The 141,935-nt window shown below is 36.0% G+C and overlaps 8 protein-coding genes and 5 pseudogenes across 11 annotated transcripts; 3 read left to right on the forward strand and 10 right to left on the reverse strand.

The window, feature by feature from the left end:
• Positions 1-12,640: 12,640 nt before the first annotated feature.
• LOC148583291 (uncharacterized) lies at positions 12,641-13,301 on the reverse strand. Its single transcript, XM_088511339.1, has 2 exons — positions 12,851-13,301; positions 12,641-12,687 (listed from the first exon to the last, which is right to left on the reverse strand). The coding sequence occupies exons 1-2, from the start codon at positions 13,299-13,301 to the stop codon at positions 12,641-12,643; spliced, it is 498 nt and encodes a 165-aa protein (XP_088367465.1).
• Positions 13,302-16,497: 3,196 nt separating this feature from the next.
• LOC132191925 (nuclear transcription factor Y subunit A-10) lies at positions 16,498-21,309 on the forward strand. Of its 2 annotated transcripts, none has more exons than XM_059607059.2 (6): positions 16,498-16,769; positions 17,301-17,622; positions 18,862-18,965; positions 19,063-19,131; positions 19,686-19,826; positions 20,326-21,309. In XM_059607059.2, the coding sequence occupies exons 2-6, from the start codon at positions 17,367-17,369 to the stop codon at positions 20,818-20,820; spliced, it is 1,065 nt and encodes a 354-aa protein (XP_059463042.2). In that variant the 5' UTR covers positions 16,498-16,769; positions 17,301-17,366; the 3' UTR covers positions 20,821-21,309. The 2 variants fall into 2 exon arrangements, with proteins under 2 accessions (XP_059463042.2, XP_059463041.2); XM_059607058.2 differs by having other exon boundaries at positions 16,498-16,751.
• A 650-nt stretch (positions 21,310-21,959) lies between these two features.
• LOC132162240 (self-incompatibility protein S1-like) lies at positions 21,960-22,367 on the forward strand. Its single transcript, XM_059572502.1, has one exon. It carries the CDS (start codon positions 21,960-21,962, stop codon positions 22,365-22,367), a length of 408 nt encoding a protein of 135 aa, XP_059428485.1.
• A 6,237-nt stretch (positions 22,368-28,604) lies between these two features.
• On the forward strand, positions 28,605-30,976 carry CP33 (chloroplast RNA-binding protein 33). The gene is made up of 4 exons (XM_059607155.2): positions 28,605-29,124; positions 29,247-29,348; positions 30,165-30,473; positions 30,566-30,976. Exons 1-4 carry the CDS (start codon positions 28,666-28,668, stop codon positions 30,698-30,700), a joined length of 1,005 nt encoding a protein of 334 aa, XP_059463138.2. The 5' UTR covers positions 28,605-28,665; the 3' UTR covers positions 30,701-30,976.
• Positions 30,977-31,518: 542 nt separating this feature from the next.
• LOC132162566 (TatD related DNase) lies at positions 31,519-37,289 on the reverse strand. The gene is made up of 12 exons (XM_059572813.2): positions 37,253-37,289; positions 37,076-37,096; positions 36,880-36,980; positions 36,521-36,578; positions 36,367-36,410; positions 36,165-36,245; positions 35,416-35,486; positions 35,169-35,279; positions 34,898-34,980; positions 34,025-34,241; positions 32,237-32,320; positions 31,519-31,910 (listed from the first exon to the last, which is right to left on the reverse strand). The coding sequence occupies exons 1-12, from the start codon at positions 37,272-37,274 to the stop codon at positions 31,844-31,846; spliced, it is 960 nt and encodes a 319-aa protein (XP_059428796.2). The 5' UTR covers positions 37,275-37,289; the 3' UTR covers positions 31,519-31,843.
• Positions 37,290-58,193: 20,904 nt separating this feature from the next.
• Positions 58,194-59,847, reverse strand: LOC132162073 (syntaxin-121-like). The gene is made up of 2 exons (XM_059572319.2): positions 59,298-59,847; positions 58,194-58,627 (listed from the first exon to the last, which is right to left on the reverse strand). The coding sequence occupies exons 1-2, from the start codon at positions 59,845-59,847 to the stop codon at positions 58,266-58,268; spliced, it is 912 nt and encodes a 303-aa protein (XP_059428302.2). The 3' UTR covers positions 58,194-58,265.
• A 1,398-nt stretch (positions 59,848-61,245) lies between these two features.
• On the reverse strand, positions 61,246-62,163 carry LOC132162241 (syntaxin-121 pseudogene; annotated as a pseudogene).
• A 1,324-nt stretch (positions 62,164-63,487) lies between these two features.
• LOC148583292 (syntaxin-121-like) lies at positions 63,488-65,212 on the reverse strand (annotated as a pseudogene).
• Positions 65,213-67,513: 2,301 nt separating this feature from the next.
• LOC132162243 (syntaxin-121 pseudogene) lies at positions 67,514-68,431 on the reverse strand (annotated as a pseudogene).
• Positions 68,432-71,572: 3,141 nt separating this feature from the next.
• Positions 71,573-74,163, reverse strand: LOC132162167 (syntaxin-121-like; annotated as a pseudogene).
• Positions 74,164-74,683: 520 nt separating this feature from the next.
• Positions 74,684-75,847, reverse strand: LOC132162244 (syntaxin-121 pseudogene; annotated as a pseudogene).
• Positions 75,848-79,824: 3,977 nt separating this feature from the next.
• Positions 79,825-81,997, reverse strand: LOC132191796 (syntaxin-121). The gene is made up of 2 exons (XM_059606897.2): positions 81,215-81,997; positions 79,825-80,656 (listed from the first exon to the last, which is right to left on the reverse strand). The coding sequence occupies exons 1-2, from the start codon at positions 81,768-81,770 to the stop codon at positions 80,232-80,234; spliced, it is 981 nt and encodes a 326-aa protein (XP_059462880.2). The 5' UTR covers positions 81,771-81,997; the 3' UTR covers positions 79,825-80,231.
• Positions 81,998-82,844: 847 nt separating this feature from the next.
• Positions 82,845-102,010, reverse strand: LOC132191337 (Tetratricopeptide repeat (TPR)-like superfamily protein). 3 transcript variants are annotated; one of them, XM_059606293.2, is made up of 28 exons: positions 101,680-102,010; positions 101,442-101,536; positions 100,562-100,655; positions 100,118-100,222; positions 99,771-99,933; positions 98,571-98,691; positions 98,380-98,442; positions 98,182-98,262; positions 97,967-98,061; positions 97,721-97,871; positions 96,161-96,247; positions 95,236-95,355; positions 95,020-95,148; positions 94,832-94,929; positions 94,627-94,750; positions 93,850-93,957; positions 90,049-90,190; positions 89,225-89,335; positions 88,980-89,085; positions 88,764-88,839; positions 87,923-88,108; positions 87,708-87,818; positions 87,253-87,417; positions 86,996-87,154; positions 85,727-85,960; positions 84,627-84,800; positions 83,776-83,888; positions 82,845-83,637 (listed from the first exon to the last, which is right to left on the reverse strand). In XM_059606293.2, exons 1-28 carry the CDS (start codon positions 101,837-101,839, stop codon positions 83,085-83,087), a joined length of 3,924 nt encoding a protein of 1,307 aa, XP_059462276.2. In that variant the 5' UTR covers positions 101,840-102,010; the 3' UTR covers positions 82,845-83,084. The 3 variants fall into 3 exon arrangements, with proteins under 3 accessions (XP_059462276.2, XP_059462277.2, XP_059462278.2); XM_059606294.2 differs by having other exon boundaries at positions 88,980-89,043; positions 101,680-102,009; XM_059606295.2 differs by lacking the exons at positions 100,118-100,222; positions 100,562-100,655; positions 101,442-101,536; positions 101,680-102,010 and having other exon boundaries at positions 99,763-99,832.
• Between the last annotated feature and the right edge of the window lie 39,925 nt (positions 102,011-141,935).

The raw sequence follows: 141,935 nt of genomic DNA on the forward strand, positions 1-141,935 counted from the left end.
AGTAAAACTCCCCCTGTGAATCACCTCATTTCTGCGCATTCAAATTCGTCGAGCAGTGTCCACAAATACACTCAAAACATCCTTGCCAAATTTTTGATAAATTTCCTCTGCAACTTGTAAAAAATCAGGACCTTGTAATGTACTTTTTTGGAAACTTCTTTCACTAGCCCCCCACACATCCCTAGCTGACGGACAGCTCCAAAGAATGTAAATCATTGTTTCCTCCTCCAGGTTGCATATTGGACATAGAGAATCCAAGACCACTTTGCGCCTAAACAAATTATCCTTAGTAGGAAGAAAATTGTGACAAGCCCTCTACATAAAATTTTTTGCTGCGTTTGGGAGATCCAGCTGCCAAATAATACGACATCCATGCTACTGCTCACCGGCCACCCTTCTTCCAGCCGCCGGCCTTCATGCATCAATTTGCCGGCCACGCGCTTGCTTGTCAGCGACGTTGTCACTAGTACAGCTTCAGTCTATTAGATCCGCTCCTCCACAGTCCCACACGCCAAACTAACTACATCGATCGCCGATCCAATTTCTATGTCACCAATGGGGGTGGGCTGTTTTACAGTTTTTTGTTTCTATTTATGTATTTTTGTTTTTTCTCCTAGCCTTTGAGCTGGGGAGGGATAGTTTTGGTGGGAGAGGTTATCTCTCACGACTAGTAAAATAAAAGTTTTAAGGAAATTTGGGCTACTAATATCTTAAATCTAGTTTGCTTTTGGAAACCAGAACATATATGTTCTATAAGGAGAAGTTATGCATAGGTTAGCGGAGGCTGCTGTCATATATAGTTTTTGATTGTGAGATTTTACTAGTTGTATTTATGACGTTGTATTAACATAGCTTTGGGCTATGTTATGTAAGAGCATTATGCTCTTGGATGTTAGAGTTTTTATGCTCTAAATCTTATTTTGAATGAAATATGAAAGATTTCCTGTTAAAAAGAAAAAGAAAAAAAAAGCAACATGATCTAATCCTAAATCTTTGTGTTATTAAACCTTATAAGGAGAATATGGTAAGTAGTAGTAATGTCATAAAGTATTCTCATATTGAAATTCAGTAAAAACCTAGTATTGTTATGGGTTAGAAGTCTTGGTAGTAACTATTATCTATGCTAGTAATTATATACACAAACTACACTGGTAGGGATCATTGTATTTAAATGATAAATGTTGATGGAATAAAGTATGGTTGGTATTATTTTTTAATATACAATTTATGGGACCTGATACATGGACATATTTTGTATATCTGCGCTCCATCTCTTTTGTAAATCAACTATTAAATTAGTAGGACCCACGTAAATGGTTGATTTGTAAAAAATTCTATACAAAGATGGATATCAGATGTAAGAATAAATAAATAAATCTCTTACTGTATTTGGAGGTTTTGATTCCTTTGAAGTAGCTATTTATCCTTTTTGTGCGCTTTGAACTAGTTGGCTTTCACCAAATGGTATCAGAGTCAGTTACCTCTCATTACCAAGAAAGTGTTATCAAAAGATGCCCAATCTCCCTCGAAAGAAACCAAAAACTTAAACAAAAATGAGAAGGTCAATATAGGCCGATCCAAGAGCAAGAGTTTGGCCTACCGAGATTTTTCTCTGGCATTTGGGTCTAGTAAACGTTCAGCTACTCAAGAAAATAATAATAAAAATATATCGAAGGAAGAGTGGGTTATCTAGAGCAAGTCGTGCAATCTCTATCCGAAGGCCAACAACATATGATGGACCGAAAGAGAGATTAGGTCGGTTGCTCATGGTAATTAGTACTTTTAGATGATGTTGTATACTTATACTTTTGAGATATGCCTGTATATTAAGGTATAATGTGGATCATTTGTAATGATGATATGTATGGTGTAATTCAGTTAATATAATGATTTTTGGTAGATACTCTAGTTGTAATAATTAATGTTGATAGAATGATAGAAATCATAATGTTCCACTGCTTGGAATTCTCTCTTAAATAATAGAGATTCTTGAGTCTTATTCCTTGCGAAATGGGACTGGGAAGCGAACCGTGAACTTAATTATCAGTTAATTAATTTCTTGAGGCGTTTACAACTATAGTTGAAGCGCTTTTAATGGTGAGAGACCACATGCTCAAGGAGTTGAAGGAGAATATTAAAGTGTGACATCGGAACAAATGAAAAAAATAAAATAAAATCATAGCAAGCACAACATTTAAAAAAACATTTTTGTAATATTTGTGCAACGTCTTTGCAATATATATATTTTTTTAGAGTAAATATATAATAAGTTCCTAAGTCAAGCCTCTAAAATTAAAAACTTCCTATGTTTTTTTTTATTCTCAACAATTTACTCCCTAAGTCAATCGAAATCCAATAAACTCCCTACCGTCAAAGTTTTTTAACAGCCGTTAAACACCTCATTAAAATATTAATTTTTTTTATTAATTTAATTTTAAATTTTGAATTAAAAAAAATAATTAAAAATTGAAGAGGTGGCCAGGGGTGTCGAACCCTTATGGGGTGGCTTGCGGCCACCCCTAAACCCTAGGGGTGGCTCGTGGCCACCCCAGCCACCCCAAACTCCCCATGGGGTGGCCGCGAGCCACCCCAGGGGGTTTGGGGTGGCAAAAGCCATCCCAGGGGTCACCCTGGGATGGCTTCTGCCACCCTTGGCCACCCCTTCAATTTTTATTTTTTATTTTTTTTAGATTTAAATTTTAAAATTAAATTAATATTTTAATGAGGTGTCTAACGACTGTTAAAAAAATTTGACGGTAGGGAGTTTATTGACATTCGATTGACCCAACGAGTAAATTGTCGGAAAAAAAAATCTTAGGGAGTTTTTAATTTTGGCGGGTTGACTCAGAGACTTATGATATATTTATCCTTTTTTTATATATAAAAAATGAATATTTTGAAAATTTTGACAAGATTTAACAGAAAATCCTAATGGAATTGGTTAATTGAAAGAATTAAAAGTTTGGTAGCCCTCAATTGAAAGTTTTTAAACTTTGGACGTAGTGTCAACACGAGTGAAAGTTCATGAAGATTTTGTGAAATGACAATTGTTGATGGAATAAAGTATGGTTGATATTATATTCTAAGATACATCTTACTGTATTGAGAAGTGCTAAATGTCACATACATGTCCTCCCATAATTAGTGTAACTTTTAAAATTACTATTTAATCAAAATTCCATAATAATCTATCAAAAATTCAATAGTAATTTTAAGAGTCATATCAATTTTGAAAGAACACAAGGGGATACATGAGTATTCTTTTTACCGTTACTCTACTCTATTTAAAGGTGTCAGCTCCCTAGAAATAGCCATTTATCCTTTTTCCCGCTTTTTGAACTAATTGATTCTCATCACAACATCTATTATCCTCTTCCAAGAGAAGAAACCTTTCAAAATCCCTTTTGGATATAATTTACACCTGGGTTTATTTTTTTTACCAAGTTGGCAATGGATATATATATATATATTTGACATGTCCGTATAAGGAGGGAAACGGTGGAGGAAAAATCAAACCAGTTACCTTTGTTTCATGAGATGTGACTCTCAGTCAATTAAGTTACCCCTTAAGGGCAAGTTGATAATGAATTTATTATTATTTTTTTTTTTTGAAATAAGTCGAGTGAATTTATATATATAAAAACCACTCAAATACAACGTTCAGCTAAGATAATATCATAAATACATTGTGAAATTCCTCTAGAAGAACATAATCCTCTCTAATAGCTAACGCTTCATTCCTTTGCAAGCCGATGGGCAACACTATTAAAAGTTCGCTTGAGATGCTTGACCTTCTACTAGCGTAAAGAATTCAAAACCCCAATAGTTGATAATGAATATTGGATATAAATTATAGGCATGTTTATATTCTTTACGAAATTGGTTACTTTCATTGTTATTACTTGTGCTTAAATAACCAATAACATCTAATAGACTAATTCCAAGTTGATTCCCCTCTCCCCTTTGCACATTTCGCCACTTGGATGATTTCCGATTGAAACATTAGTAACTCTATGAGAAACCCTAACAAAAATACAATATGAAATTTGATTCAAGTCCCCTTTTGTGATAACATTGTTAATTTCAATAGGGCAATTTGATAATTAATTTGAATTTTCTCGGTATTTGTTTTCAAAAAAAAATTTACTTACTAATATAGTAAGGCAAACTTATAAATTATAGGCATTTCAATATATATATATATATGACTTATTGATATATTGCGTGGACCTTTACATTGTTTTCTTTTTCTCTTCAAGAAGTTCATAGGGCAGCTTTAAAAAAATCCTCCTAAATTCTTGAATATTTGAACAAACTATTCCATTACTAATATTCTTTTTGGGATAATTGTGCATACTCAACTAAATCACGATCCATAATAAATACAATATTCTGAATACACTTGGGACTATCCACCATCCATACCTAGTCTAAAGATTGGCCAAGTGCGAGTTTCACTAGGCGATGGGCCACTTTATTTGCCTCCCTCCCAACATGCCCGACTATTCAGCTTTGTAGGCTATTCAAAATGACTTTGTTATCTTTAATTAGTGTTATCTTCAATCAATTGCCCATACTGACTCCAACATGATTTGTCTTGACGCAAAGTGTTCTCAATTTCAAGAGCGTTGCCCTCCAAAAAAATCCGTTGAAAACAACAGCCTTCCAAGCAGCCACAGCCTCTCGCTAATGTCGGGTTAGTAATATAAGACACCGTGGTGCACATTGAGGCCAAAACAAATCCCTCTGCATACCGTACAATCACTCCCACCCCCATCTTCTTGTTTTTCTCATCAATGAAAGTTCGTTCTTAAGATTATTTTATAGACGTGTAATTTTGTATACAATTACTTATGACTTAGTATAAAATTAAAGCATTAAATGTCTTTCTAGTACATGTGGCTAAAGCCAAAATCAACTGGCCACCTCGGTTTCAAAAAGTTTCACATGTAATACCTTAGTAAACCTACGTAAAGGTGTACACACACATAAAAAAAAAAAAAAAAGACTATATAATATATCAACGTGTTTATTTATTTACGTAGATTTGAACCCTGCACAAAAAAATATTTACTTTCACCCCTTCTTTTCTATTTTTCTTAAGTTTCTCAAATCATATATCTCGACTGATGCTAAAATCTATGTCCAAGATAGAATTTGATCTTCAAAGTAACTATACATGTTGAAAATGCAGTTTTTATTTTTTAAAAAAGAAAGAAAAAGTAACATATTTAATTCACGCATGTACAAACACTCCGGCCCATAAAAAAAGGATTCAACGTGTCCACTTAATCCACGGATGGGTGCAAAAGGCAACCTTTAGAATGCCACGTCTCCTTCTCGTACAAAGAAGAAAAAAAGAGTCTCCCAGTGGTGGTGTCTGCGCGATAAAGAAGTCCAAAAGTTGGCGCATCCGCCGTGGATTGCAGATCTAAAGAAACAGATGTGCTCTTAGGAGAGACTTCCACTTGTTTCTCCCTGGTGCGTGCCAACAGGAACCACTCTCGCTACCCACAACCGACACGTGGTGCTTTTCACTATTCAATTTATTACTCTCTTAATTTAATTTAATTTAATTTTTTTAAAAAAATTGAATTAGGATCCTTACCATTTCATTTAAATTAGAGAATATTCAATTAGTTATAGTGGAGGGATATTTTTCTTCCCTCAAAAAGTGAAAAGACAAAAATACCCTTTCAATATTTTTCTCCAATTCAACTAAAATAATAATAATAATAATGTAAAATTAGTCCTTATGATTTATCTGATTTACAATTAGCTTCATGTGGTATTAAAATGAACTGAAAGGTCTCTGAGTTATGTCACAAAAACAATATAGTCTCTAAAGTCAAATTCCGTCTACTAATTTAACAGATTCTGTTAGAATGACATTGATTTACATTAGACAAATATCACAATTTTATTTGCTCTAACATAACTATTAGAATATGTTAAGTCAGTAAACGAAATTTGACTGTAGGGACTCAATTGTTTACTTTTGCATGCCTCAGAGACCTTTGAGTTCATTTTGATACTATAAGGAGTTAATTACAAATCATATAAACTACATAGACTAATTTTATATTTTTTCCTAAAACAAAATTGGCCTCAAGATTCAGGAGGCACTAGCTTTTAGGACCACTTGAGTCTTCAACATTTTGCTCTTAAATATTAATTAAATGACTAAATTTTTGGGATAAAAGACAATTTAACATTTTATCGGAGCAAGAGTTTCTGAGTTCAAATCTTATTTTTGTCATAATTTATTTTTCATTTCAATTAAATATTTTTCGTATCTTATTTTTATAACGTATTTCTTATTTTATTTAAATATTTTTTGTATTAAACCTTAATTATTAAAAAGAAAATCAAATGACACATTTTTTAAGATAATTGGTGATTATATATATATATATGGCAAAGTAAAGGCCCCCACTAATTGCCAATACCATCTACAAAAGTAGCTCAAAAAGTTTTGATTATGAAGTAGGGAGGAGACTTTAGTTTGTCAGGACCTTTTTAAGCCTCTTATGGGAAACTTATGCACGCATGGACATAAAAAAGGATTGTAATAGTGTGTTTGGCCAACATGCAGAATGAATTTCTAGTCTTTTTTTTTTTTTTTTCTTGAACCAAGTTGAAGGCCAGATCATTTATTTGATCTATTTTTAATGGTGTTTGTTTGCACACCACTATTTTTTAGTTGTTTCACAACCTTTATTGGAGTTGTCCACCCCTTATTTTTAACTCATAAATGTTTAGGATGAAAATTTGTGTTCGCTTGTCGGGTTTCTGTCGTGTCGAGGGTATAAGACTATATAAGCCAATTTTAACCCAGTCGATTCAATTTAAACGGTCATAACCTTATAATCCGTTACTTTCGTAGCGGGTTTACGATTCGTGTAAAAAAATTTTAACCCTAAATGTCAAATTCAATTAAACAGATTAAACTCGTCGACCTCAATTTATTAATTTTGCATTAAGTTATTATTATATCATATTCGCAAGTTGTGTCAACAATTACCGACCTGATACAACTTGAATGCTATGAAAAATAAACCGACTTTTTCCCTAGCAAGTCAAATCAAATCAACATGCAACTTTTGAACTATACACATATATACTAATGGCAGGCATGGCACAAAAAGAAAGATATAGTAATGATAGATATGCCACTATATATGCCAAACGTACGCAGACTATATAGTAACCTAGTAAAAGATATTCTCGAAGTAAGTTTTGTCGTCGTTGTGGAATTTTCTTTTATGGGTAGAGATGTTGTTGAGGAATTGTTTTGCCATATAATTGATGCTTCATGACAGATAGCTATAAATGAGGCATAGCCATAGCTATTATTTGAAACAAAACTATACTATATATATTTTCTCTTCTTACTATTTTTTCCAAAGAACGACAAATTTCTGATCCATTGTCTTGTACGTTCGTGGACCGACCTAAAATAAATATACACGTACGATGTATACCACAACTAGACAAAAGAATTTTAATTTGTAGGAGACAAAGGTTAAAGGGTTTTTTTTTTTCGATTGTTCTTGGTTTCCCAGATTGGATAGGACAATGATTTTTGTTTTATCTTTCATGCCATGGGGTTTAATCCAAAGCGTACCCAAATGGGACAAGAGTAAAATAATCAAGAGAAGTGAAAATTAATTAGAAGAAAAAAAAAAATTTAACTTCACTTTAGACTCTCGAATTACCATGCGATTTACGAAGCCCCTCCGAACTTTAAAACCTCTTAATTTAGACCCTTAAACTTTCAATTGCAGTCAATTTGAACCCCCTCCGTCAGCTTTAGCCGTTAATTTCCCTAATTTTCCCATAAAAAGATCAAAATATCCCTCTTTTTTTTTTCAACTTTTTTATTTTTTATTTTTTATTTGTAATTAAGAGTAAATTTGGAATTTTATAAAAAAGTTAGGGGTATAAATGTCATTGTTTCACTTTTAACATTTAAAATCTGACGAAATTGTTCAAATTGATTGCAATTGAAAGTTCATGGGTCTAAAGTGAGAGATTTTGAAGTTTTGGGAGGGGGGGGGGGGGGTAGGGGAGGGAGGGAGTGGGGAGCTTCTCAAATCGCTTTACTAATTAGGGATTTAAAGTGAAGTTACAAAAAAAAAAAAAAAAAAAAAAAAAAAAAAAGAGGGAATTTACCATTGTGGGCTTAAATTAATTAATTATATATATATATATATATGGCGTCGGTTTAGAGGATGATTCTCTTACATTGAGGACAAGGGTTTTAGAATATAATAGAATTAAATTTTTAGTCTCTACAATATTGCCTAGGATTGTTGCTTTTCACAAGGTTTTAGGGACAACTCAGTCAAACGGATATAATTATAAGTTCCGTTTGTTAATGCTTATTAGAGGGCATTTTTTTTTTTAAAAAAAAAAATTGAAATAGTGTTCTTATTTAACATAAAAGTAAGAGAAGTTTTGAATATTTTGTGTTGTTTGATAATGTTTTTATTTTGAAAAAAAAAAAAAACAAAATAAAGAATAAAAAAGTGTTGAGAACCAAAGCCTATTTTGGATAAATTTGACTTTTAACGAGAATAAGTTTGTTCGAACAAGATCTAGGTCTTCACAGTTTTGAATATGCTTCGTTCAAACAAGACTCCAACCGAATCATTTTTTGGGTTCCACTCATTCGAACGAAGATCCCTAAAACTCCTTTTTGATCTTCGGTTCGGAAGAGATGCAACCAAGAAAGAAACTAAAAGCATTTTAAAACCTTGGAAATGATCTCGTACAAATCAACTTGATCTCTTTCGGACGGGATCTATTTTTCCTTCTTTCAACTCAAAAACTGCGTATTGACCCAATCCTAAACCTAAAGCTTACCTCCAAATTAAGTTATTTTTATCACCCAATTTGTCACCTAGAAAAGAATCCTAACCATTTTATTCTGACATTTTATATATTTGTTCTTGCAGGACTTATAAGAATAAGAATGCCGGGGCAGACGATGGAAGGAGGTGCAACTTTTATCAATTAGATTTAATTAATTATCATTGTGGAAAGTGGGAGACGGATAAGCACTATACATAGTACTACTGGCCGGCATAAATATATATAATATAAAATATTAAATATATATGTGTTCTTGGGTAGATCTCATTGTGAAAGTTGATTAGGTGCATTAAGTTCACATAATTAATTAATAAATGTGATTAATCATGACAAATGATTCCTCATGGGTTTTATAAAATTGGCATCATAAGATCTGTTCAGCCAGAACCAACCAAGGTACACAAATCGTGCATATTAATTAAGCCTAAATGATAACCTTTGTGTTCCTCTTTATATAAATATGGGTAAAGTCCACATTCCTTCCTCAAACTACCACCCAATTGACAAGGTCCCCCAAACTTTCAATTGTGACAATGTTCCCTTCAAACTATCAAAATATTGTCAATGTGCCCCCCAAGGCTAGCAATAAGACAAAAATGCTCCTATAGATTTCTCAATAAGACAAAAATATCCATATAAATTAAAAAAAATAATAATTTTTTAAAAAAATGAAAAAAAATTTAATTTAAAAATAATATTTAAAAAAAAACAATTTTTTTAAACAAAAAATTTTTATTTTCCTTTAAAAGCGGAAATTTTTATTTATTTTTAAATTTTTTTTTTTTATTTAGTTTTAAAAAACAAAAATTTCATTTTATTAAGCAAAAATTTTATTTTTTTTAAACGTAAATTTTTATTTAAATAAAATTATAAAACAAAAATAAAATAAAAAATCGAAAATTTTCAATTTTTATAAATAAAAAAAAATCGAAATTTTTTTCCTATAAAATTGATTTTAAAAAAGAAAAAATTGGCCAAGTTTGGTTTGGTTTTTTTTTTTTTTTGGTTAGTTTTATGTTTTTTCTAGAAGTTTTAGTATTTTTGTTTATATTTTACTATGGGTAATTTCGTCATTGGGGGAATATTGACAATTTTTAGTAGTTTGGGGGAGACATTATCACAATTGAAAGTTTGGGAGGATCGGACATTGTCAATTGAGTGGTAGTTTGAGGGGGTTATGTGGACTTTTCCCAATATATAATGTCAAAAATAGTTGGGATCATGCATGTGTCATTTTGCACATATGATTTTGTAGCGAATTTGGCTTGCATGCTATAAAAGAAAAGAAAAGAAAAGAACAAAAAAAAAAAAAACCTATAAGAGATTTTTTTTTGTAGTTTTTTAATTAATTAGTTCAAAGTTTTTTTTTTAGGGGTAATTATTTTTTACCCCTATGAATTACAGTTCCTTAGCATTTTTCCTTCATGAACTACCAACTATGACACTTAACCTCATCAAACTACCATCTTATGACAAAAATTTCCCTTCTGTCAGTTAAAGGGGTTAAAATTGACAGTCAACGATCATGTACAAGTCATATGCCATTTTTAATTTTTTTTTCTTTCACTTTTGCCCTCATTTTTAATTTTTTTACGTGTTGGATTAGGGTTTAGGAGGGTATAAGCGTCATTTTCTCGGTATGAAGTGAGGGCAAAAGTGGAAGAAAAAAAATTTTAAAATGGCAGATGACTTGCATATGACCATTAACAGTCAATTTTAATCCCTTTGACTGATGGAAGGAGACTTTTTGTCATAAGATGGTAGTTTAATGGGGTCAAGTGTCATAATTGATAGTTCATGGAGGAAAAATACCAAGGCACCGTAGTTCATAGGAGAACAAATAATTACCCAATTTTTTTAAGAGAGAGAGAGAGAGAGATAATGTAATTAGATATGGATGGTTGAAAAAACTACAGAAAAATTTCATTACAGGACTAAAATGAATATTACTTAATTAATATTTAAATATATTTTAGAAAAAAACCTCATTTCAATTTATGGCCATAAGCCTTATAATTGTTACAGCCGACCCAGCTATAGGTATCACCATATCTTTTTTTCTTTCTTAAGTGGGTATCTCTAACTTTTTTCCAAGGGAATCACAATTCCTATTTTTATTTTATCCTTTTGGAAATGAATAGAGTTTATGGTCTTTGCATAATTTTTTTTTTTTTTTTTTGAAAGGGTATTCATTACTATAAATCAATGATTTGCATCTTCACGTACAATCTCACTCACACAAATAGGATAATTGTCGCTCCAAACTCGTTCCTCACCCAGCGTTAATGCTAGTTTTGCGAGCTTATGAGCTGCCTCATTAGCAGTTCGTTTTACATGATGAACACTCCAATGTTGAATTCTGTTGAGCAGGTGAATGGCATCGTTAACCATAGTACCATACCTTCCCATGCACAACTCATTTTTCCCCAAAGCCTGCACGATTTCTAACGAATCTCCTTCAAGGAGGACTTTTGCAAATCCCATTGTTACATAGAATTCCGCCATCTTCCAGGACCGTCGTTGGGTCCGTAATAAAAGGCCTTGAGTCTGTCAACATGGCAAGGACCATTCCGTCATGATCTCGGGCTATTATTCTCGTTCCCATTCGCTGTCCCACTCGATCCACTGCGGCATCCCAATTCAGTTTGATGTAGCCATAATGGGGTTTTTGCCAAATCTGTGCCTCATCGGGTGGTTGGCTTCGCTGCCCCTCCTGCCTGCTCCTCTCTGTTTTCCGTAAAAGATCAAGCTGGTCTTTGGCCTGTCGAAACAGTTGGGACGGTGCCTGAAATGGCCCTCCAAAGACCACTGAATTTCGACGGTTCCATATAAGTCGAGCAATTACCACCACGAATTGTAACTCATCATCCCCCAGTTTCGTTCGTAGCACCTCCATAATGTTTAGAAAGGAGCACTCCACTCTGGGACATTTCTGGATCGACATTCCGCACTCTACCCAGACGTCTGAGGCTGCGGGACAGCTCCATAATGCATGTCCAACAGTCTCACTCTCCAAACCACAAATGGGGCACAATGGATCATTCGTGATGCCTTTCTTAAAAAGGTTGGCCTTCGTTGGGAGTATGTCCCCACACGCCCGCCAAATAAATGTTTTAACCACTGGGGACCCTCTAATTTTCCAGACATTCTTCCAGTGTTGTATTTCGGAGTTAGAGTTGGAACTGCTTCCTTTCAGAGACTCCTTCTGAACCATTGCCAGATGGTATGCACTTTTCACCGAGAACTCCCCATTTTTTGTACCCAGCCACACCATCCGGTCAATCTGCCGATCTGGACAGATACCAATGCCACAAATCAACTGGACTTCCTCTAGCGAGAATACCTCTTGGATGAGAGGGATGTTCCACCATCTAGTCGTTGGATCAATGAGGGAGCTGACCTTTGCTGCCGGGTCAAGCTGCCTTACCGGTGAATGGACAATGTATGTGGATGGACGTGGGATCCAGCGGTCATTCCATATTTCAACGGAACATCCATCACCAATCCTCCAAAATAGGCCATCCTTCAAGAGCTGTTTTGCGTTCCAAATGCTGCGCCAGGCATAGGAAGGCTTGTTTCCCAAAGGAGACGTAAGGAAGGAACAATGAGGATAATATTTCTCCTTAAGGATTCTTGCCACCATCGAATTTGGGTTTTGGATTAGTCTCCATCCTTGTTTAGCTAGAAGAGCCATGTTGAAAGCTTCTAAATCGCGGAAGCCCAAACCCCCTCTTTCCTTAGCTAATCCCATTTTTTTCCCAACTCATCCATGCAATGCGTGTATCATTCTCTTTGTGGCCCCACCAGAATCTAGACATCATAGAATTAATATCTTTACACAAAGTTTTGGGTGATTTAAATACACTCATGGTGTAAGTAGGAATAGCTTGGATTATTGCTTTTAGTAGAACTTCCTTCCTAGCTTGTGACAAGAATTTCTCTTTCCATCCATTTATCCTCCCCCAGATTTTACCTTTTATTTCAGCTAAAGCCCCTACCTTTGCCCTCCCTATTAGAGCCGGGAGGCCTAGATATTTCTCATACCTCCTTGTGGAACCAAGCCCTGCAATGGCTAGAATGTGTCTTCTGGTCTCCTTTCTGGTGTTTCGGCTAAAGAACAAAGAAGTTTTTTCCTTGTTCAGTTTTTGTCCCGAGGCTTCTTCATAAATCTTCAACAACTCTTGAGTATGCTGCCACTCAAACATATTGGCCTTGCAAAAGAGAAGGCTGTCATCAGCAAAGAATAAATGATTGAGCTTTGTCCCCCCTCGAGTGATCGGAAGGCCCGTGATCTTCCCTTCCTCCTCTGCCAACTGAAGTAAAGAACTCAACCCTTTCGGCACACATAATGAACAAATACGGGGATAAGGGATCCCCTTGTCTAATTCCCTGGGTGGGTACAATCTTGCCTTGAGGCACACCATGGATTAGTACCGAATAAGATACCGTTCTCACACAGGTCATCATCATCTGTACCCATCTAGGTGCAAAGCCTAGCTTCCTCATAACCTCCTCCAAAAAAATCCACTCCACTCTATCATAGGCTTTGCTCATGTCTAGTTTAAGAGTCATGTATCCTACTCATCCCCTCATTTTCTTGTCCATAGTATGCAAAGCCTCAAAAGGCCACAAGGATATTATCTGTTATCAGTCGTCCAGGAATAAAAGCACTCTGTGTGCTAGAAATGATATGAGGCAAAACCTTTTTCAGACGGTTCGCCAAAACCTTTGATATAAGCTTATAAAGCACATTACATAGGCTTATAGGTCGGTAGTCTGACACCTTAACAGGGCTCTTTATTTTTGGAATAAGCGCAATATATGTAAAATTGATTTCATCATCAAATTCATCGTTATAAAAGCACTCTGTGGTCTTTGCATAATTGCATGCACATAATCAAGTAGTAAGTGTAAATAATAATTAAAAAAGGGACATAAATTTTCTATAAATTAGGTGGTAAAAAAATTCTTTCAATCAATCCTCTAAAAGTGCTATGTATTGCTTAGCATACAAGTAAAAATATAATTTTTTATGGACAAAAATTTCCTCCAAAGTAGTTTGGAGGAAATATCCTTCAACCCATGTAAAATGCACATTAAATTAAGTCTAAATTAGTAAACTACAATTAATGAGGTTAAAAATTTAATGTACATTTTAAATGATTATAGACACTTGACACTATTTTACATGGGTTGGAAGATATCTCAAGACTGGTTTGAAAGAAATTTCTGTCCATTTTTTAATAGCATTAATAAAAACAACAACATAAATCTCCTACAAATTGGGTTACTGGGACCTCTAAAAATATGACATGTGTCCCTTTCATGTGCTTTTCACATGCTTAAATGATCCATCACTTTTAAAAGGTTGAGTTGTCTGGATTCCTACAATTCAGCTTTGAGAAACTTCACAAAACTCCTATTTGAATTTTTACGTGTTTTGAAATTACCTCTCTAAACTTAAAATATAAACTCTCAATTTAGGGTATCGAACTTTCAATTTTTTGCAATGTCCCTCATCTGTCATCCGCCATCTGTTAGGATTTTTCATTAAATCATGTCAAAATTTCCAAAATACTTATGCTTTTTATTATAAAAAATTCCAGCGTTAATAAGAATTTAACAGAATTTCTATGAATTTGTTTTTTTAGGTAATAGTAGAAAATATTATCCATAAAAAAAAAATAATAATAAAAAAAGAAAATAAAATAAAAAAAGAAAAGAAAAAAAGAAAGTGGTCAAATCAGAAAAGTAACCACAAATTGATTCCAACATTCACATCAAACGGCCAGCTTCTCTTGAAGCGTAAACGCATAAAGTGTAGTAATAACAAAATTCCAAAGGCTAACAACATTTATATTCTCAATCCACAGTATTAAATGGCCACCTTCCAACGGGGCACAACCTTATCACGGGGAGGCATGCACTGTAATTTTATTTCTAAATTCCGAAGGGGTAATCGTTGACTTTTCCTTTTCCTTCCCACTATTATTCCCAATTTGAAAAAGCCCCTCTTTGGGGGTCAACTGTACATTTGGTACTTCATAATCATTAGGTGAACCCATCAAGGCATGCAATCAGTAAGTAACAATATTGATTATTAATTTCTTAACCAAAAACATAACTAACATTTTTTAATTTCTGCTGAATTGTTCTTCCCCCTCCTCCTCCCCCATCCAATCATGACTTTCATTTTAAGGGAACACAATAGTACCCGCCCGGAATCGATATTCGATTTGTAATCATCCCGGTCCAACTTTAGAAATGAACGAATCAACTTTTTAAATTACTCGACACTTTTATTTGTTTCACCCGTTAGCATTTTTCGTTAATATGGACAAAAAATGCATCATGTGACCCATACAAGGGCAAAATTAGGATTTTAAGTTTTGGGGTAAAAAAAATTGTTTTTAAAAAATAATAATTTGAGGAAACGCGTAGTTCCGCCTTGCCTAAACATGACTGAATTTATCAATTATACCCTTATCAAATGTGCAAAAAATATAGCAATGCCGTTTAAATTGATTTTTTTTTTTTTTTTTTTTTTTTTTTTAAATATAAAGAAAGGGTATAATTGATATCAATCAAATGCGGGTTATGCAACACATGTTTTGATCCAAATTTACAGAAAATGTTAAATAGATGAGGGGTGATATGAAAGGGTTGATTGTTACTTTTTAAAGTTTAAAGATGGGCAACTATAGATCATATATTAATATTCTTTAGGATGGTACATTTCCACTTCTAATTTGTTTTTTCCCACTAAGCTTTTGATCGGCCAGCGCGAAAATCAATTATTTTTCTTCGGGGCTTCGTAAAGTTTAAAAGTGATAGCGATAGATTCAGCTTAGGTGCCGTACAAAAATTACAACATATATGATGTAGTTTTTTCAACCGTTCAAACTTAACTCTATTCTCTCTTTTCCTTAAAAAAAAAAAAAAAACACAAACAAACAAAGTGTTGAATGGTTGAAAAAACTACAACAAATATGCTGGAATATTTTTACACAAAAAAAAAAAGTTGTCAATGTCAATATGTCATTACTGTAAGAAAGCAAAGATTAGTGTTGTACACTAGCATTTTCTGTTGAGCCAAAGTAAGAGGGTAATGTAATCCTTTTGGAAAGTTGAAGTCAACTAAGAAGATTCAATAAGGTTTTAAGCATCTATCAAGGGGTGTGATCTATTAAAAATCTTGTGCAGAAGCGGAGCACCGAAAAATGAAGCAATAAAGAAGGTGAAAATAATGTGCATCAAGCACCTATTGAATGAGCTAAGGGGCCAACTCAAGAACCGATGAACAAACTGGAAGGACCACCGAACATCATCAAAAGTTCTGGACATTATTTCTAAATCTGTGTCCCACTTGGTGGTAAAAAAGCAAAAAAGTCTAAACGGTTCTTGCCCAATATAGACTGCAGGCGGTTATACAATGCCTACTGTTGAGTGTTGAGCCAGTATTTTAGAAAAGAAATATATATATATATATATATATAATTAATGGGAAAAATTGAGCCCCCAAAAGGGTCCACCAGAGAGAGCCAAAAAGAAGTAAATTTTTAATGATTAAAGAAAACCCAGGTTGTGCCTGTGCGTGTGCCTGTGTGACGGGAGAGAGAGAGAAGAGAGAAGGGGGGTTGTGTGTATTTTATATATATGGCACAAGATACAAAGGACATTGCATGAAAGCTGAAGATAATTGGCTGAGGGCGTGTTGTTCCATTACGCTTGTACGCATTTATCATCCCCCCCTCTCTCTCTCTTTCCGTCTCTTTTAGCTTCGCTTGAAATTGTACAGACATGGCTCCTAGCGAATGGGGTTTCCTTGCTTGAGCGGGCAATTCAAAGCTGCTGCTTTCTACTGAGAGAGGAGGGTGAGTGAGTGAGTGAGAGTGAGCACTCTCTTTCTTCTCTTCTCCTTTTTTCGATCACTACTTTCTTTCCTTTCCTTTCCTTTCTTTTCTTTCCAGAGTTTCTGGGTCTTTTACAGAATATCCACTTTCTCTATCACTTCTATGTTGAACTGACCTTTGGTTTGTGCTGACATAACCTGGTTTTCGCTCTTTATTAACTGGGTTCTGTGTATTTTTCCCTGAAATTTGGTTGGTGTTTGTGGAAAGTTTGTGCCTTTTTTCTCTGGTTTTGAATAGGGATCATCTTCATGCTGTTTTAAGTTTGAATTGATATATAAATATTACAAAAAAAAAAAAAAAAAGTTTGTTGGTTTTTCTTCTCTGTTGTTTTAATTCCCCCTTTGCTGGTGTTCCTGTAGTTGTATGTGGGATTAATGGAATTTGTTAGACTTGCATTATGCTGTAGTTTATTTCTTGCGGATCTTTGGTGTACATGTGGAATAAGTTTTTTTGTTCTTATGAAGTTGAATTTGTATTTAACAGAATTTTGGTTACGATTTTGAATTGCAGGAATTAGAGTGACCTGTTTTGAGTCAAGTTAGTCTCAGAGACCTTGTTCGGGGCATTTGGGAATAGATGGCTACTCAAACAGTGTACATCAAAGAATTTGAAGGGATTGGCCTCAATCCTATGGGGCAGTTGCCAGCGGCTTGGTGGACTGGTGCTTCCTTCAATTCTCAATCGGGCTATGGCGATTCCTGTGGTCAATTGAAGCCATTTTCCATGGAACATGCCGGTGGTGGAGACCAACTAATTTCCAACAAACAAGCAGGGAGGGGTATGGAACATGGAGCGGATAGAGGGAATACAAATCAGTTCACTATCTTTCCCGGTAATCTTTTGCTTTTGGTTCTGCCATTTTGGTAGTATCAGGTTTCTTGGACTTCTCAAGTTAAGTTATTCATATCATAATACAAGTTTACAACTATACAATTCTGTTCTATTCTTTATGATCATCTTCTGCATCACTCTTATCACCAAGATGCCTTGACACGATTCGAACCCGACATGCGAACACGAATTCCCACCCTTAGTGCCGTCAAGGGAGCAGTGAGAATATCAGCACAGCACGATTTAGGCTGCTCATGGAACTGGTTCTCCATAGGGCTTTCTGTTTTTGTATCCTCATAAACTTCAAGAACTAAGTGAAGAATTTAGACACTTAACAACGAGATTGCTGCGTAATTGTAAGCTATTGAACCTTATGACGAAGAGAATTCGTTGTCCGATTGAAATGTTGCTCCTTCATGATTATAGTAATAGAAAAAGGAAAATACAAAAGGAGTGAGTTGAGGTTCTTGCTGGCCTAAATCAAACTACCCTTATCAAAATTTTACTATACTAGTGCAAAAACTTTTTAAAACAGCTGTTGCGTTGGAAACAAAAAAGTATTGTGAAATGACCAATACCGTTATTAGCATAAGTGGATCATAACTCTCATAAATCCTAATCTCTAACAATATTACTTGGGTGTAAAGTATATGTTGGATGTGGGTGTGGATTGCCAAACCTTATTTGTCTGGTACCAAATTTTTTTCTGAACTTAGCTGAGATGTAATTATGTCAATTTATATATCTATTTGGTCTGATAAATTGCTATTTGTCATAGCAAACAGTCATTTGGGAACTCTTTGAAGTGAATTTTGATGATGTCATCAATTATTGGAGAGAATTTTTGGGGTTGCTGTGTCCAACCACCTTCTCTTATATAGATAGTGAAAGTAGTATATATCCATGAGCTGGATAATGGTCCTCTTGTTCCATAAGTTAGTAGTTTGACAAATTTAGCATGTCACTTCTATATCTACTCAAAGTTCGAAGTATGGTATGAATTTCCTACATTTCTAAAGGAAGCTCAGATTTTTGTGATGGATAATGAATTTTATCTCACGACACACTCTGCTAAGTGATTGCTGACTTATTTTGATTATTGATCATTAAAGGAAAATCACTGCAAACAAGTTTTCATATCCAGTTTATAGAAACAGAAGTTTAACTTCATACGCACTTTTTTTGTATACGAGGTCGTGCAATTTTAGTTTTGTTAACCAACCAAGTATTTCTCATTCAGATAATTGCAGAGGGGATGGGCAGAAGCCTCAGGCAGCCATTTCTCTCCAGTCATCTCCACCAGAATATCGAGGTCGCTTTGAGCTAGGATTTGGTCAGCCTATGGTAAAATTTTCTTATTGTCTACATTTGGTTATCATAAAATTCTAATTCAATTGTTGAGTGGTAACGTTTTGCTAATTTGTATGGGCCGAAACTGTAGATCTATGCGAAGTATCCTTATGCGGACCAATGTTATGGAGTCTTCCCAACTTGTGGAACTCAAATTTCGGTTTGTCTCTCTTTATTTCTTCTAGTAACCAATTGTTTAGATTTACTGTTCTTGGACTTGAATTGTTCTTGTGAATCAAACTTTTCCCTTGCTTTTTTCTTTTTTGTAATTTAAGTTAAATTTTCTCTTGCTTTTAAGCCTGATTATATGAGGAATTCTAGTTCTTGCTCATCCTATAAATAGTGGTATGGTGAGCTCTATCTCTCTGGTTTGGTTATGCATGAGAGAAAAGTGATAAGAAAGAAGGAAAGAAGCAGCTTATTGCCTTATTATTAGATTTTTGTATTTTAATTCAAGAATGTTTGGTAGTGTGTTGTGTACCAGTGCCCACTGTACCCGGACACTCTTTGCAACAGAGTTCCTAACATAGTCATGCATTAGTCTTCAACATTATATTGGAAGTAATCTTGCTTATGCTATTAATTTATATTTCATGATAAGTTAAAAATCAATTAAAATGTGCCAAAATTATGCTATTTATTATTGATGCTCCAGTACAACTGTAATTGTAGCAGATTTACTGATTCACATTCCTATTCATTCACATTTATTAGGGCCGTGTTATGCTGCCGTTGAGCATGCCAACTGATGATGGACCTATATATGTTAATGCTAAGCAGTACCATGGGATTATCAGGCGTCGGCAGTCCCGTGCAAAGGCAGTAATGGAGAACAAAGTGGCAAGAGTTCGTAAAGTATGATACCTTGATTTCCTATCATGATCTTTTACTTTTTTTTTGTAGGAAATATTCATATAATGTGATTTTTGTGAGGGTCAAAAGTGGTAGGATTCGTTTGAAATAACTTATTTTTCTAGTTATTGCTTCCTGCTCACTGTTCATGTCTATTGGTGTTTGTGCTTTTGGCCTACCATGAAAGCTTTCCTTCAACAAAACTTTTGTGGCCCTAAAAGTAACAACTTGGCCATCTAGGCTATCAAGTTGTCTAGATTTGTTGGTAATTCAATGAATTGGCCTGTAGAATATCTTAAATGGAATATATTAAGTGTTGCTATCTGAAAATTGCAGATAAAATCTAAGCTTTTCTTCTGTTTTCAAGAGTCTTGGGATTTAGTACTAATTGAGACCAATATGCTCTTCCTTCCCCTGTGAAATGAATCTTCCTTTACATGAAAATGCAGATACGCCTTGAACAGTCAAGTTGTAATACTTAGATTTTATGTTTATTTTACAGCCATATATGCATGAATCACGCCATCTCCATGCTATGCGAAGACCACGAGGATGCGGTGGCCGCTTCTTGAACACAAAGGTTGTGATCAAAGGAAAAAGTGGAACTGAAGTGAATAAGGCTGGCAATGCACAACTTTCTCATGGCGGTGGCCGCTTCTTGAACACAAAGGTTGTGATCAAAGGAAAAAGTGGAACTGAAGTGAATAAGGCTGGCAATGCACAACTTTCTCATGGCGCTGGCTCTCAGAGTTCTGAAGTCCTGCAGTCTGATAGCGGTACTCTAAACTCATCAAAGGATGCAAATGCTAATGGTTCAAATTTTTCGGGGTCTGAGGTGACGAGTATGTTCTCTAGGGGAGATCTTGATCTCTTCCCAATCAATCATCTCATGCCATCTACCCACTCTCTATCAGACATGATGGATGGTGGGCGTGGCATTGTTATGCCCTCTAAGTGGGTTGCAGCAGTAGATCACTGCTGCAACCTCAAAGTCTGATAGCAGGGTTCAAATGGGATTGGTGCTAGTTACACAGTTGTATCAATCCCTACCCTTGCTGCAGCAACCATGCGGTTGCTAGGCAAATCATTCTTGGCTCATCTGATAAGTAAGTAAGCAAGTCATCCTTGGCTCATCTGATAAGTAAGTAAGCAAGTCATTCCTGGCTATCTACATTAAGGTTGTCTTCTGCCATTCCTTGCAGCCGTTTGGCTCAAGGTTGTCGGTGAAGCCTTAAATGTAGCTAAAGTGGTGTAAATTAATGGAGTAGGCAAGGAACAGGCCTATTTCGCTAATTAAATAAGAGCGTCAAAAGTCCGGATGTGAGTTTGTGACTCAGGAATATTGAAAGTGTGATGTGGTTGAAGTTTAATATCTAATATGTCTATGTCTGACTTTCAGAGTGATGTACTGTAGAACTTTTTATGTTTGTGTTGCTACCTTAAAACTTGCTATGAATTATCCAAAAATTTGGTGTTTGTATTGTCATTTATATTTGTAGCACGATGCATTATCCTATTCTTCATCTGCATTTTGAGGAATACTTTCTAAAGATGGAAAGAATTCATAATTATCACCTTTTTTGCCCTATTAATTTTAAGACAAACCTAGGTTAAAAGGGAGAGCTCTTTGATTCACCATGTCTCCGATTGTGATGTGCCATAGTGCACAGCATAAGGTTGCCTCCTTCATCGCCTTAGGGTGGTGTTTGGTAAATGGTTGGCCTAGACACCGTAGTTGATGTAGATTGATGTGAAAAAAAAAAAAGTAAGAATGTTTTGTATAAAAAAATGAAAAAGTGGTATGAAAAAAGTAAAAAAGTTTTGTTTTGTAGTGATTTTTTTCTATCTGAAAACCTCATAAAGGCACAAAATCAAACCTTATTCTTTGTATGGTGGAAAGAAATTTGTTTTAGTCTAGCTTTCATTTACCCTCACAGAAAAGTAACATGTTAGCCATCTGGGCATCATAATCTTTCTTTTTCACTAAAAAAGGTAAGCAACAACAATGCCTACATGCCCACATAAACAAAGAGGAAAAGAAGAGTAGCTAGTCATGTGCTTTGCTTGGGTTGATCATAGAGTGTATTCTATAAAGAACCAGCTATTCATCTCAGAAGAAACAAATAGCAAAGGAAAATGCAGAATATCCAAACTAAAAGCTTCATCATCCTCCTCTTGGTGCTTCTTGGCCTGTCAAGAGCTGATTTCTTAGATAAAGTTCATGTCAGGGTCATCAACAAGCTGGGTTCCGGCAGGATCATGGGCGTCCATTGCCGATCACACGACGACGACCTCGGTTATCTTGCCGTCCCTGATGGCCTTGAAATGGAGTGGAAATTCTCTGTGAATTTCTGGGGAACCACATTGTTTTACTGTGATGTGCACTGGGGTGGTTCAAGTTGGCACCATTTTGATGCCTACTCATACGAACAGGACTCTAACCGGTGCCAGACTGAATGCAGTTGGATGGTATCAAAGGATGGCCAATTATTTGTTTTTAATCAGGAGTTCAAAAACTGGGATTTGATACCTTTTCAAGATTAGCCATTAATTTCTCAAAAAAAGATTAGCCATTAATTAATGGTATAGCCTGAAGTATATTTGGTAATCCCAGCAGCCAAATTAAAGAAGTTAATTGGGCTTGTCTAGCCGAAAGAAAGCGTAATTGAGTCAGTGACCAAAAAGTGATGCTATTTAGTAGACTGCTATAAAACTGTCATATAAATGAGTTAGCGTAACAGTAAAATCAGTCCTTTTTATTTATTTTTTATTTACAAATATTGATTTAATGGCTGATTTTTACTGTCACATTCTCAAGTTGTAGGACGATTGTATTAATCTACTAAATAGTATTACTTGTGACAAGATGGAGCTACCTATATTACTTTCCTTCCAAGGTACATAACATGAGGGCATCACTTGCGAATTCTAGTGCTATTGCTAACAACACAACATTCATCAATAATCGGAGACTTATAACTAATTTTTCAATGTTTTACGGTTAATTTTGTGAAATCATTAGGATAATATAATGGAGGATATTCCCATGCGTTACCATGGTAAGGAACATTCAAAAGAAAGAACAAAAAAAAAGATAGATAAATTTCATGATGAACAGAGTTTCACTAACCAACAATGGAGTTTGATAGAGTCTCACCATTGAAAGGAAGATGAGTCACACCTCAAAAAGACAAATCTCATCTCAAAATATAGTTTAGAACTTTAATAAAATACTTCATTGATAATAATAATAAGCTCCGTTATATCACCTTATATAAATTTTCAAGGTATTGAATACTAATAGAAATAGAACACAACTTACGCGGCTAAACAAAACAGAACATAAAACAAGAAAAACAATGGAGTTTGATAAAGTCTCACCATTAAAAGGAAGATGAGTCACACCTCAAAAAGACAAATCTCATCTCAAAATATAGTTTAGAACTTTAATAAAATACTTCATTGATAATAATAACAAGCTTCGTCACATCACCTTATATAAATTTTCAAGTTATTGAATACTAATAGAAATAGAACACAACTTACGCGGCAAAACAAAACAGAACACAAAACAAGAAAAACAATGGAGTTTGATAAAGTCTCACCATTAAAAGGAAGATGAGTCACACCTCAAAAGGACAAATCTCATCTCAAAATATAGTTTAGAACTTTAATAAAATACTTCATTGATAATAATAACAAGCTTTGTTACATCACTTTATATAAAATTTTAAGTTATTGAATACTAATAGAAATAGAACACAACTTACGCGGCTAAACAGAACAGAACACAAAACAAGAAAAACAATGGAGTTTGATAAAGTCTCACCATTAAAAAGAAGATGAGTCACATCTCAAAAAGACAAATCTCATCTCAAAATATAGTTTAGAACTTTAATAAAATACTTCATTGATAGTAATAACAAGCTTTGTTACACCACTTTATATAAATTTTCAAGTTATTGAATACTAATAGAAATAGAACACAACTTACGCGGCTAAACAAAATAGAACACAAAACAAGAAAAACAATGGAGTTTGATAAAGTCTCACCATTAAAAGGAAGATGAGTCACACCTCAAAAGGACAAATCTCATCTCAAAATATAGTTTAGAACTTTAATAAAATACTTCATTGATAGTAATAACAAGCTTGGTTACATCACTTTATATAAATTTTCAAGTTATTGAATACTAATAGAAATAGAACACAACTTACGCGGCTAAACAAAACAGAATACAAAACAAGAAAAACAATGGAGTTTGATAAAGTCTCACCATTAAAAGGAAGATGAGTCACACCTCAAAAGGACAAATCTCATCTCAAAATATAGTTTAGAACTTTAATAAAATACTTCATTGATAATAATAACAAGTTCGTTACATTACCTTATATAAATTTTCAAGTTATTGAATACTAATAGAAATATAACACAATTTACGCGGCTAAACAAAACAGAACACAAAACAAAACAAAACAAAAACAATGGAGTTTGATAAAGTCTCACCATTAAAAGGAAGATGAGTCACACTTTAAAAAACAAATCTCATCTTAAAATATAGTTTAGAACTTTAATAAAATACTTCATTGATAATAATAACAAGCTTTGTTACATCACTTTATATAAAATTTTAAGTTATTGAATACTAATAGAAATAGAACACAACTTACGCGGCTAAACAAAACAGAACACAAAACAAGAAAAACAATGGAGTTTGATAAAGTCTCACCATTAAAAAGAAGATGAGTCACATCTCAAAAAGACAAATCTCATCTCAAAATATAGTTTAGAACTTTAATAAAATACTTCATTGATAGTAATAACAAGCTTTGTTACACCACTTTATATAAATTTTCAAGTTATTGAATACTAATAGAAATATAACACAACTTACGCGGCTAAACAAAATAGAACACAAAACAAGAAAAACAATGGAGTTTGATAAAGTCTCACCATTAAAAGGAAGATGAGTCACACCTCAAAAGGACAAATCTCATCTCAAAATATAGTTTAGAACTTTAATAAAATACTTCATTGATAATAATAACAAGTTTCGTTACATCACCTTATATAAATTTTCAAGTTATTGAATACTAATTGAAATAGAACACAATTTACGCGGCTAAACAAAACAGAACACAAAACAAAAAAAAAAAACAAAAAAAAACAATGGAGTTTGATAAAGTCTCACCATTAAAAGGAAGATGAGTCACACCTTAAAAAGACAAATCTTATCTCAAAATATAGTTTAGAACTTTAATAAAATACTTCATTGATAATAATAACAAGCTTTGTTACATCACTTTATATAAAATTTTAAGTTATTAATACTAATAGAAATAGAACACAACTTACGTGGCTAAACAAAACAGAACACAAGACAACAAAATAAAACATAATATATATATATATATATATATATATATATATATATTTTGTTTTTGTGATAGGGACTAATTACAATATATAATTAAAATTAAAGGTCAACCTTAATATAAAACCAGTACGTACGGGAAGGCACATTAATCAATAATAAGTTGTATGTAGCAGCAAGTTGTCGTTACGAGGTCGTTGTCGAAGGATCTATGTCTGTTATGTTGAGGGCCAAAATGGGTAATTAAATGATTTATTTGAATTAATTATGTTTAAGAAAATACATTTATCCAGTAATGTTTCTCGTTTTTTTTTTTTAGTACAATGTTGGAGCATGAAACCTTCAGAAAACCCTTAAATATTGTTTGGACGTGACCCACTCGCTGCTACGGCATGCGCAAGGCTTCCCCGTGGGATTGCTCGTCATTGTTCTTAAGGCTTGACCCATGACTTTTCTCATAACTATTTTTTTTTTTATTTCTGATAACGATTGTTTACCTGTAAATGATTGATTCTTCACTGTCACATTCAACATACTCGAGTTTTTTTTTTTTTAATTTTTTTTATTATTGCAATAATTAATAAAAAATTTATTCCTTAACCCTAAGTCCCATTCCATTAGCTTGAAAAAGGTTAAAATAAAAATAAAAAAAGACCCACAGGTTAAAAGTTGGAAGTTGACAGGAGTATAACACCAAACGCAGCAAAACTTTTGTTTTTCCTGGTGGTGTTGTTTTGTTACTTGGGTTATAGTCTTCCTATATCTTATTGCATTTTTTTTTCATGTTGTGGTAAAATTTTCAATCGGAGATCACATCTCTTCATCGACGGCTCCAGTTTGTTTGGATGTCAGCAGTGTTTCTCCTCGTTGAGCGGTCTCCGGTTCGTTACCGTTGTAGAAGTTTTCAAGTAGGCCAGACAGCCCGAACTCTTTGCATGCTTCGAAAACTACCTTGTGCAGCCGATTTCTTAGCTTTTAGTCAATGATAAAGAAGGCCAGCCCAATTTTTTGGCCAATTTTCTATTAGTTCTTATTTCAAGCACTATATTTTTGTTTGGGCCTATTGTTGCGGAGCCCTTCTCCATCTTGATTTTTTGATTTCTTATAACCCTTTGTTCCCCATTTGAATTTTTTTTTTTAAAAAAAAACATTGCAATTAACACATAAGCATCCAAAATTACCACGTGATTCATCCTACTTTATGCTATTTGAACAAATGAAAGGTAACAAGGGATGTTTAAAACCTTAAAAGATTTCAAACAAAAGCACATGTACTCATTTCTTTTTGTATTTATTTTTTCACTTCTTTTTTTCATCATCCTTATTTAAATCCCTAATCAAATCTTAAATACAAAAAAAAAAAAAAAAAATGATTAATAATTTTTCATCTCAAAAAATGAGAGGAATTGTTTTTGAATATTTTATATTTAATATAAAAATTCATTATAATATAATTAAAAATACCTCATTTTAACCCTTTGCCTTATGCCTAACACATTCAAACCCCAATTACTTGTAAAAAAGAGGAATAATAAATTATCTGAATCCTCTTCATTGGAGTTGAAACAAAAGGAGTCATTTAATGGTTAGAGTTTTTTTAAAAAAAATTTTAAGGGTACTGCCACATCATTTACCATCATATGATAAAATTATAATTTAACTTTTAAAATTGCGGTTCGACATTTAAAATTGTACATTTTCTTACTTATAATCTCAAAACTTGAATTCTTTTTCACATTTTACAATGGCAAATTTTTTAAAACATACTTTGAAATCGGACATAATTAAAAAGAGTAATGTTGCGCACATCCATTATATCCAGATTTCATTCAGATAGGTTGACGCGGCGTGGTCAGTCGACCACGCCCCGCAATGCTCTAAGCCCCTCATACGCTCGAGCTTCGTGCGACGTCCGGTCACAACCGTAAAACTAATCTATAAATTTGCAAATCATTGGTTCACATTTATACCAAAACAACTTAAGAACCTGTTTATGATTGTATTTGAGAAATAAAGCTTTTGCTAAAAGTGCGTTTTGGCCATTTTTAAGCTTTTTGGATCCTTAAAAGCGTTTTTAATTTTTTTACCAAACAAGGTTTTTTTTTTTTTTTTTTTTTTTTTTTTTTTTTTTCAAACAAACTTTTTGAGTATTAAAAGCACTTCTAGGCCCCTCAAATACAATTCCAAATAGGCCCTAAAGCTTCTCTTGGTGAGATTTGAGGTCATGACTAGGCGTCGCACGAAGCTCACATTATATTGAATTTAAGAGCGAGAAAAGCAAATGTGAATTTTGTTATGAGAGAAGCAAACACTAATTTTGAATTTGATTTTTTTTTTTAATATAAAAAGGTGGCTAACAGTCTGACACGATGTGATTGACTGATCATGCCACGTCAACCCATCGGGATATAATGGTGGTACATAGCCTTAGAGCATTCTTACCAGCCTCACCAAATGTACATTTTTCTCTATTTTAACTACCCACTTAACAGCCTCAATATTTTAATTATTAACTTTTAGTATTCCATTTAAATATTCTTTTTCAAATACATCTTAATTCTTATTTTTGAACTTTTTCAAAGAATACGGAAAGAGAGAAAAAATAAAATAAAAAGGTTCTATTATTTTTTATTCATTTGGTGAGTGAATAGTACTTACTAAAGATTGTAAATTATTGTTCATTCACCATTTATTTTGGGTTAAAATAGTGAGATTGAAAATGAAAGATTTTGGCCACTTTTGTTAAATTGCCTCACTAAAATAACCAAAAAAATAATTTTAGTGAGGCCACAAGGAATGCTCTTACCCGATATAACCTTTTTTTTTTCTTCTTTTTTTTTTTTTTTTTTTTTTTTCTAAGTTACTAGATATAATTTAAATGACAAACATTTTCTATCTTACTCAGAGCATTTCTAGCAAACTCCCTATAAGGTAGTCTGTTTCCTAAGTTTAGATAATATATTCAAAAAATCGCAAAAAAGTCCTACAGCAAACTTCCTAAATGAACCATAAACATTAGGATTGCTATCGCTATTGCAATCCTTACGATTATTAAAATTAAAAAAAAAAAAATGATTATCTCTTTTCTCTCCTCTTGCCTCTCATGTCTCACAATTCTTTCTCATCTCATATATATAATATAATTAAAAAATAAATATCTTAATGATATAGAGAATGATTAAGAAAAGTTGTAGGGATATATTTTGACATAGGAAAATAAAAAGTAATTTGAATCTTTAAATATATAAAAAAAAAAAAAATAACGAAAAAACTAAAAATGACGAGAAAACTGCCGGGTGACATTTCCATACAATTCTAGTCAAAAGAGAAAGAAGTAAAATAATTTCTCTCTTGTGTTTTAATTTTAAGATAAATCTAAAAGCAAACAAATCTTATCCATCTGGGGCAAGCAAAAATTTCTTCTTCTTCAGGCTAAAACATAATATTTCACCATTCTTCCTTTGACAATGTCAGCCTCATCGCTCTCCATGGCTGCCACAGCCACAGCTACGGCCACAGCTTCCTCCTCACACTGCTGCAACAAGCTCTCTAATCTCTCATTCACCAACTCTATCCTCCCCATCCCTACCCAATTCCCATCGAAACGCAAACCGCCAAAACCCCTCATCCTCAAAGCCCACCTCTACAACTTCCCTCCTTTCCCTCTCATATCTCTCCCACCCTTTCCCCGTGCTTCGGCCGCATTCGACGGCTTGGAGACCGAGGAAGATGGCCAAAGCACAGAACAAGAAGACCCAGAAACCGAATCGAGTGAAAATCAAGCAGAAGAAGGGGAAGAGGAAGAGCCGAAGGCATTGAGGTCTAGTCAAGAAGGGAGGCTCTATATTGGTAATTTGCCATATTCTATGACTTCTGCCCAGTTGGTTGAAGTGTTTGAAGAGGCTGGCCGTGTGGTTTCTGTGGAGGTCTGTCATCTCTGGTTTTCCTTAATTCTTGTTCCACTTTTTGAGTATATTCAGGTATAACTGTTGTTGTTTTCTTCTGTGTGTTTGTATAACGTTTGTTGGTTGTGTTGGGTTTCCTTTAGGTTGTTTATGATAGAGTTACGGATAGGAGCAGAGGGTTTGCGTTTGTTTCCATGGGGAGTGTTGAGGAAGCTAAAGAAGCAATTCGGATGTTTGATGGATCTGTAAGTAAAATTTATTTCACACCCATTCATAAAGTTGCTAAGTTAATATTACTTTTTTAGTGCGGTTTGTTTGTAATTTATCTATCAAGTTGATGGCTTTATGTTGAAGCCTAGAATGCTCCATTTTTGTTAATTGCTTGCTAGCGGTTAATCGATTTATAGTGATGCTGTTAAGTTGCTGAATGTAATATGATTTTCCCATGAAGTTGGGTTGTAATTATGTTTCTTTATAGGGGTTTTTTGTGTTGGCTGTTGCATTGAGGTCAGGGAAAATTAGTTACTACATGCTCATTCCTCTGCATTGCTCATAGAAGCATGCAGGGTTGGGTAGAGTTCTAGCTTAGTCGTAAAATGATTGGTTAAAGATAGGATTTGGTGCTTTTTCTCAAAATTATTCCCAATCCAAATTCGAAAAGACAAATGAGAACTTAGAGATGTGCTGCAGCTTGGGATTACCAGATAAAATACTCTCAAAATAGGAGAATTAGAGTTGGTTTGTTTGCTGAATTGTGTTTTGGCTAATGTGTAGAGTAGGTGTGGTGCGTTTTGTAAGATGTTGTTGAGTAGCATGTGTTCCAGAGGATAAGCTGGAGTGTTTGTACTGTGTTTTCTCTTTAGTAAACATTTATCATTCATCGAAAAAAAAAAAAAAAAAAAACCAACCATTCTTTACTTCAGAGTACCTTATGGAAGTCTGATCTTAAGATGGCAACCTTATTACATTAAAAGAGATTTGATGTAAACTTTAGCTTCAAGTTTTTTATGTGATAAACTTATGGGTTTTTCTGACACTAAAAAATGGTTATGATGCTTTAGCTAGTCGGAGGCCGAACTGTTAAGGTGAACTTCCCAGAAGTGCCAAGAGGAGGTGAAAGGGAAGTTATGGGCCCCCAGGTAAGGAGCAGCATCAGGGGCTATATAGACAGCCCTCACAAGATCTATGCTGGAAACCTTGGTTGGAGCCTCACTTCCCAGGGCCTTAGAGATGCTTTTGCAGATCAGCAAGGGCTATTGAGTGCCAAAGTCATCTATGAGAGAGACTCGGGAAGATCTCGTGGCTTTGGATTCGTCTCTTTTGAAACCGCCGAGGATGCACAATCTGCTTTGAGTACCATGAATGGAGTGGTAATACTTGATTGAATTTCACAAACTTGAATCTATCTTTCTTATGATATCCTGATGCATAACCTAATTTCTTTGTGTTAATATGCAATTAGGAGGTTGAAGGGCGGCCTCTACGACTAAATTTGGCTGCAGAAAGGGCTTCTTCTTCTTCTCCTCCTCCACCGGAGAAAAGAAATGCAGATAACATTCTTGACAGCAGTGAATTGCTTTCGAGCATCGGCAGCTGAGGAAAATATGTAAGGAGTGCACCCCTTCTACTTACATAACTTTACTCCTTGCAGTCCTGTTTTTCTCCTGGTCTTCCACCGTGTACAGGCTCCAAATTGTTCCTGTCGCTGAGTTATACACAATGTACTTGTAGCAGAATTGCCTTTAAATGTAGAAGGGAAATTGTTGAATAATCGATTGATGAATATGATTGTAAAACAGCTTGTAACAACTAATTTCTCATGATTCTAGAGTACAGTTCGGTGATGTGAGTATATATATTACAGGTTTTCTTCTCCCACCAAACCCTTGCCAAATTCTCTTGGATCCCTCAGAAAATGAGATGACTTTTAAAATTACTACTTGATCAAAATTCAATAGTAATCAATCACAAGCTTAATGGTAATTTTAAAAGTCACATTATCATTGAAAGAACAAAAGAATGATACAAGAAGGACTTCTAGTATTAATCAAATTCACCATATGCTAGCTTTTGCATGTCTCAAGAATCTCCAATTTGTTCAAGAGTATATATATTATTTCAAAATAATAATAACAAACAACATTTAGTGTAGATAAAGAGACGTGTCAAAGTCTCCTAAACATCTTTTCAAGCAGCTTCTGCCTCCACTTCGCATTTTTTAGTGTTGTCTTTTACAATAGAGAACATGGAAAAATCACACAATTCAGGAACTCAGGTTCACACACGAAGATTTTTGGTCACGACCAGCATGTCACGTTGCACTATGACTTATGTCAGTGGAGATAAGAGATAACAATATGAGAAATGAGGTCAAGCACAAATATGACCCACTTGTCTGGTTAAAGTCACTACCTCAATGATGGAGTAAATCATTTTATCTTATAGCAAGACGTCACATTTAATCACCCATAATAATTATGCATGTAATTATAATAAAGATTGAAGCTTTGCAATTTCCAATTCCAAATCTGGATGTAATTAGCAAATAAAATACAAATGTAGATGTAACTCTCATTAGGGCTCCCTGTCCAATAAATTCCTTTTTGATGCCGAATTTCACTCACAGAAGAGTAACCGAGACTCGTCGCTTTCTCAATAGAGTGGAGGAACAGAGGAACTGAAAAGTCTTTGTAATGAACGAATAGGGTTTTAGTGAAGTTTCCTGAGAAGTTGGGTTCTCTTAAGAGTCACGACCATCAGCAAGGAGAGCATCTGCCGCAGAATCCAAGTCATGAGGAAAGAAAACCCTGCACAACAAGATAGTCTTATAGAGCAAAACAATGCACGTCTGTGATGGTGAATGAAAAAACCAAAATATTGATAAAGCAATTATTGTGGCAAACAGAAAATATCATGCTCAGGTTACTCTCACATGAGTTGCTACAGTTGGGATGAAAAAACAAAAAAGAAGAAATTTGTGAGCACAGAGAATTACTGATCAACGTTACAATCTGATATTCCCAAGGAAGGGAATCATAAACCAGTTACAACACTAAAATTGGCAGAACATCCACTTCTATGCAGTAAGCAGTTCCATCACTCTATGAGAGTAGATATATATCAACAAAATTACCTGCATGTGTTGTGGTACAAGGTCCTGCTCAGCTGATCTATATCATTAATGCTTTTAGAACCAGCCACCACCTCCAGAACTTGCCTACAAAACATGACCATATTGTCTCAAGAAACAAGTAAAAAGTTACGAGCTAATTTGAAACCAGATGGAGATGTAAAGAAGTGCACTCATTGACATTTTAAAAATTATCATAATTAATGCTCGACAAATTGGAACTACGTGTCTGAGTTTCAAGTTTTAGCACATTAAACAAGTAAAACAGAAGAGGATCGTGAGAGTTTCCCAAGTGCCAAGAAGAAGGTTGTCTAAACAAAGAGATTCACATATGCACCATAGAACAACATACTCATGTTGTATCTCAAGGATGATCATCTCTGAATGACAATCTTTATATTACAATAAAAGGAGATGTATACCCAGAAGCAATTCATGTGATATCCTTAGTAGCTTCCATTACTAAATCCCAAACAAACATTCTATCCTGAACATGCATAAGTTTCTTTATTAAGACTCAAGAAAAATAAAAAATCGATCCCTGTCTTTAATGCGTTTAAAAATTACTACCTATTTTTTTTTTTTTTTTAATAAAAAAAAATACTATCTAAGTTTTAATCACTTTGAAAATCACTGCCTCTACCAGCTTTTTGTCCAAATTGCTGACAGAGTTTCTGCCATGTCAACTAGTTGCCAAGAACATGCAGAGCATTCCTAGCAGCTTCCTCGTCATTTTTTCTGAATTTCAGGATTCAAACTACTTTTTGTTTCCCTATTTTAATATATTGCACAATAGCTTCCCTTTATCATTCTCTTCACTAATTAAATATCATTTCTTTACTTTTCTTTATTTTTTTTACTAATTTATTTTTGTACTGCTTTAATGATTCAGGAGAGAGAAGCGTTTTTTTTTTTCATTTTAATAATCACAAGGATCGCTACAGTGGAACCCTATACTTTGGGTTTCACTATAGCGATCCTCATGTTTATGGCTCATTTAGAGAGTTTGTTGTGGGTGGCTTTTTGCAATTTTTTTGACATTTTCCCTAAACTTAGGGAAGGGAACCCCATATAAGGAATCTGCTGTAAATGCTCTACATACAATCTACGTGAAATTCTAATTGTATCCAGCAAAAAAACAATGAAAGAAAACAAAACAAAAAAGAGCATTAAAACCCAAAGGAGGTGGGTCCACCCCTCTACCTTTTCTTTCTTTCTTTCTTTTTTTCCCCTTATTTTTGGTTTTTTGCTTGATATAATTGAAAATTTGAGACAGATTCTAGGTATAACGTGCCCTTCCAAATACATAGTTATGGGTGATTGGCTGACGTGGCAAAAATTCTGTCAAAACTTTGGATGGAAAAACTGACAAAAGGAATGATTTTTAAAGTAAATTAAACCTAGGTAATGATTTTTTTTAGTAATTTTAAATGCATTTAAACCCAAGGACTAGTTTTTTATTTCCCCTAAAACAAAATGCATGGCCTGCATACCTAACCTTGTTTCATTCTCCCTTGTAGTAGAGGGTACTCACTTATTGCGGTTACTGAGGTGACTACCCTCAGAAACACCTGGACGAGTTTGCATTAGTTAAAGTTACTACCATTTTTTTTCTATAGGAACAAAATATTAATGGCCATTTATTATTATTTTTTTCTTCAAATAAATATGTCATTTAGTAACACTATATGGTATCTATCCATTAAAAGTTTTCAATCAGTAATATAAAATTTCATCTAAAAAGGAGTGAAATTTAAAAAATAAAAAACAGTACATAAAAAAAATACTGACCGAACTAAACAAGGTTCATTGCGGCCTTTAACAATGCACTCCTGATTGTACTTCTCTTTTTTCTTAGAGGGCCAGACGGATTTCACAAAATTAATCCCAGCATGAGTGTTCTTTATTTCACAATATGGAGAATCTGTCTCAATCATCATTCTCTCCACAGGAATGGCCCTCACGACATCAAGATTATCAGTTGTCTTCAGAGAGCAACCATTTACTCCTGTTTAGTACCAAAAAGTGTGTAATAGTCATGAAATTGACCAGGATAAGTAACTAGTGATAGCTTCAAAATTAAATCCAGGGTGTGAACTAGAGGGGAAAAAAATTCAGAAGTTTCCAAAAGCATGAGAATAAATTTGAGGTATAGAGGTTGGTTTCCAGACATAAGGCAGAAAAAGCAGATTTTATCTCCATCAACTATTGTGTAAGTGTATGTTAGAAAACTGATAACCCCTCTCTAAATCAGCAAAACACTAAAGTTGATTCAAAATCAATATCCCCTAAATATTATCAATTTTTGGTCTTAAAGTCATTATTGTCACAATTAGTGATTCCTTGATAATATCATGATGCACTGTGGTTAGTCTAAATTTTGCAATTATTGTCACCGCTTCAAGACATCTCAAGTTATCACAATGAGTAGATGGATGTTGATGGGACAAGCCTGCCTGGAAATTCAGATGCCAGCCCCCTTCCCCAAACAATTATGAAACATGCCCTTTCTGTGGTTTCTAAAGAAGACAAAGCCCTTAGATGAGATCTATCCAGTACCATATTTAACCTCAAAATATTATATTATGTATCATGTCATTGTGTTCAATAAACTGCATAAAAAGAAAATAGATGTCATAAAGCCAACAAACAGGTAACTTTCACCTATATAAATATTACTGAATGAAAGAAGCTTATCACAATCTTCTGCGCTACCAGTAAATGAATGGGCAACTCCAGCACTGAACCTGTGAAACAAGCAGAAGAAATGCAATAAAAGCCATGCACAGCAGCATGACAAATGACAAAAATGAAACTAAAAAACTTGAAAGTTTATATACTTATAATGTCAACGGATTTTATAACAAGCTTAAACTAGTAACAACCTTAACTAGTACATTTCAATTCTGCAAATTATGAGGTTCAGAAATTGCACCTGTCTTTATTTCTCTCTACAATTTCACAGAAATCTTCAGTAGCTGCACGCATATGTAGAAACATGGGCAGCTTTGTTGCATATGCCAACTCGAACTGCTTCTCAAAATACCTAGCTTTCATAATGCAGACAAATGATGCAAGATGCAAAAACATTCGATTGAAATAAAGAGAGGAGCGTTTTAAAAAAAAGGCACAGAATAAAATGGATGTGCAGCAAAACACTATTTTACTGAGAAACCACTTACTTCTTTTGAATCTCTGCCGCGCAAAAGTGAAGCCTGTCATAGTCTAAACCACATTCACCAATTGCCACCACCTGATGTACAACATTGGAGCACCATATAAAGAATAATTTTTTGAAACTAAGAGATGTGACCATATTGTTCATCTACCTAACAGTATCTGTATCAGGATAAGAAGAATTTTGCTATAGCATGTTGGCATTGTTAAGAACAATATATAAATTACAAAAACAACAAAACAACTAGAGTAATGCTGTATACAACAAACCTCTCACCGCCTCCCCGCCCCCCCAAAAAAAAAATCCAAGGGTTAATAGGCACCGCCACATTAGCCTAGTGGGATGAAGGTGACATGGGAGTTTATTATATAGCATTTCTCAAACAACTATCATCTAGTTGAATATTCACAAGTCATATTGCAAAATTCTGCTATAAGCTGCACACAAATACCAATCCAATGTAAGACAGAAAAAGGTCATTCTTTTAGATTCCATTATCTTCCCAAAGAGCCATGCCCCCTGTACAACTAACCCCTAAACTTTCAACTTCTCTGCATATCCAATTTGCAACTGTTCACATCTACATCAGCTGCAACTAAAGTACAATTTGCACTATTATATCCATCTCTCAAAAAAACATGTTCATGGAAGTGCTTCAATAAAGAAGGTACAGACAGTAAATAAGACCCATTTAAACATATATCTTTTGCAGATGGTCTATACTTGAAATGCATGATCCAGACAATACAATACCTTTCCCTTCTCAATTCCCTCTCTGGCCAACGACAAAAGAGCCTGAAAATGATTTTCTGGATCCCCACTCTCTTCGAACTCCTAAACAAAACACAAGATCCCACAATCACAAACATTTATAACAAAATTACACCATTAAACTCGCAATTAACATGTATAAGAAAAAATCAGTGAAACATAAATCTAAGGAACAATAAGCAACCTTGCATCGTGTTGGGTGCACACCAACTGTACAGAAAAGCCTTCCTGTAACGAACAATGAACCATCAAATTGGTGAACACCCTTATGTAGAAACATATACAGAATGTTCATAACGAAGAACACAAGAATGTGATGCATGTATTGATTAACAAACCATCCGTTTCTGCAATTGCAAGTGCTTCTTTTGATTCTTCAAGTGACCCGCCAGTCACCTGCACCACAGGTCCACAAACCTAATCAGAACCACGGAGCTACAGCACAACCAAATTAACCAAATTGAACACTATAATGAATGTAATGGTTCTATAATCTATTGGAATTCATAACTACTATTTCTGAATTTGCTAATTCTCTGTCTAATTTTCCTCGTTCACTTACTATGTCTATGTTCAAATGGTTTCCTCAACTTCACTAAGCCCATCAATGGTACTAGAGTAATCTAACAAGTCAAAATTCAATCTTTTTGGCTCTTAGGAACCAAATCATTGACAAAAATTAAATCATATGACTTACAATGATTCGGTCCACGCCGGCACTCCAAGCCCTACTCAAAACCGCGGCAATATCCGAAACGTGGCATTGCTTGCCATTGTAGATCCCTTTGAACATACCATCTGTTTTGCGAAATGTGGCATTCAAATTTGAGTGCTAAAGAAAGGTGAAGTTCGAAAAATGGGACGACATGTGTTTGATGAAATGCCTGACTGACCTGTGAAGTTGACGGCTATATCTGTTTTTGAGAGGAGCGAGACGGAAAATAAAATCACAATCAGAGATAATGAGTAATGGTTAGTTAGTTGGGGCTAAAAAATCCCAGAATGATTTATCGCACTGCAAACAAAAAGAAAAGAGAAATGCTATTTTGAAGAATTGAAGAGTTGCTTGCCTATCATACGCACTTTCGCCATTGTGAGCTCGGAACGTGAAAGAGAGAGTAATGGTTGATTAGTTTTGTCCATTTGCCACTTTAAAGACCAAAAACAAAAAAAAACGAAACTTTTAGACTAAAAATTATTAGATTATAAATACACATACTTAACATGAGGGATAATTTAGTTAATTTTTCCAACTTTTTCATCTAACTGAACAATAAAAAATTGAGCAAAAGAGACAATCATAAACAGAAACCAAAACTTTGAATTAAGAAATGAGTTGTAACATTAAAGTTTTGTGATCTATTTAAGAATATGAATATATGATGATAATTTGCGGATAAAAATGTTAGGGGAAACTTAGAAAGCCCTCCTGAACTTCCAGTCAATTTGAAAATCCCCCCTGAATTTTCAAAACTCTCATTTAGGCCCCCTGAATTTTGGTTTTATCTCACTTTAAACCCTTTTAACATTAAACTACGTCGTTTTGGGCTGGGTAGGTGTTGTAATTTTAGGACACAAAATGACGTAGTTTAATGTTAAAAGGGTCCAAAGTGAGAGAAAACCAAAGTTCAGGGGAGCTTTCTGAAATTTCCCCAAAATGTTATTTAGGCTCAGGGTTGGCCCAACCTTACAAAGCTCCGGCCCTTAGTTGTTTACCTTTGACTTTCCACCAATTTACCTCCCATTTCGGACTTTCCCTCTCTGATTTCTCTCCATGGATTTGATTTTAGGGCCTGCAATTACAAATAGATCATTAAGAGTGAACAACCAGTTGATTGCACACAAAGCACCAAATCCAATGGGCATGCAAGAAAAGAAGAAGATCAAGCAAGAAATGACATCGCTGGTATTCCTGCAGGAGACACTTTGATGCCTAAGTTAGTATTGGGCTGAACTGCCGAGGGAGATAACGAACTTAAGAGATTTATAAAGAGTGTTTGAGTAAATGGTGTGTACCCCTCGATTGAGCCCTTCCCCCTCTTTTTATGAGGTATTTTTTCCGCCCTTAGATCAAGGACGGGTCTAGGTAGGGATGTCAAAAATTGTAAGGGAATCGGAACCGGAACCGGGTTCTTGGTTCCGGTTCCGGCTTGGAAAAACCAAAAACCGGGTACCCCAGTTCCGGTACCCGGTTTTTGGGACCTAGTTTTTACTAGGTTACCGGAACCGGGCGCATATATATATACTTTAGGTAATTAAATTAATATATATAAAAATCGGTTACCGGACCGAATACAAACCAGACAAGACCGGGGTCCCGGTTCTTGGTTCTGGTTTCCCAAAAGCAAGAACCGGATACCCCGGTTCCGGTCCCCGGTTTTGGCCAAAACTAGGAAATCGAACCCGGTTGACACCCCTACGTCTAGGGAACAACCTATTTTTTTAAAAAAAAAAATTAAAAAAAAAAAAATCTTTTTGTTCAAAACAATAATGATTGTTTTAACTGCGTCTATTATGATCTATAATCTAAATACACCTAAATGGCCCTATCTTGTAGTTTGTACGTCTTTGGTCTATAAAAAGGCTAAGGTTCTTTGTGGCTTATGTACATATATTTTCTCTATTCTTGGCTTAGCCTAATGAGACCTAAGTAAAATATTTGGGAAAAATATAAAAAGGCCCCCCAAACTGACAGTTGTTTGCGAGTTGGCCCTCCAATGTCCAAAAGGTACTAAAGTAGCCCTACAAAGTTCCAAATTGTTTCAAACTGGCTACTCCGTTAGTCAACCCCGTCAAGTTGGATGGAAAACGCGTCATGTGCCATGAACATGCATTTTTTAGACTTGAAGTTACTAAAATACTATTTTTTGAAAACAGAAAATTTATCCCCTCAAGCGATGTCATTTGGAGAAACTTATAATAGGTTATTATACAAATACAAAAACGATGTCGTTTTGGTAATTGTATAATAACCTATTATAAGTTTCTCCACGCCTCACTCGTCTTCTCCATGCCTCCCATCGTCTTATCCACCCTCACCTGCCTCACCCCTCACGCCTCACCTGTAAATCTCAAACCCATCTCATTCCTTGCAGTTCGTCAACGATGGAAAAGATTTCAAGTGAATTCGCGACGATTATATGAGGGCATGTGGGTTGTCGATGGGAAGTTCACCAACAATGTTTACCACTAGCAGTCTTGCGCGTACAAAATGTCTATACGGAATTGAATCACTAGTAATGACTTAACGCACTAAGGAAAATCTTGGTAGAAGATTTATTGGATGCGGTAGATACAAGGTACAAAAAGCAATCTTGTAGTTACTAAGGAAATTTTTTTTTAGAAAAATTAGAGATTGAAAAAGTAATTGTTTTACAAATTTAGGGTTTTACAAATTTAGGGATTTTCAAAATTTTGTTTTGCAAATTTATGGGTTTAAAAATTAGGGGTTTTACAAAAAGCAAAATTTTTTTTTTTGCTTGAAAGGTATGAATTATGTTTCTGTTTCAGAACTTAATTTTTCTGTTTGATGGAAAATAGATACTGGTTTTTGGTTTCTTATTGCTAGGAAATGATATTTATCTTGTTTGTTTAATTGAAGTCAACTGTCTGTTTGTTTATGTTTGTTCATCAATAGCATTAATAGTACTCAATTCAAACTTTATTTGTTTATGCTTAGAAACAATACAGTTAGCATTATAATTTCTCTACGTGCTATACAATACACTCAGTTGCTTCTAATTTATCTGCTAGCTGTACAATACACTCAGTTGCATCAATTAAATCTTGGCCACATTCCTAATTTTATAAGTAATTCACGACCTTACTTACAAGATCACCTTACTAGAACTCCATCATTCAACATACACCATCAGACCTATTGTCGCCTAGTTGTCTTATATTTCCATAATTACATAATTGGTAGTATATTTGCATAATTGGTGACTAATTCTCATTTGTGATATATGCATAAAGAAGGTGAGTGTAGTTGTGATTATTTTCTTTGAGTTGACGAAGAAGATATGCTCCCTGTGTCACAGTTCAATGCCCAAATAGCTGATCAAAAGAAGGGTTTTGAAATTGAACTGGGAAAATGGATGCCGTAGATTGATGCTGAAAAGTGCAAAAACAATAGCATGGAAAAAAAAACTTAACGATGTCATTGGCCACTTGTTTGATTTTAGCATTTTTGTTGTTCTCTTGTTGTGTTAGTGATAGGGAGAAACATCATTGCACTGTTGGTAGGCAAATGTTGCCATGGGAGTAAGAAACATATGTAGTTTAAAGAATTTTATTTAGTGGCTTGTCTTAAAGTGCAAAAACAATGTTGCCTAAATGTCCATTATCTAATGTACTAGTGTGGTGCTATTAGTGAAGCACATATTGTAATGTAAATTTGGTTGAACTTCTATTGTTTTCATCTTAAACAATGTTGCTTAAACTCTGTAAATTTGGTGCATAGATGATCAGCATAATGGAATTTTGAGGAAAAATCAGAGCCTCCACCATTGTAATTTTAGAGGTCAATTTAGGCCATCAATATTGGCATTCTCAAACATGCATGTAAGGATATCCAAAGCATCATAGCACAGACAGTAAAAATGGTGAATGAAGAAAAATAGTAACAGTGGTATATTTCTTTGTATCAATTTGACAACTTACCAATTCCACATTCATATAATAATTTGTAACACGAGTTAACAAAAACTCATCATACAGTTTTCACGTTAATTACAAAGTTTAAACAGGATCTTGTTTTTCTTTTTCTTTTTTTTTTTTATTTTTTTATTTTTTATGTTTTTCCATAATCTTCTACATAATAACCAATTGTTGCCTCCACAAAATGACCATTATATTACATAACAATTAACCATTATATTACACATCCAAAATAACAATTAACAATTATGTTACACATCCCTATCTTTTGAAACCACAAAATGTATGATTTAATATTTTTGCCAATCCAGCCTCTTCTTTTTCTTGTTAGCCTCCATTACTACAATTGCCTTCTCCACGGTTGGTACAATATTTTTGCATCTTCTGGCAGGCTTTGATGTACATGCAGTAGTATCTCCCTGTAGATCAATAAAAGTTAAGCCTCTATTCCCAGTACCAAATTGGTCATTCAACCGATCTAATTCCCTTAGCCTTGTTGCAATCCCACCTCCCACAGTTTGGGTTGAAGATAAACCTGTATTCCACCCCTTAAATCGCTCCATTCATGGTACAGGAGGGTGAGAATACCCAATTGGTTGAGAAGACCCTTCTGGTTGAGCTGACCCATGTTCCTGAGAAAGACAAGTGTGTGCTCACATTAACCAACCAGTAAAGATGATGCAGAAAATAGAAGAAAAGAAACACTTAGTGTATGAAGGACTCACAGTAACATCGCTTTGAGACCGTTGCGGATGTGCCTGAGAAGGTTCATACAACCTTACTATGTTGACAGTACCTTGGGACTAGGCAACATGAAAAAAATGAAATTTCATTAAATTGTAAAATACACATTAAATTAAATGGAACACAATTAAATATGATTGCATGGATTGCTCACACTAGCATTGCTCTGAGGTTGTTGTGTTTGTGTTTGTGATTGAAGAGGTCCATACAACCGTACTGTGTTGACAGTACCCTGAAACTATGCAACATTAAAAAACGAAATTTCATTAAAAAGTAAAATACACATTAAATTAAATGGAACACAATTAAATATGATTGTGAAGATATGCTCACACTAGCATTGCTCTAAAACTGTGGTGTGTGAGATTGATGAGGTCCATACAACCTGACTGTGTGATCTGTACCCTGAAACTGACATCTACCTCCACCCCTAGTCTTTGGCCCACTTCTATGCAGTCCAAGAATTCCTCTCCTAGTCTTCGGCCCACCTCTTTGTAGTCCAAGAGTCCCTCCCCTAGTCCTTGGCCCACCTCTTTGCAATCCAAGAGTCCCTCCCCTAGTCCTTGGCCCACCTCTTTGCAATCCAAGAGTCCCTCCTACCTCTACCCCTAGTCTTTGGCCCACCTCTATGCAGTCCAAGAATGCTTCCCCTAGTCTTCGGCCCACCTCTTTGCAGTCCAAGAGTCCCTCCCCTAGTCATTGGCCCACTTCTTTGCAGTCCAAGAGTCCCTCCTGGGGTAGGGGTCACCCTACCCTTATTACTTCATTTACTTCTAGAAGACACAATAGTAGCTTACGAAATCTGCAAAGATGATGCAGAATTTTTAAATTAAATGTAATGAAGTTAGGGCAATGAGTAATGACATATTAATAGTTTGGAACTTACTGTTTTAGCATCAGTGGTTGGCTGGGGAGTTGGGGTATGACCATGTAAACTTTGACCACTACCAACTTCTACATATGATAACAAACAAATCAAACTCAAACATTAATATAGTATACCCAACAAAACATAAAGGGGTCATTACCTTTTCCCCCTAACAACTACAACGCATTGTTACTTTCTCCCCATGAATTGCCAGCTGTACCGCCCGACCCTATCAAAATATCATTTTGCACCCAAAAGACCCCTTCTGTCAGTCAAAGGGGTTAACATAGACAGTTAACCCGTCATGTGCCAGTCACGTGCGATTTTAATTTTTTTCCTTCCACTTTTGCCCTCACTTCAATAGAATGGACCACGCGTAGGATAAAACAATTTGAAAAAATAAAAATAAAAATCAGGACCACTTTAAGAACTCACTTGTCGTCCTCGTCTTCCCTCAAGGCCTAAGTAGACTTCCATTTTTGAAAGAGAGATTACCTCAAGGACACCAAAGAGCTTCAAATATGTTTTATTGCGATCAAACCATGAAATTTCTTCTCCAAACCCATATTTCACTTTGGGAACATGTGTGGAAAAAGAAAATCCGAGGGTCACTTTGTCTGAAGATTGTGACTTAAATTGTACATCTTGGGCAGAGGAAGAATCGCAGGAGAAAGAAGATGACCTAGAGAATTCTGGTCAAAACGCAGTCGTTTTGACCAGCCCAACAGATCCACCCGAAGGATTCAGCCCCAATTGAAACGACGTTGTCCCATGTAAGTGGGACGACGTCGTTTTGGGCATCATCAAACAGGCACCATCCTAGTGAAATGGGACGACGCCGTTTCGGTCTTGGATCGGGTCAACCGACCTGCTCCACGCCTTCTGGGGTGATGCAGCATACAAACTTACCCTTTACAAATCGAGTAATGAAGCACCCTCTCCCTGACAAGTTCAAATTTCCTCGAGTGGACAAGTATGATGGGAGCAAAGATCCTACCGACCACATGGAGAGCTTTTGAGCTCACCTCATTCTTCATGACACTCCCGACAAGATCGCGTGCCGAGCTTTCCCTTTGACCTTAAAGGGAGTTGCCAAGGAATGGTTCAGGAGGTTGGCTCCCAAGTCCATAGATAATTTCAAAACCCTCAAACGCCTGTTCTTGAGCCAGTTTTTGGCAATCCGGAAGCGGAAGAAGAATCCGGCCTACCTGTTGTCCCTCGTGCTGGGGAAGGATGAGTCTTTGAAGGACTACATGCTGAGGTTTAACTAGGAGAAGCTGACAGTAGAAAGCATGAATGACGAAACAATACTTTCTGCTTTGATGAATGGGATCAAAGTCGAAGGGCCACTGATGGGCGAGCTTGCTCGAAGACCAATGTAACATCCCCAGTCCGTTAAGACTGAGTTTGCCACTTTTCTTCTTTTTCAACAAAAATTCTTGCAAAGATCTATAAGGTCTATCAGAGTACTTGATTTTAAAAGATACAATAAATGCGTAAAACATTTTCTTTCAAGAGATTTTATTACAAGCGGAATTAAAAAACATTAGATTTTAGTTGCGGAATATCATATCATTACAATAACTTATATGAAAAGACTTTGAAAATTAATAATTATTCCCACCCCATTCCGGCCTCCTATTCCAGCATCCTTTCTACCTGAAAACAAGAAATAAAACTGAATGAGCCCAAAGGGGGCCCAGCAAGTAAAATCCACAACCATAAATAGTTTTACTCCTTGTTCTCAGTTTTGAAAATCGTTTTCGCAAATAAATATAATTCTAGCCATAATAATATCTGTATGTACGGTTGCATCTCCCGTAACATATACATACTATTACATCTAGTAATAGATCATCGTTGTAAATCATCTTTATAAATCATCATCATAATGCATCATTATAAATAATCTTTGTAAATCATCATAGCATATCATCGTTGAAAATATAGTATAATAGGGCCCATGTACACTATTACCCCTGTGCACGAGGGTTGCGGGTCCTTGTGACCATGGCACTGAACTGTGGCCACAGCCATGCCCGACCGTCAATTAACTCTTTCTTGGTGCACTCAACGGTCTAGTTGATGGCATACCACCTTCTGGCATAGCCTCCTTCAGTGGTTTCGCCTCCATCCGAGTATCGGTACCGAACTCTCATCTTATCTTATCTTGGGGCCAAAAATACTCTCCTCCATACATGTGCCCTCATTTCATAAACATTTATCTCATCTCTTGTACTTTTCTTTGTACTTCTTTTGATGCATCTTAGGGCAACATGTAGGAGGGTTTATCATCTTTTTTCTTTCTTATAATCATCATCATTTCTCAACTTTCTTTTCTCAAAATGGAAACCTTTTCAAATATAAACTTGTTGTACTTAGAAAGCGTTTAAATAAATAGAAACTTTCTAGATAATTCTTTTAGAAATCCTTCATGCATGCAACATAACTTCATAATACGTAAATAAAATAATCATTTACAATTAAATAAAGAATGAATAAATAGCATGACATGAAGTAATTTTAGAAGGGGTAGTGAATTTACTTACCTCTAGACTGAAGCTAAAAGTGGTATGAAGGAATCTAGTTGCTCCAATATGACTAACACCACTAGTATATCTTTTGAAACTAATTTCTAAAGTCCGCTATCTCTTGTGTTCTTTCTTTCTTGTAGCGCTTGGTCTCGCCCTTTCTCTCTCTGTTCTGAGTAAACACTCTTAGAAAGAAGAAAGACCGAGTAAAAAGCGGAAGAAGGAAGAATATATGCAAGAGATGGGAGAGGAGATGAGTGGTGAAAATTGTGAAGGAAAAGAGCTCTATTTATAGGAGAAAATCAAACACTATTCTACCTTCAATTTACAATTATACCCTCATTTTACTATTTCACCAACCCTATACTATTCTACCTTCAATTTACAATTATACCCTCATTCTATCTTCAATTTACAATTATACCCTCATTTTACTATTTCACCAACCCTATACTATTTCACCAACCCTATACTATTTCACCAACCCTATACTATTCTACCTTCAATTTACAATTATACCCTCATTCTATCTTCAATTTACAATTATACCCTCATTTTACTATTTCACCAACCCTATACTATTCTACCTTCAATTTACAATTATACCCTCATTCTATCTTCAATTTACAATTATACCCTCATTTTACTATTTCACCAATTACCATTCTCTAATTACCACTCTCATAAATTTCCCAAGAATTAAAATCCTTAGCTACAATGGATATTAAAATAACATCATTATCAAAATAATCTATTTAAATAGCTTTGAAAATTCTGGGACTCTACAACCAATGTTGGTAACTCTTCGGCAGTTCATGAACAAAGCCGAGGAGTTCATCAACTAGGAGGAAACTGTTGGGACTTTGCTGAAGTCCAAAGCAGAGGTTGCTCCAAGAAGGGCCAGCAGCGACAAAGCAGTACCGGAGAGTTTCGGGAAGAAGAGGAATGAGGAGAAGTGATGTGGTATTTTTGTGACCAAAAATATCAATTATAAAAATTACCACTCGCAATAAAACGAATCCCGTAGGATAGGGCTATATTGAGGGTGTCGAACCTCAAGGACTGCAGGAGTTTTATTATCAAAATTTAAAAGATTAAAATTAACTTAATTCAAAAGAGAATGATTTGTTTGTGTGAATTTAAAGTGCATAAAAATAACGGAAATAAAGGAAGTAAATAGATGAGAGAGAGAGTAGGGTATTGACTTCACCACGATCCGCACATCAATGGTCAACCATATTTAATTCTAGCAATTTATTCTATACATATTATAATTTAAACAAGAAAACATATGATTGAAAAATAATTTCATACAATCAATGGAATAGCATAACCCATCTTCGGTTGGCACGGATCGTTTACCAAAATTACACTAAACTAGGGTGTAGTACGATCCGTCTTTCCTAGGTATGGTCTATCTAACCCTAATGATTGCATGTCAATTAAGAACCATTGTATAACTATCATTCTTATGATCACAGAAAATAAGAATGATTTGAGTTAAATAATTGTAAAATAATTTCTAAGACAAGATAAGAATTTTACTAATATTGAATTGGAATTTAAGAACAATTGCATTTAATATAAAGAATATAAATCAATTGTAGCAATCGTCAGAGTTATACAATCAATATGCATAAATTGAAAAACTAGAAATTAAATACAATCAAACCATTGTGCTTGGAAAGGGTTACATCAATACCCCACAATTGGTTTAGCCGCTCATGATCTTCTAAGCTCCAAAGACAATTTATTGAATTTTTACTCTAGAAAGCGGTGTGTCTATTTACAATGTTTAGAGCCCTATTTATAGGGATTAGGAAAACCCTAAAAACCCTAGAAATCCTCAGAAAACTGGGGGTCAGTCTCCCAGTCCAGTTGGGAGACTGAAAACCAAATCCATGCTGGAAAATGATTACTGCCGTGCAATACACGCCTGAGTGCGCTCGAGCCTAGCTATTATGCGCACGAGCGCAGGCATGCGCTCGATCCTTGGCCGCAGACGCTTGAGCGCAGGTGTGCTCGAGCTCAGGAACAATTGCGCTCGACCCTAGATCCAGAATGCACAGCTTTTTGCCATTTTACGCCCAATTTTCAATGGTTTGTCAAATAAGACCTGAAACACAAAAAGAAAACAAAATCAAACAAATAACAATGCTAAGGAATTAACATATGTAAATTAAGGGGCTTGAATGTGCAACATTCGGCGCTTATCAAGAAGGTAGTCCCGAAGAGTCTACAAAGGAAGGTGGAGCCACAGCGCTAGCAGGGCCAAAAGGTGACTCCGTTGAATACTCGCTTTACCTAGGTATTCATGGAGATCAAGAGCGATCCAACCTTCTGGTAGTAGATGAGGATGAGAAGTCTTCCATAGAGGCGTAGTAATATCAGAACAAGTTACTATACCTAAATGGGATTTGGAGGGAAAGTTGAACGACATTCCTCGAAGTAAGCCTGGAGCTTTTCGTATTGTCGATGGAGACGCTTGGTAGTCTTCTCCATTTTTATTACCCTTGGTTCCATATCCTCTGCATAGGATATCACCAACTTCTTCAGAACAATATTTTCTTACTTCAGATCCATGTGCTTTTGCTTATAATACTTAAGCAGACGCTGCGAAACAAAGACCTGATTTTTGAAAGACTTAATCTCATTATTTTCTGATGCTTAAACGTAGCGCCATGTTAGAAATAGAAGCAGCACTTTGAATACTAAATGCCAAGGAATTATTGGTGGCATTAGTATCATCTCTGTCAGCCAGCAAAACTTGGTCTCGTGGAGTTACAAGACCTTTGGAAGCAGTGGAATCATGAAGTATGGCAGAGTCATGGATAGTAAGGGAACAGTTGTCATAAATAAAAAATGGTTGCCATACATCGGGATATGTTGCGGGCTCAACAATAGGTTGAGCCATAGGTACTGCCAAAGGTTGTGCAGCAGGCAAAACGTTTAAGATGTCATTTGCAAAAGAGGTTGACGCAGCCATTTCTGATGGATTTAAGGAAATAATTGATGAAGCTCTTGAATGTGAGGAGATGAAGAAATTTGGGTGTTTCAGATGGCACAGGTGGGTGCCTCTGAAAAGGAATTTTATTTTACTTTTTAAGTAAAAAGAACGATAACCACGTGAATTCCAACCTACGAAGCTTTTTATAGGGTGGACGAATTAATTGCGATCCATATTTTTCAAAGTTACTGTTCATTCAAAGACTTTCTAAACCCCATGTGTAAACGGTCACTCGAAGGCTAATCATGCCATGCATCTTCCAAATGCTCTAGCTCTTCGGCATTCGACTATCTTGTATGGTCCTTCCCAACATGGAGTTAGCTTTCCTTCAGCCGAATCTTTAGTTGCGATGGTGAGCTTTCACAAAACCAAGTCTCCGATTAAAAGCTTTGGTGCTTGACCTTCTGGTTGAAGTACCGAGCCATCCTCTCTTGGTATGCTGCCATGGTACTTGGGTATAGTCTCGTTTCTCCTGCAGCAAGTCAAGATGTAACTTGGGGCCTTCATCATTGGTTTCTGGCTGAAAGGTCTCCACATGAAAACTTCCCGATCCAACTTCGGCACATTAGATTGTATAATATATACAGGAAGGTAATCTAACTTCCAGTGGAGGTAACCGATCAAAAGATACAACTTTTGGTCAAGAGTTGAGTCCAGGAGAACACAAATATTATCCTAACAATCTACATAATATACGTACGTTAGTTTTTCCTACATATAGATTGGGTGTTCAAGTTTTCTCTTATTCTCCATAGGATTTCCATCCTAACGGGAGAAATCCTTCCTGAAGATTATTTTATAACGATCCAAATTCCAACAGTGGTATTAGAGCCAAGTTGTGGAAGCTCAAGAGAATCAAGTAAATTCTGCAATTTCCTAGTCTGTCAGTGGAGGATTTGGAGAAGATTTTTGCTCTCAGTGAGATCAATCGTTTGACGTTGTTTCTCTTTGTAAAGAGAGAGGAATTTGATAATGGTTACGTGAATGCCTCCACTCGCTCAAATCAAAGTTTCTCATGTATCAGTCAAGGGCATGCTCTGTAGAATTTGGGTTCACCATTTGCATGGGGGTGAAGCCTTGGACATAAAGCAGGAACAGGTAGACGAATCCTTGAACAGCGACTGGTGTGGAGGAGAGATCCACAGTTCGGGTGTCAAACATCCTTTAAACCGCAACAGCCCCACTTCCTCACATAAATGGGGTTGGGATTATGCTGCCAGTGCGCAACTACCATGAATTCGCCGTCCATGATTGTTGCCTCTGTTATCTACTGTGTACTAAACAAAGGTCATAGCTGGGTCAAAACTCTTTACAAGAAGACTGGTTATTTCAAATGAGAACTCGCTTCTTGTACTCTAACTCTTGTACGATTAGCTAAGATGACTGCACATGGAATGCCCAAAATAAAGTTTATGAGAAATATTTGGATTCTGCATGGGATGCAGTTGCTCTAATAACTTCTTGTTTTTATTTCTCGAAAATCTTGTTGGTTCCTTTTGTGAGGATTGTACCATGTACAAATTTTGTTCAAAGTTGCTATTTCAAGCATATTGGTTACAGAATGAATTTTTTGTAACAATGTTTTTCTTTTGTCAAATCTTATAACCAAGATATATGCAATATCACTTACTTGTTGTTTTGTGAAGGCTCTAATTTGATAATCTAGCATTACTTTGTTCTTTTTCCTTGAAAAATATTTCATGAACAACACGTATCCATACCCACTGCATCTAAGCAACTACCCACTTTCCTCTTGATCCTCAGTTCACCCTTGTTTTATTCAACTGAAACAGAGACCACCTCCTCTTCAATTTCTTCATGTTCTGGTCCTATGGTTCCCTTATGCTCCCCGTTGGTATCATGCTCCACTTTGATTAGTTAATCCAGATGTTTCAGATTTGGTATTCTTACCATGCTGACTCTATCAGAAGATTGCTATCTTCGTTTGCTCTCGCCACCAATAAAAAGTTGCCGTTACCTTGCCTTAAGGCCCCTGTCATTTTTGTGAGGAAGTGGGGCTGTTTGGGTTTTAAGGATATTTGACACCCAAATTGTAGGTATCTCCGCCACACCCATTGTTATTCTTCAAAGAGAGAGAGAGAGAGAGTATCTAAAAAAGAGTGAAAAGTTTAGAAAGGGAGATTAAACAGACTTTCTCACTTCCTCAAACGGCGTAAGGAAGAAAACGTTTGATTCAGACGTTTGGTTCATTGAATTCTTAGATTTCACCAAAATGACATAGTTTGGTTTGTTTTTTTTAAAAAAAAAAACCCAAAACAATCTCAATCTTCCATTATTTTCATAGAAGATGTGCAGTAGTTTAAAACTACCGCACTGAAGCCGAATCGGTGTTCAACAGGCTCCAATTCAGGTAAGTTAAAATTATTGGTACTGTTTTGTTTGGTATATATGATTTTGAGCTTTAATGAAGGATTTGTTGTCATGATGAATTTCCATGAATTATTTAATCTTTTTTATTCTAGCTATGGTTAGTATTTCACATTTGTTCAAGGATTCGTCTACATGTTTCTGCTTTATGTCCAAGGCTTCACCCCCAAGCAAATGGTGAACCCATGGAAGACATATGTAAAGCTCTCTACTACCCTCGAGGTATTCTCTTTCAGAAATGGAAGTTTGCTTGAGGCTTGAGGGACGACAAGGACGACAGTGAGTTCTTAAAGTGGTCCAGTTTTTTTTTTTTTTTTTTTTTTTTCAAATTGTTTTATCCTACACGTGGTCCATTGTGGTCCATTCTATTGAAGTGAAGGCAAAAGTGGAAGGAAAAAAATTAAAACCGCACGTGACTGGCACATGACGGGTTGACTGTCTATTTTAACTCCTTTAACTGACGGAATGGGGCTTTTGAGTACAAAATGGTAGTTTGATAAGGTCAAGCGGTACAGTTGGCAGTTTATGGGGGGAAAGTGATAATGCGTTGTAGTTGATGGGAGGAAAGGGTAATTACCCCAAACATAAAAAAAATTAAAATTTTTTTTTAAAAAAAAAAAAAAAAAAAAAAAAAAAAAAACTTGTATAAACATTACTAGTAGTAGCTCACCTCATGTTGGCTTGCACTCCTTCTTTCTCCCACGTAATTCACTGCTTATCTTCTTTTTGTGGACATGTTCTGGTATTGTGTCCAATCACTCTGCATTTGGAGCATCTCATCCTAACGTCACCCTTCTTCATACGGTATGGATTAACAGGCTCTTCTGGACCCCTTGTCCTTACTTTTCTAGGTCTGCCTAATTGTATACTATATAGCAGGGGGTCCACATGGTCGTAATTTGTCTTCACCCATTAGTCATCTCCAAGCATTGGATAAACAATTTCATTGTAAGTTTTTTTATACATTTCAACAGTATACCTTTCTACTATATAATCTTCGGTGTCTGCATTAAAAAACCAAATTGCAGACATTGCATGTGCACATGGGATTCCTGTCAAGTCCCATTGTCTATAGCCACAAGTTTTTCTCACCAAATTCACAACATACTACTTGTTATTGTGTGTGACTTCATATTACCTAGCCCCAGTATATGTGATGTAGCAATGCCGAGCAATCTGTCCAATTTCATCCAATTTTGCAACTACTCCTGGACAAAGTCGACTAGTCATGGTTCTGATGCCATCCCTCTTTGTTTGATATCTCTTCATCAACTTCTTCCGTATCATTTCCAACATGGATATGATTGGCAGATCAAGCACTTTCATAATGTAAGCATTGAAGCACTCGCACAAGTTGTTCACAAGTAGATCACACTTGGGGGATGTATTGAACCAAGCCCTGGACCATGAGGTTCGTTCAATTTTTGACAGATAGTTGTGTGCATCCTAGCTTATAAGCCTCAATTCGTCCATTTCCTTATGGAATAAAGCTTTAGTATATGCTGCAGCCGCAGCCCATAACTTGTCCTTCAATACCACACCACGATGATCAATGTCTCTGTAGTTCGCATACAAATGCCTTACACAAAAACGGTAGTCAGCCCTGGGAATAATTACATCAAAATTTGGTTACAGCCCGTACACTCAGTCACATTTGTTTTGATAAGTACAAAAAAAAAAATTAATGAACTTAAATGTACAAAGAAAACAAAAACAAAGAAATATAATGAACTAGTGGTAATTTTTACCTTTTGACGATCAGAAATAAATGCTCATCCTTGTGCAGGGGTGGTGCCAAGATCTAATAACAAAGTCTCAAGAAACCATATCCAATTGTCTTTAGTTTCTGCCCCAACAACTGCAAGTACCACTGGGTACATGTTATTATTGACATCCCTCGAAATAGCAGACAGAAGCTGTCCCTTATAAGACCATTTTAAAAAATATCCATCTAACCCAATGATTGGCCTATAACCAACTCGAAAACCCTTTTTCATGGCAGCCAATGAGAAGTACAACTTATGGAAACATGCTAGATGATTAGGTAAAGGTCTATTAACCTTCATCATTATACAACTACCCCGGTTTGTTTGCCTAATTGTTTCACAATAATCCCAAAGCTTATTGTATTGAAGCTTAACTTTACCAAGAATCATATCCTTGACAAGTCTTCTAGCCCTATACATCTAGCAATTATTAACATTAATACCCCACTTATCTTTGACTTCCCCAAGGATTGGCTTTAAAGACATGTTAGGTTGTGCTCTAAACTTGTCGATCAATTTGTCAGCAATCCATGGAGATTTGACAATAGAATTCCTATGCTTCCTTGTAGAAGTGTGTTTGGGCTGTAATGATCTAATGTCAAATAAGTCATCATCCTTACATTTACGACCATACATCCTGTACCTACGCCCTGGATCCCTGCATACCACAGTACATTTGGCTAGGTAATTCTTTTTAAACCTTATATCCTTCTCATTTCTTAAATTGTTCTCTTTAATAGCTTTTCTAAAGACTTTGATTGAGGGAAATTTATGCCCATTACTTAACTGTGGGTTTTGCATGTCAATTTGTTAAAATTTTGTTCGCCTAGTTACATATGTGGCAAGAGATGAAACCTCAATCTCCTCATCACTTAAGGGAAGGAATACAAGAATGTCACTTTGGGCCATGTCTAAGTTTGCATCATCATCAACCTCATCACCATAGCAACTACCCCTTCTACTAACTTGTTCAGCTCCCTCTACACTTGCATTTTGATTATCACCCTCATCCTACTCATCCTCCTCCTCCTCATCATCATCATTACCCTCCTCCTCAGCATCATCATTATCCTCCTCCCCATCCTCATCCTCATTATCTTCCCCATCACCCTCAACACCACCCTCTTCAAGATTGCCCCCTTCCATGGATTGCCCAGGAAGGTTGTCATCTTCATCAAACAAATTCGGTTCTAACATCTCTTCCCAATAAGGCTCTTCACCATCATTATCATCATTATCGTCCTGATATTCCTCATCATTAACTGTAGGCTCATCAAATGAAACAAGGTACAGCTCAAAAACCAGTACCCCTACATGTGCAACAACCATTTCCAACACATTATGGTATGATGAAATTAATTTCATACCACTTTGTATACTATTACTTAGGTGTAAGTAATACACCAAATCCCCTGACTTGTATCTATACTTTTTGACTATACCCTCAATCTCAAAAAAGGACAACTTATCCTCATCAAGCTTCTCATCATACACATCTACCTCAACCCTTACATATGTGCACGTAAACCCCCTATTAATCTTACCACCGTAATGCACATCGAACACAAACTCTCATATATTCATCCTAAACAATAAAATAAATAAAGAAAATTAACAAATCAAACTTAAGTAAATATTAAATACATATTAATTAATTAATTACTTAAAGTTAATCATTAATTAATATTTGAGGTCTATTTCACATATATGATAAGATATGTGGTTTTCAGTATAGCATGCACATATAGCTAATGAGATTGATTAATTAAACGGTCAAATGCACATGCATGAGTACAAGACATGCAATCTAAAGTGGGGGCACATCCAGGGACCACATGATGCCTCAGTGCATTCTTTTCAAAACAGAAAACCGTAGGGTCCAACCATTCAACCAAAGCATATAGCTTTCCAAAGCATATAACTTCTCTAAGGACCACACTATCCATCAACCATAAACCAACAAAACTACATTATTAAATTGGTTGACTGTGTATAAAAACATCTAAAAGATATATTTTGAAAGTTTCAACGAATATATAATCATAGGACTCACAAAAAAAAAAAAAAATATATAAAATCATAGGAAGCAGCCCAATAAAGTTCACAATAAAGTATTCTGACATTAGAATATATAAGCATAAAGCAGCCCAATAAAATTCGTATATAAGTACTGTAGCACCCCAGATTTAAAATCCTCATTTAAAGATATTAATTTGAAGATAATATTATTTTAATATTTATATTAAGTAATGAGATTTGTTCTTGAAGAATTTATGGATTATATGAGTATTATAGGAATGAATTTTTATTTGAGATCATTATATCCTAAGGTTTAGGATAGATTATAGCTTGATAATTTAGTTGGTGACTTTAAGAGATATGATGGTATAATGATACATATTATACATTTAAAGGAAAGTTAGATTTGAGTGATAGCTGATTTGGTGTTAGCAAACGAAGAAGGGTGTGGGAATTTTTAGATGAGATTAGATATAATTTAATAAGGATTGGGCCCAAGGTGTTGTTACTAATGCTCATCTCTTATTATATAGGACCGGAGCCCTTCATGCATAATGCACACCATTTTCTTTCTTTTCCTTTATTTATTCCTCTATTTCCATACTCCCCTCTCTTTTTCCATGAAGCCCCCACCCACTGTCTTTTCTTCCTTTCTTATTTTTCTACCAACACACCAACCCCTCTCCTTCCCCACTTTCCCCAACACCACTTACTACCACTCATTACTCCTTTCATTTTTCTTCCTTCCTTCTTTTACCACACGGTTTAGACTTTTCTTTTCATTTTCTTGACTTCACCTACTCTCATTGCTTTATTACTTAATGGAGAGCAAGAAACGAGAAGAGAGAGAGAGAGGGAGCCTTACGGATGTAAGAAAGTGAAGACAAGGGGAGAGAGATGTTGCAATAGAGTGAGAGATGGACAGAGAAGCATGAGAAAGAGAAAGAGGGTGAGATGCTGAGGGGGAGAAACAGAGATTGAGAAGATGGCCAAGAGAGAGATTTGCAGAATAATAAAAATGGGTTCTTCAAAGGTAAAATTCTTCTTCCTTTAGCTATGGGTATTTGATTTTAAGTTGATGAGAACCTTTTGATTTAATCAGGATGATATTGGGTGGTTTCACTCTTGAGGATTTTGAATTAGTTTTGGAAGTTGATTCTCTATTTTTTTGGGTTGAGTTTTAAGATGTTTTGGGTTGGATTTTAATGGGTTAACTTCCCTAAAGGAGTAGACAGGAGTTAATTGATTTTTCGTGAATTGTTATTAATTTAGTTGTGAATAAACAGAATGGAACAACAATATATTTTTCCAGATGATTAATTAGCAATTTAAAGACAACTCATAGCTTCAATCTAGAGGTAAGTAAATTCACTAACCCTTCTAAAATTTTTTCATGTCATGCTATTTATACATTCTTGTATCAAACTGTAAATAATTATATTATTTACCTGTCATGGAGATATGTTGCATGCATGATAGATTTCTAAAAAAATTATTTAGAAAGCTTCTATTTCTTTAAACGCTTTCTAAGTACAACAAGTTTATATTTGGAAAAGTTTCAATTTTGAGAAAATAAAGTTGAGAAATGATGATGATTATAAGAAAGAAGAATGATGATAAACCCTCCTACATGTTGCCCTAAGATGCATTAAAAGAAGTACAAAGAGAAGCACAAGAGATGAGATAAATGTTTATAAAATGAGGGCACATGTATGGAGGAGAGTATTTTTGGCCCCAAGAGATAAAGAAAGAAATGAGTTCGGTATCGATACTTGGATGGAGGCGAAACTACTAAAGGAGGCTATGCAAGAAGGTGGTATTCCATCAACATGACCGTTGAGTGCACCAAAAAAGAGTTAATTGACGGTCGGGCATGGCTGAAGCCACAGTTCAGTGCCATGGTCACAAGGACCCGCAACCCTCATACATAGGGGTAACAATGTACATGAGCCCTATTATGGGATAATGACTAAAGATAAATGCATGGATGATTTATAACGATAAATTATAATGATGTTTTATATTGATGAATTACGACGATAATCTATTGCTAAATGTAATAGTATGTATATACTACAGGAGATGCAACCGTGTATATATATATATATATTGTTATGACTGATTGTATATTTAGTTGTGAGAACATTTTTCAAAAATGGGGACAAGGAGTAAAACTATTTATGGTTGTGGATTTTGCTTATTGGGCCCTCTTTGAGTTCATTCAGTTTTATTTTTTGTTCTCAGGTAAGGAGCAAGCTGGAATACAAGGCCAAAATGAGGGTGGAAATATATTATCCAATAATTTGTAATGAGCACTCTGATAGATCTTATAGATCTTTACAAAAAATTTTGTTGTAAAAGAAGAAAAGCGGCAAACTCAGCCTTAACGGGCTGGGAATGTTACAAGTACAGACAAACAAACAACGACCACATTCCTCTCTTCATGGTCAAACCCCAAAATATAAGGCACTTTAAAAGGGGGCTTTGCGATTTCCTCGTAACAACTAACTAAGAATACAAACTTTGCAAAAATCCTACTCATAACAACTAACTAAAAACCAAATCAAAATAACCCAAACTAAATTTAAACCCTACTCGTTCGAAATCAACAAACCCTAAACTGTACGAAAACCTAAACTTTTACTAGCAAACATACCTTCAAGTGTCGAAACAAGTTTAGATTTTGTTTGGATTGACAGCAGATATTGAATGAGTTTCGATTGATTCGCACACGAAAACAGTGGCTACAGTTTGCTGATTTTATCTGGGTCGCGACAATTCTTCAGTCAACTGAGGTGTGAGTGAGGCTGAATGTGTGGGACATCACTTAGGGCTTTTTACCCTAAGTGCAAACGACGTCGTTTGGGTAAGTAATATGGGTTCATCGTGTATGCGTGTCAAGGGATGGGTTAAGTGTCTTTTAATTTTCAAAAAAGAGTATTTTAGTAACTTCAAGTCCAAAAAAGGCACGTGCACGGCACGTGACGTGTTTTCCATCCAACTTGATGAGGTTGACTAACGTAGTGGCTAATTTGAAATATTTTGAAACTTTGCGGGACTACTTTAGTACATTTTGAATATTGGGGGCCAACTCGCAAATGGCTGTTAGTTTGGAAGGCCTTTTTATATTTTTCCTAAAATATTTTTTATTTTTTATTTTTTGTGATTAGAAACCTAAGTAAAATATTGATTGTTGTGAATTTATGATGCTACTTTTGTTAGCTTGTGTTGACTGAATAGGAGCTTGCACTGCCAACATTTTAAAAATTATCATTTTTAAAGATAAATTAATGAAATTTTATTTAAACTTATAAAAAAAAAAATGAAATTTTATTGAACTTATTCAGTAATGTTAAAAAATTTTGAAACTCCAACCAAGCTCGATTAGAGGCTCGGCTTGTTAAGTTAGCTGCGTTGGAGCTCTTAACGAGCTTGAGAGGACTCACGGCCGAGAATGAAAGAATTTTGCTGGGAGTGTTTTATTTTTTATTTTAAAATAAAAAAAGAAAAATTAGAGAGAGAAGATCCTTTTCATACTACCCATAATGTAAACGTACGTTGCCAATCCAATCGTTGACGCAGTACTTTGAATTCAAATATGGCAGTTAACTCCACTCCTAACTATGGTTAACAATTTGTATTGGGTTATTATCAAGTTTAATGGTTTATGGGTTATGTCAAAAATTACCTACATGCTATTACGTCGTGTGTCGGATTCGACTCGTGTCGAAGAATGAGTATAAGACTATAAAGGTCAACTATAATTTGATCAATTTAATTAAACGAGTAAGATTTTTCAACCATAATTATTTAATTTTGTGTTAAATTCAAAGATGGTGTAAAAAATTGTCAACCCTACCCCCAATCCAATAAAACATGGAAAATTAAGAACATCGATCAATGGCTATTTGGGTATTTCATGTAGACTATTAAAAAAAATTGAAATAATGAAAAAGGGTTAAATACTTTCTTTTGAAAAAAATTATATATATATAGATGTTATATACTTCCATTTGCACACTACTTAACTTGGTTAAGAAATAAAATACAACAAACATCCAAAGAAAAACCAAAGGAAAATGAATCTAGTATCAAAGGGCTCTAAATGACACCGATGATCTTAAGGACCACCAACAGGACCACGATGATCAACAGCAGAAGCAAAATGCCATAACAGGTCCATTTCCGGGTGTTTTTCTGGTACGCCCGGGCAGTCTGCAACTCATGGGTTCCATCCTTCACGAATGAATGAGCTCTCTCCACGTGGAGGGCGATGTCGTCCAATTGCTCCCCTTGGGCCTGGACCAAGACGGCCATGTCCAGGAACACCTGGTGCAGCTCTTTCAAATTCTTCTCCATCTCCTTCACTGCATCATGCCTCTCTTGAATTTCTTGTATGGTGTCCAAAACTCTACCCCTGCCTTGCTCTTGGATGGCTCTTTGCAAGAATGTCTCACTCTCACCTGTATTTGTCACATTTCTTTCTTTAATCTCAATATTATCCAATGTTGGTAATATATATATATATATAGTATTATGAATTAAGCCACTTGTTTAAACTTCACTTTATCCCATGTTACTCATTTTGCAATATTTATCTGAAGTTCAAAACTTCTTAATTTAGTATATCGAAGTTTTAATTTTTTTTAATGTTCTTCTTCCGTTATGATTTTTTATTAAATTTGAATTTTTTTTCCAAAATTCCCCATTTTATTTTAAGAAAAAATATTTAAATTTTTTTGCAAATATTGAGGCTCGGGTATTTTTATAAATACCGTTAAATTAGGACTAATGCCTTAAACTTTGCAATTTTTTTTTCCTTTTATTAAAACAAATGGGGGTATTTTGGATAAAAGTTAACAAATGGGTAAAATTATAAATAATTGAAAGATAGATATACTAAATTGAGAGAAATTGAACTTTAGAGAGATATTGTAAAAGTAATAACAATTTAAAGAAGTTAAAGTGAAGTTCTAAAATTTATTTATTTTTATTAATTTAACATTATATAGAACAAAAATTAATCCTATATGGATGTTTTACAAATATGAGAAAAAAGTCAAATATCCCAGTTGAGATTTCTAAATAATATTCAAATACCAGAAAGATAAAAAGATAAAAAGCTTTAATTACCTGTGGAGATGAGAAGGTCAACGGTTTTGTCATCAGGATTTTCGCCGGTGACAGTGAAGTACCTCCGTTGTACGGTCTCCCGGTACTGTGACGAAATCTGCTGCCTCAGGCCATTGAAGCTGTCCATGGAGTCCTTGAGCTTCTTCCTGAGCCCGTTTACGATGGAGGACCGGGTCCGGTCCGACGACGAACCGGGTCCGCAGCCGGGGAGGCTCCAATTGTCGGTGTTGGAGCGGTCAAGGGCCTCGAGCTTGGCCTTGACGAGCTTGGCCTTCTTGAGAGCGAGCGTCACGTCGGCGTCCATGCGGGACCGGAGGTCCTTCACGGCCCTGGCGTTGTGGAGGGTCTGGCTCTGCTCGTGTGCGCTGCGGAGAGCGTGGTTGAGGCGGTCGAGCTCCTTCAGCTCGTCCTTCACGGAATCAACGTCCTCGAAGAACTTGTCCAGGTGGACGCCGGTGGCGGTAGAGGACATCTCGATGACGTGGTGGTCGGAGGAGCCCTGCTCGCCGCGGAAGCCGGAGAAGGAGCCGGAAGAGAAGAGGTCGTTCATCTTTTATCTTCTTCGCTGGTACAGAGAGAATAAAAAAGCCTGGAAAATATAAGCAAAAATAGAGAAAAGAGAGTATATATGTTTCAAGGGTCTGGGTCAACTACGACTATTCTGGTTGAATAGTTGAAGGAGTTTTGAGAGAGACAAATGGGTTTTTTGAATGTTTCTGTTTTTTTGGGAAACATCAGAGAAAGAGAGGAGGGGGAGGGAAAGGGTCTGGTCCGACTCGTCCAAGTCAGATTTGAATATGGAAATGGGAAATCAATGGAAGGTTCGAAACAATTATGGCGTGAGAAATGTATGTACGAAAGTTACGTACGAAAAAGCCTTGGAGTTGGCCTGGGGGGACTGGGGAGGGGGAATTGGTGTACCTTTTCTTCTCTTTGAATATTTTGTCTTTCTGGAAATGGAAATATGTTTAAAATAATTGAAAAGAACAAGTGTAAAATAAATATGAGACTTGGTCGCCTTCACTCGGGTTTCGTTATTCACACACATCGTGCAAGCTTTCACCATATTACTTTCCACCATGCATCGTGCATCCTTTCTTTTCATTCATCATCAGCCCTCTTTCCCAAATAGGTTCAATTTATAATATTGATGCTTTACCCACTACAAAAGTCTTAACCAGAGAGCTAGCTAGCATGCAGTTCTTTCCAAGCAAAAATTGTAAGAGAAACTATTTTACTCCACTTGCATTGCTGTAAAAGGATATATAAGAAATACAAGAAGAATTCATATATAAAAGTGACTATATATATATTTCTCTCTTTTAAGTGACTATAAATATAAGAGTAATGTTGAGAACTATCTTTTTATCTTTTTTTTATCATTTTAAAGTTGATGTGGCTTTCAAAATCACAATTGGATCAAAATTCAAGTATGATTCATCTAAAATTTAATAGTAATTTTAAAAGTCACATCAACTTTAAGAGGATAAAAATATGATAAAAAGATGGTTCCTACCATTACTTTAAATATTATCGCAACTTCACTTGGCCACTCTCCATACTACCCTTTTATCCTTGTAGCTTTAATGATTTTACCATAGTTAGTTTTTATTTTTTATTTTTTTTTATTTTAACAATATTTTGCCCCTTGTGAAGTAGAATTCTAGCTCGACCACTGCCGGTGAAAATGTATAAGACAAGAATAGAAGTTTGAATGCACAAATCAATGGGTGCAACGAGCACAAACAGACATATATTTCCTTGAACATGAATCATATACTTGGGGAAATTAATTAGTATGAATTAGGAGTAAATTCTGCAAAAACAATTTCCTTCCACCTACCTTTAATTAATTTTGCTCTAATATTAATACTAATTAATTTTCACAAAACACCAGTAATGCAATAAATTTCAACCTTGTCACGTAGTATTATTATTGTCCTTGTTGTTATTTTTGTTCGTCGTTCACCCACGGCTTGATTGTAAAGAGCGTGATCAAGATTACGATCACCAGCAAAAGTATGGTAGCTAAACAGAGCCATTTCAGGGAGTTTTTCTGGGATTCCCTGGCAGTCTGCAACTGCTGGGCTCCACCCCTCATGAACGAATTTGGTTTCTCCACGTGGAGGGTAATGTCGTCCAATTGCTCGCCTTGTGCGAAGGCCATGTCCAGGAACACCTGGTGTAGCTCTGTCAGATTCTTCACCATCTCCTTCACAGCATCGTGCCTCTCTTGAATCTCGTGTATGGTGTCCACAACTCTGTACCTGCCTTGCTCTTGAATGGCTCTTTGCAAGAATCTCTCACTCTCGCCTGTAGAGATGAGAAGGTCCACACTCTTGTCATCAGGATTTTCACCGGTGACGATGAAATACCTCCGCTTCACGGTCGCCCGGTAGTCAGACGAGATGTGCTGCCTGAGGCCATTGAAGCTGTCCATGGAGTCCTTGAGCTTCTTCCTGAGCCCGTTCATGACGGAGGTCCGGGTCCGGTCCGACGAAGATCCGGGTTCGCAACCGGGGAGGCTCTGGTTGGCGGCGTTGGAGCGGTCGAGGGCGTGGAGCTTGACCTTGACGAGCTTTGCCTTCTTGAGGGCGAGAGCCACGTCGGCGTCCATGCGGGAGCGGAGGTCCTTGACGGCCTTGGCGTTGTGGTGGGTGAGACTCTGGCCGTGGGCGCTCCGGAGGGCCTCGTTGAGGCGGTCCAGCTCCTTGAGCTCGGCCTTCACGGCGTCCTCGTCCTCGAAGAACTTGTTGAGGTTGACTCCGGTGGAGGACATCTCGATGACATGGGGGTCCGGGGAGGGTTGCTCGCTTCGGAAGCGAGAGAAGCCATGGTAGGAGAAGGCAGAGAAGAGGTCGTTCATCTTTCTTCTTCTCCTTCTTCTTCTTCTTCTTCGCTAGTAAACCGAAGAAAATAAGCGTTGGAATATAAGCAAAATTTGAGAAGAGAGAGAGATAGAGAAATTGGTTTTTCCCAAGAGGACGGAGAAGAGGAAACGTCAGAGAAAGTGTCTCGGAAATGGAAGTTTCAAAGCACGTTTTTACGTTCTGGGTTGAGATTCACATTCTCTCTGTTGACATTTCAACGCGTAATCCACAACTTTATGTGCCGGAGCCTGAGGAGACTCAACTTGAAGCTCAAACATTTGTGAGTATGCCAAGCCCTACTCAAAATCGGAAAACCGCCAGCCACCAGCGAAGGCGGTTGGGAAGGAGAACCAAGATCGGAACAACCTGGTTTTTTTTCTTTTCTTTGTTTTTTTTTGGGTTCAAAGCAATAGTGTTTATTTTAACTAGTTTATGATCTATATAATCTAAATGGCCCTACCCTGTAGTTTGTACGTCTGTAATCTACGAGCGTGTACTGCCAACATTTTAAAAATTTATTAAAAAAATCTAAAACTCCAACCAAGCTCGATTAGAGGCTCGGCTGTTGAGTGGACTCATGGCCGAGAATGAGAAGAATTTTGCTGAGGGTGTTCTATCTTTTATTTTTTAAGAAAAAAAGAAGGAAAAAATTAGAGAGAGAAGATCCATTTGATACTAGTATACTATCCATAAAGTTGTCAATCCAATCGATGACGAGGACCTACTGACACCTCAAATTAGGAGCGACAATTTGTTCAACTCATATCGAACGGATTGAACACGTTCGACTCATATAGGTCAATAATAATATGACATATTCAGTTAAACAAGTTGAATATTTCAACCATAACCTTCTAATTTTGTGTTAAGTTTGTGTTAGATTTGCGGGTTATATAAAAAATTGCATATCATTATGTCGTATATCAGATTCGACTCATGTCGAAGTATGCATATAAGATTATAAATGTTAATTATAACACAACCCCTTCAATTAAACGAGTTAGATTTTTCAATCCTAACTCTTTAATTTTGTATTGAATTCATGGATCGTGTAAAAAATTGTAAACCCTACCCACAACCCCATAAAACATGTAAAAATAAGAACATCAATCAATATTTGGGTATTTCATGTAGACTATTAAAAAATTTTGAAATGATGAAAAAGGGTGAAATACTCTCTTTTGAAAAAATTATATATATAGATGTTCTATATTTCCATTTGCACACTGCTTAACTTGATTTTTAAAAACAATCAAGAAATAAAATACAACAAACATCCAAAGAAAAACCAAAGGAAAATGAATCTAGTATCAAAGGGCTCTAAATGACGTTGAATTTCTAAAGGAGCACCAACACGACCACGATGATCAGCAAAGAAGCAAAATGCCATAACAGGGCCATTTCTGGGTGTTTTTCTGGTACGCCCTGACAGTCTGCAACTCATGGGTTCCATCCTTCACCAAAAGTTATATCACATCACTTATCATAAGCTTCATAGAAGAGCGTAATTGTCTATGGGAATAACCACACTAGTTATGGTGTGATCATCCTTATTTATCATGAGAAACTATTTCACTCCACTTGCATTGCTCTAAAACGATATATAAGAAATACATGAAGAATTCATGTATATATATATATATATATATATATATATATATATATATATATGATTTTTTGCAAAATTTATCTTATGGTATGTACTTTTTTCTTTCTTTTAAGGGGCTATAATTGCAACTTCACTTGGCCACTCTCCATACTACCCTTTTATCCTTGTAGCCTTAATGATTTTACCATAGATTTTTTTTTTTTTTTTTTCGTGAAGTAGAATTCTTTTTTTTTTTTTTGTGAAGTAGAATTCTAGCTCGACCACTGCTAGTGAAAATGTATAAGACAACAATAAAAGTTTGAATGCACAAATCAACATGGGGAAATTAATTACTATGATGTCTGCAAAAACAATTTCCTTCCACCTACGTACCTTTAATTTTGCTCTAATATTAATAGTAATTAATTTTCACAAAACACCAGTAATGCAATAAATTTCAACCTTGTCTCGTACTATTATTATTGTCCTTGTTATTTTTTGTTCGTCATTGTTAAACTATTAATTATCTCAAAAACTTAAACCAATAAAAAAAAAAATTTATTCACTTAAATATATCCTTTTGACATCATAAATATGATCACCAGCGAAACTATGGTACCAAATGCTATAAAAGTAACAAAAAAGGGACTGGGAGTATGCAACTGCTGGGTTCCACCCCTCACCAACGAATTAGCTCTCTCCACGTGGAGGGTAATGTCGTCCAATTGCTCGCCTTGGGCCTGGCCCAAGAAGGCCATGTCCAGGAAAACCTGGTATAGCTCTTTCAGATTCTTCTCCATCTCCGTCACAGCATCGTGCCTCTCTTGAATCTCCTGTATGGTGTCCAGAACTCTGTACCTGCCTTGCTCTTGAATGGCTCTTTGCAAGAATCTCTCACTCTCGCCTGTAGAGATGAGATGGTTGACAGTCTTGTCATCGGGATTTTCACCAGTGACGGTGTAATACCTCCTCTTCATGGTCGCCCGGTAGTCAGACGAGATTTGCTGCCTCAGGCCATTGAAGCTGTCCATGGAGTCCTTGAGCTTCTTCTTGAGCCCGTTCACGACGGAGATCCGGGTCTGGTCTGACGACGAACCGGGTCCGCAACCGGGGAGGCTCCGGTTGGCGGCGTTGGAGTGGTCAAGGGCCTCGATCTTGACCTTGACGAGCTTGGCCTTTTTGAGGGTGAGGGCCACGTCGGCGTCCATGCGGGAGCGGAGGTCCTTGACGGCCATGGCGTTGTGGTGGGTGAGGGTCTGGCCGTGGGCGCTCCGGAGGGCCTCGTTGAGGCGGTCCAGCTCCTTGAGCTCGGCCTTGACGGCGTCCACGTCCTCGAAGAAATTGTTGAGGTTGACGCCGGTGGAGGACATCTCAATGAGATGGTAATCCGGGGAGGGTTGCTCGCTTCGGAAGCGAGAGAAGCCAGGGTAGGAGCCGGCAGAAAAGAGGTCGTTCATCTTTCTTCTTCTTCGCTTGTAAACCGATGAAATAAAGCCTTGGAATATAAGCAAAATTTGAGAAGAGAGAGAGCTAGATAGATAGAAATGGGGTTTTTCCAAAGCTAGGGGGAAGGAGAAGACGAAACATCAGAGAAAGTGTCTCAGAAATGGAAGTTTCAAAGCTCCTTTTTGCGTTGTCAAGTGTTGACATTTCAACGCGTAATCCACAACTTTATGTGCTCAACTTGAGGGGTTTCATAACATCACATTAAAGAATATTTGGTATTGACTTAGAATTCAATAGTTGGCATTGAAGAAATTGAATTCCAAAGATTTGTCCTTAACTCTTTAAGAATATATTAGCTTTAGCTAAACATGCCTTCTGTTTTACGAAATGTGGCATTCAAATTTGAGAGATAAAGAAAGGTGAAGTTTGAAGAACGGGACGACATGTTTAATGAATTGCCTGACTGACCTGTACGTGAAGTTGACGGCTATGATTTCTCTCCATGGATTTGTTTTTAGGGTTTGCAATTACAGATAGATCATTAAGAGTGAACAACCAGTTGATCGCACGTGAAGCACCAAAATTGGAACACCGCCAGCCACCAGCGAAGGCGGTTGGGGAGGAGAACCAAGATCGGAACAACTTGGTTTTTTTTCTTTTCTTTTTTTTTGGGTTCAAAGCAATAGTGTTTATTTTAACTAGTTTATGATCTATATAATCTAAAGGGCCCTACCCTGTAGTTTGTACGTCTGTAATCTACGAGCGTGCACTGCCAACATTTTAAAAATTTATCAAAAAAATCTAAAACTTCAACCAAGCTCGATTAGAGGCTCGGCTGTTGAGAGGACTCATGGCCGAGATTGAGAAGAATTTTGCTGAGGGTGTTCTGTCTTTTATTTTTTTTTTTAAAAGAAGAAAAATTAGAGAGAGAAGATCCATTTGATACTAGTATACTACCCATAAAGTTGTCAGTCCAATCGTTGACGCGGACCTACTGACACCTCAAATTAGGGTTGACAACTTGTTCGACTCATATCGAACGGATTGAACCCTTTCGACTCATATAGGTCAATAATAATATGATCTATTTAATTAAATGGGTTGAACATTTCAGCCATAATTCTCTAATTTTGTTTTGAGTTCGTGTTGAGTTTGTGGGTCATATAAAAAATTGCATATCATTATGTCGTGTGTCAGATTCGACTCGTGTCGAAGTATAGGTATAAGATTATAAAGGTTAACTATAACACAAGCTATTTAATTAAACAGGTCAAATTTTTCAATCTTAACTCTTTAATTTTGTATTGAGTTTGTGGATCATGTAAAAAATTGTAAAGCATACCCACAACCTCATAAAACATGTAAAATAAGAACATCAATCGATATTTGGGTATTTCATGTAGACTATTAAAAAAAATTTGAAATGATGAAAAAGGGTGAAATACTTTCTTTTGAAAGAATTATATATATAGATGTTCTATACTTCCATTTGCACACGGCTTAACTTGATTTTTAAAAACAATCTAGAAATAAAATACAACAAACACCCAGAGAAAAACCAAAGGAAAATGAATCTAGTATCAAAGGGCTCTAAATGACATTGAATTTCTAAAGGAGCACCAACACGACCACGATGATCAGCAGAGAAGCAAAATGCCATAACAGGTCTATTTCTGGGTGTTTTTCTGGTACGCTCTGGCAGTCTGCAACTCATGGGTTCCATCCTTCACTAAGAGTTATATCACATCACTTATCATAACCTTCATAAAAGAGTGTAATGGTCTATGGGAATGACCACACTAGTTATGGTGTGATCATCCCCTATTTATCAAGAGAAACTATTTTACTTCACTTGCATTGCTCTAAAACGATATATAAAAAATACATGAAGAATTCATGTATAAAAGTACAATATATATATATATATATATATCTTATGGTATGTACTTTTTTCTCTCTCTTTTAAGTGGCTATAATCGCAACTTCACTTGGCCACTCTCCATGCTACCCTTTTGTCCTTGTGGCTTTAATGATTTTACCATAGATGGATTTTTTTATTTTTTTTTTTTTTTTTTATGTGTGCGAAGTAGAATTCTAGCTCGACCACTGCCGGTGAAAATGTATAAGACAACAATAGAAGTTTGAATGCACAAATCAACATGGGGAAATTAATTACTATGATTTCTGCAAAAACAATTTCCTTCCACCTACCTTTAATTTTGCTCTAATATTAATACTAATTAATTTTCACAAAACACCAGTAATGCAATAAATTTCAACCTTGTCTCGTAGTATTATTATTGCCCTTCTTGTTATTTTTGTTCGTCGTTCACCCACGGCTTGATTGTAAAGAGCGTGATCAACATTACGATCACCAGCAATAGTATGGTAGCAAAACAGAGCCATTTCAGGGAGTTTTTCTGGGATTTCCTGGCAGTCTGCAACTGCTGGGCTCCACCCCTCACGAGCGAATTAGGTTTCTCCACGTGGAGGGTAATGTCGTCCAATTGCTCGCCTTGGAAGAAGGCCATGTCCAGGAACACCTGGTGTAGCTCTGTCAGATTCTTCACCATCTCCTTCACAGCATCGTGCCTCTCTTGAATCTCATGTATGGCGTCCACAACTCTGTACCTGCCTTGCTCTTGAATGGCTCTTTGCAAGAATCTCTCACTCTCGCCTGTAGAGATGAGAAGGTCCACACTCTTGTCATCAGGATTTTCACCGGTGACGGTGAAATACCTCCGCTTCACGGTCGCCCGGTAGTCAGACGAGATGTGCTGCCTGAGGCCATTGAAGCTGTCCATGGAGTCCTTGAGCTTCTTCCTGAGCCCGTTCATGACGGAGGTCCGGGTCCGGTCCGACGAAGATCCGGGTTCGCAACCGGGGAGGCTCCGGTTGGAGGCGTTGGAGCGGTCGAGGGCGTGGAGCTTGACCTTGACGAGCTTTGCCTTCTTGAGGGCGAGAGCCACGTCGGCGTCCATGCGGGAGCGGAGGTCCTTGACGGCCATGGCGTTATGGTGGGTGAGACTCTGGCCGTGGGCGCTCCGGAGGACCTCGTTGAGGCGGTCCAGCTCCTTGAGCTCGGCCTTGACGGCGTCCACGTCCTCGAAGAACTTGTTGAGGTTGACGCCGGTGGAGGACATCTCGATGACATGGTGGTCCGGGGAGGGTTGCTCGCTTCGGAAGCGAGAGAAGCCAGGGTAGGAGCCGGCAGAGAAGAGGTCGTTCATCTTTCTTCTTCTTCGCTTGTAAACCGATGAAATAAAGCCTTGGAATATAAGCAAAATTTGAGAAGAGAGAGAGCTAGATAGATAGAAATGGGGTTTTTCCAAAGCTAGGGGGAAGGAGAAGACGAAACATCAGAGAAAGTGTCTGGGAAATGGAAGTTTCAAAGCTCGTTTTTGCGTTCTCTGTGTTGACATTTCAACGCGTAATCCACAACTTTATGTGCTCAACTTGAGGGGTTTCATAACATCACATTACCTTGTTTGGGAAGCAAGATTTTCCAACTCAATCTCAAATTTTTTCTAAATTCAAGTTTGGCAATTTTTTAAACTCAATTCAACTCAACTCAAAAAATTTTAACTTAACTCAAAAATTTTCAACCCAATTAATAAAAATTATAAATAAAGATTGAAAAAAATAAATAAATAAATTTAGGGTAGTCGAAACACCCCAGGTGGTGGCTGGGCCACCCCAAGCCCAACTGGGGTGGTCCAACCACCCCTTAATATTTTATTATTTTTTAAAACTTTTTATTATTATTTTTTTAATTAAATTTAAAATATATGTAATATTTTATTATTATTTCTATCAATGGGACATATGTTTCATTTATGACCTTAGGATCTCTCTAGAGAGATCCTAATTATTAATTGGATATTCTCCAATCCAAAATGGATCGGAGAAAATCCTCTACCGTGTTTGACTCACATTCTTTCGTGGGCCATAGGTCGAATAATGAAGGTTGTTGATAGAAGACAATTTTCAATCATATTTGCTTTAACAAAAGGGACATATATAAAAGTCAAGTTGTTGATTGAGTATTAGTTTTAAGAAGAGTTGTGATTCTTATCTTGTTTGTCTTGGCAAACTAATCACTACACGCTGCATTAATTGATATCAAAGTCAAGTTGCACTGCATCAATTATTTAATTGTTGATGGAGATCTTGTGGGCTAAACAACAAAAAAATTCGTCCAAAGCGCGTTAACTAGCAGAGCAGGAACGTTAGTAATTACTACTCTTAACTATCGGCAAACATATCAAGGATTTAATGTGGATAGAAAAGAAAACCATTCTTAAAAGTGTTTTTCATTGATAACTGGTCAAAATAACATAATAAATTAAGGCTATAGATAGCCATTACATATATTTATACTACCTAAACTCCTGAACCTAAGAAAATGCTCAAATAAAAGTTTGTTTACAAAAATTTATTAGTTTGCCAAGACAAACAAGATAAGAATCACAACTCTTCTTAAAACTAATACTCAATCAACAACTTGACTTTTATATATGTCCCTTTTGTTAAAGCAAATATGATTGAAAATTGTCCTCTATCAACAACCTTCATTATTCGACCTATGGCCCACGAAGGAATGTGGGTCAAACACGGTAGAGGATTTTCTCCCGCCCATTTTAGATTGGAGGATATCCAATTAATAATTAGGATCTCTCTAGAGAGATCCTAAGGCCATAAATGAAACATATATCCCATTGATAGAAATAATAATAAAATATTCTATATATTTTAAATTTAATTAAAAAATAATAATAAGAAGTTTAAAAAAATAATAAAATATTAAGGGGTGGTCGGACCACCCCAGTTGGGCTTGGGGTGGCCCAACCACCACCTGAGATGTTTCGGCTACCCTAAATTTATTTATTTATTTTTTCAATCTTTATTTATAATTTTTATTAATTGGGATGAAAATTTTTGAGTTAAGTTGAAATTTGTTGAGTTGAGTTGAATTGAGTTTAAAAAATTGCCAAACATGAATTTAGAAAAAATTTCAGTTCGAGTTGAAAAATCTTGCTTCCCAAACAAGGCCAAATTTACTTAAAATTCAATAGTTGGCATTGAAGAAATTGAATTCCAAAGATTTGTCCTTAACTCTTTAAGAATATATTAGCTTTAGCTAAACATGCCTTCTGTTTTACGAAATGTGGCATTCAAATTTGAGAGATAAAGAAAGGTGAAGTTTGAAGAACGGGACGACATGTTTAATGAATTGCCTGACTGACCTGTACGTGAAGTTGACGGCTATGATTTCTCTCCATGGATTTGTTTTTAGGGTTTGCAATTACAGATAGATCATTAAGAGTGAACAACCAGTTGATCGCACGTGAAGCACCAAAATTGGAACACCGCCAGCCACCAGCGAAGGCGGTTGGGGAGGAGAACCAAGATCGGAACAACTTGGTTTTTTTTCTTTTCTTTTTTTTTTTGGGTTCAAAGCAATAGTGTTTATTTTAACTAGTTTATGATCTATATAATCTAAATGGCCCTACCCTGTAGTTTGTACGTCTGTAATCTACGAGCGTGCACTGCCAACATTTTAAAAATTTATCAAAAAAATCTAAAACTCCAACCAAGCTCGATTAGAGGCTCGGCTGTTGAGAGGACTCATGGCCGAGAATGAGAAGAATTTTGCAGAGGGTGTTCTGTCTTTTATTTTTTTTAAAAAAAGAAGAAAAATTAGAGAGAGAAGATCCATTTGATACTAGTATACTACCCATAAAATTGTCAGTCCAATAGTTGACACGGACCTACTGACACCTCAAATTAGAGGTGACAATTTGTTCGACTCATATGGAACGGATTGAACCCGTTCGACTCATATAGGTCAATAATAATATGACCTATTTAATTAAATGGGTTGAACCTTTCAACCATAATTTTTTAATTTTGTTTTGAATTCGTGTCAGTTTGCAGGTCATATAAAAAAGTGCATATCATTTTGTCGTGTGTCAGATTCGACTCGTGTCGAAGTATGAGTATAAGATTATAAAGCTTAACTATAACACAAGCCATTTAATTAAACATGTCAGATTTTTCAATCTTAACTCTTTAATTTTATATTGGGTTCATGGATCATGTAAAAAATTGAAAACCCTACCCACAACCCTATAAAACATGTAAAAATAAGAACATCAATCGATATTTGGGTATTTCATGTAGACTATTAAAAAAATTTGAAATGATGAAAAAGGGTGAAATACTTTCTTTTGAAAAAATTATATATATATAGATGTTCTATACTTCCACTTGCACACTGCTTAACTTGATTTTTAAAAACAATCAAGAAATAAAACACAACAAACACCCAAAGAAAAACCAAAGGAAAATGAATCTAGTATCAAAGGGCTCTAAATGACATTGAATTTCTAAAGGAGCACCAACACGACCACGATGATCAGCAGAGAAGCAAAATGCCATAACAGGTCCATTTCTGGGTGTTTTTCTAGTACGCCCTGGCAGTCTGCAACTCATGGGTTCCATCCTTCATCAAGATTTATATCACATCACTTATCATAACCTCTATAGAAGAGTATGATTGTCTATGCGAATGATCACACTAGTTATGATGTGATCATCTCTTATTTATCAAGAGAAACTCTTTTACTCCACTTGCATTGCTCTGAAACGATATATAAGAAATCTAAGAAGAATTTATGTATAAAAGTACAATATATATATATATATATATATATATATATATATATATATATATATATATATATATATATATATAAATTTTTTGCAAAATTTATCTTATGGTATGTACTTTTTTCTCTCTTTTAAGTGGCTATAATCGCAACTTCACTTGGCCACTCTCCATGGTACCCTTTTGTCCTTGTAGCTTTAATGATTTTACCATAGATTTTTTTTTTTTTGAAGTAGAATTCTAGCTCGACCATTGCTGGTGAAAATGTATAAGACAACTAGGGGTGGGCACGGGTCGGGGCGGGGCGGGTATCCGGATTTTTCTCACCCGCCCCGCACAGTGCGGGTTCTGGAAATCCCAACCCGCCACCCGAGCACAATGAAGAATATCCGCGCGGGTTCGGGTGTTGCGGGGCGGGGTAGATCGGGTCGGGTTGTGCGGGTTTGGCGGGTTGTGCGGGTTGGGTTCTCTCTTCCTCAGATCGATCCTCTCCTTTCTTTCCTCTGCAGGTTTCTTCTCCTCCTAAACAAACACAAGTTACACAACCCCTACATCAAAGCCCTTGAATCAAACCTAAACCAAAGAACTTGAAATTAAATCTGGATGAGGGAGAAAAAAACATGAAATCTGGACCAAGAACTTGAGATCTCTTGAGAGAGAGAAAAAAACCTGGATCGTGGTCTAGAGGTGGGAGCGGCGCAGTAGCCGGTGGCCTGAGGATGTCGAGCGGCGGCGTAGACGAAGAGAGAAGCAGACGAGAGATGGAGAGAGAGTCGCTGATGAGAGAACAGACCATCGAGAGAGCAAGAGAGACCATCGAGAGTAGGAGATGGAGAAACGGCGCAGGAGAAAAGAGAGGAGAAAGGAGAAACGGCGCAGATGTGAGAGAAGAGAGAGAGGAGAAACGGCGCAGGAGAAAAATGATGTAGGGTTAGGGTTTTTTCCTTTTATACTTAAGTGGGCCTGGGCGGGGCGGGGCGGGGCGGGTACCCGCAAGGAAAAAATTTCAAAACCCGCAACCCGCCCCGCCCCGCGCGGGTTGGGAAAAATCCACCCGTACCCGCAAAAAAACACTTAAAATCCACGCGGGGCGGGGCGGATCGGGGCGGGGCGGGGCGGGTTTGCGGGTTGGGCGGGTTTTTGCCCACCCCTAAAGACAACAATAGAAGTTTGAATGCACAAGTCAACATGGGAAAATTAATTACTATGATTTCTGCAAAAACAATTTCCTTCCACCTACCTTTAATTTTGCTCTAATATTAATACTAATTAATTTTCACAAAACACCAGTAATGCAATAAATTTCAACCTTGCCTCGTAGTATTATCATTGCCCCTTGTTATTTTTGTTTGTCATTGTCAAACTATCAATTATCGCAAAAACTTAAACCAATAAAAAAAAAAAATTAATCACTTAAATAATACTTTTAGCCATCATAAATATGATTACCAGCAAAACTATGTACCAAAAGCTATAAAAAGTAACAACCACGGTGCTGGGAGTATGCAACTGCTGGGTTCCACCCCTCACCAACGAATTAGCTCTCTCCACGTGGAGGGTAATATCCTCCAATTGCTCGCCTTGGGCCTGGCCCAACAAGGCCATGTCCAGGAAAACCTGGTGTAGCTCTTTCAGATTCTTCTCCATCTCCGTTACAGCATCGTGCCTCTCTTGAATCTCGTGTATAGTGTCCAGAACTCTGTACCTGCCTTGCTCTTGAATGGCTCTTTGCAAGAATCTCTCACTCTCCCCTGTAGAGATGAGATGGTTGACAGTCTTGTCATCGGGATTTTCACCGGTGACGGTGTAATACCTCCGCTTCACGGTCTCCCGGTAGTCAGACGAGATGTGCTGCCTGAGGCCATTGAAGCTGTCCATGGAGTCCTTGAGCTTCTTCTTGAGCCCGTTCACGACGGAGATCCGGGTCTGGTCTGACGAAGAACCGGGGAGGCTCCGGTTGGCGGCGTTGGAGAGGTCGAGGGCCTCGAGCTTGACCTTGACGAGCTTGGCCTTCTTGAGGGTGAGGGCCATGTCGGCGTCCATGCTGGAGCGGAGGTCCTTGACGGCCCTGGCATTGTGGTGGGTGAGGGTCTGGCCGTGGGCGCTCCGGAGGGCCTCGTTGAGGCGGTCCAGCTCATTGAGCTCGGCCTTGACGGCGTCCACGTCCTCGAAGAAATTGTTGAGGTTGACGCCGGTGGAGGATATCTCAATGAGATGGTAATCCGGGGAGGGTTGCTCGCTTCGGAAGCGAGAGAAGCCAGGGTAGGAGCCGGCAGAGAAGAGGTCGTTCATCTTTCTTCTTCTTCGCTGGTAAACCGATGAAATAAGCCTTGGAATATAATAAGCAAAATTTGAGAAGAGAGAGATATATATAGAAATGGGGTTTTTCCCAAGCTAGCTAGGGGGAAGGAGAAGACGAAACACCAAAGAAAGTGACTCGGAAATGGAAGTTTCAAAGCTCCTTTTTGCGTTCTCTGTGTTGACATTCCAACGCGTAATCCACAAAACTTGAGGGGTTTCATAACATCACATCAAGAATATTTGGTATTGACTTAAAATTCAATATTTGGTTTTGAAGAAATTGAATTCCAAAGATTTGTCCCTAATATAGTTGGTAATCAAACAACACCTAAAATCTCTTCTAATATTTTAATGTAGTTAATATACGTACCCTATTGATCTAATATTGACTTGCAATGTCCTTTTTTCGCTGCTCAAAATAACAAAAATACATTGTCATATATATATATATATTTGTTTCAATCCTAGAGACGATCCTAAACCATCATCTTTCAAGCGTAGCATTAATTATTCAATTTTCAATCTTAAGGAGCACCACCAGAAAAACGATGACGATGGCCAGCAAAAGTAAAATGCCATAACACCTCCATTTCCGGGTGTTCTTCAACTGGTGCAGCTTTTTGAGCTCTTTCAGATTCAGCTGGCTTTTGCCCAAGGAAGGAAGTCTGCAACATATAGCTCCGGCGAGGGCGTCCATTAATATTTTCTCCTCTTGGGCCTGGACCAAGACGGCCATGTCCAGGAACACCTGGTGCAGCTCTTTCAGATTCTTCTCCATCTCCTTCACACCATCGTGCCTCTCTTGAATTTCGTTTATGGTGTCCACAAATCTACCCCTGCCTTGCTCTTCAATGGCCTTTTGCAACAATCTCTCACTCTCACCTGTATCTGTATGTATAATGTATTTGTCACACTTTTTTTTTTTCTTTTCTTTAATGTTATATTCTTGATACTTTGTTGATGAACATCGCGATTTTTAAACATTGAAAGTGAAATTGGAAATCCGGCGAAACAAGAATAAAGTGTGTTTTTGCTAATGTTAAAATACCAAATTAAAAAATCGAAAAAAACGTAAGCTCAAGCTCCCTCACCGGTAGAGATGAGAAGGTCAACGGTCTTGTCATCGGGATTTTCACCGGTGACGGTGAAGTACCTCCGTTGTACGGTCTCCCGGTACTCTGAGGAAATCTGCTGCCTCAAGTCATTGAAGCTGTCCATGGAGTCCTTGAGCTTCTTCCTCAGCCCGTTCACGACGGAGGACCGGGTCTGGTCAGACGACGAACCGGGTCCGCAGGCGGAGCTGTCGAGGGCCTCGATCTTGACCTTGACAAGCTTGGCTCTCTGGAGGGCGAGGGCGACGTCGGCGTCCATGCGGGAGCGGAGGTCCTTGACTGCCTTGGCGCTGTGGAGGGTTAGGCTCTGCCCGTGGGAGCTCCGGAGGGCCTGATTGAGGCGGTCCAGCTCCGTGAGCTCGTCTTTAACGGCCTTCAAGTCCTCGAAGAACTTGTCGAAGTTGACGCTGGTGGACCCGGGCGCGGTGGAGGAAATCCCGATGAGATGGTATTCCAGGGAGGCTTGCTCGCCTCGGAAGCGAGAGAAGCCAGGGAATTTTTGGTTCATCTTTCTTCTTATTCTTCGCTGGTACACATAGGAAATAAGCCGATTGAAATATAAGCAAAATTAGAGGTGGGGATTTGAGGGGGGTCTGGGTCAACAACGACTACTCTGGTTGAAGCCTGAAGGAGTAGTTTTGATAGATAAAGAAATGGGGTTTTGGAATGTTTCTGGGTTTTCTTAGAGAAGAAGAAACATCAGAGAATCAGAGAGAGAGAGGAGGGAAAGGGTCTCGGCCGAGTTGGGTTTGAATATGAAAATGACGAAGGGTTGATTGGTACTTTTCCTTTTCTTTTGATATTTTCTTTTGTATAAATGGAATACCGTCCTCACTTCTAAAATTATTATTAAATTTAGGATAAAATTTACTTAACCCCCTCAAACTACTATTCCAATGACAATCTACCCCTCAAATTATCAATTACGACAATTTGCCGCATAAACTATAAAAACAACGACAATGTATCCCATATTGCTAACAAAATGACGAAATTAATCATATAGTATTTCCAATAAGATAAAAATACCCTTAAAATTTTGAAAAAAAAAATTAAATTTTAGTATTTTTATTTTTATTTTAGTAAGGGTAATTTCATCATTTTGTTAAAATTCAGGGTACATTATCATTGTTTTAATAGTTTTGAGGGATAGTTTGGGGAGTAAATTGTCGCAATTGATAGTTTAGGGGATAGACTGTCATTGAAGTGGTAGTTTGAGGGAGTTAAGTGAATTTTACCCTTAAATTTATGATATATTAGATTTTTTAATCTAATGATAATTTTAAAAATTACATTAATTTTTTAGATGACACAAGAAGAGCATAAGTCAACCTTCTAGGATTACTCATGAAAATATGTTGACAAAACTTCACATACACTTCTCAAACTACCACCGATTTCAAATTGACAATGTCTTACCAAAACTTTTAATTATGACAATGTTCTTCATAAACTACCAAAAAATTGACAATTTTCCCAAGGCCATAAAAATGACCAAAATAATATATATATATATATATATATATATATATATATATATATATATAACAAAATTACTCCAATAAATTCGAGAAAAAAAATGGAGGAAAAAACTGATTAAAAAAAAAAAAAAGGTGTAAAAATTAAAAAAATATTTTTTTTTCTTTTTTAATGGTATTTTCGTTATTGGGGTATACATTATCAATTTTATGGTAGTTTGGAGAAAAGATATTATCGCAATTGAAAATTTTGAAAAAATATTGTCAATTGGATGGTAGTTTGAAACAAATACGTGGACTTTTCCCAAATATGTTTAAAAGACAAAAAACAAAAAACAAAAAAAAAAAAAAAAAAAATTGGTTTCATTTTCGGTTCTACACATTTCTTGTCAAGTGTAAATAAAGATGAGACTTTGGTCGCCTTAACAACCAACCCTTGGATGCCTCAAGGAAGGCTCATCCTCCTCCTTTATCCTCCACTTCATCTGCTTATTCTCATTCACCTAGGCAATATCATACCTCAGCATCACCTACTTCATCTTCGGACATACAATCACACATCATCATCAACTGTTGGAAAGTGTTGTCCTATTTCGGTGATCAAAACATGGATTGTAAGTATTGAAACACTTTAGTAGTGTTCGGTGGTTATATTTTGAAGTTGAAGATGTCGAATTTAAATTGGCATCAGCAAACCCACCATGACGAGGTTGATCCAGTAGAGCTATAGACAGCTTTGTCAGCAACAGTGTCAGCAAGATGTCCTAACATGAATGGTCTAATGGAGCCACCAAGAGTTTCGTCAGTTTTTTTTTTTTTTTTTTGGCAAATAAAGAAAAGGCTACAAGAGAGGATCTTTCCACTTCTAATCTGAAAGGAAGAAGTGGGAGATCCTAACAACGAAAAAGGGGTGGGCTCCTTAATAACAAACCCTAAACAAACTAAAACAGTACAACAATAATTACAAAGGGTAGGAAATGGGTCAAACAAGTGACCTGGTCCTCTCAAAGGGCCACACATGGTAGTAACAAAAGCTAAAGGGGCACAGACAAAATCTGAGCCCCCAGAATGAACTAGCAACGACCACCGGAAGGTGATAGAAGTGGAAGGGGCACTGTTGTAGTTCGTTGAAAGGACTGAAGCACAGAGAGTAACCAACACAAATTAGAAAATAAACACAAAAAACATAAGCAACAGAAAATACAAGCCCAACAAAAGCCACACAAGGCAGAGCATAAAATTAAAAAGTAGGAAAAAATCTCCAAATCCAGAAATCAACAACAACAGAAGCGGAGATGGCGGAGTTGCGGAGGCTCGAGGTGGCCGGAAGGTTGAGCGAAAGGCAGCAGCGGGAAGAGATGATGCCGGAGACGAAGGTGGAGAGGCAGGGCTGACAAAGGATGACAAATCAAGCTTCAAAGAAACCGGATCAAAGACCCATGACAAATCCGAACGAAAAAAAAAAAAAAAAAAAAACCACTGCCATGGCTCGGAAGGGGCGGTGGAGCGTCAAAGGTTAGGCTGGAGTTGTGATTTTTGGATGAGATTGGATAAATCGAACAAGGTGATGGATAAGACCTCAAAAGAGGTGGAAATAACCGAAGAAAAGAAATCACCAGTGAGAAGCAGCATGGTGAGAGAGGAGTCTCACCATGGTGAGAGAGGAAAGAGGGATAGAAGAGGGGAGGAGAGGAGGGAAGAACAAGAACCAAGAGCCAACTCGAGAGTGTCGTCAGCAACTTACCCTAATGCCTTTGTTATTTGGCAAAAGATACTGTTAAAACCTTAATTTTAAAGGCGTCATGACGGGACCATTTATGCATCCTAACGCTGTTTGAGGACCTGCAGACGTGATTCTCACATGCATAAATTAGGGTTATCATCTTTTTCTCTATATAAGAATGTCTTTGTTCTATTGGAGACCAAGTCTATGCATTTAGGGCGTTAAAAAGACACAGCTTATATTCATTCTATTGTGTGCCAAGAGAATCTTTGATTAGTACTAAGAGCTCAGGTTACCTTAACTTACCACTACAGAATCAAGAAAATCTTGGAACAACAATCAGCAGATTGTATAATGGATACATACCTGCCCCAGGAAGTCTCGGAAGAGACCTTGGAATGGTTACTGGAATATGAAGGAAAATTCAAAGGAGATGGCCTAGAGAAATTAATCAAACAAAACAACTTCACTATCCAGAGTTCCCTAGACCAAAAGGACTAGAAATTTCTATGGGAAGTCAGGATCCGCAAGAAACTCAAAAATTCAAGTACAAGGAAATGTATTTCATGACGCTTGAAAATCTCCCATCTCATAAAATACAGTGATGTACAAGGAAATAAATTCAGGAACAGATGCCCAAAGCTGCCCAAAGCCGAAAAGGCCACAATAAACGTGTTACACCTCGAGTTAGTGTGCCTAAAGAGAGTGAAATGTGATCCATAAGACCAAATTAGCCTATAACCAATTCATCATAAACTGCCAAAGACAATTCAGAATGGAAACAGAAACACAGTCTCAGACGAGTTTTTAGAACTAGCATGTACAAGACTTTTCTCAGAATTCTCTTCTTTCTAAGCAAGATGGGAACTCTGTTTTCAAATATTCCTGATTCCCAATGTTTTTGGAATCTAGGATGGCTAATCTTATTTTCAGATACCGCCTAAAGATAAAAATGATTAAGCATGGTGCAGCCAGATCAGCTGGCCCCAGACCGAGACATAGGTAAGCTTACATGTTTTTGTTGTTCAAAGAAATGCATGCACTTGTATCCAGAGTGAGGCTATGCAAATGTATTAGACAGCAATAGAACTTTGAATGCACAAATCAATGTCTGCAACAAGGACAAACAGATATATATTTCCTTGAACATGAGTCAAGGTCTTCCCAGATACATGGGGAAACTAATTACTATGAATCAGGACTGTGGAAGACCAATAATGCAAGAAATTGCAACCCTGTCTCCCAATATTTTCAGTTTTGAGTAATAGAATATTCAACTAAACCCCATTTGGGTACTACTAGAGAATGGGATGAAGGAAGGGTGAAATACTTTCTCGTCAAAAATAAATAAATAGATGCATATAGAAAGGGAGAGGATCCCATAAAGAATACACATGGCAACCAAGCAACAAGATACAACTAAGCCACCCAAAAAACCTAATTACAGGAAAATGAATCTAACATCAAAGGGTGAGACAACCTCTATGAGACCCAGCCACATTTCATTCTTTTGTGTGCCACAAACAAGATTTGCCCTGCCTACCATCATATAGACAATGTACAATGCTCTCCTAGGTAGCTCCATATCAATATCTCTAAATGATACAATGAAAACCAGGTCTATCGAACCTCAACCCCAACAAATTCAAAATCTTATATAAAAAAAACCAGTTAAACCAAAAAATGAAGAGGTCAAGTCTCATACTATAATAAAGCATGAACTATAACGTGTAGCAGAGCGGCGCACTATGATGCTGGAGGAGGAGGAGAAAGAGCAGCAGCAGGAGTCTTGTTGTTGTTGTTGCCTCCGCCGTTCTCCCACGGCTTGACAGTAAAAAGCACCACAAACAAAATGATCACCAGCAAAATTATGATAGCATAACAGGTCCATTTCCGGGTGTTCTTCTGGTATACCCTGGCAGTCTGCAGCTGCTGGGTTCCGCCCCTCACAAATGAATTAGCTCTGCCCACATGGCTCTCGATGTCATCCAATTGCTCCCCTTGGGCCTGGACCAAGACGGCCATGTCCAGGAACACCTGGTGTAGCTCTTTCAGATTCTTCTCCATATCCTTCACAGCATCGTGCCTCTCTTGAATTTCTTGTATGGTGTCCAAAACTCTACCCCTGCCTTGCTCTTGAATGGCTCTTTGCAAGAATGTCTCACTCTCACCTGTATGTATTCGTCACATATTTTTCTTTAGTCTCAATATTATCCAGTGTTGATAATATGCCTCAAATCTATACATAGACCCATTTAATTAAAAAAAAAAAAAAATAGTACTCTCCCTTATTAATCATATCAATCCTAGAATTTTACTAAAATTTGTACTGTAATGAATTAATCCATACTTGTTTACTGATTAAACAATTAAAATTAATCATTTTTTATTAGCTTGATTGTTGGGACAATGGATATTTGATCATAATATAATTTATAATTGTTTATTGATTATACTATTAAAAGTAATATATTTTCTATTAACTTAAGTTCTAGGATAATTGGTAATTGGTGGAATTGGTGGTAATGCTAAAAACATTATCGGAATTATATCAAACACAAAATTATCCCATGTGTCTTCAAAACCTCTGAAAATGAATATTAGACATAATTCACTACTTATTTCGAAATTACCAAATTATTTTCAAATATCCAACTAGTAATTATAATCTAAAAATACTAAATTAAAAAAAATCGAAAAGATAATTAAGCTCAAGGTCAAGCTCTGACCTGTAGAGATGAGAAGGTCAACGGTCTTCTCATCGGGATTTTCACCGGTGACGGTGAAGTACCTCCGCTGTACGGTCTCCCGGTACTCGGACGAGATCTGTTGCCTTAGGCCATTGAAGCTGTCCATGGAGTCCTTGAGCTTCTTCCTGAGCCCATTGACGACGGAGGTCCGGGTCCGGTCCGAAGACGAACCGGGTCCGCATCCGGGGAGGCTTCGGTTGGCGGCGTTGGAGCGGTCGAGGGCCTCGAGCTTGACCTTGACGAGCTTGGCCTTCTTGAGGGCGAGGGAGACGTCGGCGTCCATGCGGGAGCGGAGGTCCTTGACGGCCTTGGCGTTGTGGAGGGTGAGGCTCTGCTCGTGGGCGCTCCGTAGGGACTTGTTGAGTCGGTCGAGCTCCTTGAGCTCGTCCTTGACGGCCTCCACGTCCTCGAAAAACTTATTGAGATTGACGCCGGTGGAGGCGGGCGTGGCGGCGGACATCTCGATGACATGGTGGTCAGGTGATGCTGGCTCCCCTCGGAAGCGCGAGAAAGAGCCGGAAAAGAGATCGTTCATCTTCTTCTTAGATGTTAAAAGAGAAAATCAAGTATCTGAATATAAGCCAAAGTTTAGAGAGAGAGAGAGAGAGAGGGTCTGGTCAAATGGGGTCTGCCGTCTGCCGGTTCAACTACTACAGCTCTGGGTCAATCAATATTGGTAGAGATAGAGAGAGAGAGAGAAGTCAAATGGAGGGGAATGGACGTGGATGGGTGACATTGGCAGGGGTATTTATGGATTTTTTTTTTTGTTTTTGGGAAATGGAAGGAGAGGAGGAAACAAACAGCAGGGGAAAATGGAAGGTTCGTTAATTGCGTTCTGGGGTGAGTAAGAGATTTGTGCGTGGGAAGATATGTACAAGTGTAGCTGGAAAACGCGTTCGCGGGAGGGGAGGGTGTCTTACGTTTCTTTCATTTTCTGTGTTTTATTTGTGGGAAAGGGAACTTGTTTAAAATATTAAATAAAAAGATGAGACTTGGTCGCGACGTCGCGTTTGGTTTGGGTGGGATTTCTCCTATCTTGGTCGTACTGAAAAGGATAGATTAACTAGTGTAATTTGTTCACATATTCAAAACAGAGAAAAACAAACAAACGAAAAGGAAGCAATTATACCATCACCAAGTGAGCTCAAAACCGTGTGGATAATTTCAAAGTATTCTAATCAAGTTGTGGGATGAGGTTGGAAATTCAAGTTTTCACCATTAGCCAAATCCAATTTTTTTTAACAGTTTTTCATGCATACGTGTGCTTGGAAGATGTTAGAGGAAATTTTTTTAATAACTTTTTGCACGTGTAAACACATAATACTTCAAAGCCGACACAAAAACATGTAAAATCTTTGTAGAAGAATAATACTTGTATTCGTTTTCTCTTTCTCGTTTTTCTTTTATGGCTTCAACTTGTAGAGCTAATCATGCTTAAAACTGTTTTATAAAAGTTTCTTAAAAGGTTTGATAGTGAAAATCACTATTAAATTTTAAATAAATTATTATTAGATTTTGAGTGAAAGCGTTACAACATCCGACATGCGTAATATACATTTAAACAGGAGAGAAATTTACAAGGAAAAAGATCAAATTGCACAAAGCATCATTAATACAATAAAAATAACTCAAATTTCTCTATTAAAAAATGGTCAGTCCTTGTACATCATTCGGCAACAAATTAAATTCATTTTTTTAAGCGCTATTATTATTGCAAGAATTAAAAAAGAAAAAAGAATTTAATTTCCTTTCCTACCTTCACTATCTTTTTCACACTTTCTATTGCTGTGAAAAATACATTAAAATACTATACACTGCCAAAGTTACAATACCAGCACAGGATAAAATTTCAAGATGATTGGAGGACACTAAGATAATATGGATACCCCTGGCATGTTCCTGAAGACCGACTTGCTCCCTCCTGGTTTCCTGGGTCATTAGAGGATACAACTTTCCAATGCAAAACGTAGTTTGACAGATCATATATCCCAGGAGAGAATACACAAATCTGAAGAGGAATTTCAGATGTGGACATAGGCTCAAGTTGGATTCTGGTAGAGCTCGTCCCTGACCAAATGAATGGGGGGACACTCTCAACTGACAATGACTTTCCGGCTCGGGATCCACCGACATCAGATGTAACTTTAATGTCATTCACAACCGAAGCATCGCGCCACCCTGCTTGGTCTCCAGAGGGATCAGTAGATACAGTGGTAGTTCCTTCACTTAAATGGCCACTAGAATTGGTGGAATCAAAGGTGTTAATGCGTACGGATGCAACAGCATCTGCTGAGTTGTAAATAATCATCCTTAAATTAATTTCGTAAAAGGAAGCAGAGAAGTCATGATAGAGCGTATGAGGCCCATCCACTTGCCAAGATATTGGGCTTGTGCTTGAAGTGCTATACATTAGAAAAAATAAAAAGAAAAATAGTTAGTATAATAAAATCTAAGAAAGGGAAATGATAGTAAAAGAGAATAAGAATTAGTACTAATTGTAGATTTCTAATTAAAATCCCTAGTTTTGGTCTGGAACTTGCCTGCAGTAACATGCATGATGAGAAAAAAGATGTGGTGGATTGGAAACCCCAGGAATGATGTTATCCTTCACGGGCCGAGAGATCAATATGAAGTCAACTGTGTTTGGGTCTCCCTGATCAATGCAAAAATAAAATTTTGATTAAATAGTAAAGCAACAAACCAGCAAACAAAAATGCACAAGCTTCTAAACTTGGATCAGAAACACTTAATCGCTAATGAAGAGAAACCTGAGGTTAGCTTTCAATCTGCAATTTTGTCATCTAGATTACACAAGACCTTTGAGTCTTAGTGTTGCAAAAATCCTTATACGAGACTAAGTCCCTGAGGTTATTCAAGCAAATTTACAGAGTTGTAAAAAGGGTGCTCAACGTGTCACACATGATTCTGTGTGTGTGTGTGCGTGTCGTAATATTGAAAATGATAATCCCAGGTTGGTTGAAATGAATCTCCCTCTCCTTCAAGCATGCAGGTCCATTTTTTTGTTAGTTTTAGATGTTATTAAGGGGATATTCGGCAGCTCAGCAATAGTGAACCAGGTAATTTTTTTTTTTTTTTTTTTTCTGTCGCCTTTTATTACTGTTTATTTTTTATTCTTTTATCCTTGCACAAGAATCACATATGAACACAGTTGCTAGAACAAATACAATGCAACCAAGATATGACAGGTCTATACTTCGACTAACAGATAATATAACCCTGATTACTAATCATGAAATGATTCAGATACCAATTGCAAGAGAACTACAGTGCTAGTTGCCTTAAATGATACCAAATAATAACAATCTCAACAAGTGCATGTTGCACTGAAATATTAAAATAAGACAGTACATAGCATGAAAAAGTAATCAACCTGATGCGACATTCCCAGGTGCAATCTTTCACAATGGTGAAAATCAGCCAGAGGTGAGCTACAAATGTCAAAAAGTGGTTCATTACTACCCTCAGGACCCAATCTTACATCACTTCCAAGGAGTGGGGAAAGGGTAGATATCTCGTCTTGGGAAGTTAATGACTTCCTACAACTCTGGTGCCAAGAGATCATTTAATCAGCAATAATAATTAGTGGAAACAGTATTTTTAGTTAGAGAACAAAGCAACGGGATATGGCAAAAACCAATTTGTACAAATTTATGCAAGAAAAAAAAAGGGTACTGCCAAATGGTAGAGAAAGTGGCAATGCATGTAAGCCAAAAACCAGAAAGCTTAAGCATCCCAAGATATGAGGTCTGCAATATTAACATGTGTCTCATACAAAGAGCTCATATAAGAGTACTAAATTATTTAAAATATGAAAAACTTCACTGAACCCCTCAGAATGTTCAGCGATTTTACACTCATTCCCCTAAACTTAAAAAATTTTCAATTTAGTGTATCAAACTTGAAAACGCTTACAATGTCACTCCACCATTAGGGTTTGGAGTTAAATCAAACGAAGTATAAGTGAAATGTCTCTTATACTCCTATATTTAATTTTTAAATAATTGAAAATTACAAGAATTTAAAATTTTTAAAAAATATATATAATCCATGACTTGGTCATGGGTTAGCTCGGCATCAAATTTTTTTTTCTTTTTTCTTTTTTTTTTTAAAAAAAAATTAAAATTTTTATTTTTAAATAAGGGTATTTTGGATATTTTGGCGTCCTCCATTAGGATTATAAACTTTTTAAAATTGGATAAACTAAATTGAAAGTTTCTAAGTTTAGGGGGGTTAAGTGAAATTTTCCCTTTAAAATACAAAACCCATAACATATCAACTACACCTTGCTAACTAGATTATGATTAGTGCAAGGTAAATTGCAGCTAGACTCATGTCATATGAGAAAATTAGCAGTGTTGTATGTGATAATTAGATGAGTAAAACCAAATTCCCCCCCACCCCCAAAAAAATAAAGGAAATAAAAATCATTCCATAAAAAAGTGAAGCGAAAGGTGCATCTCTCGTACCCACCTTAAGCATGAAGAAACAAGACAATGCTTGACCAGCCATTAAAGATTGTGAAGGGAATATGGTATCAACATGCTGAAGCAATGAGATTTCCCACTGGTGCCCAACAGATGATAACTGATGAACCTGGAAACTCTCCGAGCTAGTACTGTTGACAACATCCATGCGCACAAGGAACTCTTGCAATCTTGATGGACAAGGACTGATTTGGAATGATATGTCCAATGAAGGTAATACCTGTTAAGAATTTTGAGTTAGATTTTATTAGCTTTATAGAAAAAAGAACCTAAAGTACACAGGTTGTATACTATAGGTCCACCTCAAAAATTACACTCTAAAATATAAAAAATTGCTAAGACCCCAAAAAAAGGAATAGGACACTTAAGGCAGCTACCCAGTTATATAATGATCTCATAAATACAGATTTCAATGATGAAAGCTCAACCCCATTGAACGTCTGATACTCCCATCTCCTTTCTCTCCAAATAGTCCACTTTAGACCAGCAAGGACGGCACCCTAAATAACTCTAGCCTAAACTTACCTTTACAACTCAACAAAATTCAGTAACTTTTTAGGCATCATCCAATGAACTCCGAGTAAAGAAGAAAACCAATAACCACAACTCTCCCATAAACAAGCGATGAAGTGACAAATGATCAACTGATTCGCCACTCAGTTAGCATAGACAGCACCAACCCACCAACAAATCTCTTTTCTTTTTTCTTTTTTTATGACGAGGAATCCCTTCAAGGCAAGGCCACTTCGTATACCCATCCTTGTCAGGTAAACCTCAGACCTATGCAAAGCACCCCATCCACACGGATCAAATAATATTCCGACTGCAATGACAGGCTGGACCCTAAAGAATTGTTTGCACTCAAGGGGATTCAAAGCTTAGACTTGACGAAAATGCCACCAAGACCAAGGCCCTTACCACTTGAGCCAACCCACCAACAAATTTCTTTATACATAGTAAATATGAAGATAGTGCTTATCAAAGAGATATTTTATTAAAAAAAGGATTACATATAATGCCAACACATCAAAACACTAAGATTTTCACAAGTAAATAAAAATAATCAGAATCATCTAAGAATGAACCTGGGTAAATTATCTTGACAAAACACTCAATGTTATCTAGGGAACTTGGTAATTATCAGCCTCAGTAACTATCAGCCCCAAAACTTACTTTCCTAATTCAAGCTACCCTACACCAAAAAACAAGAAAAGTACATCAAACCAATGCATTCCATCTTTCAGAGAGCACAAACCTGCAAGTCATAATGCATGCGCAAAGTGCGGTATTTAATGATGCTTGATATATCTCCCATCTCATAATATACAGTTATGTACAAGGAAATGTATCCAGGAACAGCAGCCCGAAGCCAAAGAGGCCACAATAAGGGTGTTTTCCCTTGAATTGAAGTGTCCTGAAAGACAGATAAACGTGATCCATAAAGCCAAAGTTGCCTCCTAATGTAGGGTATTACTAATTCAGCAACACATAATAGAAACATTCATCACTGACCTTGGGAAACAAAAACACAGTCTGAGACAAATTATTAGAACTACCATGTACACCACTTTGCTCAGAAGCTTTCTTCTTTTCTAAGCAAGAAGGAAACTCTGTTTTCAAATTTTCCTGATCCCCAATGTTCAGGAATCTAGGATCACTAATCTTCATTTTCAGATTCTGCCAAAAGATAAAATGAGTAAGCATAATATACACACCAAAACATGCCACCAGATCAGTTAGCCCCAGCCTGAGACATAGGCAAGCAAAGCTACATTTGTTGTTCAAAGAAATGAATGCCCTTGTAGCCAAATTACGCTTATGGAAAAGTGTAATACAACAATAAAATTTTGAAAGCACATATGAATGGCCACAAAAATGTCAACAGATATATTTCCTTGAACACTCAAGGTAAGCACAGATACAAGAAACATGTTATTGTAAGGATCATTGAATTGCAATTATCACACCTGCACAGTAAATTCTGATTGGTTCCTCAACTCCAAAACAAGATGCCGTATATCTCCTGCATAAGCCTTTTCAGGTAGCGAATGAATGAAGCCCTCGAGCTTGGGTAGACCCTGGACATTTAGGAGAATAGAGAAAAAATAAAAAGTTGCTCTTTTACTTAGTCTAGAAGCACTGGGGGATGGGAGAATGGGATAAGGAAGGGAAGGGTGTGCACCTTGATCACTATAAACTTCAGGTTGTCACGGGGAGCAGGTTTAGCTTTCCTTTTTCCCTTCGTATTTTTCTTCTTCATATGGTTAGAGTCAAAGTTGTGAAGACCAATTACTGAATCAGACAATTTCCACCTAACACCAACAATTTGCAGGATGCCTTCCACTTTTGGAGTAACTGTTAGTTGTACCTGACAAAAAATAGTGACTTGACATATTGTTCAAACAATATTAACTAGTTTCGATTCAAAATATGTTTTAAGCAGTTCATTCCCCACCAAATCAATCCCTTAAGGCTGACTTTGAGCAACCCCATATTTCAATAAGTCTTGAAGTTTCTGAGAAAAATCAGACTTAATTAGAAAATTTATTTTTTAAACCATTAAAGCCTTTTAAAATAATTTTCGATAAAAATCAGAACGTCTTATATCTAGGACATGCTTATCTTTTTACTTATTGTACAAAGAGCTGCAATGCCAGCTGTAGAGTCCAATTCTTGATTGATCAATGCATCCTGTTATCACAATTTCTTCATATTTGTCTGTTTTAGTTTGGAATGCGTTGAAATTACACTCCCATTGTTTGTACTAGCTTAAATGGGAAAAGTATTGAGCTGTCATGCACAATTGCATGGTTTCAATTCTAAAGAGCAGATTCTTACAAGCAAACTGATGAACGTAAGCACTTAGCACAGTACCCAAATAACTCCCTCTCCCAGGCCGCCACTTTGGTGGGGCCAAAACTGGGCAATGACTTTCTACGGTAGCAAGATTGAAATAAATATAAATATTTGAACAGAAAAGAGGTTTTCATGCATTTATTCCATTGTTCCCATCAACCACTCACCACAGTTGTTTCACCCCCTCCTAACGAAAAGTCAACTTCAGATGAAGTAAATGAAGAATTTTCAGAGCTCATATCCCTGCAATTATCATGGAGAGATCCACCTTAGTAGTTGCAGACACAATGAGGTATGAGAAAACCACCACAGAAATAAGCTAACCTTATTTTTGATAAAAACCTATATATATATATAGAAGATGTAAAAATTCAGCGACATACCTATTGGTGGTCAAATTTATAAAGTCATCATCATTTTGAAGCTCTGCAGTTTTGCTACTCGCATCTGCACCAACAATGAGAAAACTATTGGCTCCACTTGCTAATGCTTTTTAGAGGGTTTTATTTATTTTTTAAAAAAAAAAAGTTTTATCAAACGAAGCCATAGCTTTTCTGACAAATAAGGATACTTTGGACAATGAAAAAACATAAATAATATATCTGAATAAGAACTGATAGTAACTAACCAGATTCCATTTCATCAGATCTTACAGAAAGCTCACATATCAAGGAAACACTGGAGATGGAAATAGGGATTTGCAGTGGATTTTTGAATTCAATATCCACCTTCACCGCTTCTGCAAATGGTTGAATATCAATATATCAAAAACCAAAAAAAAAAAAGGAAAAAAAAACTGGGCCTGTTAGAGGCTGGCCTTCACGGTTGGCAGCCACACAGTGACCATCAGATAGATCCGCCGCCATACTGTTCCAACGACCACCCACCCATGATATATGACATTGGTTCTATATATATTTTTTTTTTTTTTTTTTTTTTAATACTAGTTACCAAATATGTTTTCAAGAAAATAATCAACAAAAACCTTTTTATGTTCTTCATTGTGTTTTGAAAAGTGTTTCTGAAAACGAAAAAATGAAAACTATTTTTTGTGAGGGTTACAATTGAAAACCTGTTTGGATTAATTTTTGAAAGTGTATTCCATTTCCAAGAAGAGAAAATTGTTTTTGAAAACAGTTGCCAAACAGTAGAAGGACCCATAGTGTAATGGAATTTTTATTTGGAGTGGAAGCAATAATTGATGTTCCCCCAAAAAAGTTGGATTTACAAAGATGGACAAACAAAATGGGACAAAGGGGGTACATGTCTACGTTTTATGGCCGCTCTCTACCACCCGATCTATATAGCCCAGGGGCACAAAATTGTTAATTTGCCCTTAAACGTTGCATAACAATAATTAAAAAGTAATGTGATGCTACTTCATTTATTAAGTAATATGATGCGACATTGTTTGATAATGCAACTTCATATAAAATTCTATCACCTTCATACCTCCTGCCACACAAACATTTGATTCTCTGTACTTTTTGGGGATAAGCTTTGATTGCAAGTCCAACCAGTTAGTCTTGGCAGTAGACAACGATGGAATCATGTCCTCCTCTAAAGAGTGCCACAAACTTTCTCCAACAGTAGCCTGGAATGTTTAAAATCAACAATGACATTAACTACTATCTGCCCATCAACTAAAGTCAAAAACCACTTTAAAATGCCATATTTAAGCAAACCAGTGAACTGAGAAGTGAGACTTCTCATACAGAAGATCATTATATAATTTTCTTTTTTTTTTTTTTTTTTTTGATAGGTAATCAAAGAAGGATTATAAAAAGCATAGGCGCCCTCAGGCATACAGGAAATATACAAAAAATGGCAGAAGATCATGATATAAGTTTTTTTTTTTTTTGATAAGTATTAATGCATTAATAGAGCGCAGAGGGGCGCAACCCAAATACACAGGGAGTATGCAAGAGAGCGACTAAGTAGGGGAGAAAGAAGAAGAGAACATAAAGAGGAAATCAGAAAAATTAATCACTAAAGAAGCAAGCCAGCCTGCAGTCCAAGTGAAGAGAGTGTACAAAAAGAAATGAACAAAGTCCTCAAGGTTCCTCGACAAGTCCTCAAAACATCCTGCATTCCTCTCCTTTCAAAGGCACCATAAAAGACAAAGGGAAGCCATCTTCCACACCACGGCACTACTAGCTCTTCCACCCGAACACCAGCTGGCAAACATATCCTTGACACTTCTAGGCATAACCCAACACATGTTGAAGCGAGAGAAGATAACATCCCACAACTTGCGCACAACCCCACAATGAAGAAAGAGATGATCCACAGACTCCCCATCCAATTCACATAAACATTGATTAATCACCACAATACCTCTCTTCCGTACATTATCCAAAGTGAGAGATTTCCCAAGGGCGGCCGACCAAGCAAAAAACACCACTCTCGAAGGAGCCTTTGTACGCCAAATACATTTCCAAGGGAAGTGAATGGACTCTTTAGAAACAAGCATCCTATAAAAAGAGCGAACCTCAAACTTCCCTTTTCTTGATGGGATCCACCACATCCGATCCTCCCCTTCCCCACGAATCGATAACGAATACAAGAGCGAAAAGAGAGAGGCTAAGACCGTCTCCTCCCAATCATGAATTCTCTGGGTCAAGGTAACATTCCAGTGAACCATACCATTTAAGCACTCCCGGATAACCGCAATGGCAGCATCCCTTTTGCTAGCAATATTAAAAAGACCAGGAAAAGCTTCCTTGAGGGACATCTCGCCACACCAAATATCTTCCCAAAATTTAACTTACACCCCCAATCCAAGATCAAATCTAAAATGGCCCTGAAACGACCTCCAACCCTTACAAATGTGTTTCCATAACCCCACCCCATGCGTTCCACAAGAAACTTTAGAACGCCAACCACCCCCCAATCCACCCCATACTTTGCCACCAAAATACTTCTCCACCAAGCTTCTTCCTCATTTGCAAATCTCCATAACCATTTTTCCAAAAGAGCTTGATTAAAAAGACGCAAGCTCCGAATCCCTAGGCCACCCACAGCAATCGGAGAACAAACCTCGTGTCAACTGACCAAGTGGAACTTAGGCTCGTCGTTGAAACCCCCCCATAAAAAATCCCGTTGAATCTTCTCAATGCGATTCACCACAGAGACAGGAAAGGGAAAAAGAGACATAAAATAGGTGGGAAGATTTGATAAGTAAACAAGATTTTATATTAAAATAGCACAAATGCGCAACCCAGGTACACAAGAAGTATACAAGAGTAACATTTAGCTAGGACAAGAATGACAAACAACAAAATCAAGAAAAATAGGCACATTAATATAGTCATATAGTCTAAATGCAGTTGTCCAATGGTAGAGAGCATTGAAGAAGAAAGACTTTAGTTTTGTTAACGTCATCTCACTGTCATCAAAACTTCTATCATTTCTCTCCCTCTAAAGTACCACATTAGGCAAGACAAAACCACCTTCCACACTGTCGTACTCTAAAGACTACTACCCATCCCTCTCCAACAAGTGAAAAGGGGTACTACTCTTTTTGTCATAACCCTAGCTAACCAACACAGCTAAAAGCATTCCATACGGTCATAGCCATCTCACAATGTAAAAGAAGATAATCCACAGACTCCTCACTCCTCTTACACATATAGCACAAATTAACCACCAAGACACACCGCTTCCTAAGGTTATCCAATGTGAGGATCTTCCTGAGGGCGGCCGACCAAATGAAAAAAGCAACTCTCATGGGGACCTAATTCCACCAAATACTCTTCCAAGGGAAAGGATTGTTCATCAGGAACAAGGACATTGTAGAATGATCTAAAGTTGAATCCTCTCTTGGAAGGGGCCCAACAAAGCTTATCTTCACCTCCAAGTCTCAATCTGACAGAGTATAACAAATTGAAAAACGAAGCAAAGACATTCACCTCCTAATCGTGAGCTGCTCTGATAAAGCTAACATTCCACCGATGAGAATCATTAGAAAACTCAAGTGATCCACCATCACCAAATACTCTTCCAAGGGAAAGGATTGCTCATTGGGAACAAAGACATAGTAGAATGATCTAAAGTTGAATCCTCTCTTGGAAGGGGCCCAACAAAGCTTATCTTCACCTCCAAGTCTCAACCTGACAAAGTATAACAAATTGAAAAACAAAGCAAAGACATCCACCTCCTAGTCGTGAGCTACTCTAATAAAGCTTACATTCAACCTATGGGAATCATTAGAAAACTCCAGTGATCCACCATGGAAGCATCCTCAACACAAACAATACTTGAAAGCTAGGGGAGCGAATATACCTTAGTAGTCCTAGCCGTAAACAATGGATACTAGGCGTTGTGTGTATCGCCCTATGTAGTGATAGCTAACGCATTAAGTATCCCACCGGGGAAGCAAAGAAATTTGCCACCTAGCCAAGATAGGAAAAGAGGTTCGCCTCCCTCTTACTCTCATCTATGAACCTACGGTTGCCTCTGTTATGCTCCCAACACCAACATTTCTAACACTGCTAACCCGAGTGAGCATTCAAATATATGTCCTACATTTATTCATGCAGGTAAACCATATCAACAGGTCTTCCATCTGCAAACAAGGCAACAAAAAGATTCGATTCTTAATTTGTAGAAACAGTGCTGTTGTTGCCTGTGTGTAGGGCTGTCCCCCACCCATGTCCCAAGGCACTAAGGGGCTCTTGTTTTTGGAACAGACATGCAGTGTCCTGCTGACGTTGAACAAATCCAAAAAAGCTTCTTTAAAGGTCTGATTCTCGCACCACAAGTCATGCCAAAATCAAATCTTAGAGCCTGGCATGGCTAGAGACTGCCCCCAATCCCTCTTGATACTTTTTCCATAATCTTGCCCCATGAAATCCATGGACCTCATTAGAACACCACTCACCCCAAGAGCTTCCATGTTTAAAGTCCACTCAAACCCTCCATAAGCCTTCTCTCTAATCTAAATACCACATCCCCAAAATAGCACGATTGAACAAAAACAAGTTTTGGACCACCAACCATCCCTCATAGATCAATGAACAAACCTTCGACTAACTTACTAGATATAATTTGAACTCTTCACCAAGCCTACCCCATAAGAAATCTCGTTGTAACTTCTCTATGCAATTGGCAACACCAATAGGGAGGGAAAAGAGAGATGTGAAGTACATAGACAAATTGAAAAGAGGTGGGCAGGGGGGAGGAAGCATTTTCCAAAAACCATAAACAATAAATCTACATGTCAATATTACTAGCAAACATAATTCAACTTACAGCTGCAGGTGATGCATAAGTTCGATGATCATCAAAAACGACCTTAAGTGAAGAGATGTTGACCTTGGGCAACTGAAGTTTCAATACCTCAAATGTTTTACCTGTTTTCTACATTACCCAAGAAAAAAAATAGTCAAAATTCAGCAAAGCTCACAAAGATCTGAAAAGGAAAAGGTAAATGTTCAAATGGCTGATGGTCAGTTCAATGAAATGCATAAAGTACTAAACTTTAAATTCATTAAATAAATAAAATAATTTTTTTTATACAATTTTTTGGATAAGCAAATACAACTCACACATCCATTTGGGATTGAAGTTGTGACCTTACCTTCCAACTTTAATTGAATGTGGGGAGCAAAGATCATTTTGTGCAAGCACCATTGGCTTCTTTTTTGCCCCATTTTTAAAGAAAGCAGAAATAGTAGTAGATGCTTTAGCCTAGAAGGTTTTTTCCTATTACTAATCAGGATCTTAATGGGTATTTTTTTCCTATTTCCTATTTCTTAAATAGACACATTTTCCAATAAGGATTTCCAGTTTCCTATTTCTCAAGCTTCTCAAACATTTTCAATGGGTTCGAGGGTCAAGTTCAAACCCAGTTGAACCAGGCAGGCTGGCAAAATTCTTGTAACTCTGTACATGCCTATGGGCTGAACACAAATAGCACTTCCTCTCCCAAAGAATGGTTGGAGGCTGAAGTTATAAGGTCACTTACTGGATGAGCGTAACATACAGGGAAAAAAAATCATAAAGAATGATAACTAGAATACAACTCACCTGAACAATTTGAAGAAAGTCCCTCAAGAAAAACTCCTGTGTTATCTTGGACTGATGACTACAGGCCAGGACTTCCAACATATGTTTGACAGCCAGATCGTACATCCCAAGAATACCATACCACCTAAACCAAACAAGTTTATAAAGAAAGAGCCCATACCACAACTCATGAAGATTATGAATGCACCAAGTCTGGGTAGCTTACTGTCCAATATGGAAATGAACATGGTCGTTGATATGGCCCCATGTAATTCCTTCAAAAACAGAAACAGCACTTCTGTATGTGCGAATTGCATGTTTAATCTGGAAGACATAAGGTCGAAGCATTTTTCAAGGAGATCAAACATTTAGCAAGCTAAGCTACCATTTCCCATATCTTCATAAGATAGATACCTGATCACATTTTTTGTAGCGATCACCAGAAAGAACAAGATGAAACCCAAACTTGCGTAACATAGGAGGTTTCGACAACAAATAGCAATATGATGCTTGCTCAAGCATTACAGCTGAATGCAAAGGCTCCTAAGAAAAGAAAGTTATGAAAGTTATTACAAACCAGAAATAAATTTCTCATTCAATCTTAGTTTGAATAAGACTGCACATTTTTACCTCACCACAAATACGGAAGTAGACACTGGCGGCATCTGTATACTGATCTCTTGTCTTTAACATTTCTACCCACCAAAGACCACACCTTGTCGCATTTTGCTGACCAGATGGCCCAATTTTCTGCAATGAATATCAATTTAATGTCATTGAACATCCATCAAGGCCCAAACACGAAGAGAAAAACTTGCAACAACAACATGTATATACAAAAGCAGCCTCATACAATGGCAGTCAAACAAAAACTCTACGGGGGTGATGCCCAGTTTGCAACATAACCATCCACACAACCAGAAAATACCGTGGCTTGACAAAGGATCAACCTAAGTTATTACACAGACCAGGTGGTAACCAAATGTACAAACTGACTGGTTGCCTACTTTCAGGAGAGTCTGAACACAACATTATCATTTCCATTAACTTGTGCTTCGTCTAACTTGGTAGGAAACAAAGGAATTAAGAAGCATGTTGAGCAATGCAACACATGAGATCCTAAGAATTAAGAAGCATGCAGGAAACATTATCATTTCTATTGGACCACGTGAAATTCCCACAAACAAGAGGGATGTCAATGAGGCCTTGATCAAAAATGAATTCTGAAAATTCCAACATAGCCGATGACTGTTGCGAATTGCCGTATCACCCCCAATACACCATGGCATCTTCCACCAGCTCATAATCCCAACCAAGGGGTAGGAAACAAAAGACTTTTGACTTGATGACCTTCAATTTAAATTCACAGTAAAGGTAAAAAAATCCTCTAATCGATATTCTTTAGAGAATGCTTAGCTACAAAAGGAATTGTTGCAATGGAAGAGGGATATGCAATGTATGCTACAAAAAACAAAACAAAAAAAAAAATTAAAACAAACAATTATAGTCGCTCTCCACTTCCAAGTGGGATAAAGCAATAACAAACTAAACATACTAGATAGGTACTAAATGCATTTTCCATGCAATACTCTGCTTCCTTTCTTGATTGATCCAACATGAAGAATGCAAGACCTATCATTTCCTGCAAGAACAAGAGAGAAGCCAAGAATGTTAAATGGGGAAATCTTTTAAACGAGATAATACAATCAGTGACACAATCAAAGAAACAATCAAACAGAACTTCTGGCAGATAGGCAAAACCAGAAAATAAGTAAAATAACAGCACAGGCCGCAAAAGCATGCCCCAAGGATATCAAAACCAAGCTTTAGACAACTAAAACACCAAAAGAGGTTCAAACATATGGCTAATTTTGATATACTTAAGTATATTTGATCATTAGGCTTCTCATACAGAGTTTTTTTTTTTAAATAAAACAAAGAAAGAAGAAAGAACAAGGGAGAATAAGAAAAAAATAAGAGAAATACTCGTGATATATAAATCACTCTAGAGTAACACATGTCAATGCCCATGTCCAAACCAACACCACATGAAGCTAGCCGAAAATCTTGTAAATGTAGTTGCATACTCATTGGTGCAGCTAAGAATACAAGCACTATGGTTAGATCAACTTAATCAAATTAGAAAAGGTAGAAACAAATAAAGAGATTTTTTTTTTTTTTTTTTTTTTGATAAGTAGATACAAATAAAGAGATATTGTATGCTCTAAGCCACAATCCTTGGATTTGTAAACAAAAATAAGAAAGGATTTTATATCTCCTACATGTGGAACATGAAATGCTATATGAAAGGATTTTGATGATGTCTATCCAGTTGCTCAGTTAAAAAGGGAAAAATTGATGTCTACCCAAATTTCAAAAATTATAGAGTAATTGTTTTTTCAGTTTTTTATGGGGTTTAGTTGGCAAAGTTCTCTTGGGAATAGTATCTGGTCAACTTTGTTAAGCAAATTAGAGAAACTGGTTCTGCTTCAATTATTCTTTTCCTCTTCCTCAGCCCAATTTGATGGACTCATCCTCCACGTGGACGTGAAGGATTATAAAAAATGAATGATCATTGTATTGTTTTACTTTATGTGCTTGTTCAGATCATTGGTGCCCGGATCTAAGTTTACAAGCCAATGAGATGATTGCAAGGGTTTAAAGCGCGAGGAAAGGAACCCAACATAACAAGGAAGAAATGCAAAAATTGCTGGTTGATATAAAAGCAAACCATTACTCAAATCGTCTTTGTAAAGCTCAATACTTCCAAGAGAAAACCATTTCAAGAAAAATACAATCCAATGTAATACCCTTGCATCAATTTATACAAAAGGCCTCTTACGTGGTATGCACAATCACCTTACACAAACAGAACCATTTCTGTTTATAAAATCAAGGCTTTTGAAGGAACACACCAAACCTGTCCCCCAGGCCTTACACAAACAGAACCATTTCTGTTTATAAAATCAAGGCTTTTGAAGGAACACACCAAACCTGTCCCCCAGGCTAGCCCCCAAGAAAGACAACACCCAGAAAGTCACTTATGGAACCCCACAGAACGATCATTGAAACAACTAAAAGACACAGCAATGATAAATCAAAGATTTGAAACTACCTGCACACCAGCATAGCGCTTCCAGGCTTTGTCAAGCTTGTAATCTGTGGAAATTAGACGATAATTTGACAATGCAAGCTCATAATCCCGTAACATGAAGGCATAGTCACCCAAAACCCTAATCTGAGACTCAATGGAGCTAAATGTATACCTTCAACAGTAAATGTCAAAACAAAATTAGGAAAACACAGCAAGAGAAATGAGAAGCAAGCAAAGGCAGGTGATTAGCATATTTGTACAGCATACATAGGGCCATCAGGGGAATCTGCCACATCTTCTTTCCCTTTTCTCCACCATAAGTTTTTTATTTGGTTTCTAAGACCTTTTCTTGTAGCAGAAACCTAATCACAATAGAATATGAAAAGGAAAGAAGAACAACAACAACAAACTTTAGAGCAATTATACATGAGAAAGTACAAGATTTCCATCAAGTATGAACTCAAGAACTCAATATACAATACCTGTTGATTCAGCACACGTATTTTTTGCTCCATGTAAGGAATGATGTGTTTAGATGATAAATCTTGCATGAGATCTTTTATCTGTTCCCAGTTTGTTCAAAAAGGTTCCACAATCAATCTTTCTGACGCAAGCAAATATTTGAATAGTCAAATTAAATAACTTTTTCGAATGATCCGCTATGGTGATAATTGATTTACCTTATTAAAGTCATCAATGTTAAGGAAGCAACCAAGACACTGACTAGGTGAAGGATCACATTTCTGTCACAGAAGTAGATGAGACTATGGCCTTAACATTACTGACTTCATACAATAATGAAAAACCACAGAATATCATCTCCTAAATAAGAGGTGAAGACAAAACAAATTACTTCAGTAAAGTAACTTACATAAGGAGCCCAAGGATTCTCTGGACGTTCAACGAGCCCATGGGGAGAAGAATTAATGCAAAGTAATTGACACTCATTTGAACCAAACGTACTCCTCATTTCTGTTAAAATCTTAGCTGCTCTGTGAGGGGGAAAATAATAAAGCTCACATAAGTGAATACAGATAGGCAGCAAAATTTTACCTCAAAAAAAGTTATACTGCCAATATTATACACTGTAACTAACAGCTAAACCAATGGGCATATGGGATGGAGTTTGAAAAGCAGCCACAACTTGCAATAGTAGAAAAATCTATACAAAAACATCCAACTAAATTAGGTCTTCTCATTAAGACATTGAGTCAAGTCTGAGTGTGAAAGCGAGAAATTTAACTTCCTATCAAAATGCATAACAAAATATGTGACAATGTGTCTCAGGTCAAGAGTTGAACATCTTCATAGAGTGATGCAATAGATAAACTCAAATACGCCTTAGAAAAAACTATTTCAAATTATTCAATTTCCTAAATGAGCTCTATTTCAACATTAATACTTGTATGCCCAAGAATTTTTTTTTTATAAGTAATTCAATCTTATAAAAAGTGCAGAGGGGCAAAACATAAATTACTCACTTAACTTAATTCAGGCTTTCGGTTTGGAAGTTCACCTCATTTCGAATCATGTTATACAGAATACAAATAACAATTAGGTTTTTTTCTCTTCATAGACATGCATAAATTTTTTTTTTTTATGATATGTAATATTGTATATATCAAAAAAAGAGCAATGCGCCTCTAAGTACACAAAAGTATATGTAGGAAAACCCTCAAAAACCCACAAAAAAAGACCCTATGCAAACCCTAGAAACCAAAGAATCATAAAGAAACTTGATGCCCCATAAAAACCCACAATAACCCTAAGCTCATTATGCAAAACCTACACCACCCTACCACTGACCCTACCAGAGCCACGGCTTCTAGCCTAAAAATTAATGGAGTATTCCAAATTTCTGAGCTCCCTCTTCCCCTTAACCTTTGAAGCAGAACCGTCATTTTTGGACTTCTTCTCCTCTTCAATGACTGAGACATAGGCATACATAATTTATGTGCTTTCCTTATTTTAACTAGTATAAATCACTAGTATAATCTCACAAAATCATTGTCTAATACTTTCAAACATTAAAAATTAAAAATTAAAAAAAAAGGAGAGAGAACCGGTATACTTCTCTTGAGTGCTATCTTGATTATCGTGCACCAATAAATAATGCTTCAAGATCTTCGGGTCCATTGCACCATCATTAAGAAGAGAAGGCAATTTGTTGGTGTTAAAGAGGTCAACAAATCTGTTAATAGGTTGTTCATCCTTCGAAGAAACAACTAAAAGGCCTGCAATTTGGACGGTGAAGTTTTATATGTATCAAATAACTGTCTTCCAATTCTTTTCTTTTTTTTTCTTTTTTTTCTTTGTTAAGTACTGTCATCCTATTCATAGAAAGGAATAGAACCGTTAAGCTTTAGAAGTAGATAGGAGAAAAGGAACAAAATGTTATAACACGTGTAAAACACTTACATGCTACAGGATGGTCAAAAGATTCATGGTCCGAAAAAGACATGGTCCGTACGAGCTCTTTATTGAAATACTCGAACCATGAGGGTTGAATTCCAGATTCAGAGCCTGCAAAGGGAAGCCATCGTTTATAAAAATCTAACACAAAAATGGCTGTTCACCAAACCTGCTATCCTGAAAAACTATTACAGCTTATCCATATACTAATTATACAAGTAAAGTACTATAATCAAAGTATTGACTAAAGACACAATAACCTGTACTGAATAATTTTTAACAACAATAAAAAGAAATGAGGCATAAGACAGCTGCTAAGAGCAAAAGGCCCAAAAGAAACCAGCCACAGTAAAATTGCCATGCAGGAGCTTATAAATTGACTATTGTCCATTCACATGATTCTTCTAATTGGAAGCTACTACTGAGATTCTCTAATATGAGTATACTTACTGGCGAGTAGATTACTAAAGTGAGGGGGGTCCGAACACAAGTCATCTTTCTCCCCAGCCTGAGTAATAACCTGTTTCAATCGCTCTTTTGCTACCTAGTTGTACAAATACACAATTTCAGACAGCGACAACTCAATATACTGACAAAGAGATATTATCATGTTCTTGCAATTAAAGATGTAAAATGCTGCTACATTTGGAAGACCAATGTCTACCTGAACTAAAACATGATACTTCCATTATATCCCTGTATTTGTTTCATGGTTGCACATAGAAATTTCAGACACTGTAACTGACAACTAGCATATTACATGTCTCAATCCAGGATTGTTTTCAAGTGGAACTCCAAACTCTTAATGTTTCTCCTCCATAGACCCCCTCTCTCACAATAATATGCAAATAGCTCCAAATTCAAAGCTTTACGAGCTATCAACTACTAAATTCCCAACTGTTTGGTTGCCAGGAAAATTTAAAGCAAGTAAACCATAATAATGAGTCTTTCATTATATTTTTTATTTTTTTTATAAGTAATATTGTATATACCAAATACACAGGAAGTATACAAGAGAATGCCTAACTAGGAGAAGAAAAGAGAACAAGAAAGTCAGAAAAACTAATCAATAACGGAGCTAACCAGGCAGCTGTCCATCTGAAAAGAGTAAAGAAGAAAAAGGACGTGAGCTCCTCCAAGGTCCACAAAGCATCTCGCATTTCTTTCACTCCATATATAATGAGTCTTTCACTATATATTATGCTAGTCTCTAACTAAGCTAAGCAGCTCCGCTAAGCTCAGCTCTGCGGAGGCTTAGGTTTTTCGAATTTACAATTCTCTTACATTTCCTACATATTTACATAAACCAAACGGTACTTTTAACAATTACCTCCAAGTTCGGTTGCCGAATATCAGATGCATAAAACAACCGCAACTTGAACTTTTGCAGCCTGTAGGGTTGATCACTCGCTGTCCGTACAGGTACTGCAACAAATGGAAACGATCCAAACACACAGGCAACCATCAAATTCCTCTCAAATCTAACCCTCAAAAAATCCTAGCATACACATACATACATATACACATAAATATGCATAAATATAGAGATAGAGAGAGGTAGGGATTACCGTCGATGTTGTTGAAGGAGCAGAAGGGGCTGAGCATCTCGACGAAGGAGAGGCTGTTCTTGAGGCAAGATTCTTCGACGAGAGGGGTGCAGAGCACCATGACAACGGGAGTGATCTCCTCCACTAGCATTCTGCCAAGCGGCGTGTTCGCGGGATCCATTGTCCTCTTTTCCGGTTGCCCAGTGAGCTTCTGCGCTAGACTCCAAAGGCCGCACTGAGTCGCTCGCCGGGTTTATGACTCAGCTCGTTGGAACGATTCGCTGAGGAATCTGGCTTGCTCAGATCTCTGGGGACAATGGAGGATTAGATTCAAAAGCCAAAGCTCGTTGTAACTGTAAAATGTAAAAATTCCCTTTTCTTTTTTTTTTCTTTTTTTTTTTTAATTATAGTTTACTTCAAACTTGACGGCAATTTTTAATTCGAATACCAAAGTTTTAATTTTTGTAATTGATCCTTTAGAATTTTAAATTTTTACAATTTGACTAATTTTATCCAAAACTTTCCATATTATTCCTTTTTTTTTTTTTTTTATTTCCAAATTTTTTATGTGACTGTGTAACAGTGAACGAGTGTTGGGCTGATAAAGAGCCGGACTATCCACGGGCCCAGCGGGATTTCTCTCGTCTTTTTTACCTGAAGAACATTGGGTTCTTCAAATAAAAATTAAATTTGAAAAAAAAAATTGCTTTATTAAATTTAGAGAAGCTTATAACAAACTTCTTATATATTTTTTTTTATTTTAATTAAATATTATTTTTTATTAATTTTAAACTAACTATGAAAAGAGAAAATAAAAAAGAACTTAAGAATTCAACTTTAACTTCTTGGCTCTTAGATTATAAAGAACATGTTTGAAAATAGTAAAGAAAAAAATGCAAAATTAGTCATTGTGGTTTACCTGATTTACAATTTACTTTTTGTGATATCAAAATGAACACAGAGGTCTCTGTGATATGCAAAAACATATTACGTTTCAACACAACACATAACAAAACAGATATATACATCGAAAACACGTTCTAACACAAGGTAAAACAAATATACAATCAAACACTTCTGGACTATCTGCTAGAAATAAGTTTCAATTAGTCTCAACAAACATATAGTTTGATCTAACTATATACAAACCAATAAACAAAATATATATATCTATAGAACTTAACAAACAGTGATGATAAACAACATGCTCAGCCCAACTCAACACAGTCATCCTCCAACGCTTAATCTGCATTACCTGCAAATGAGTTTTGAACCAATAATAATCAATACAAAAATTCAAAATTAATCTATACAGTGATACAAATATACATTAATTCTAAAATAGACCGCTATAACAAAGCATTGTTAACTAAGACTTTTGTGAAAACTAGGCGTTTTTAACAGTTAACAACTGTTAAAAAAAAAACACAAAATATATCATTACCTCTGTGGGGCGCAGATCTAGAGGTCGACATGAACATAGCCTCAAGTTGGCGGAAACGGGCCTCAAAGATGCATATTTCTTTGCTATTTGAGCTTTTTGTTCTTCAATCTGCTTCGTCATCTCATCTATCGCACGTCTTTATTCTGCCCGCTCCTCTTCCATCGCACATTTTTGTTGTGCTCGCTCATCTTCAAGATCTCTAATTCTATCTGTCATCTGTGAGAACGAGAAGCTCCAAGAATTCTGAGACCGTGTCTGGGACGGTGTATAGTACGAATATACGCTGCCTCGCATCGACAGTATATTCGGACCCACCTGTCGGACCCTGCTAGCATACTCAGGCTTAATTCCGTGCGCCTGAGCATACACGTCATTATGTGTCCACCGTACCGTCACTTTAGTTACGGTCGACGTCAATGCCAGGTCAGTGGGCATCAATTCCTCCATCATCTCTTGTACATTAAAAAACAAGTTAATATCTCATATAAGAAAGCTTAATCATAAATAATTTATCAAAATATATATCGGTGAGTACTTACGCATCTCTCCCTGACCACTTCATTTGAATAGCCACCATCTTTCTTCACATGTGTCGAGATGTAATTTTGCGCTTGAGTCGGAGTAATGCCCAAAGATAAGGTCTGCATAGAAAAAAAAATTAATCAAAAAAAAAAAACAAAACAAAACAAAACAAAAACAAAGACCTAAACAATTGATTATATATATATATATATATATATATATATATATATATATATATATATATATATATGCGGTAAATAAGACAAATACCTATTAATGTGCGATGTGCAAAATATATACCTAAATTAATAGTAAATAATTGTACGTTTTACTTGTAAGTGCACAAGGTCAACATAGTAGTATATAGTGCAAGTACATGATCATTCCCACGAGAATTGCTGAATTTTTGTTTAAAAATAAATTCCTTAAGTAAAACAAAGATTGATTGTTTAAGTAATGATAATAAAAGGTAAGGCTTTGATATCCACCACTAATTATATTTAGCTAATATAACAATATGTCAATGCTTTGATCATGTTATGCATATCTAATGTTTGTCAACCTAAGGGCATGGCGTATACTCCTTAAGCTATAGATTTCTCTAAGCAACGAGTTAGGCATGACGCATACTCTAACTCTTTTATTTTCTAAGGGATTTAGCATGATGTATACTAAGTTATTCCTTAGGAAAGCATCTACTCTATGGAAATCGACAAACACACGAGGCCTAGGGCATGGCGTATACTCCCGGTTTCCCATGTTGATTAACCCAAGAATCCAGCGTAGATATCTCTTGTTACTTATGTTAAACCCAGGACTCGCCCATTCAAATTGATTTAACTAATTAGTCAATACCACATGCATATGTTGATCAGGCACACACATATGAGGAACTCATGTAAGTAGGCATTAATGAAGTTAAATAGTACAACAAGATCATCACAAAGGCGCCAATATTGAAATATTAACTAAACATAACTAGGGCTTCAATCTAGCCCCACTAATTAAATTAGTTACACATAAAATTAATGTTAAACATCTTCATAAATAAAAGAAAATGAAGGGAAAGAATAAACCCAAGACTTGAACTTGAAGAGCTCCTCATCTTCTCCTTCTAAAGTCTCTCTATTTTAGAGGCTTAAGGGTCTATTTATAGGCTTTAGAAGTCCTTGACAAAGTAGTAAACCGAGAGATTTTGTAGGGTTTCAAAACCTATTACAATTGGGAGTTGGAAAACCCTAATATGGAAATAGTGACACTTTAGCCGCCACTTGATGTGTCTCCTGCGCACAGGTACGATCGATCGCAGGTCTGCGATCAATCCTTTTTTTGTCATACGCTCGATCGCTCCTAGCTTGATTTCTGTGGTGTCTTCTCTGGTACTGCACTCGATCGCAGGTACCCTGTGATCGATCGCAGTGTCAGGGAGCTCCAATTTTTCCATCTTCTCTCTTTGAGTCCAAATCATCTCGATTTACTTCATTTTCTTCTAAAATCCTACAGAAGTATGAAAAACACAAAATGGAATTAAAATGGCTTAAACAACTAAATCCAAAGGATTAAAACATGCAAGTTAAGGGCTAAAAATAAGAATATTTTAGCACTTATCAATGTGTCGTCCTAGCGAAGCTCATCGACCCGGTGCAGTGAGGTGTGTTGTTTTTTACTCACAATGCCTTCATGTAGGCAGCATACTCCTACATGAATACCACCCTTAAAATGTCAAGCTTAACACAATTACAATTAATGAAACTACACAATTAAAATTAATTCAACTACACTTGCGACCTACCTGATTCTTCGGGTCGCACCATTTAGCCAACAAGACATTCAAGTCCTTAGCATTGTATGCCATAACGGCATCCTGACCCATTCTCGCCTTCACTGTGTCTGAAGTATCGCCCAGCTAGATTTTTAACGCTCGTTTTACAGCGTGTCTCCAAATCTTCAGCTTCAAGCCCATGTCTCTGAACGCATCCCTTTAATCGCCTCGAGATTATACTCAGGTGGGATGTAGAACTCAGTATGCACAAGTTGAAAAAGTTAGGTGTATAATTCACGCATTAACAATGCTTAAATATTGAAATACATGTGCAAAAATAGAAGAAAGAGTTTAACCATACCATCAAGGCGTCCCATATATCCTCCTTCGTATGGGGAGGTATATCCGCTCATTCATCCCGTAGTCTAATATAATTCCCGCTCCTTATGACGTTGCTGGTCGACCTTCAAAATTTCATCCCAGTAAATCCTACGGGCTGCCATACCCTATTGTACTCGCACACGACATTTTGCCCGGGGGGAACATCCCACGTCTTGTTCGATGGTGGGATGGTCACCACCTGAATTTGGGTGCCCCCGTCTCACCCGATGCCTAACACATTAATAATTAAAAAGGTTAATTATTTGGAATTTAATAGTAACTACATAAATTTTATACGTATTCAATATTGGTATTTGAAACATATATTCTTACTTATTGTCCGGAGCTGGCGAATACCCAACACTTCTGGAGGATCATCGGGTTGCGAGTCACCTGAGCCATCAGCCACGTCCTCCCCATAGTACTGTGTCTCGTTGTCATCCAGTTGCGATGGCTCACTGTATGCGACATTGTTCAACTCGGGGGGGAACAACCGCTCTACCTTGCCATGTGCACATATCCCCATCTCGCTTATCGTAGGCACCGGAGTAACTGAGTAAGTGGATCATATAACGGCTCCATGTCATACGGAACCTGCTGAGACCCTTCCACATGCTAAAAAAGTACTGGTCTATACCTTGGTCGTCTATATGTAGGGACCCCCGTCGTCTATTACTCTTCCCCCTAATATTTATGTCAACCTGTGAAACACATAACACACCCAATTAATTATGTATACAATAGATAAAATATGCATCACAGTAACCAATCAATATAGAAAAAAATAACATAAAACACGTCAAATAATGTGAACTATATATATTATTACAACAATTTTTTTTTTAACCACATACAAATTTAAGTCTTGTTGGATGTAGTCAATGTCATCATGCGGATCCACTTCATTATTGTGGATCAATAGGAGTGGCTCACACTCGTGGTAGCTGGCACATTCATCATCAAGACCTTCACCTTGACCAACGTTGTATACGTTTTTAGGTTTAGTCCTCACAACACAAGCCCAATCAGAGTCCCTTGGTTATGATAATGTGCAAAAGCAAAACCTACATAAAATATGGGTCTAAATCTAAATGCAAAATTCTGCAAAAAAACCTAATTTCAACATATTAGAGTATGTAATTCTGCATGCAAATCATTAAACAATATTCTCACCATATAAAACATATATGTCAAACAAGTAATACAAAACATATATCTCAAGCAAATAAATTAATTAGCTAACATGTAAACTTAATTTGCTAATATAACAATATATACACTGTAAATTACATATTTATATAATTTATTTATTTATATAATATATAAATAAATTAGTGTGTATATATATATATATATATATATATATATAGCAACAATAATTAGTTAAAGGTCAAAACACCAACAACTACCAAAGAAAATTTACATGCTCTTAAAACTCAATGTGAGTGAAAATGTTAGGCAACATAAACACACTTTCAGTGTCAGATATACATGACCTCAAATTTCTGTCGAAAAGTATGCTTTGACTCAAGCCTTACCAGTGTTATCACTCAACAGTTGAATTCGCTCTAAAATCGGTGTAACACTCTCAAGTATATGTGAGTGGAATAATGTAAACAAAGTCAAACATCTCATATACAAATCATATGAAAAACACTTAATCTGGAAATAACAAGTAGTCTCATGAAAATATGCAGAAAATAATTTACACAACACCCATTGATTAGTCATGAACATGTCTGAACCATACAATCATCAAGATTAAATAAGGACTTTATTGGGACGTAATGTAAGCTTAAAGAAAGGAAACTAAATAACAAAAAGGTAAAAGCAAAAGTGAAAAGTGTTTTCAAGAATAATTGGAAATTCAGCTTTTTTGCAATCAATTCTCTTCCCAAATTTTTCTTCAATAATGCACTATATATTTTTCATAGTACACTTCCCAAACTCAATCATCAACTTTTTTTTTTTTTTTGGCAGGGTGTCCTATTACTCGATGATCCAATACTGGCTATTGCATTTTTATTGATTCCAATCTCATTTATTGGAAAACCAAGAAACAAGCTACAATTTTTCAGTCTCTGCTGAAGCCAAATATCAAGCCATGGTTACTTTAACATATGAGCTTTAATGGTTAAAATATTTGTTGTCCAATCTTGGTATATTTCACTCTTCTCCAATCAGAATACTTTGTCACAACTAAGCTGCCTTACACATCGCCGACAATCTAGTCTTTCACAAATGCACAAAGCATATTGAAAATTGATTGTCACTTTGTTCGTGAAAAGCATGCATATACACGATTATTTTGGGTATGAAGACCCTCTAAAAAGTTTTGAAATTAAGTTTGGGAAATGGAATTAAATTGAATATAATACAAAATTCATATTTGGGTGATAATGATGTTTGACCGAAGAGGGGTGGGTTAATATAGTAAAAGAAGACGTTGGTGTAGTATAAAATATTTCATATGTTAAGTAATGGTTAAGTGATTAAACTTACTTTTTCCTATCAGCTTAAGCTTATGGGAAAAGTGGTGATTTAGGGCCTGTTTGAGATTGCGTTTGAGGCGCCTAAAAGTGTTTTTAACTCTCAAAAAGCCCGTTTGAAGAAAAAAGTACTCGTTTTATAAAAAAATTAAAAGCGCTTTTGATGGTCCAAAAAGCCTAATAATGGACAAAACACACTTTTCACAAAAGCTTAAAAATGAAGCTTTTTGCTCAAAAACTCTTTTTGATTTAAAAGCTCTATTTCTCAAACGCAATCCTAAATAGGCTATTAACATGGTATCAAAGCCAAAGGTTTTGGGGATTGAACTTTGACTCCGTCAATTCACCCCCATTTAAATTAAATATTTCACGTATTGGATTTCATCTATTAAAAGGAAGTTTGAGCTCACATGTGAGGGGAAGTGTTAAAGTGATGGTTAAGTGATTAAGGACATGTTTGAGATTACGTTTGAGGAGCTTAAAAGTGTTTTTAACACTCAAAAAGTCCGTTTGAGGTAAAACAATTAAAAACGTTTTTAAGGGTCCAAAAAGCCTAAAAATGACAAAAACGCACTTTTGACAAAAACTTAAAAATGAAGCTTTTTTTTTTTTTTTTTTTTTCAAAAAGTACTATTTGGTTTAAAAGATCTATTTCTCAAACGCAATCCTAAACATGCTATAAATTTACCTCTTCCTATCAACTTAAAACTTTTGAGATAACTGGTAATTTAACGTTATCAAGTAGCCGCGCACATATTACATGCTTCACAAACATCATATGTGATATTTTTGGATGGTGCAAATGTGATCAACTTGATGCAGATGATATTTCGAACAGTTAGGATTCCACAACTTGTAATTTGATGGTTCGAAACCAATCAGCTCACCCATCCTAATGAAAGGCGGAAACAATTGTACTAGAGTATTAAGCTCGATTTTGGGAAAAAAAACATGCTTATGGCCTTTCCTTTCATTAAGCCATGTGCACTAGTTTTAGCTTCCATTATTAGGAGTTGTGGGACCTGATTCAGCTACCCAATCAGGTTGGATTGAGAAAAACAAATTTGAATTTGACCAATTATAACATAAACATAAATTCATGAAGAAAGAAAAACAAGAGTTGAAATATTGTTAGTATCCAAACTTATGTACTTGTTGTAATTTGTTGAAATTGACATGGCATACGTACTAATGGAATCCGTCAAAAAAAATTGACAGAATTTGTTAGTATGTACTAATTTGGTATTTTTACATACCACAAAAAAGCCTTAAAATATTTTAAAATACCACATAAACTTATTGTAAATTAAGTGAATTGTGGTTGAGCCAGAATTTCGATTAAGGGGTCAAGATTAAAAAATGAAGTTGAACAAAAATTGATTAAAAATTTAAAAATTGAAACAAGAAAATAAATTAACAATTCAACAAAATTTAATTATTGTTTAAAACATATAAATATAACTTACACTTTTTTTTTTGTCATGCCTAGTATTAACTTAGCCAGTTATCATCGACGAGTTTTTATATTTTAACATTGCTGCATAATTTACCATTTTTAATATATCTTTCAAAATATACTTAACCATATAATAATTCTTCTACTAATATTTCATTCGGTTATGTAGACATTTTTAATAATATTTTATTGTAAAAAATGCTCTTTTACTCGTAAATGTTGAAACTAAATCAATAACAATGTCACAAATAAATAATTGAATAGGAATAAAGCAAAATAGGAGAATTGTATGGAAAAGGGTTATACAAATAATTCAAATGGAATCCGCAACTACCAACACAATTTAGGTTCACTTTTTTATTTATATATAATATGCTAGTATTTCAGTCATTTTTTTCTAAATTTTTTATATAATGTACTAATATTTTTTTCAATAGCCACTTTTCACGTTTAATCATAAAAGGTTAAACGAAACAGTACATTTTTTGAACTCTTGAGTTGGGCACTATAGGTCTTCTCGCAATACAACTGTCAGGCACAAAAAATGAAGCGTTTTATCATTAGAAAAAATGCAACACAAGGGTGTTTTTAGTTGAAACGAAGCATTTTTGTTAATATAATAAAGACTAAATGTTCAAACGGTGTGGTATGTTCAAATGGTGCCGTTTTTGTCATAGCTCATAAAGACTGTATATCATCTTCTTCGTAGCCAACCTAATTTCTAAATCTCTGGACTCTAAATCAGTCTGAAATAGAGAAACTGAAAGTATGAGCAATGAGTGTTGGAGAATTGTTTGCCGCTTGCTACCACCAGTAATGTCGATTCTCTGAGGGTGGGCATCCAAGATATCCAAAAAAAAATCCCGAATACCAGACCCACCCCACCCCACCCCACCTAAACCTCAGTTCATGCCTCCATCTCTCTCAGTTCTCTCATAAGTTCACGAGTCATATACTAATAACCCTTTGAGTCTTCTTTACACCTACCTTTTCTCTCACCAAACACCGGCGACCGCGGTAACGAGATTTCTTGTCTGAGATACGCTCCCATAACAACCACCCTCTACCCTCTGCCAGCCACCATGCAAAGTATATGCCCCAATAAACCCTCTGATGCAATACCTAGAAAGGAACCTCTGGAAGATATTGACGAGTTTAAGAATATTGCACCCCCAATCTAGCCTAAGCTTCCTCAATTGCGTCTTCATTTCGTTGATAAAGGATCTGTAAGCTTTGTCTTTTTTATTTTTGTTTTTTGTTTTTTCTTATTTAATCAATTTAGTTTTTTATATATCTGGTTTTTCTTTTTCTTTTTTGAATTTTCTATAGAGCTATGGAAGATAGATACAGCGACTTCGTAATGAACCAAAATTGGTAACTTCATGTAAAATCTGGGAATATGACCGTGGCAAGTTAATAGGATTTGGGTCAGGTGGCCGTAAAATTTTTGGAACAATTGCTCACAAAGTCCGATCATATCATAAGTCGTCGTATTGTGGTGACTTATATCGGAGATTGCGAATATCAATGAAACCCGAGTTAAGAATTTGGTTTCCTTTTCTTCTAGTAAAAGATGACAGTCAATAATATTTTATTGTTAAAAATGCTCTTTTACTCGTAAATGTTGAAACTAAATCAATAACAATGTCACAAATAAATAATTGAATAGGAATAAAGCAAAATATGAGAATTGTATGGAAAAAGGTTATACAAATAATTCAAATGGAATCCGCAACTACCAACATAATTTAGGTTCACTTTTTTATTTATATATAATATGCTAGTATTTCGGTCATTTTTTTCTAAATTTTTTATATAATGTACTAATATTTTTCTCAAGAGCCACTTTTCACGTTTAATCATAAAAGGTTAAACGAAACAGTACATTTTTTGAACTCTTGAGTTGGGCACTACAGATCTTCTCGCAATACAACTGTCAGGCACAAAAAATGGAGCGTTTTATCATTAGAAAAATGCAACACAAAGGTTTTTTTAGTTGAAACGAAGCATTTTTGTCAATATAATAAAAATTAAATGTTCAAACGGTGTGGTATGTTCAAACGGTGCCCTTTTTGTCATGGCTCATAAATACTGTATATCATCTTCTTTGTAGCCAACCTAATTTCTAAATCTTTGGACTCTAAATCGGTCTGAAATAGAGAAACTGAAAGTATGAGCCATGAGTGTCGGAGAATTGTTTGCCGCTTGCCACCACTAGTAATGTTGATTCCCTGAGGGTGGGCATCCAAGATATCCAAAAAAAAATCTCGGATACCCGCCCCGCTTTAACCTAAACCTCAGTTCACACCTCCATCTCCCTCAATTCTCTCACGAGTTCATGAGTCATATACTAATAACCATTTGAGTCTTTTGCACACCTGTCTTTTCTCTCACCAAACACCGGCGACCACGGTAAATAGATTTCTTGTCTGAGATACGCTCCCATAACAACCACCCTCTACCCTCTGCCAACCACCATGCAAAGTATATGTCCCAATAAACCCTCTGATGCAATACCTAGAAAGGAACCTCTGGAAGATATTGACGAGTTTAAGAATATTGCACCCCCAATCTAGCCTAATCTTCCTCAATTGCGTCTTCATTTCAATGATAAAGAATCTGTAAGCTTTGTCTTTAGTTTTTTCTTATTTAATCAATTGAGTTTTTTATATATCTGGTTTTTCTTTTTCTTTTTTGAATTTTCTATAGAGCTATGGAAGATGGATACAGCGACTTCGTAATGAACCAAAATTGGTAACTTCATGTAAAATCTGAGAATATGACCGTGGCAAGTTAATAGGATTTGGGTCAGGTGGCCGTAAAATTTTTGGATCAATTGCTCACAAAGTCCGATCATATCATAAGTCGTCGTATTGTGGTGACTTATATCGGAGATTGCGAATATCAATGAAACCCGAGTTAAGAATTTGGTTTCCTTTTCTTCTAGTAAAAGATGACAGTCAATAATATTTTATTGTTAAAAATGCTCTTTTACTCGTAAATGTTGAAACTAAATCAATAACAATGTCACAAATAAATAATTGAATAGGAATAAAGCAAAATATGAGAATTGTATGGAAAAAGGTTATACAAATAATTCAAATGGAATCCGCAACTACCAACATAATTTAGGTTCACTTTTTTATTTATATATAATATGCTAGTATTTCGGTCATTTTTTTCTAAATTTTTTATATAATGTACTAATATTTTTCTCAAGAGCCACTTTTCACGTTTAATCATAAAAGGTTAAACGAAACAGTACATTTTTTGAACTCTTGAGTTGGGCACTACAGATCTTCTCGCAATACAACTGTCAGGCACAAAAAATGGAGCGTTTTATCATTAGAAAAATGCAACACAAAGGTTTTTTTAGTTGAAACGAAGCATTTTTGTCAATATAATAAAAATTAAATGTTCAAACGGTGTGGTATGTTCAAACGGTGCCCTTTTTGTCATGGCTCATAAATACTGTATATCATCTTCTTTGTAGCCAACCTAATTTCTAAATCTTTGGACTCTAAATCGGTCTGAAATAGAGAAACTGAAAGTATGAGCCATGAGTGTCGGAGAATTGTTTGCCGCTTGCCACCACTAGTAATGTTGATTCCCTGAGGGTGGGCATCCAAGATATCCAAAAAAAAATCTCGGATACCCGCCCCGCTTTAACCTAAACCTCAGTTCACACCTCCATCTCCCTCAATTCTCTCACGAGTTCATGAGTCATATACTAATAACCATTTGAGTCTTTTGCACACCTGTCTTTTCTCTCACCAAACACCGGCGACCACGGTAAATAGATTTCTTGTCTGAGATACGCTCCCATAACAACCACCCTCTACCCTCTGCCAACCACCATGCAAAGTATATGTCCCAATAAACCCTCTGATGCAATACCTAGAAAGGAACCTCTGGAAGATATTGACGAGTTTAAGAATATTGCACCCCCAATCTAGCCTAATCTTCCTCAATTGCGTCTTCATTTCAATGATAAAGAATCTGTAAGCTTTGTCTTTAGTTTTTTCTTATTTAATCAATTGAGTTTTTTATATATCTGGTTTTTCTTTTTCTTTTTTGAATTTTCTATAGAGCTATGGAAGATGGATACAGCGACTTCGTAATGAACCAAAATTGGTAACTTCATGTAAAATCTGAGAATATGACCGTGGCAAGTTAATAGGATTTGGGTCAGGTGGCCGTAAAATTTTTGGATCAATTGCTCACAAAGTCCGATCATATCATAAGTCGTCGTATTGTGGTGACTTATATCGGAGATTGCGAATATCAATGAAACCCGAGTTAAGAATTTGGTTTCCTTTTCTTCTAGTAAAAGATGACAGTCAATAATATTTTATTGTTAAAAATGCTCTTTTACTCGTAAATGTTGAAACTAAATCAATAACAATGTCACAAATAAATAATTGAATAGGAATAAAGCAAAATATGAGAATTGTATGGAAAAAGGTTATACAAATAATTCAAATGGAATCCGCAACTACCAACATAATTTAGGTTCACTTTTTTATTTATATATAATATGCTAGTATTTCGGTCATTTTTTTCTAAATTTTTTATATAATGTACTAATATTTTTCTCAAGAGCCACTTTTCACGTTTAATCATAAAAGGTTAAACGAAACAGTACATTTTTTGAACTCTTGAGTTGGGCACTACAGATCTTCTCGCAATACAACTGTCAGGCACAAAAAATGGAGCGTTTTATCATTAGAAAAATGCAACACAAAGGTTTTTTTAGTTGAAACGAAGCATTTTTGTCAATATAATAAAAATTAAATGTTCAAACGGTGTGGTATGTTCAAACGGTGCCCTTTTTGTCATGGCTCATAAATACTGTATATCATCTTCTTTGTAGCCAACCTAATTTCTAAATCTTTGGACTCTAAATCGGTCTGAAATAGAGAAACTGAAAGTATGAGCCATGAGTGTCGGAGAATTGTTTGCCGCTTGCCACCACTAGTAATGTTGATTCCCTGAGGGTGGGCATCCAAGATATCCAAAAAAAAATCTCGGATACCCGCCCCGCTTTAACCTAAACCTCAGTTCACACCTCCATCTCCCTCAATTCTCTCACGAGTTCATGAGTCATATACTAATAACCATTTGAGTCTTTTGCACACCTGTCTTTTCTCTCACCAAACACCGGCGACCACGGTAAATAGATTTCTTGTCTGAGATACGCTCCCATAACAACCACCCTCTACCCTCTGCCAACCACCATGCAAAGTATATGTCCCAATAAACCCTCTGATGCAATACCTAGAAAGGAACCTCTGGAAGATATTGACGAGTTTAAGAATATTGCACCCCCAATCTAGCCTAATCTTCCTCAATTGCGTCTTCATTTCAATGATAAAGAATCTGTAAGCTTTGTCTTTAGTTTTTTCTTATTTAATCAATTGAGTTTTTTATATATCTGGTTTTTCTTTTTCTTTTTTGAATTTTCTATAGAGCTATGGAAGATGGATACAGCGACTTCGTAATGAACCAAAATTGGTAACTTCATGTAAAATCTGAGAATATGACCGTGGCAAGTTAATAGGATTTGGGTCAGGTGGCCGTAAAATTTTTGGATCAATTGCTCACAAAGTCCGATCATATCATAAGTCGTCGTATTGTGGTGACTTATATCGGAGATTGCGAATATCAATGAAACCCGAGTTAAGAATTTGGTTTCCTTTTCTTCTAGTAAAAGATGACAGTCAATAATATTTTATTGTTAAAAATGCTCTTTTACTCGTAAATGTTGAAACTAAATCAATAACAATGTCACAAATAAATAATTGAATAGGAATAAAGCAAAATATGAGAATTGTATGGAAAAAGGTTATACAAATAATTCAAATGGAATCCGCAACTACCAACATAATTTAGGTTCACTTTTTTATTTATATATAATATGCTAGTATTTCGGTCATTTTTTTCTAAATTTTTTATATAATGTACTAATATTTTTCTCAAGAGCCACTTTTCACGTTTAATCATAAAAGGTTAAACGAAACAGTACATTTTTTGAACTCTTGAGTTGGGCACTACAGATCTTCTCGCAATACAACTGTCAGGCACAAAAAATGGAGCGTTTTATCATTAGAAAAATGCAACACAAAGGTTTTTTTAGTTGAAACGAAGCATTTTTGTCAATATAATAAAAATTAAATGTTCAAACGGTGTGGTATGTTCAAACGGTGCCCTTTTTGTCATGGCTCATAAATACTGTATATCATCTTCTTTGTAGCCAACCTAATTTCTAAATCTTTGGACTCTAAATCGGTCTGAAATAGAGAAACTGAAAGTATGAGCCATGAGTGTCGGAGAATTGTTTGCCGCTTGCCACCACTAGTAATGTTGATTCCCTGAGGGTGGGCATCCAAGATATCCAAAAAAAAATCTCGGATACCCGCCCCGCTTTAACCTAAACCTCAGTTCACACCTCCATCTCCCTCAATTCTCTCACGAGTTCATGAGTCATATACTAATAACCATTTGAGTCTTTTGCACACCTGTCTTTTCTCTCACCAAACACCGGCGACCACGGTAAATAGATTTCTTGTCTGAGATACGCTCCCATAACAACCACCCTCTACCCTCTGCCAACCACCATGCAAAGTATATGTCCCAATAAACCCTCTGATGCAATACCTAGAAAGGAACCTCTGGAAGATATTGACGAGTTTAAGAATATTGCACCCCCAATCTAGCCTAATCTTCCTCAATTGCGTCTTCATTTCAATGATAAAGAATCTGTAAGCTTTGTCTTTAGTTTTTTCTTATTTAATCAATTGAGTTTTTTATATATCTGGTTTTTCTTTTTCTTTTTTGAATTTTCTATAGAGCTATGGAAGATGGATACAGCGACTTCGTAATGAACCAAAATTGGTAACTTCATGTAAAATCTGAGAATATGACCGTGGCAAGTTAATAGGATTTGGGTCAGGTGGCCGTAAAATTTTTGGATCAATTGCTCACAAAGTCCGATCATATCATAAGTCGTCGTATTGTGGTGACTTATATCGGAGATTGCGAATATCAATGAAACCCGAGTTAAGAATTTGGTTTCCTTTTCTTCTAGTAAAAGATGACAGTCAATAATATTTTATTGTTAAAAATGCTCTTTTACTCGTAAATGTTGAAACTAAATCAATAACAATGTCACAAATAAATAATTGAATAGGAATAAAGCAAAATATGAGAATTGTATGGAAAAAGGTTATACAAATAATTCAAATGGAATCCGCAACTACCAACATAATTTAGGTTCACTTTTTTATTTATATATAATATGCTAGTATTTCGGTCATTTTTTTCTAAATTTTTTATATAATGTACTAATATTTTTCTCAAGAGCCACTTTTCACGTTTAATCATAAAAGGTTAAACGAAACAGTACATTTTTTGAACTCTTGAGTTGGGCACTACAGATCTTCTCGCAATACAACTGTCAGGCACAAAAAATGGAGCGTTTTATCATTAGAAAAATGCAACACAAAGGTTTTTTTAGTTGAAACGAAGCATTTTTGTCAATATAATAAAAATTAAATGTTCAAACGGTGTGGTATGTTCAAACGGTGCCCTTTTTGTCATGGCTCATAAATACTGTATATCATCTTCTTTGTAGCCAACCTAATTTCTAAATCTTTGGACTCTAAATCGGTCTGAAATAGAGAAACTGAAAGTATGAGCCATGAGTGTCGGAGAATTGTTTGCCGCTTGCCACCACTAGTAATGTTGATTCCCTGAGGGTGGGCATCCAAGATATCCAAAAAAAAATCTCGGATACCCGCCCCGCTTTAACCTAAACCTCAGTTCACACCTCCATCTCCCTCAATTCTCTCACGAGTTCATGAGTCATATACTAATAACCATTTGAGTCTTTTGCACACCTGTCTTTTCTCTCACCAAACACCGGCGACCACGGTAAATAGATTTCTTGTCTGAGATACGCTCCCATAACAACCACCCTCTACCCTCTGCCAACCACCATGCAAAGTATATGTCCCAATAAACCCTCTGATGCAATACCTAGAAAGGAACCTCTGGAAGATATTGACGAGTTTAAGAATATTGCACCCCCAATCTAGCCTAATCTTCCTCAATTGCGTCTTCATTTCAATGATAAAGAATCTGTAAGCTTTGTCTTTAGTTTTTTCTTATTTAATCAATTGAGTTTTTTATATATCTGGTTTTTCTTTTTCTTTTTTGAATTTTCTATAGAGCTATGGAAGATGGATACAGCGACTTCGTAATGAACCAAAATTGGTAACTTCATGTAAAATCTGAGAATATGACCGTGGCAAGTTAATAGGATTTGGGTCAGGTGGCCGTAAAATTTTTGGATCAATTGCTCACAAAGTCCGATCATATCATAAGTCGTCGTATTGTGGTGACTTATATCGGAGATTGCGAATATCAATGAAACCCGAGTTAAGAATTTGGTTTCCTTTTCTTCTAGTAAAAGATGACAGTCAATAATATTTTATTGTTAAAAATGCTCTTTTACTCGTAAATGTTGAAACTAAATCAATAACAATGTCACAAATAAATAATTGAATAGGAATAAAGCAAAATATGAGAATTGTATGGAAAAAGGTTATACAAATAATTCAAATGGAATCCGCAACTACCAACATAATTTAGGTTCACTTTTTTATTTATATATAATATGCTAGTATTTCGGTCATTTTTTTCTAAATTTTTTATATAATGTACTAATATTTTTCTCAAGAGCCACTTTTCACGTTTAATCATAAAAGGTTAAACGAAACAGTACATTTTTTGAACTCTTGAGTTGGGCACTACAGATCTTCTCGCAATACAACTGTCAGGCACAAAAAATGGAGCGTTTTATCATTAGAAAAATGCAACACAAAGGTTTTTTTAGTTGAAACGAAGCATTTTTGTCAATATAATAAAAATTAAATGTTCAAACGGTGTGGTATGTTCAAACGGTGCCCTTTTTGTCATGGCTCATAAATACTGTATATCATCTTCTTTGTAGCCAACCTAATTTCTAAATCTTTGGACTCTAAATCGGTCTGAAATAGAGAAACTGAAAGTATGAGCCATGAGTGTCGGAGAATTGTTTGCCGCTTGCCACCACTAGTAATGTTGATTCCCTGAGGGTGGGCATCCAAGATATCCAAAAAAAAATCTCGGATACCCGCCCCGCTTTAACCTAAACCTCAGTTCACACCTCCATCTCCCTCAATTCTCTCACGAGTTCATGAGTCATATACTAATAACCATTTGAGTCTTTTGCACACCTGTCTTTTCTCTCACCAAACACCGGCGACCACGGTAAATAGATTTCTTGTCTGAGATACGCTCCCATAACAACCACCCTCTACCCTCTGCCAACCACCATGCAAAGTATATGTCCCAATAAACCCTCTGATGCAATACCTAGAAAGGAACCTCTGGAAGATATTGACGAGTTTAAGAATATTGCACCCCCAATCTAGCCTAATCTTCCTCAATTGCGTCTTCATTTCAATGATAAAGAATCTGTAAGCTTTGTCTTTAGTTTTTTCTTATTTAATCAATTGAGTTTTTTATATATCTGGTTTTTCTTTTTCTTTTTTGAATTTTCTATAGAGCTATGGAAGATGGATACAGCGACTTCGTAATGAACCAAAATTGGTAACTTCATGTAAAATCTGAGAATATGACCGTGGCAAGTTAATAGGATTTGGGTCAGGTGGCCGTAAAATTTTTGGATCAATTGCTCACAAAGTCCGATCATATCATAAGTCGTCGTATTGTGGTGACTTATATCGGAGATTGCGAATATCAATGAAACCCGAGTTAAGAATTTGGTTTCCTTTTCTTCTAGTAAAAGATGACAGTCAATAATATTTTATTGTTAAAAATGCTCTTTTACTCGTAAATGTTGAAACTAAATCAATAACAATGTCACAAATAAATAATTGAATAGGAATAAAGCAAAATATGAGAATTGTATGGAAAAAGGTTATACAAATAATTCAAATGGAATCCGCAACTACCAACATAATTTAGGTTCACTTTTTTATTTATATATAATATGCTAGTATTTCGGTCATTTTTTTCTAAATTTTTTATATAATGTACTAATATTTTTCTCAAGAGCCACTTTTCACGTTTAATCATAAAAGGTTAAACGAAACAGTACATTTTTTGAACTCTTGAGTTGGGCACTACAGATCTTCTCGCAATACAACTGTCAGGCACAAAAAATGGAGCGTTTTATCATTAGAAAAATGCAACACAAAGGTTTTTTTAGTTGAAACGAAGCATTTTTGTCAATATAATAAAAATTAAATGTTCAAACGGTGTGGTATGTTCAAACGGTGCCCTTTTTGTCATGGCTCATAAATACTGTATATCATCTTCTTTGTAGCCAACCTAATTTCTAAATCTTTGGACTCTAAATCGGTCTGAAATAGAGAAACTGAAAGTATGAGCCATGAGTGTCGGAGAATTGTTTGCCGCTTGCCACCACTAGTAATGTTGATTCCCTGAGGGTGGGCATCCAAGATATCCAAAAAAAAATCTCGGATACCCGCCCCGCTTTAACCTAAACCTCAGTTCACACCTCCATCTCCCTCAATTCTCTCACGAGTTCATGAGTCATATACTAATAACCATTTGAGTCTTTTGCACACCTGTCTTTTCTCTCACCAAACACCGGCGACCACGGTAAATAGATTTCTTGTCTGAGATACGCTCCCATAACAACCACCCTCTACCCTCTGCCAACCACCATGCAAAGTATATGTCCCAATAAACCCTCTGATGCAATACCTAGAAAGGAACCTCTGGAAGATATTGACGAGTTTAAGAATATTGCACCCCCAATCTAGCCTAATCTTCCTCAATTGCGTCTTCATTTCAATGATAAAGAATCTGTAAGCTTTGTCTTTAGTTTTTTCTTATTTAATCAATTGAGTTTTTTATATATCTGGTTTTTCTTTTTCTTTTTTGAATTTTCTATAGAGCTATGGAAGATGGATACAGCGACTTCGTAATGAACCAAAATTGGTAACTTCATGTAAAATCTGAGAATATGACCGTGGCAAGTTAATAGGATTTGGGTCAGGTGGCCGTAAAATTTTTGGATCAATTGCTCACAAAGTCCGATCATATCATAAGTCGTCGTATTGTGGTGACTTATATCGGAGATTGCGAATATCAATGAAACCCGAGTTAAGAATTTGGTTTCCTTTTCTTCTAGTAAAAGATGACAGTCAATAATATTTTATTGTTAAAAATGCTCTTTTACTCGTAAATGTTGAAACTAAATCAATAACAATGTCACAAATAAATAATTGAATAGGAATAAAGCAAAATATGAGAATTGTATGGAAAAAGGTTATACAAATAATTCAAATGGAATCCGCAACTACCAACATAATTTAGGTTCACTTTTTTATTTATATATAATATGCTAGTATTTCGGTCATTTTTTTCTAAATTTTTTATATAATGTACTAATATTTTTCTCAAGAGCCACTTTTCACGTTTAATCATAAAAGGTTAAACGAAACAGTACATTTTTTGAACTCTTGAGTTGGGCACTACAGATCTTCTCGCAATACAACTGTCAGGCACAAAAAATGGAGCGTTTTATCATTAGAAAAATGCAACACAAAGGTTTTTTTAGTTGAAACGAAGCATTTTTGTCAATATAATAAAAATTAAATGTTCAAACGGTGTGGTATGTTCAAACGGTGCCCTTTTTGTCATGGCTCATAAATACTGTATATCATCTTCTTTGTAGCCAACCTAATTTCTAAATCTTTGGACTCTAAATCGGTCTGAAATAGAGAAACTGAAAGTATGAGCCATGAGTGTCGGAGAATTGTTTGCCGCTTGCCACCACTAGTAATGTTGATTCCCTGAGGGTGGGCATCCAAGATATCCAAAAAAAAATCTCGGATACCCGCCCCGCTTTAACCTAAACCTCAGTTCACACCTCCATCTCCCTCAATTCTCTCACGAGTTCATGAGTCATATACTAATAACCATTTGAGTCTTTTGCACACCTGTCTTTTCTCTCACCAAACACCGGCGACCACGGTAAATAGATTTCTTGTCTGAGATACGCTCCCATAACAACCACCCTCTACCCTCTGCCAACCACCATGCAAAGTATATGTCCCAATAAACCCTCTGATGCAATACCTAGAAAGGAACCTCTGGAAGATATTGACGAGTTTAAGAATATTGCACCCCCAATCTAGCCTAATCTTCCTCAATTGCGTCTTCATTTCAATGATAAAGAATCTGTAAGCTTTGTCTTTAGTTTTTTCTTATTTAATCAATTGAGTTTTTTATATATCTGGTTTTTCTTTTTCTTTTTTGAATTTTCTATAGAGCTATGGAAGATGGATACAGCGACTTCGTAATGAACCAAAATTGGTAACTTCATGTAAAATCTGAGAATATGACCGTGGCAAGTTAATAGGATTTGGGTCAGGTGGCCGTAAAATTTTTGGATCAATTGCTCACAAAGTCCGATCATATCATAAGTCGTCGTATTGTGGTGACTTATATCGGAGATTGCGAATATCAATGAAACCCGAGTTAAGAATTTGGTTTCCTTTTCTTCTAGTAAAAGATGACAGTCAATAATATTTTATTGTTAAAAATGCTCTTTTACTCGTAAATGTTGAAACTAAATCAATAACAATGTCACAAATAAATAATTGAATAGGAATAAAGCAAAATATGAGAATTGTATGGAAAAAGGTTATACAAATAATTCAAATGGAATCCGCAACTACCAACATAATTTAGGTTCACTTTTTTATTTATATATAATATGCTAGTATTTCGGTCATTTTTTTCTAAATTTTTTATATAATGTACTAATATTTTTCTCAAGAGCCACTTTTCACGTTTAATCATAAAAGGTTAAACGAAACAGTACATTTTTTGAACTCTTGAGTTGGGCACTACAGATCTTCTCGCAATACAACTGTCAGGCACAAAAAATGGAGCGTTTTATCATTAGAAAAATGCAACACAAAGGTTTTTTTAGTTGAAACGAAGCATTTTTGTCAATATAATAAAAATTAAATGTTCAAACGGTGTGGTATGTTCAAACGGTGCCCTTTTTGTCATGGCTCATAAATACTGTATATCATCTTCTTTGTAGCCAACCTAATTTCTAAATCTTTGGACTCTAAATCGGTCTGAAATAGAGAAACTGAAAGTATGAGCCATGAGTGTCGGAGAATTGTTTGCCGCTTGCCACCACTAGTAATGTTGATTCCCTGAGGGTGGGCATCCAAGATATCCAAAAAAAAATCTCGGATACCCGCCCCGCTTTAACCTAAACCTCAGTTCACACCTCCATCTCCCTCAATTCTCTCACGAGTTCATGAGTCATATACTAATAACCATTTGAGTCTTTTGCACACCTGTCTTTTCTCTCACCAAACACCGGCGACCACGGTAAATAGATTTCTTGTCTGAGATACGCTCCCATAACAACCACCCTCTACCCTCTGCCAACCACCATGCAAAGTATATGTCCCAATAAACCCTCTGATGCAATACCTAGAAAGGAACCTCTGGAAGATATTGACGAGTTTAAGAATATTGCACCCCCAATCTAGCCTAATCTTCCTCAATTGCGTCTTCATTTCAATGATAAAGAATCTGTAAGCTTTGTCTTTAGTTTTTTCTTATTTAATCAATTGAGTTTTTTATATATCTGGTTTTTCTTTTTCTTTTTTGAATTTTCTATAGAGCTATGGAAGATGGATACAGCGACTTCGTAATGAACCAAAATTGGTAACTTCATGTAAAATCTGAGAATATGACCGTGGCAAGTTAATAGGATTTGGGTCAGGTGGCCGTAAAATTTTTGGATCAATTGCTCACAAAGTCCGATCATATCATAAGTCGTCGTATTGTGGTGACTTATATCGGAGATTGCGAATATCAATGAAACCCGAGTTAAGAATTTGGTTTCCTTTTCTTCTAGTAAAAGATGACAGTCAATAATATTTTATTGTTAAAAATGCTCTTTTACTCGTAAATGTTGAAACTAAATCAATAACAATGTCACAAATAAATAATTGAATAGGAATAAAGCAAAATATGAGAATTGTATGGAAAAAGGTTATACAAATAATTCAAATGGAATCCGCAACTACCAACATAATTTAGGTTCACTTTTTTATTTATATATAATATGCTAGTATTTCGGTCATTTTTTTCTAAATTTTTTATATAATGTACTAATATTTTTCTCAAGAGCCACTTTTCACGTTTAATCATAAAAGGTTAAACGAAACAGTACATTTTTTGAACTCTTGAGTTGGGCACTACAGATCTTCTCGCAATACAACTGTCAGGCACAAAAAATGGAGCGTTTTATCATTAGAAAAATGCAACACAAAGGTTTTTTTAGTTGAAACGAAGCATTTTTGTCAATATAATAAAAATTAAATGTTCAAACGGTGTGGTATGTTCAAACGGTGCCCTTTTTGTCATGGCTCATAAATACTGTATATCATCTTCTTTGTAGCCAACCTAATTTCTAAATCTTTGGACTCTAAATCGGTCTGAAATAGAGAAACTGAAAGTATGAGCCATGAGTGTCGGAGAATTGTTTGCCGCTTGCCACCACTAGTAATGTTGATTCCCTGAGGGTGGGCATCCAAGATATCCAAAAAAAAATCTCGGATACCCGCCCCGCTTTAACCTAAACCTCAGTTCACACCTCCATCTCCCTCAATTCTCTCACGAGTTCATGAGTCATATACTAATAACCATTTGAGTCTTTTGCACACCTGTCTTTTCTCTCACCAAACACCGGCGACCACGGTAAATAGATTTCTTGTCTGAGATACGCTCCCATAACAACCACCCTCTACCCTCTGCCAACCACCATGCAAAGTATATGTCCCAATAAACCCTCTGATGCAATACCTAGAAAGGAACCTCTGGAAGATATTGACGAGTTTAAGAATATTGCACCCCCAATCTAGCCTAATCTTCCTCAATTGCGTCTTCATTTCAATGATAAAGAATCTGTAAGCTTTGTCTTTAGTTTTTTCTTATTTAATCAATTGAGTTTTTTATATATCTGGTTTTTCTTTTTCTTTTTTGAATTTTCTATAGAGCTATGGAAGATGGATACAGCGACTTCGTAATGAACCAAAATTGGTAACTTCATGTAAAATCTGAGAATATGACCGTGGCAAGTTAATAGGATTTGGGTCAGGTGGCCGTAAAATTTTTGGATCAATTGCTCACAAAGTCCGATCATATCATAAGTCGTCGTATTGTGGTGACTTATATCGGAGATTGAGAATATCAATGAAACCCGAGTTAAGAATTTGGTTTCCTTTTCTTCTAGTAAAAGATGACAGTCAATAATATTTTATTGTTAAAAATGCTCTTTTACTCGTAAATGTTGAAACTAAATCAATAACAATGTCACAAATAAATAATTGAATAGGAATAAAGCAAAATATGAGAATTGTATGGAAAAAGGTTATACAAATAATTCAAATGGAATCCGCAACTACCAACATAATTTAGGTTCACTTTTTTATTTATATATAATATGCTAGTATTTCGGTCATTTTTTTCTAAATTTTTTATATAATGTACTAATATTTTTCTCAAGAGCCACTTTTCACGTTTAATCATAAAAGGTTAAACGAAACAGTACATTTTTTGAACTCTTGAGTTGGGCACTACAGATCTTCTCGCAATACAACTGTCAGGCACAAAAAATGGAGCGTTTTATCATTAGAAAAATGCAACACAAAGGTTTTTTTAGTTGAAACGAAGCATTTTTGTCAATATAATAAAAACTAAATGTTCAAACGGTGTGGTATGTTCAAACGGTGCCCTTTTTGTCATGGCTCATAAAGACTGTATATCATCTTCTTCGTAGCCAACCTAATTTCTAAATCTCTGGACTCTAAATCAGTCTGAAATAGAGAAACTGAAAGTATGAGCCATGAGTGTCGGAGAATTGTTTGCCGCTTGCCAGCGCTAGTAATGTCGATTCCCTGAGGGTGGGCATCCAAGATATCCAAAAAAAAATCTCGGATACCCGCCCCGCTTTAACCTAAACCTCAGTTCATGCCTCTGTAACAATCTCATATAGCGGAAAAACTGTAATTATCAATACAAAAAAAATACTGTTAAAATACTTTTCTTTATACAAAAATACCCAAAGCTATGTCGTACAAGGCATTTATACAAATCTATCCAACAGTCTAAACTCTAGACAAAACTTAACCAACTTGGAATCTCTGTACATCTCAATATGAATCTCTAATCACAACTGCATAATTACCTTGATTTTCCATTCCTGCAAGCACTACAAAAAACTGTGAAGTAGTGAGTCAATTGATTTCCGACAATATAAATCATTGTTGAATCATATATAGCAAAATGCTAGACAAGTTATAAAACCACAAAAATCCGTATTATTGGATATCAATATCATACTCAGTAAGTAAGAATACTTACAGTGGATTACATGAATGGATCATCAAAGGTAATTACTTGAAACCCGTTCTGCTGTAGTTGGTCCATACCCATAACAATCCCTTCACTGACTCTCTCTCTCTCTCTCTCTCTCTCTCTCTCTCGCCTAAACTCTCTTTCTTCCTCTTTAGCTCTCTGTCTTAAATTTCCCATCTCACTCTCGGTTTCTCTTGTGTTCTTTCTTTCTTGTAGCGCTTGGTCTCGCCCTTTCTCTCTCTGTTCTGAGTAAACACTCTTAGAAAGAAGAAAGACCGAGTAAAAAGCGGAAGAAGGAAGAATATATGCAAGAGATGGGAGAGGAGATGAGTGGTGAAAATACTGAAGGAGAAGAGCTCTATTTATAGGAGAAAATCAAACACTATTCTACCTTCAATTTACAATTATACCCTCATTTTACTATTTCACCAACCCTATACTATTTCACCAACCATATACTATTTCACCAACCCTATACTATTCTACCAACCCTATACTATTCTACCTATACTATTCTACCTTCTTATTCTACCATCCTTATACCTACCATTGACTATCTTATTATTTCACCAATTACCATTCTCTAATTACCACTCTCATAAATTTTCCAAGAATTAATATCATTGCCTAATATGAATATTAATATAATCATAGCATCAAATTTAATACCTCTAAAATAAGACTTTAAAAATCTGGGGTGCTACGGCCTCCATCTCCCTCAGTTCTCTCAATTCTCTCAGTTCTCTTACGAGTTCACGAGTCATATACTAATAACCATTTGAGTCTTCTTCACACCTGCCTTTTCTCTCACCAAACACCGGTGACCACGGTAAAGAGATTTCTTGTCTGAGATACGCTCCCATAACAACCACCCTCTACCCTCTACCCTCTGCCAGCCACCATGCAAAGTATATGTCCCAATAAACCCTCTGATGCAATACCTAGAAAGGAACCTCTGGAAGATATTGACGAGTTTAAGAATATTGCACCCCTAATCTAGCCTAATCTTCCTCAATTGCGTCTTCATTTCGATGATAAAGAATTTGTAAGCTTTGTCTTTTAGTTTTTAGTTTTTAGTTTTTTCTTATTTAATCAATTGAGTTTTTTATATATCTAGTTTTTCTTTTTCTTTTTTGAATTCTCTATAGAGCTATGGAAGATGGATACAGCGACTTCGTAATGAACCAAAATTGGTAACTTAATGTAAAATCTGGGAATATGACCGTGGCAAGTTCATAGAATTTGGTTCAGGTGGCCGTAAAATTTCTTGAACAATTGCTCACAAAGTCCAATCAAATTATAAGTCGTCGTATTTTTGTGGTGACTTATATCGGAGAGTGCGAATATCAATAGAACCCGAGTTAAGAATTTGGTTTCCTTTTCTTCCAGTAAAGGATGACAGTCGATTTAGAGACGGTGTGATGAAAGACATGGTACACTTCCATTACCTTGTATCTTTTCTAATCAAGGCCACTTTGAAAACAATTGACCTTTGTGATTTTCCAGAAGACTTCCAATATTTCTTTTCTAGAATTTTTACCGACAGTGTGAGAAAAAAAATAGAAGCTTGTCTTTACGAGCTTTTCCATCCTATTTTCTTCAATAGCCTAGATAGAATTGATTTTATCCACGCAGTAGTTAATTTACGTGATAAAAATTTCTTTGTTTTTGACAAGCATATCGATCTACAAAGGCCAACATATAAGCTAAAGGAATGTTATGTCAAGTTAAGTAAATCTATCTTCCACAAGTAACTGGATTTCAGCCATGAAGGTGTAAATGAAGCAAAAATTGACAAGATTCCAACAATTATCAGAAACATCTACCATCATCATTATGAATTATATGATAATGAAGAGGTATTATATCTACTTTTGTCATATTTGAGATAATGAAATAATTGTGATTATTGCAATTTTTTCTCTTTGACAGTATATCCATGTTGAATCCGTCGAAAAATATCTTAATATGCTTTTTTCCGGCGATTTGTTCGAAAATATTGGATGCTATTGCTAGAAATTTTGATGATAGTTTTATGGATTTTCATGGTAAGTTTTTTATGACCCTAGACGATGCGACACGAGGCTTTCATTCCGAAAGCTACGATCCAAACACTCTTGTTTGGTAATAAACTCCTCCATACTCCTTTGCTATTTTCTTTCAAATTTCAAGCTCAAAGTTACAAATTTTGTTAGTTATGATATTGTTGTTTTTTGTAGTGGTGTTTGTCAATGTAGCACTTATGGGGGATGATTTTATAAAATCTCAGATGAAGCCTCAATGACAACAGGATGTTGAGGTGCTATTTTGCTGGATTTCAAAATGGACCGGCAGAGCTGGCTATGGCGGAATAAATCTTGAGAGAAGAGTTCAAGGAGGAAGTCTTGATAGAAGAGTCCAAGTGTTTTCTCTTGAAACAACGTTTGTTTTGTGTTGTGCTTAAACGTTTGTTCCAACTTTTTTTTTTCTTGATATGATGTCGTTAGGCTTAAGAATAGTAAAACTTAATTTAGATGGTCAATTGTTGTAACAGATATCCTGTTAATATTTTTTTACAGCACTGAAGCTCAAGCAACACCTTTTTTTTTTTTTCCCTCTCCTTTTAATTCAGTCCCTTCAATGCAGCACCAAACATTCTCCAAGTCAATGTTTAAAGTCGACGAGTAATATTTTTGTTAATGGGGGACACGATATGAAATGAAGCCCCATTATCAGAGTTTTCATGAAATTGTTTTGTTTTCCCTTATTATTTTATGTTTGTTGTGAAACAACATTTTGTCAAAGTTTTTTTCTTTCTTCATATTATTTCAGAAACATATTGTTTTATCCCCATATAATCATGTGCAACCTACCAAATCACTCTTCCAGACAGCTTTTGAATCATGTAAGTTATGCAGGTACCGTTTTATGTGACTGACGATGTAAGCAGGAGCATAAATATGCAGCCAAGTGACATGTCCGTAATGGTAAGTTGATGCTTACACCCCCCCATGTTTGCCAAATCCATTGCTGGTCAATTAACTTATAAAGTGAAGAACATTGAACAGGTAGAAGGCGACATTAGTACAAGCATATTTCTGCAAAGGAAGGTGAACAAGCAGATAATGGTACGTGAGCCTGATTCAGGACCGGCTCTTCCAAATACCATTTTGGATAATCTGGTTGTGAGCAAAGATGCTAAAATAAATGAGAGAGAATTTGGAAGTACAATGAATATCAATGCGACACGTTGCCCAGGAGATGCTAAATATAGGAAAATTGTTTGTACTCCCAAAGAGAAGCAGCCGTATAGAAGGGATCAGGCATCAATCAGCATGGCGCAGAAATTACAGCGTAACCATGACAACAGGCACATTAAGGAAAAAAGGGGAAGCTCTACTTCTGTTTTTCCCAAGGTAAGCTCCAATCTGGAATATTTGTATCTTATATTACTTATCAAAAAAAAATATGTATCTTATATTGTACTTGGTTGCACCAACATCTGTGTCCTACTATGTGGATCTTAACTCATGGTTAATTTTGTGACCTATTGGGGAAAAATATGAGCTTAATCACCGAGGTGCCGCAAGGCGATGCAACCCTCCGTGTAATGCCCGTTGGCCTCATGGAACTCGCAATACCGATTTGAGTTTTGATTCTACGGGGCCCCGAGAGGTCTTCGATACTCCGGATCCTTCTTGATCTCCATTAGGAGCTCGAAAATGTTGGCGTTGAGTGGAGTGAAGTTGTGATTACTAAAATTCTTCTTGAAATGCTTTGGGGCATCGAACCCTAGTAGATCTTCCTCTTCTTTTCTTCCAGCTTCGTAGGAGTCTTCTGGGCAAACCTCATTGCCTTCAAGGTCTCCTCTTCATTAATAAACTCCTCTACTTTGTCCAGTAGCTCTTGGAGGGTATTTGGTTGCCTTCTCGCGATCTTCCTCGCCACGGGCTCGTCGGGAGAGATTCCGTTGTAGACGGCGGAGAAGATTACACTATTTGTAGGATCTTCCACCTTCAGTTTCTCGGTGTTAAACCGAATCATGAATTCCTTTAAACTCTCCCCTTCTCATTGGTGGAGTGTCAATAGGTACCCGGACGGTTTATTCCTTTCTCTGGAACCCAGGAAATGGGTGAGAAAAATCTGAACTAGATCCTCGAAGGTAGCCACGGAATTAAGGGTTAAGCTTCAGAACCATTTCCTAGCATTTCCCGATAGTGTAGTTGGGAAGGGTCTGCATGCAATCTCGTTGGAAATGGCATGCAGCGTCAGATGCATCCGATAGTTTTTCAGATGCTCGGTTGGATCTCCGACTCCACTGCAGCTCAAAATTTGTGGTGTTTTGAACTTATGGGGGAGTGGATGGTTGATCACCTGTTTGGTGAAGGGTGTCTCCGTCCCAGCGAAGAGCTTGCTTACCACTGCAGTCTTGTACTTCTCTTTCTTCTCAATGACTTCTAGCTTGGTTTTAAGCTCTGCTAATGCTTTGTCTACCCCCCTTGCGGAGCCGTGATTGGTAGGGTTTCGCCGTTTTGCGGGAGTTTTCACCTTTGTGAGTATGGCTCTGTAGGAGAGGGCGACTCTCGCCTTTATGGCTGTGACCGTCAGAGTGAAGGTTCTGGTCATCAGAGTGATGATCGTGGTTTCTTAGCCCATCTAACTGTTCAGCTTGATTGACTTGGGATGGAGACGAAAATCGGAGCCGCAGCTCCTCATTCTGCTGGATCAAAAGTGCCATTTGTGCTTCAAGAGAAGCAGTGCGTTCCTTGTCGCTGGCATTCTGATGTGCCGGTGAGGGCCTCTGATTATCTTGCACCGGTGGTTCTTCGGTGCGAGCCTGGCTTCTTGACCTTGTATTCACCATTGCTGCGGATATTTGTTTTTGTAAGAACGAACAGTCGTTCCCATAAACGGTGCCAAATTGTTGAAGCAGTTTCCGGCACGGTGAATTTCAAGGGAATCCAAGTCTTCGAGCTACGCCACTCGTGGTCCGCCTTTCTGTTAGTCTTTTAGTAAATCTACAAAACCAAAGCACACGTTAAGAGGATACGCCGACTGTTAACCAACGGTTCCTCCTCCAATGCTTAAGTCAGTATGTGTATTAGCTTAGTATGCGAATTCGTGGTTCTTCATACCTTCGGAGTGAGGCATTTTATAGTTGAGCATGCGGAGGTGGTTATGATGGTCGGGAGGATGATCCAGGATTTAGGCGTAACGGCCGGAAGGGTTAATATTTGTGTTCCCTTTCTTTATCACCGGTAGGAGGCCATTACATACGTTGATCCGAGGATGGCCTGTACCTGCGAAGCGTCTTTAAGTGTAAGATCGTAACCGTCCCGGTGATCTTGCTAGGTGCGGGCTGGCTGAGCCTTGTAGATGTATCTGGTTGTTAAGTGCGGGAGGTTCACTGTGATAGGGGCCTAGGCTTTGGCTGTCCGAGTGCGTAGGGGACGACATCGTATTCATTGCTTTGTATTGGGCGCATTTGGTGAGCCCATTTGGATATACTGGGCTTTCTTGGGCTTGTGGGCCCTTGACTCGTGGGTTCGGGCGATGGGTTTATGTGTAACACTCTATTTCTTAATTCCTTCCACCTAGCAGCTACACACACCGCCACAACTTCCTCCTCCTTTTTTTTTACGCCACAACTTGCCCTTTATTATTATTTTTTTTTTCTACAATGGCAATAACTTGCATTATAATATCATTTTAAGCTCACATTTAATAATTAAACATTATTCCGCAATTAAATATAAAATGCAAGAATTGATATAAAATAAAGTATGATAATGCTTATTTTAATAGAGAAAACATGCACATTTAAGCTACTATCACACTTCTCAACTAGCTTATTGCTAGTCTTTAGCAATTCAAGCAACATAAAACTAAATACAAGAACAAAGACTCAAGAAAATAAAGAAAAAAAACATTATATATATATATATATATATATATATATATATATATATATGTTGATGCACAGTTTTTCGAGGTGTAACGTGGCACAATTTTCGGGTGATGTCGCGGAGTCCGAGGATGCGTCAGGCTACACAGAGCAAACAAGAGGATTAGAGTCCCTGGTAGTGTTCTGGCGGGGAAACCCGATGCCCAAGTCAGTAATCTAATAGAGTGTATAAGCAACATAAAAGCTCAAAAGTATGAGTTGCAAAAATTCCCTGGTGCTAAAAGGTGACTTGCATTTTATAGGCATGGAGTGGAGATTGATTTCCCATATGCCTCAGCTCCCTTATCCCTCAATATCTGTTGTGCAATTATTTGAGAAGGATAGGGTTAGTTAGCAACTCCATGATCTTAGTAGCCTAAAATCACGAGATAGGTGATATGGCCTTCGTTGGGCGTTAGATATGGATGCCCGAGTAATCCTTGGTTAGACGTGTGCAGCGTAGGCGCTAATAGCTACTTTACATCCTGATGAGTGTAGATAACCTTTTGAATTTGAATCATAGCCCATCCAGCTTGTATAGGGATAGCTGATATGTTAACTGGTCCTTATTGTAGATAGCCTTGTTGTGACATGACCGATCTACCCTCGACACTTGACTATTTTGCCCCTGATGAGTGATCTCGGACAGGGCTAAGCTGTCCGAAGCCTTATCGGGTTTGTTGACTTGCTAAAATTGGGCTTAGGATCCGTTGGGCCTTATGAAGCTGATCCATGACCCAACATATATATATATATATATATAGAGAGAGAGAGAGAGAGAGAGAGAAAATTACAGTTTACCCCCTAAAGTTGATAGTGTTTTTCAATTCGAATACTAAAGTTTCAATTTTTACAATCCACCCCCCCAAAGTTCCAAATTTTTGCAATTTGACCAATTATATCTAAAGCTTCTCATATTGTCCCTAATTTTTATTTTTTTATTTTTTATAAAAAATTAAAAAAAAAAAAATTCGGGGTGGCCGTAGCCACCCATTTGGCCATCTGACCATTTTTGTAGCCCCAATTTTTTTTTTCTTCTTCATAAAAATAAAAATTATGGGCAATATGAGAATTTTGGGATAATATTTGCCGAATTAAAGAAATTGAAACTTTGTGGGAGTTGATTGCAAAAATTGAAACTTTAGTGTTTGAATTGAAAAACATTGTCAACTTTGGGAGGGTAAATTGTAATTTTCCCTATATATATATATATATATATATATACCTGATTTTCAAAAGCCGGAGAACGTGTGAGAGGCCGCCGAAGTTTGAGCTCGTGGTTGCCAGAGGGAGCAGCGGTGGTGATTGGTGGTGAGAGAGAGAGCCATTGAGAGAGAGAGAACGTGCAAAAGAGGACGGACGGTAGTGAGCTAGGTACATACGTAGTGAGAGAGACAACGCGGGTGAGAGAAATGCAGAGGGGAGGGCTATGTGAAGCACGGTTGGCCGAAGTTGAAAAAAAAATGGCAGAGCTGGAGAGGGAGGACTGGTAATGTAACATCCCCAGCCCGTTAAGGCTGAGTTTGCCACTTTTCTTCTTTTACAACAAAAATTCTTGCAAAGATCTATAAGGTCTATCAGAGTACTTGATTTTAAAGGATACGATAAATGTATAAAACATTATTCAAGAGATTTTATTACAAGCGAAATTAGAAAACATTAAACTTTAGTTGCAGAATATCATATTATTACAATAACTTATATGAAAAGACTTTAAAAATTAATAATTATTCCCGTCCCCATTCCGGCCTCCTATTCCAGCATCCTTTCTACCTGAAAACAAGAAATAAAACTGAATGAGCCCAAAGGGGGCCCAGCAAGTAAAATCCACAACCATAAATAGTTTTACTCCTTGTTCTCAGTTTTGAAAATCATTTTCGCAAATAAATATAATTCTAGCCATAATAATATCTGTATGTACGGTTGCATCTCCCGTAACATATACATACTATTACATCTAGTAATAGATCATCGTTGTAAATCATCTTTATAAATCATCATCATAATGCATCATTATAAATAATCTCTGTAAATCATCATAGCATACCATCGTTGAAAATATAGTATAATTTTCTCATAATAAGGCCCATGTACACTATTACCCCTGTGCACGAGGGTTGCGGGTCCTATGACCATGGCACTGAACTGTGGCCTCAGCCATGCCCGACCGTCAATTAACTCTTTTTCTTGGTGCACTCAACGGTCTGTTGATGGAATACCACCTTCTGGCATAGCCTCCTTCAGTGGTTTCGCCTCCATCCGAGTATCGGTACCGAACTCTCATCTTATCTTATCTTGGGGCCAAAAATACTCTCCTCCATACATGTGCCCTCATTTCATAAACATTTATCTCATCTCTTGTACTTTTCTTTGTACTTCTTTTGATGCATCTTAGGGCAACATGTAGGAGGGTTTATCATCATTTTTCTTTCTTATAATCATCATCATTTCTCAACTTTCTTTTCTTAAAATGGAAACTTTTCCAAATATAAACTTGTTGTGCTTAAAAAGCCTTTAAAGAAATATAAACTTTCTAAATAATTCTTTTAGAAATCCTTCATGCATGCAACATAACTTCATAATACGTAAATAAAATAATCATTTACAATTTACTAAAGAATGAATAAATAGCATGACATGAAGTAACTTTAGAAGGGGTAGTGAATTTACTTACCTCTAGACTGAAGCTAGAAGTGGTATGAAGGAATCTAGTTGCTCCAATATGACTAACACCACTAGTATAACTTTTGAAACTAATTTCTAAAGTCCGCTATCTCTTGTGTTCTTTCTTTCTTGTAGCGCTTGGTCTCGCCCTTTCTCTCTCTGTTCTGAGTAAACACTCTTAGAAAGAAGAAAGACCGAGTAAAAAGCGGAAGAAGGAAGAATATATGCAAGAGATGGGAGAGGAGATGAGTGGTGAAAATTCTGAAGGAGAAGAGCTCTATTTATAGGAGAAAATCAAACACTATTCTATCGTCAATTTACAATTATACCCTCATTTTACTATTCCACCAACCCTATACTATTTCACCAACCCTATACTATTTCACCAACCCTATACTATTCTACCTTCAATTTACAATTATACCCTCATTCTATCTTCAATTTACAATTATACCCTCATTTTACTATTTCACCAACCCTATACTATTTCACCAACCCTATACTATTCTACCTTCAATTTACAATTATACCCTCATTCTATCTTCAATTTACAATTATACCCTCATTCTATCTTCAATTTACAATTATACCCTCATTCTATCTTCAATTTACAATTATACCCTCATTTTACTATTTCACCAACCCTATACTATTTTACCAATTACCATTCTCTAATTACCACTCTCATAAATTTCCCAAGAATTAAAACCCTTAGCTACAATGGATATTAAAATAACATCATTATCAAAATAATCTATTTAAATAGCTTTGAAAATTCTGGGACACTACAGGTAAGCAGCGCGGAGGAGAGAAAGAAAGAGAGGGAAGAAGGAAAAAAAAAAAAAAAAAAAGAGGGAAGAGTTGCGCCTTCCCGAGGAGCTTCTTGACGTGTCAATATAGACACGTCTAGGGGTGTCAATGCGGGCGGTTTCTTACCGCTAACCGCCTAACTGTTATAACCGCCTAGCGGTTAGCGGTTATTGGGTTTACTAGCTGTAACCGCTAATCGCCTTTTTATATAATATATTTTTATAATTTTAATTATAAAAATATTTATACATATAACATAAGCACTTGATCATTAAATCACAATTTTTTTTAAAAAATAATTAAATCACAATTTGAGTATTAATATATTATCACTATAAATTATATGATTATATCATATAATCACTTGATTATTAAATCATAATTTTTTTAAAAAAATAATTAAATCACAATTTGAGTATTAATATATTGTCACTATAATTTATATGATCATATCACATGATCAATTGATCATTAAATCATTTGATTATATAATAACAAATTGTACATATATAATATGACATAATTCATAAGTATACCAATTCATACTAATACAACAATTAAATATCTAGAAACTTATTTTCAATGTATGTTATATATGTTATAAGTCTATATAAGTCTACATATGCATATGAATAATATAAATATATAATATCAATACTTAATCATATGATTCAATAACAATTCAAATACTTTATTCAAGACTTCAAGTGAATCATATTATTAATGTACAATGATGATATGATTCGTATAATATCAAATTAAGTAATTGACATTTGATTAAATAATGACCAATTAATGTGTTACTTATAAACACAATTTAAGTATTAATGTATTATCATTATATGTTGTGACAGTTGTTTGAATTCTGAACTTTTTTTTATATGTTGTGTTGAATTTTTTTTTTAATATGTTTTTTTTTTAAAAAAAAAAAAAAAGTTAACGGGTTATGATTTAATATTTAAGGAAATTTTTTTAAAGTACAAGTAAATGTAAATTTTTGGTCAAATATTTTTGATTTTTCAATATGAGCTTTTTTTTATAGCAATTGGGTCCAAGAAGACACTAAAAATAAAAAATGAGGGTAAGGAAAAAGCCCAAAAAGCCCAGAAAAGATGCCCAAAAATGCCCGAAATGCCCTAAAGAAAGCAAAAAAAAAAAAAACCAAATTTTGAAAAAAACGGTTAGCGGGCGGTTATCTATTTCACTAACTGCTAACCGGCGGTTAACCGCTAACCGTTAACCGCTATGCGGTTAGTGAAATCTACTAACCGCTAAGGCGGTTACGGTTAGTGTGGCACGTCAAAAAGCTCTAATTAAATTCAATTATTTAAATTTTTTATTATTATATTATTTAAATTAACATATATTTTATTAAGTATTTCAATTATTTAAATTATTTTATTATTAACATATATTTTAATTGCATAATAGAGGAGTGTTACATATCCCAAATTTCTTTTCAAAATTTAGTTCTCAAATGATATACCATTTTATGACGTGTCCACATGTGACACGTCAAGAATTGCAAGATAAAATGATATAAATTTTCATTTATATCATTTTCTTTCTCTTATATAACCCATTATACATATATACTATAATACTTAAAACTAATTAGAGAATAAATAAATTAATATTCTAGATGTACAGATAATAAAATAAATTTTTTCGTGAGGGCTCAATAATCCACTCACCGAACATTGTATTTTGTGTTGGCTGAGTTCATGTGAGGTTTGCTGGTCTTGTAAAATAAATGTATTATGTATGTCCTATATATTTTTTTAAAAATTAATATGACTATCACATTAATATTACTAGAATGATTTATGTATGATAATATCATATCATATTAATGAAATGTTTGATTCATACGCATGTGATAATATTATTAATTGGCCGGTATACAATAGTATAATTATGATACTAGCTAATTGGCATGCATGTGATATATAAATATATATACCAATTAATTTATACTACTATGATAAAATTATTTTTTTCATACCAATTCAAATTTTAATTTTTTACTAACTAATTAATTTTAATTATAGTTAATTAACATTTTTGACGTGTCTAATAATGACACGTCAAAACTTTTTGACGTGTTTCATATGACACGTCAAAAACTTTTTGACGTGTCATATTGGACACGTCAAAAATACCAACTTAAATTTTTAAACTTTAAACTTTTAATTTATATCATTTATTTATTCTATTATATCATTTTTTTTCCTCTTATATAACACATTATCCATACAATATACTTAAAACTAATTAGAGAAAAAATAAATTAATATTGTAGATGTACAGACAATTAAATCTATTTTTTAATGAGCGCTCAATAATCCACTCACCGGCCACATATTTTGTGTTCACCGAGTTCATGTGAGGTTTGCGGGTCTTATAAAATAAATGTATTTTGTAGTGTCCCAGAATTTTCAAAGCTATTTAAATAGATTATTTTGATAATGATGTTATTTTAATATCCATTGTAGCTAAGGATTTTAATTCTTGGGAAATTTATGAGAGTGGTAATTAGAGAATGGTAATTGGTAAAATAATAGGATAGTAAATGGTAGGTATAAGGATGGTAGAATAAGAAGGTAGAATAGTATAGGTAGAATAGTATAGGGTTGGTAGAATAGTATAGGGTTGGTGAAATAGTATAGGGTTGGTGAAATAGTAAAATGAGGGTATAATTGTAAATTGAAGGTAGAATAGTGTTTGATTTTCTCCTATAAATAGAGCTCTTCTCCTTCAGAATTTTCACCACTCATCTCCTCTCCCATCTCTTGCATATATTCTTCCTTCTTCCGCTTTTTACTCGGTCTTTCTTCTTTCTAAGAGTATTTACTCAGAACAGAGAGAGAAAGGGCGAGACCAAGCGCTACAAGAAAGAAAGAACACAAGAGATAGCGGACTTTAGAAATTAGTTTCAAAAGATATACTAGTGGTGTTAGTCATATTGGAGCAACTGGATTCCTTCATACCACTTTTAGCTTCAGTCTAGAGGTAAGTAAATTCACTACCCCTTCTAAAATTACTTCATGTCATGCTATTTATTCATTCTTTAGTAAATTGTAAATGATTATTTTATTTACGTATTATGAAGTTATGTTGCATGCATGAAGGATTTCTAAAAGAATTATCTATAAAGTTTCTATTTATTTAAACGCTTTCTAAGTACAACAAGTTTATATTTGAAAAGGTTTCCATTTTGAGAAAAGAAAGTTGAGAAATGATGATGATTATAAGAAAGAAAAAAGATGATAAACCCTCCTACATGTTGCCCTAAGATGCATCAAAAGAAGTACAAAGAAAAGTACAAGAGATGAGATAAATGTTTATGAAATGAGGGCACATGTATGGAGGAGAGTATTTTTGGCCCCAAGATAAGTAAGAATGAGAAGAGTTCGGTACCGATACTCGGATGGAGGCGAAACCACTGAAGGAGGCTATGCCAGAAGGTGGTATTCCATCAACAGACCGTTGAGTGCACCAAGAAAAAGAGTTAATTGACGGTCGGGCATGGCTGAGGCCACAGTTCAGTGCCATGGTCACAAGGACCCGCAACCCTCGTGCACAGGGGTAATAGTGTACATGGGCCCTATTATGAGAAAATGATACTATATTTTCAACGATGATATGCTATGATGATTTACAAAGATTATTTATAATGATGCATTATGATGATGATTTATAAAGATGATTTACAATGATGATCTATTACTAGATGTAATAGTATGTATATGTTACGGGAGATGCAACCGTACATACAGATATTATTATGGCTAGAATTATATTTATTTGCGAAAACGATTTTCAAAACTGAGAACAAGGAGTAAAACTATTTATGGTTGTGGATTTTACTTGCTGGGCCCCCTTTGGGCTCATTCAGTTTTATTTCTTGTTTTCAGGTAGAAAGGACGCTGGAATAGGAGGCCGGAATGGGGTGGGAATAATTATTAATTTTCAAAGTCTTTTCATATAAGTTATTGTAATGATATGATATTCCGCAACTAAAGTTTAATGTTTTCTAATTTCGCTTGTAATAAAATCTCTTGAATAATGTTTTATACATTTTTTTGTATCCTTTAAAATCAAGTACTCTGATAGACCTTATAGATCTTTGCAAGAACTTTTGTTGTAAAAGAAGAAAAGTGGCAAACTCAGCCTTAACGGGCTGGGGATGTTACATATTTTGTATGTATTATATATTTTTTAAAAATTATTATGGCTATCATATTAATATTACTAGACTGATTTATGCATGATAATATCATATTTAAATTAATATTAATGAAATGGTTGATTTATAGTCATGCATGTGATAATTATATTAATTGGTATACAATAGTATGATTATGCATGCATATGATAATTAATATCATATATATGATATTAATTGGTATATATATATATATATATATATGCCAATTAATTAATTGGCATGCATGTGATACGTACATATATACCAATTAATTTATACAAATATGATAAGATTAATTTTTCATGCCAATTAAAATTAATTTACTACATTATTTTTTTAATACATATTTTTTATACCAATTAATTCCTAATTTTTAATTATAATTAATTGTAATTTTTGACATGTTAGTTAGACACGTCAAAAACTTTTGACGTGTCAAAAGAACACGTAAAAATTTTTTGACATGTCTAACTAACACGTCAAAAATTTTTGATGTATTAAAATCTAACACGTCAAAAATGTTTTTTTTGACGTGTCTAGATAGACATGTCAAAATTTTTTGATGTGGCAAACTATTTGCCACGTCAAGAAAGGGCAATTTTTTTTGTAGTGAGGGTTTGGAATAAGAAGCAGAAGCACACTACTGCAACCAATGTGAGTTTTTTGCATAAGACAAATATTACTGATTGTATGATTTGCATAAAATTCAGAGACTTACACTATTTATTGTTAACTTGAAGGATGGAGGATCAACTTCAGTACTAACCATTGAAATCACAATAGCTAATGAAACAATATTGGTTTTCTTGCAACTGATGTATTTTTTTTAGTTTAGTTGGTTGTCATTTTACCAACATTATTTTCCTACTAACATTATTTTACAAATGTTAACAGCATCAACCCCAACATGTTGACATGGCACCAACAACATCAAAACGGAATGAACGTAGGGTTAGGAGGTCAAAAAAGGGTTCAAATATAAGTATATCATTTTGAAATTGAGCTACACTGTGTAAAGAACATTGTATGATTAAAATTTGGTGTAAGACTAATAAACTTCTTAAATTTGATGCTGGTTGGAGTTTCACAACTAGTGGGAGACATGAACAAAGGAGTAGAACATAACTAGACAGTAGCAACTCAGTAGGAGAATGGCAGGGTGACAACTTTTGGGAACTTTAAATATCACACTTCGGGAACTTTTGATAACTTTTTGTGCTATTTATTGTGTACTATATTTATGTTACCATTTCAAAGATAACCAAACAGGTTGTATAATGGTTTTATTTTGCTATTTGAATGGATAATGTTTTATGTTTTGGTAAGGTGTGTTTTGGCAACTACTGAGAAATTTTAATGTCACATATCTACATCTGATTGGATTTGCATTGGTTCAATCTGACCATTTGTTTAGTTATTTTATTTGTTTAAATACTTTTTAAGGATAGTTTCAAAAAAGCAACATTAGAAAAATGGGGACATTTTGGGTAATTTTTGTCGATCACAAATCACGTGAATGATAAATTAGAGTTTTTAATGCATGATCAGGGTTTTAATTGCATACATAACTTTCAAATGGAATATTGGGAATTTGGGTGTGGAATATGCCTAATATTAAAATTTGATTGTTAGTAGCAAAAGGTTAAAATGTTGAATGTTTTTTTTTCTCATGTATATGTTTATTAAACTAAGTATTCTCTAAATTCATGTTTCTTATTGAATAATTATACTATGAGCCTAATGCTTTCGACAAACATTTATTGCATTAAAACAAATATTTCATTATTAAATGATTTATGGTAATTTAGTAGATATAATCTGGATTATCATGTACGAAAGAGGTGGGCACACGAGTATAAAGGCTTGACCCTGTGGTCCAAATATTTATATTTAAGGTTAAATACTCTTTTGCCCCCTAGGGTTTCAACATTTTTTTTTTTTTTCTCCTTAGAGTTTTTTTTTTATCACAGGAGGTACCTGTAGTTTTCATAAAGACCAAGATGATACTTCCGTTAAAATTTCATCCAAAACTTAACGAAATGCCACGTCATCACTAATCAAATGTTTCCACATGTCATATAATTAATTTTTTAAAAAAGATTAAATTTTTTATTTTTTTTTTCAA

Source organism: Corylus avellana, chromosome 10 (genome assembly GCF_965113065.1).
Source record: "Corylus avellana chromosome 10, dhCorAvel1.hap1.2, whole genome shotgun sequence".
Taxonomy (NCBI): Eukaryota; Viridiplantae; Streptophyta; class Magnoliopsida; order Fagales; family Betulaceae; genus Corylus; species Corylus avellana.

Excerpts from the sequence above, each read along its gene's own strand:
- LOC148583291 (XM_088511339.1), bottom strand. The coding sequence starts at position 13,301 with ATGGTGTGCCTCAAGGCAAGATTGTACCCACCCAGGGAATTAGACAAG. Across the intron at positions 12,688-12,850 it reads GGCTTTAGCTGAAATAAAAG|ATTCTGGTGGGGCCACAAAG; the intron begins GTAAAATCTGGG and ends TATGATGTCTAG.
- CP33 (XM_059607155.2), top strand. The coding sequence starts at position 28,666 with ATGTCAGCCTCATCGCTCTCCATGGCTGCCACAGCCACAGCTACGGCC. Across the intron at positions 29,349-30,164 it reads TTCGGATGTTTGATGGATCT|CTAGTCGGAGGCCGAACTGT; the intron begins GTAAGTAAAATT and ends ATGATGCTTTAG. Across the intron at positions 30,474-30,565 it reads TGAGTACCATGAATGGAGTG|GAGGTTGAAGGGCGGCCTCT; the intron begins GTAATACTTGAT and ends ATATGCAATTAG.
- LOC132162073 (XM_059572319.2), bottom strand. The coding sequence starts at position 59,847 with ATGAACGACCTCTTCTCTTCCGGCTCCTTCTCCGGCTTCCGCGGCGAG. Across the intron at positions 58,628-59,297 it reads TGACCTTCTCATCTCCACAG|GTGAGAGTGAGACATTCTTG; the intron begins GTAATTAAAGCT and ends TGACAAATACAG.
- LOC132191925 (XM_059607059.2), top strand. The coding sequence starts at position 17,367 with ATGGCTACTCAAACAGTGTACATCAAAGAATTTGAAGGGATTGGCCTC. Across the intron at positions 19,132-19,685 it reads CTTGTGGAACTCAAATTTCG|GGCCGTGTTATGCTGCCGTT; the intron begins GTTTGTCTCTCT and ends CACATTTATTAG. Across the intron at positions 19,827-20,325 it reads AAGTGGCAAGAGTTCGTAAA|CCATATATGCATGAATCACG; the intron begins GTATGATACCTT and ends TTTATTTTACAG.
- LOC132191337 (XM_059606293.2), bottom strand. The coding sequence starts at position 101,839 with ATGGATCCCGCGAACACGCCGCTTGGCAGAATGCTAGTGGAGGAGATC. Across the intron at positions 96,248-97,720 it reads AGCGCTATGCTGGTGTGCAG|GAAATGATAGGTCTTGCATT; the intron begins GTAGTTTCAAAT and ends TTGTTCTTGCAG. Across the intron at positions 83,638-83,775 it reads CATCATGCATGTTACTGCAG|CACTTCAAGCACAAGCCCAA; the intron begins GCAAGTTCCAGA and ends TCTAATGTATAG.
- LOC132162566 (XM_059572813.2), bottom strand. The coding sequence starts at position 37,274 with ATGGCGAAAGTGCGTATGATAG. Across the intron at positions 35,280-35,415 it reads GCGGCAGAGATTCAAAAGAA|GTATTTTGAGAAGCAGTTCG; the intron begins GTAAGTGGTTTC and ends TATGAAAGCTAG. Across the intron at positions 32,321-34,024 it reads AATGAACCTTGTTTAGTTCG|GCAAGTTCTGGAGGTGGTGG; the intron begins GTCAGTATTTTT and ends CATGTTTTGTAG.
- LOC132162240 (XM_059572502.1), top strand. The coding sequence starts at position 21,960 with ATGCAGAATATCCAAACTAAAAGCTTCATCATCCTCCTCTTGGTGCTT.
- LOC132191796 (XM_059606897.2), bottom strand. The coding sequence starts at position 81,770 with ATGAACGATCTCTTTTCCGGCTCTTTCTCGCGCTTCCGAGGGGAGCCA. Across the intron at positions 80,657-81,214 it reads TGACCTTCTCATCTCTACAG|GTGAGAGTGAGACATTCTTG; the intron begins GTCAGAGCTTGA and ends GAATACATACAG.